The sequence below is a fragment of the Phocoena sinus genome, chromosome 15 (genome assembly GCF_008692025.1).
Source record: "Phocoena sinus isolate mPhoSin1 chromosome 15, mPhoSin1.pri, whole genome shotgun sequence".
Taxonomy (NCBI): domain Eukaryota; kingdom Metazoa; phylum Chordata; class Mammalia; order Artiodactyla; family Phocoenidae; genus Phocoena; species Phocoena sinus.
Genome location: NC_045777.1, coordinates 66541821 through 66672294, shown reverse-complemented (window position 1 = coordinate 66672294; position 130474 = coordinate 66541821). Strand labels below are relative to the sequence as shown.

Genomic DNA, 130474 nt, shown 5'->3' with positions numbered 1-130474 from the left:
AGTAGGACTTCAAACCAAATTCCAACCCCACAGCCTGTGCTCTTAGCTGCTGTGCTGCTGCCTCCCATCAGGCCATCTCTCTTCTCTGATCCTGTGCCCACCAAGACTTGGCATCCCACCTGCCCTCTGTGGGGCAAATGTGTCCTACGGAATATGTGACTATTCCAGTCACTAGGCGGGGACAGCTCCTGTGGTAACTTAATAATTAGTGTCTGGTCTGTGCATTAGACTTTTTTTAGGTTGTTATGAATCAGTCCGAAAGAATACTTGAGATCTTATACTTGAAATAAAGTAGCTTGCAAAATTTCTGCAGCTATTATATACACTCCTATGTTCTAAACCTTTTTCTACTCCAGTATTACGAAGAGATTGAAAACATTCCCTACCAGTGACAGGAATCTACCGGAATATTGCCAGCCAGAGGGCAGGATTACAGGCACGCTTCTAGGAGAAGCTGGTGGGGATTGAGGGAGTGAAGAATAAACATAGGCTTTTACAGGGCCTTTGCTGCGTGCTCACTCCATCTCATTTAATACTTTCAATCCTACAAGGTGGGTACTAACGGATCCACAATTTATTTTCAGTTCTGAACCCGAAAAGCTCTGTAAAAACAAGATGTTTTTCTTAAGTAGGCAACAAGTTCATTTGACAGCAAACCCTGACCTGAACTCATGTGAGCCTGTTTATAATCTTTATTCATACTTTTGATGAGACTATCAATGCTTGATAACAGAGTGCTACCCAGCCCTCGCTGGGATGTTATAAAGTGTGTGTTGTCTTCCTAAAATTTAAAGAATTTTCCAGAACACTCTTGGCCAAGAGTCTCAGATGAGAAGGCATGAGAATTAAGTGTTTTCTCAGCACATTGCTACCGAGCTATGTAACTAGTTTGAAAAAAGGCCTCATATACTTTTTTCAACTCTGCCACACCACTGCCATTTAAAGAGCCCATTGAAAGTCATATAGCCCTTTCTTTGAAAGAAGTCTGTGAAAGAAGTCTGTTAGCTTTGCAAATACTTGTATAGGTATGTAAGAGAAGCCTCAAGAAAAGTATTTTTAAAGTCATGTCTGGTCTGTTACCATTTGGTCATTGGTAATGCTTCAGACCTACCTTTTTCCTCTTTCCGGTTGTGCCCCAGAGAAATATTGTGACTATTTCATTTGGAATATATACTGTCTTTCATCCTCTTCAGGTGGAGTTGAGTTGGAGGGGAAACAAGGAAACGTAACATTGAGGCATTAAGGTTGTGACTATTCCCCTTTATCCTTGGCCATTTAGAAAGCAGTCTTAGCAGTACCAAAATAAATAATCTGGCAAGTTTCTCACAAATAAGGAGGATTATGGTGACAACATTCTCACAGAATTAAAAGTATCTTTGAATAATATTGTTAAAATATCTTTTTCTGGTTAAATCAATACTTTCTCCCTGTTCTTTGTCCAGAATGTCTCACCCAGAGGGAAAAAAATTAAATTTTTTTCAAGCAAAAATCATCTAAAATCCTCCTCTTTAGGCTTTTCTTATGTCTATAAAACATATTTTTGTTTAAACATTGATCATGTATTCCATGCTTTTTCTCTTGTGGGATTATCGTGTCTCACTTAGATTTTCCTGTCAAATATTAATTTTATGTGTGTTTTGCGCTTTGCAAGAGTAGAAGAGCCTTATGATACACGAGATGCTGGTGAGCTTTAGGGAAACTAAGCATATAAAGGATGGCTTGTACCCAGTTCTTACTAAGGAAAGTAGTTTAATTGAGATTTAAAGTTCTTCTTTTCATAAAATAAACCTGTGGTATTGTGGTATAATGAAAATCATATATTTGACCTTTGTCCCCATGCCCTGGTGTAGCGCTCCTAAATCCTTTGGAATTTCCTGAATGATAGGATGGAGACTGGTTGCCAGAGGGACCAACCACATGATTAGAGGGTTAGAACTTTCAGCACAATCCCCAACCTCTGGAGAGGGGTCAGGGACTGGAGATTGAGTTCATTCACCAGTGGCCAGTGATTGAATGAATCATGTCTGTGCAGTGAAGCTGGGTTTCCGGGTTGGTGAACACATGGATGTGCTGGGAGGGTGGTGCACCTGGAGAGGGCAAGAAAGCCCCGCACTGCTCTCCACCCCCATCCCTGCCCTACGCATCTCTTCCCTTTGGCTGTTCCTTAGTTGTATTCTTTATAATAAAGCAGTAAGTGTAAGTAAATCCCTTTCCTGAGTTCTGTGAGTTGTTTTAGCGAATTACTGAACCTGAGGGGTGGTCACGGGAGCCCCCAGATTTACAGCTGGTTGTTTGAATATACGGGCAGTCCCTGGGACTTGACAGCAGCGCCTGAATTGGGGGCGGTTCTGTGGGGCTGAGCCCTTATAGCTCCAGTAGTTAGTGCCAGAACTGAACTGAATTGTGGGATGCAGTTGGTGCTGGAATGCTGCAGGTATCTTATCTGTTTAACGTGTAAACTGGTCACGATCATCTCTTCCAGTATCTGACCAAGCAGGTGGATCTCCTGCGGCAGATGAATGAACAGCATGCAAAGGTTTATGAGCAATTAGATGTCACAGCAAGGGAACTGGAAGAAACAAATCAAAAGCTCGTTGCTGACAGCAAGGCCTCACAGCAGAAGATTCTGAGGTAAAGTTTTTAGAATCCATTGAAGAAGCCCTAGGAGAAGTCATTTAGTATCAACTAGAATAGAACATGGCTGTAGTATGTTTGGGTCAATATGGGGCAAGGTTTAATTTAATTCTTTGTGGAGAATAGAGATTAAATAGAAGTCTTTTCCAATTATGCAAGCCCAGTTTGAGTGGCTGGCAGCTAATCTCGCCTCACTGCTTACGCCCTTAATTTAATATGACAAGCAGCAACTAGCTTCTGTCTGTTCCTCGCAGTCTGACTGAAACAATTGAATGCCTACAAGCCAACATCGATCACCTCCAGAGCCAAGTGGAGGAGCTGAAGTCATCTAGCCAAGGGAGGAGCCGGGGGAAGCATGACCGGGAGAAATCGGCACCCAGCTTCTCGTCTCTGAAAGAGCTGTATGACCTCCGCCAGTAAGAGCCTGCCTTTCCACGGCATTTGCAAGCAGGCGCGCATCTCGTGTCACTGACACATTCTGCATTCCAGTAGATTAAAAGTACCCTTTTAGGAAATGCCGCTTGGCTATTAGACCACCGGTGGTTTGAACAAAACCACTTAATTTAAACATACAAATGATTGAGTTCTTGAGCATTAGTAATTCGGTGAACACTTATTTTTGAAAGTCTCGTGTATTTTAGTGCTTTTAATGTGTTAAATCTTAATTTAAAATAAGGTGCAGTACTTTATCTGATAGACTACAGATTTTGGGGTTGTATTTCACCTTCCAGTGAAGAAAAAAATTGAAAATTCAGTAAAACAAAAATCCAGGCAAACAAGGTTTTTTTGCCTGCAGAAATGCCTTTACAATATAGAGTTCTAAGATTGAATCTTTATTTAGGAACTATTTCTTGAGCACCTGTTGTAAGGCAGGTGCTAATGCCAGATGTGAGGAGTGGTGAGCAAAACAGACAAAGTTCCTGCCCTCATGGAGGTTTCAGTCTCATGAAGAGGCAGATAAGCAAATAATCACACAAATAAGTACAGTTACAAGTTGCCTAGGAGTCTGAAGAGGCGAGAGACCAGCCCGTGCACTTGGTGGTCCTCAGCGTTGACCGTTCACCAGGTCACCTGTGCAGTTTTTCACACTGCCAAACCAGCGACTCCCTCAGGCCTAATCAGAATCTCTAGGTGTGAGGAAAAGGCTGCCTAGGTGTTTCTGATATGTGTTTGTGGTTTAAAAATCGCTGCAGCAGTGGTTCTGTCTTAGCTGTATATTATGAATCACATAAAGAGCTTTAAAAAAAAAAACAAAAAAAAAAACTCAAGTCGGGGTGGCAGACCAGCTAGGTCAGAATCTACGTGGGTGGGACCCAGGCTTCAGTATGTTTTAAGACTGCCCAGATGATTCTGATCTGCAGCCAACACTGAGCACCACTGGCTGTTCTGATTTCCTTGAACAGTATCAGTCATACAGCTGGTCTTTGGGAATGGATGTTCTGTAGTTTTTTGTTTTTTTTTGTTTGTTTGTTTGTTTTTTTTTTTTTTTTGCAGTACGTGGGCCTCTCACTGTTGTGGCCTCTCCCATTGCGGAGAGCAGGCTCAGCGGCCATGGCTCACGGGCCCAGCCGCTCCGCAGCATGTGGGATCTTCCCGGACCAGGGCACGAACCCGTGTCCCCTGCATCGGCAGGTGGACTCTCAACCACTGCGCCACCAGGGAAGCCCTGTAGTTCTTTTTTTTTTTTTTTTTTTTTTTTAACATCTTTATTGGAGTATAATTGCCCTGTAGTATTTTTAATGTTTAAAACAAAAATTAGTCACAGAACTCGTGTTTTCTCACGTGTTCATTTTAGCCACTGCTCTAGTGTGGAATAGGCAAAACATCATTGACATCACAGCTCCTCAAAAACAGGGAGTTGAAAAAAATCATCAGCCTCCCTCTTTGCATTCTCAGTTGACCTGTGTAATAGAGTCTTTCAACATTTTCCCCAGGCATTTTGTGTACGATCATGTGTTTGCCGAGAAGATCACTGCCTTACAAAGTCAGCAGAGCCCTGATGAAGAAGAAAACGAGCATTTGAAGAAAACAGTGACAATGCTGCAGGCCCAGCTGAGCCTGGAGCGGCAGAAGCGGGCGACCGTGGAGGAGGAGTACGGGCTGGTGCTGAAGGAGAACAGCGAACTGGAGCAGCAGCTGGGGGCCGCGGAGGCCTACCGAACCCGTGCGCTGGAGCTGCAGGCCGACGTGGCGGAGATGCGGCAGATGTTGCAGTCGGAGCGCCCTTTTGTGAATGGGGTTGAGAAGCTGGTGCCAGACTCTCTGTTTGTCCCTGTCAGGGAGCCCAGCCAGAGCCTGCTGGAGGAGATGCTCCTGACCCTGCCCGAAGCGCACAGAAAGCCTCTCAAGCGCAGCAGCAGCGAGACGGTGCTGAGCAGCCTGGCGGGTGGCGACATTGTGAAGGGCCACGAGGAGACCTGCATCCGGAGGGCCAAGGCCGTGAAGCAGAGGGGCATCTCCCTCCTGCACGAGGTGGACACACAGTACAGCGCCCTCAAGGTGAAGTACGAGGAGCTGCTGAGGAAGTGCCAGCAGGAGGAGGACTCCCTGGCCCACAAGGCTGTGCAGACCTCCAGGGCCAAGGACCCGGCCGCAGTGAACGCCCAGCCTGAGCCTGGCACCCTTGGCTGGGAACCGGCCTCGGTCACCCCAGAGCCCATCAGTTGCCCCACCACCTCGACACCACCAGAATACAAAGTGCTTTTTAAGGAGATCTTTAGTTGCATCAAGAAAACCAAACAGGAAATAGACGAACAGAGAACAAAATACCGATCTCTCTCTTCTCATTCCTAAGTGAACCGCCAGCTCCACCACTAATTGGCCTGTTTCCTCTCACCTCTCTCTCCCACTCACACAAGTGTGTGTAGACCCCAAACCTGATACTGCTCCTGACGTCTGCCTCACTGCTTTGCTTACTTAGCAAATGCATACAGCGAGGGAGGAAGGTGGCTACCGGTGGCAGTTGTATAATCGAGTTCCATTTAAGCTCCTCGGTAAATCCCATGACAAACTGGCCTCTGGCTGGCGTGACAATTAGGTTGCGATTCCTTGAAAAACCCCAAGACCAGTGGAGGGAAAATATGTGCTCCTGGAGAAGTAGGCCTGGAGTAACTGTAGTATATAGTGTGTATGTGTATGTGTATATATATATATATATATATATACATACATATATATATATATATATATATATATACACACATAGTGTATATTATATAGAGGAAAGGGCAGAGCTGAAACAAAGCTAAGGCAATTCCTACTGCCTCCTTGCTTAACTTCTCAAAACTATGTAGAAGTCAGATGGCTGCCAAGGGAAAATATCTTTCGCAAACACTGTTGGATACTGTGAATTCATTAAGAAGAATGTTCAGGAGAAAGCAGGGGTCTAATCCAAAATACATGGCATTAACAAATACTCCAAGCCTTTTGAGTTGGTTACATGGGCTACCAGTTGAACTGTGACTGACAGGTAACCCTAATAACATTTTAGTCTAACTGAGTACCAAACTAAAAGGGCAGGCTCTGGTTGGCCCAGTTAGCTTGTTAGAGCCCTGGAGGGCCTCTTCCCCACATTCAAATGTTTTTACTCAAAGCTGTAGTGGTTAGGATAGGCAAATCGTTCTTTTCTTAAATTCAGGCTGAAGGAGCGCGATGAACCCGTACCCGCACTGTGCCGGCTGAGCTGGCCAGCCTGCCAGCCTCAGGCTGCTCTCCTCACTTCCTGCCATTCCTGTAAACGTTTGTGACTTGCTGCAGAAATTCCTATCTGCCACTTTATTAAACAGTGTTGATGTCCTGACTGGAAATAACACTCATCCTCTCACTTGCATACTTTTAATTTAAAACTATTTAAGAGAACTGAGGTTCCATTTATTGTGTATATTTTTCTAAAAACCAAATAAAACTACCTATGAAAATGAACAAATGGATCAATTGCTTGTTATTTTAAGCTTAAGCCTTTTCGCTGTTATTACCAAATTTTCTTCTTCCAACAAATCTCTCTGGGAAGAACTGAGTGATTTTTTTTTCCATTTCCATTTTTTCCCATTCCTTGGAATTGTGTAATAGCACAAATTCTGTTCATACTGATAAATGTTCATTAAAATTACTATATGATTGAAAAACATTTTCAAATTTATATGCTGTATATAATTTTCACTATTTTAGAAATGTCAGGCTTGGTTCTGAATTAATAGCATTTGACTAGGTAACTCTCAAAACATTTGATCATTCAGTCATAGGAAAGACATTTTACAGTATTCAGATGTTGAAATGAGCATTGAATCTAATTTTGCTCAATGGCAAAATTGGATTAATGGGTAAAACATTATTTTTTCAAACAGTACAAAGAGATTGTAAAGTAAGTTGTCTCATCTTCCCTGACCTCCCAACCTTTCTTCCCAGAATCAACTGGTTACCAGTTTATTGGTATATCCTTACAAGTGTGCTCATTATCATCCCTTTTTTCTGGCTGCTTTGGGTCTTAGTTGCTGCGCGTGGGCTTTTTTCTAGTTGTGGCGAGCAGGAGCGTGGGCTACTCTTCGTTGCGGTGCGCGGGCTTCTCGTTGCGGTGGCTTCTCTTGTTGCGGAGCATGGGCTCTAGGCACACGGGCTTCAGTAGTTGTGGCTCGGGCTCTAGAGCTCGGGCTCAGTAGTCGTGGCGCATGGGCTTAGTTGCTCCGCAGCATGTGGGATTTTCCTGGACCAGGGATGGAACCCACGTTCCCCTGCATTGGCAGGCGGATTCTTAACCACCGTGCCACCAGGTAAGTCCCACCCCATATTTTAAAATAGGAGTATACTATATCTTCCATTTTTACTGAACCATGTATCTTTTTTTTGAACCATGTATTTTTTTTAACATTTTATTAAAGTATAGTTGATTTACAATGTTGTGTTAGCTTCTGTGTACAGCAAAGTGATTCCGTTGTACCTATATTTTTCATACTCTTTTCCATTATGGTTTATCACAGGATATTGAATATAGTTCCCTGTGCTATACAATAGGACTTTGTTGTTTATCCATTCTGTATATAATAGTTTGCATCTGCTAATCCCAAACTCCCAATCCATTCTCCCTCACCCCCTTCCTCCTTGGCAACCACAAGTCTGTTCTCTATGTCTGTGAATCTGTTTCGTAGATAAGTTCATTTGTGTCATATTTTAAATTCCAATATAAGTGATATCAAATGGTATTTGTCTTTTTGTGACTTACTTCATTTAGTATGGTAATCTCTGGGTCCATCCATGTTGCTGCAAATGGCACGATTTCGTTCTTTTTTATGGCTGAGTAGTATTCCATTGTATGTATGTACCACATTTCCTTTACCCATTCATCTGTTGATGGACATTTAGGTTGTTTCCACGTCTTGGCTATCGTAAATAGTGCTGCTGTGAACATAGGGGTACATGTATCTTTTTGAATTAGTTTGCTCCAGATACGTGCCCAGGAATGGGACTGCTGGATCATATGGCAACTCTATTTTTAGTTTTTTGAGGAACCTCCATACTGTTCTCCATAGTGACTGCACCACTTTACTTTCCCACCAAGAGTACAGGAGGGTTCCCTTTTCTCCACACCCTCTCCAGCATTTATTTGTAGGCTTTTTAATTACGGCCGTTCTGACTGGTGTGAGGTGGTACCTCAGTGTAGTTTTGATGTGCATTTCTCTAGTAATTACCAATGCTGAGCATCTTTTCATGTGCCTGTTGCCATGCCAATGAACTTTATGACCCTTGCCAATCTAATAGAAGAAAAAATGGTGTTTCCTTTTAATTTTGTATTTTTTATTAATAAGGTTGAATAGATTTTAATCTGTTAAAAGCCATTTTTGTATTGTCCTTTGCCTCCTACTTTTCTTATTTAAGAGCTCTAGTATTTAGGAAATTCACTTTTGCAATCAGAAATTACAAATATTCTATTTATCTTAATTTTTACCTTGTTACTGGCATTTTGCCAAGCAGTACTTTTATGCAGCTATATTAATCTTTAAACACTTTTCTTTTTGCGTTTGACGATTGTTTGGGGCATCTGAACTTCAAGGTTTTTGTTTTTGTTTTTATTGTGGTAGAAATACACAGTTACCATCTGGACCGTTTTTCAGTGTACAGCTCAGAGGTATTAAATACATTCATGTTGTACAACCATCACCACCACCATCCATCCCCATAACACTTCCTCTTTAAAACTGAAACTATACCCATTAAACAATAACTCTGGGAGGCGGGATCAAGATGGTGGAGTAGGACCCTGGGCTCACCTCCCCCCAACAAACACATCAAAACTACAACCACATATAGTTCTCGTTGAGAGCCATCTGAAGACTAGCAGTGTGGCTCTTCTACAACCAAGGCTGTAAAAAAAGAACCACACAAGAGTCTGATAGGGAGAAGTGATGTAGTCCAGGCCTGCACCCATAGCGGGTGACCCAGAAGAGGGGATGTCACAGGGCAGGCTCAGGGATCCGCCCTGGGGAGCGAGGTGCTCAAGCCACATATTAGGCACCCCAGCCCTGGGGTCCGACACTGAGGTGAGCCCCGTTAGCTGGCTTGAAAACCGGTGGGTCTCACCAGACGGCTGTAAGTAACCAGGGTTCTGCTCTTGAACAGTATGCACACTTGCTTGCTCCCAGTCCCAGCGTGGAGGCTACAGATTGAAGACCACCTAGTGCTCTGGCTGGCCTGCCAGGACCACCTCAGGGCACCCCCCCGGCTTGTACCAGGCTTTGAATAAATGTCTGCTCCAGTCCTTTAACCATTTTTGAATTGGGTTATCTTGTTGAGTTTTAGTTCTCCATATAATCTGGATATTAATCTCTCATTAGATGATATGATTTGCAAGTATTTCCTCCCAGTCTGCGGGTTGCCTTTTTACTCTGTTGAGTCTTACGATGCATAAAATTTTAAAATTTTCACCAAGTCCAATTTGTCTATTTTTTGTTACCTGTGGCTTTGGTGTCATAGCAAGAAACGATTGCCAAATCCGGTGTAGTAATGCTTTAGTTGTTTTCCTCTAAAAGTTTTGTTTTAGATCTTCCATCAAGGTCCTTGATCCATTTTGAGTCAACTTTTCCTATGATGTTAGGTCAGGGTCCAAACTTACTCTTTAGCATGTGGATGTCTAGTTTTCCCAGCACCATTTGTTGAAGACTGCCCTTTCCCATTTGACAATATATATGAGGGTTTATTTCAGGGCTCTCTATTCCATTGGTCTATTTGCCTTTATGATCACTGTAGCTTTGCAGTAAGTTTTGAAATCAGAAGTGTGAGTCCTCCAGTTTTGTTCTTTTTCAAGATTGTTTTGACTATCTGGTGTCCCTTGAGATTCCATATGACTATTAGGATGGGTTTTTCTATTCCTGCAAAAAACATCATTGGGATTTTGATAGGGATTGCATTGAATCTGTTGACATTTTAACAATATTGACTCTTCTAATCCATGAACGTGTTTCCGTTTGTCTTAATTTCTTCCAGCAGTGTTTTGTAGTTCTCATTATACAAATCTTCTACCTCCTTGGTCAATTACTAAATATTTTATTTTTTTGATGCCATTGTAAATGGAACTGTTTTTGTAATTTCCTTTCTAGATTGTTCCTTGTTAGTGTGTGGAAATGCAACTGATTTTTATGTTGACTTTGTTTCCTGCTACTTTGCTGAACTCATCGGAACAGACTTTGTGAAATCTTTAGTTTTCTACGTATAAGATCATACCATCTGCAAACATAATTTTACTTCTTCATTTCCAATTTTTTTCTTCTTCTTGCCTAGTTGGTCTAGCTAGGACTTCCAACGCTATGTTAAACAGAAGTAGTTATGGTAGGCATCCTTGCCTCGTGCCTGATCTTAGAGGAAATGCCCGGATATCACCCTTGTATAGACGTTTTATGGTTGACTGACTTACTTCTTTAACATGCCACTGGAATCCACTACTTAGGATTTTTATTCATATCATGCTATCTTTATCAGGTTTTTAAATTAACCCTTTGATAAGAATTTGGGGGCCTATTACATGCTGAAGTTTAACCCTTGTGTTACCTCATAAAGATGTGATATAATTCAACTATGATAATCCCTGGCCCTTTTCTTCTCTAATAATTGCTCTACTGCAATTTCTTTCCAACCACTTTTAGTAACTTATATTTTCCTTATAAATCATCTAATTCCTCTAACTTTTCCCATCTCACTATCTATACAAGCTTGTGCCATTTTCCTTCACTGGTAACTATTGAGATATCTTACTTTACATTCATTTTTTACCTCATTTTGTTTTTCAACATTTCCTATGTTATCGTTTTCCTAGCTATTTGAATTCAGTGTTTAACTCACCTCTCTTTATTAGTGTTTAAGGCTTTGACTCCCTACTGAGCCTGACTCCCCCAACCCCTGCCAGTTCTGCTCTGCTCAGTCTCTGCTGTACCACAAGGGGCCTCCCCTTGGAAGTATTATATGATAGCTGGACACACTCCAGAAAAATGTTGGAAGATTTTTTACTCTTTTCAGACTCATATATGTTAACAATTAGAACCAAGAACATAATATACAATCAGCCTGCTAAACTACATTTCCAAATAATAGATGTTCCTTTTTTTTTTTTTTTTGGTGGGGGTGGGGGTGGGGATGTACGTACACATAGACCATCAGCTAAACCTTCAGATAGTAGTGGCTCTGTTGCCCAAAACAGACCAGGGCAAACGTCTTAACTGTAGCAAAATTTCACATCTAGCCCAATCCGGCTTGCTCTTATTTTTTCATAATCCTCTGAGGGCTGCACTGTCCAGTAGTCGCTATGAGCCACACGTGCCAAGTACTTAAACTGTAGCTCGTCCAACTGTGCGTGTTATAGGATACCAGATCTTGAAAACTTTGTACCAAGAAAATATTAATATTTTTTATTACAAGTTGATGTTTTAGTTATATTAGGCTAAATCAAATATATTAAAACTTAACCAGTTTCTTTTTACTATCTTAATGCGTCTACCAGAAAATTTTACAATTACGTACGTGACTGCACAGCACTCCCGCGCAGGGCTGCTGGCTCTCTTCCCTCTGGTGTACATACAAGGCTTTGAAACCACAGAGAGCATTGCCTTCTTGTAACCATTTGAAGACAACAGCACCATGATGCCACGTTAGTGTTAGCATTTATTTTAAAAATACACAAAATATAAATTCTTTACATCAAAGTGTGATGACCTCACTTATACATTGTTCCATACTTACCTGGTTTTGCTTGCATCCTTATGCAAACATTAAGAATAAATGGATTTGATTCTGATTTTTTGCTATGGTTCATGTAAACAGTTGAGACTGCTACATAAAGTAGGTTGTTTTAAAAGGTAAAATGGCCACAGGAACCCAACAGTAAAACAATTCAATTTGGATTGTTTAACGAAATTGGCAGAAGTCTTAGCAGATAGATAACTGAAGACTTAATATTGGCTTCTAGGCATTTAAAATATTAAAAACCTTGAGGTTTTCTTGTAAACATAACCTAGACCTTGTTGGCATGAAGTATGAAAGTAAAATATTAAACCATGATTTTCATCATCCTGCCCATGTCAGTATACACTCTCTTTATTATGAGAATGAAACCAAATAATAAACAAAAGACATCAGGAATTTCAAACTGTACTGCAGAGAAGGTCCCAGCTGGTCTCTTCTGGGAGCGGTCTAACTTAAGCTGACCCTGCCACTGGCTGAGTATGATCCCCTCTGTCCTCTGGACAGTGCAATGCCACAGGCCACGAGTTGGTCAGTTCCTCTTGCTCCAAGTCTTCTGAAGCAATCGAGACTCTACTTCCACCTCTGCTGGCTCTGCCGTCCTTCCTTGGGCTTGAATTCACTGGGTTAGTGGTTTGCAACTATTGTCAAGACTGTACTGTCCCTTTAAGGTACCACATGCCACCATAGCTTACACAGCAGTCCTATGAATAGAGAAACATGTTAAAGGCAGACTTTAGCAGGAAAAGGAGCTACTTACATTCTGTGCAGAATATCAAAACTTGATTTATGACTAATGGAGAGAACACAAATGGGAGATCAAAGGTGACTATGGTCACCGCCCAGCCTCCTCCACGTGTGGGCCTCGAGCCCCTCCTCTCCTCAGGGGTTAGCTTAAGAGTGAGGGCCTATAAATGAATGTGCTCTATGAACACAAAATACAAGAACTGAATAAGCTGACCAGAACAAAAGTGCTTCACAAATAGCATCAGCATCTATGGACCTGGAATATAAGAATACTAGAATATAGGGGATTTGTCATCAGCTTTCAGTGTTCCAATGCTTCTGCAAGTATGATATTTGTACCACAGAGTCAATCCATAAAGGCATTATAGGTAATGCTTAACAGGAATTAAGTATTTTCATACACTAGACAAATGATATACTCCTTTTTAAACTAAATTGTATTTAAAAATTGTTCTACTAAAAGCAGGTAGCACGAGAGTGAGTGTGTGGCTATGGCAGAAACCATGAAAGCGGCACACGATTCTAACGAGTGGGCCAAGGATTCGAACCTAGGTCCTGGCACTGTAAAGGATGACTATATTTTTTTAAGATGGAGCTTACGTCTTATTCAATTTAGTCCTTTTGCATATACCAACCACACCGATGCCAATTATCTGTTGCTGAAGACCCGACCGGCTGGGGAGGAGTCCAGAGGAAGCCTGATTTATAAACACAGCAGTAGGAAAGGCACGAGACTAGGTCCCTTTCCACACACTGTCAGCCTCTATCTAAGACAGGGAGGAGCCAGCTGTGGGCGCCCTGGTCTTAAGCTCACAGTCAGCAAAAGCCTGGAGCCTCCAGATATTATTATACACAAAATGGATGTACCTTTAGCACTTTATCCACCTCCTGTTTACTCAGATCTTCTCCACACTCTTGAGTCAGCCGAGACTGGATCATGTTCCGGCGTACCCGGTAATTTTTGGAAAAAATTTCAAGCAAAACCTGTCGATGCTTTAGTAGCAAAAACATGTTATTATGGGAAATAATCACCTGAAAGAGAAACATCCCCAAACAAGAAACCCAAAGGCTATGGACCTAACTCCATGCTGCAGTCTTTGATCAACGTCCTTGCTCAGGACTTCTGGTTAAAGACAAACACGTTTGGCCAATTTGTCACCTCTTAAGACCCAATAAAATGAAGAAATAAAGGTATATGCCCACAAGAACAAAAACCCAGTGAAGCATTGGCAGAGGATGAGTGATTCAGACATAGTTTTTCGTGATTAAAAAACGAGTGGTGGGCTTCCCTGGTGGCGCAGTGGTTGAGAGTCCGCCTGCCGATGCAGGGGACATGGGTTCGTGCCCCGGTCCGGGAAGATCCCACATGCCGCGGAGCGGCTGGGCCCGTGAGCCATGGCCGCTGAGCCTGCGCGTCCAGAGCCTGTGCTCCGCAACAGGAGAGGCCACAGCAGTGAGAGGCCTGCGTACCGGGGGGGGGGGGAACAGGAGTGGTAACTGATTCAGTAGGCAGGTGAAGCCACCATCTAAACTGCGTGAAGACAGAACAGGATGAGGAGTGAGTGGCTAAAAGTCCTGGCACACAAGACAGGATGCCATGAAAAGCATTACGTCCCAAAGAAAAACTAAACAGGGAGGATAGAAGATAGTCAAAATCCCCACCCCCTGCAAAGTACAAAAGGTGTTAAATGAGAGAAAAAAGATTTGATCCTCTAGTTCCAACATACGACCTAAGAATTCCGGAAGAGAAAAACAGGTACAGGAATTACAAATCTATCACAGAACTTCGTAAGAATGACTCAACTGTCCAGTACAGTAATAATCCACACCAGGGTGCCTCTGGAGTTGCACTGATGTGCTATATGTGGAGTGAGGAAAACCGTAGTTTGGTTTAAGGGAAGGGTGTGGATCAAACTGAAAAGACCAAGGAACAGAGTGTCAGTGCACGACAACTCTGAAAGCTTGAATACAGTGGAAAATGATCTTAAATTCAGAGGAAAATGATTTGCCCTCCAAAATCCTAGTCCCAGACAAATAATAAAACCGGAGGACAAAAGAAAGCCATTTTAAGACATGGAAGAACGCAGACAACTCCTCTGTGCCCTTAGAAGCTAAAACTAAGCAAGAAGGAAGACAAAAGATTGCAAGCTAGCAAGAGACATGGAGCTGGTTCTGCTGGAGAGGCATCTGGGGAATCAGACTCAAGAATGGTACTACTCTTGGTATCTATGTGTTCAGAAAACCATGTAAGTGAGAATAGGAAGTAGTATAAAGAAGAAATGTCAATTATATTTCAATAAAGCTGGAAAAAAGTGAAAAAAAAAATATAATCGTAGACACTACTGGTATTTGGCTCTACAATGAACAAATTTCCAGTCATGATGCTATAAGCATTGATATATGATTTAACAAAAAAATTGTCATAACACATCCCACACCTGTCTACATTCTCCCATAGCTGAGAACTAAATCCTCATCCACCACAACAGGAAGCCCATTGATAACATCAAGTTGAGACATCAGAGAACAGTATAAACACATTTTGCATATATATAATAATTTTTAAAAATGGAGGAACTCCAAAAAAAAAAAAAAAAAATGGAGGAACTCCTTTGGTGGTATATTGTAGTTAAAAAGTGACTGCCTCTGAAGAGTGGGAATCAGGTCAGGCAGGGCAGGAGATGGTTTCCCATATAGCTTCAGTCTTACTTATTTTTAAGAACATGCACTTATACTTTTTTCCTTTTAATTATTGGAGTACTTCAGGAGTAGGAAACCCAGATGCCACCTATTCTGGCCAAAAGCACACAGAGACTGTTCCAGTTTGCTCTCCATCTACGGCACCATCACAGAAGGCCCTGCCCCTTTGGTATTCTCAGCCTGCCTGTCAGTCCCCTTCCAAGAGGCAAAAGGGGACAGAGAACTCAGTGGGGGCCTTTGCTCACTCCCCTTCTCCCCACCCCCGAGGGACAGGACCTGGAAAAGGACAGATCAATTGGAGTTTAGCAATTAAATCTTAATCTTTAAAACTCAGGCAAGCTCATGACTTAAGGAAAACTTCTGGACCTCAGGTGCTGCTGGCTGCATTCATCTTCTGTTCACTGGACACCCGTGACCCTTCCTGTCTGGGTGTGACTAGAGGCAAAACGACCAATTTCTCTAACCTGAGATCTGATCCAGCACCTGAGATCTGATAAGGAATTCTTTTAATTCCTACCGCCATCAGCCACCTGAAAAATGTGGTCTGTCACACGTTCACAAGCCTGCCGGGGCATCAGAATCATCTAGAAAGCTTTGCAGAAACTTAAGTACCTAGGACCCTACCCCATTCCTATGGAACTGAACTGAATCTCTGAGGTCAGTCCTGGGAATCTCTGTATTTTTTAAAAGGCGATTTTGATGCCGATGGTTCAGACTGGCATTTGGAAACCACTGGTTTTGGCCCACACTACCGGCACATCCAGCATGTCTGAAGTACAGAGACACAGAGCCAGAATATTTAAAACTGGGAGCGGCTGGAAAATCTGAAGTGGACACAACCGCACTCTGGGTCTCCCCGAAGGTCTAACCCTCTGCAGAACACCGACCTGCTCCTGGGAGGACGGCAGCAAAGGTCACCTCACCTGGTCACTCATGTCTCCAGACTCCCAGAGGGCGAACACCTTCTGCTCATCCGGGGAAGCAGCCGTCTGTGGGGGAAACTGACCAAGGCCCAGGTGTGAGCTGGCTGATCTCGTGTTCACCACCTGGACCCTCCCTCCCCCGGGGCCCTCAGTCTGCACCCGCCCATTTCCGGGAACAGAGTTCCAGTCCCAGCTCCTGCCTCCCACCAGCCGTGGGCCTTGGCACACCTGCCTCTGCGTCCTTCTCCTCGCCAGCCACTCCCCGTGCGGAGAGGCTCCTGTCAGGAGCCGGATGCACCGGCCTGCGGCCCGCGGCCGTGCTCGGTAAGGCGGGGAGGAGGCTGCTTCTCTTTTCCTATCAGCCTGGCATTAGCTCTCCTCTCTGCTTTAACACCCTGTGTCCTCCCACCCTAACTATCAACCCTCCGTGTCCTGAGAAGCACTCCCGCCCCTGTAATTCCTTAGGAATATCCTGGGGACTCCTTTCAATCCCTCCCACAAGGGCCATGCTCGAACGGGTTAGAGGGGCTGCCCGACCCTAAGCGGCCCATGCCTCGCAGCTCAGCAGCGTCCGAAGGTGGGCCGAGGAAAGGGTGGCCCGGGCTCCTGGTTCCTGGAGAAGGGGGACGGAGGAAGGGGCGCCTGGTGGAGTGGCACCACAACACAAGCAATAGTAACAGTTCCTACCATGTAAAGTCCCAGGTGGGGCTCTAAATATACAGTCTCATTTGCTACCACAGAGGAAGCGAGGTGTTGCTGCCTCCACTCTCCATGAGAAAAGCCCGGTTCGGAGAGTTCACTCAATGTCTGTGGTCACACAGCTAATAGGTGGCAGAACCAGGAGTTAAACTCAAGTCTTTGCGAGTGTACTTGCTCTCCCTGGGCCTCAGCTCCCTTACATAAAGAAAAACAAGGCCAGACAGGTCTAGGATCATTCCACCTTGGACATGACTATGATACAGGATCACGGGTCCCGAGGGTGGCCCACTCCATGCCCCTCGCCCTCTATCCACTCCAACAGCACGAGATGGCCTGGCTAACATCAGGCAGGCGCCTCTCCCTTGCCTCGCTCAGTCAGTCAGCAAAAGGCGAGTCTGCAGATAACCGGACCCGTCTGCTACGTGGACAAGGGTGGCTCTGAACAGGGCAGGGCCCCCAAACCCCAGTACCTTCTGTAGAGAGCTCACCAAGGAGGCTCCTTGCCACGAGGGCCAGATCCCCCGGGACACACCAGCCAGCCTGGGACCCAGGGCCTCTTGTCCTAGTTTCTGCTCCTCACGTACACAGGGGTGGGCCTTTGCCTCACATCACCCAAGGCTGCAGGTGCCTCTGACCTTAGACTGCAGACGTCAGCGCTCCCTTGTTAAGAGGCAGACACAGCCCCACCTCACCCCACGTGCTGCCAGGTCTGGACAGAGCCTGGGAGAGAGAATGACGAGCACAGCCTCCCTGGGACCACAGCCTGGCACGCTTCACCCTCAGCGCAGGGAGATGGTCTCCAGGGGTCCCTCTGCTCTTGCACTTCCACCCCTCCAGGGCCCCTTCCAATGACAGGACGAGAAGCCCAAAAGCCTGGGGGGCGGGGGGTGGCCCGCCCCTGCACCTGCAGGCTTGGTACCAGAAATGCTAATGGAAAGGCCACAAAGCCACGCTAGTCAGCCAGCCTCCAGGGCAGGGAGGCCCACCGGCAGGAGCCCAGGCACAGATGGGGGCTCTGGTGAGAGGGCCAGCTCATCTCAGCTGAAGCAGAAAGGATTTAAGACTTGGAGCCACTGTAGTGGTTCAACTTCCAGCTCTATCACTTCCTGGGGACGTGACCTTTAAACAAGTTCATTCTACTTCTTTGAAACTTGGGTTTCTTCATCTACCGTTGCAAGAAGATCAAATGATACTAGAAGTGAGATCATCTTGAAAAACGGCAAAGCTGACAGGAATGAGGGAGGTGCCGGCACAGGAGGGGGCTAGACCCTGGGACAGGGAGCCGGCGTGACCAAGGAAGGCCCTGCTGTGTGCCAAGCCAACAGGTGACGGCCTCAGGCTCCCACTCAGCCCTCACCAAAGCCCCGTGACACAAAAGCTAACATTCACCCACTTGAGATGAGGGTGCAGAGCCGAGAGGCTGACCGGCGCGAGGTAAACCCGGCCACCACGTGGGAGCCGAGATTCACACCGAGGCCAACAGTCTCCCGAGTGCCCCTGCCCCGTGCACCCTACAAACAGCTGTTTCCCCAAAGCCGGCAGGGCTCAGGCCACTCTGGCACCAGGTTCTCTCCACAGCCACTTTCAGCCAGGAAAGATGCTGCCGACCCAGGAGCCCTCCGAGGGCGCGTGTGCTGCCCATCCAGCAGGCGCTACTTACAGGCACCAGTATCTGCTTGCAGCCGGCGGCCAGCACCGTGTCCTGCAGCATGCGGTCCGAGATGCCGCTGAACAGCATGTGGCCGGGGGGCAGGCTGGCCAAGTGCAGGTTGAAGAGGCGCTTGAGTTCGCTCAGCGTGAGCACAAACTGTCTCTGAAAGGTGGCCTCCACGAAGGCCCTCAGTTCCCGGGCCACGGGGGTACCGGCAGAGCCTGAGGGCGGGTGCCCGTTGAAGCTGTCCCCGCCTGCCGCCCGCGCAGCAGGCAGCCCGTTGGCCAGCCTGCTGTGGAGGCCACCGCCGGGTGAGATGTCCATGGGCTGCTCATCCTCTGCCCCCCGCTCTTCCTCTTCCTCCCCCTCCTCACTCACGGGCTCCTCCTTGATCCGCACAGCGGGCAGGACGGAGGACGCCCGCAGCTGCTCCTTCCTCCGCTGCAGCTCCCGCTCCAGCAGCGCGTGGTTCTGCTGGGCCTGTCTTTTGGCGACTTGGACCCGCTGGTCCCCAGAGACCAGCCCGACAGGCCCTGCGGAGAGACACAGGGCTGCTCAGGACAGTAGGGACCGTGCAGGGAAGGGCCTGAGATGAAGGGCCTCGGTCCCTCTGCCCCACAGACGTTCCCTTCCATCCTGATGGGGACACCCCGCTGACCAGAGGAAGGGGACAGGGAAAATGCAAGCCAGCTGGCACAGAAGCAAGTGGCCCAGCTTGCCTTTCGCCCCCACCTTACCCAGAAGGAATGTGGCTACCCCAACAATGAGGGAAGAAACAGAACCAGGAAAAGCAGATTCCCACATTCAGAGACCCAAGCCAGGGTGGGTTACTGCTGAGTCCCTGCCACCAGCATCCCTGCCAACCCAAGAGGGCAAGAAATCTCAGAGGCCTGGAACCCAGACACAGCCCTGGAACCCAGAAGCCTCAGTCCCTGAGGCCAAGGCTCTGCCACTGGACAAGCCTCCAGCTGAGGGAAGAGGGCACAGAAGGGCAGCCAACAATGAGCCACGCCCCCTCATTTCCCCCCACAGGCTGAGCCCTGACAAGTTCCAGAAAAGTAGCCCTTCTGGAGACAGTGTCAGGGTTAGGGGCCCACCCAGCCGACATCCCTCCACACCTGATTGTCCATCCGGCTTCTTTGGCATGGTTTCCTTCACAAGATTATAAACTTTTTCTAATCTGAAAAGAAGAGTGAACCCTCTTAACTTTACACCGTGTCCCCTCACGTCACCTGCCTCCCAGCAGAAACACCCCCTTAAGCCCTGGACATCCTAGTCCATGAAGACGCTGCACGCCTGGAGCTTCCACGGTCTCTCCCCGCGGCTCGGAAACCCACAGCGGGGGTGGGGAGCACCGGCCCGCCCTCCCTTCCCCAGCTGCTCTCCCGCCAGCCTGCCTGGGGCCACACAAGCCCCCGCTCCTGCTGCTGAGTGCTTCCCCCTCCTTCCCAACCCCTCAGAACAGACGCGGGTCAGTTCAAGTCAGCTCGGATCAGCAGGCTTGTCTGTGCCAGGTCTCTGCCGGGGGGATTCTGGGACCGAGCAGCCAAGTCCACCTGAGTGGGGGAGGGGCGCACACAGCCCCAAATTTGCATTCCCGCCCCAGATGCAGCCAGGCTGTGCTCCCCACTGGAAGCAGGTGGCTGGGGACAACCTGCTGTTCCTCTGCCTGGCTGCCCCTCATCCCACTCAGCAAGCTCTTACTTGGCCTGGATGCCCGTCCACAGCATGTGCTGCCGCTGGACCACATCTGGATGTTTCTTGATGAACTCCCCGTCATACGGCAGTATGAACTCCCAGCCCTTGTTGATCCTCACTACGGCCATGTGCTCTAGAAAGTCCTTCACGTCTTCCGCGCAGAGCTGGGGAGAGGGGGGCAAAGGTGAGGCACGCCCAGCCCCCATTCCTCCAGTAGTGGGGCTGGGCCTCTCGGATCAAGAAGAACTTCACTTACTTTAGTCACCGCTGCCACCTCTTTCCTTACCACCCACCGGTTCTGCGTGAACTTCCACATCTAAGGGAGAAAAAGAAGCTTGTTTCCAGGAGGCAGGGATCCTACTAGGATTGTCCCCCAAACCCCTGCTGTTGTCCTGGGAGCCTGGGACGCGGGCACGAAGTGGCGGCTCTGAGCCGGCCTGGGTGGCAGGCAGACTGGGCCTGGGTCCTGGCTGAGGGCAGTCACTTCAACTCTGAGCCTCCATCTCCTCCTCTGTAAGGGACCTCCTGGGCCACCTCTTCCAGGAGGGCAGCTGGACCCACTCCACACCACATAAGCTCCCTGGGATGGGGGATACCTTGCCCGTATGTCACCTACAACAACTCAGATTTGACTAGACCCTCTCCCAGACCCCCAGACGTGACGGTGTCTGCGCGAACAGAGGAGGGCTGACAGGCAGCTGAGGGTCAGTGGCACACATGTGGAAGGCGAGCCTGGGAGTCGATGCCACTGCACCCTGACCCCCAGAGACGAAAATAAACCACACAGGCATCTAGACGCTAAGTACCCACAGGAGCTGGGACACCCAGCTGGGAAAAGAAAAAACGGAGGCCCTCTCTGAAACAGCTTAAGGGCTGCCTGGTGTGATTAGGTCTGTGCATGGGCTCACCAAGGTCACCACGGACAGCTCCAAGGAGACAGACTGCAGCAAACTCAAAGCACACTGCCAAGGTCAAGGGTGCCTCGCAGCACAGGTCCCAGCAGCTCAGGGGTCAGGCATTTGGGAGGGATGCCTTGGCTGGGACTTAAGCTCTGGATAGGGGCTGGGGGGGGCAGATAGGGTGACGGAGTGGAGGCATGAGCCAGCTCAGGAGCTGCAAAAAGCCCACAGCAACAGTGCAGGAAACACGCACGAGGAAAGCGGCTGTGAACTGGGGAGCGTGAGCCCCACTCAAAGAGGGTGCTGTTTGGGGGTGCGGGTCCAGTGGTACCAGACTGTCCAATTATTCATGACAAGACAGAAATCTAGTTTGAATCATGACTGTGATTTGTAAAAATAGACAACTAAGTCAACATTTTAAAAACACCACTCAGGTCAAACGGCTCCTTGGCCAGAATCTACCTATGGGACTCCAGTGTGCAATCTCCAGGCTAGGAACTCAAAGGTTCTTATGAAGCTGAAGACTCCAGGGTCTGAGAGGAAGGAGAAGAAAGGCACAGAGTCCAGAGTCCTCCACTCCCCCCAGCCCCACCCTGGCCACACATACCTGCTCTTTGCCCGCTGTCTGGACGAAGGTCCGGGACACTCTGTGCTTGCCCAGTCCCCCGCCCATAACGCCCCAACCCGGAAGGCCAGAGAGCCGGGGCACTTACAACAAAGTCTCGGCCCCTGCAGAGCACCTCAGCAGGCACGCCGCTGTGAGGGCTAGAAGAGTCCTTGGGGTACAGGATGTCACTGCCAATGAGACAGGGTGGCAGGTCAGTCCCTGTCCTCAGCCCCTCTGCCCCCCACTCCCTCAGGCTCCGAGTGGAAGCTCAGGCCTCTTTACAACACGGGCGAGGGCCGGCCTGGGCCCCAACCGCTCCCCTCAGACCCTCCCCTTTTCCCTGGGAGCCTGGCTCCAAGAGTTCTTCCTCCTACTCCTTTCCCAACGCCCCCCTCACACACTGGCCCAGCCCCAAGGCCCCTGACATAGTTGGAGGGGCCAGGGGCTCAGAGACAGACAAGGTGAGCCCAGGACTCTGGCAGACAGCAAGTCCCACCTGTAAAGCACAAGGCCTTACCACTGGCTGAAAGGGAAGGGGGGAGCAGTGTGAGCTGAGGCAGGAGGGGTCAGGGACTGGGATCCAGACAGACCCCAAGCACAGGTGAGGCTGAAGCCTTTGGAGAGAATGGGACCAGCACTCAAGGCTCAGGGACCTTCAAGGGCAAATGAGCAGGCACCAAGGCTTAAAAGCGTCTCCTGACCCCAAGTCCAGACGCAGACCCTGTTGCCCAGGAAAACACACACGTCCCCGGCCATCCGTGCCCGGGGCACCTTTGCTCTCCCCGCCCCACTCGCCTCCTCAATCCCACCTGGCAGCCAACTACTACTTTCCTTCAAGGTTGAGCTCTGTGTCCACCCTTCCTGTAAAGCTCTACGGGACAGGGCCTTGGCCCCATCTCTGCCACACGGAGGGGAGGTACCCACTAAGTACACAGTGTGGTCCGTGCACTGGGCTGTAACGGTGCCTGCCCCACCCATCCCCCCGGCACACTTTCCTGAGGACAGGGACAGCATTGAATGAGAGCACAGTGCAGGGCATAGAACAAGCCGTCCAGACACATTTACTCAACAGATGGGAGCATCCTGTATCACCTCCTCACAGGAACACAGAGGGACAGGGCATGGAAGGACCACTACCCACAGGTGTGGCAGAACACACAGGGCCCAGGAGGGCCTACCTTCAAGTCACAGGGACAGGCAGACCATAAGCTGAATGCGGCAGCAGCACCAGGGCATGTGCGGTGCTGGGGGAGCTCAAACCCCAGCTCTGTGGCTGCCCGGCTGCCAGACATTTGGCAAATCTCCGTGCCTCCTCTGGGCGAGCATCCTCAGGGGGCTAATGGGATGGTCCCTCCTGGATTTCACCCATCCACAGCATAAATACACATAAGCATCCCATTTAACAAGTGATGTGCCATCACGAAGGTCCTCATAATTAAACACTTGTGTCACATAAGACAATAGCTGCAAGGACCCACAAGGCATGTTGGGCATCGTTTCCCAGGGAAAGGCCATCACCACGTGGCAGTGACATGACTTTGCAGTTTACCTGGCCAACCAACTGTGAAATGATGGACTTTTTGCAATGAATAACTTTTTTAAAAATTTGGAACAATTTACATTTTGACAGATTGTTCACTTTACATCACACTTTCTAAAAAGTGAGTATTCAAGCATTTTATATTATACAATTTAGAAGTAATATAATTCAAGTGTGCGTAAAACATAGCCACACCGTACTTACCAAGGGTCTACCATTTGCCAGGCATTATACTGAGTACCAGGGATAAAGGGAGAGTCAAAACAGACAGTCCCTACCCCTGACAGTCTAGGGAGGAGGCAGGGTCTAGAGGAGGAATCACAGGAGGAGAGAAACTACTGAAGGACAGCAAGCCACAGATCCAGGATCTATGAACCCCGACAGGATACAGAAAAAGAAATTCCCACTTAGGCCCATCTTAATGAGCCCTGGGAAGCCAAAGCAAGAGAAAAGCTTAAATGCAGCCAGAGGGAAACGAAGGAACATGTATTAGACAGACAACAAAAACAATGGAAGTCAAACTGCAATGAAATTACACCAGTGTGTGGAAAGAAAATAATCAACCTAGGATTCTATACTCAGTAAAAAATACCCTTAACACAATATTGTATATCAGCCATACTTCAATAAAATCAAAAACAAACAAAAGTATCCTTCAAGAACAAAGGTGAAATCGACATTTCCAGATTTAAAAAAACCAAAGAAATTCATCACCTGAAGACCTTCACTTTAGCAGAAGGAAATTATCACAGTTAGGAACTCAGAGATGCAGGAAGGAATGATGAGCAAAATAAAAAGGCAAATACGTCAGCAGATCTCAAAAATATTGACTGGACAGTAAAATGTCTTATGGGGTTTAAAACAGAATTAAAATATATAAATACAATGACACATGAGTTGAGAGGAAGATAAATATAAAATATTCTAAAGGTCGTTGAATCGTCATGGATGAGGGTAAAAAGCGGCAACTAATATTAAACTGTGAAATCTGCAGGGTAATCACTAAGTCAGGAAAGGATAACTTCCAAGTTAGTGGGGGAAACGGAATAACAAGAAAAGAAAGTAAAAGTGAATATAAAATGCAATGTAAGCTGGACAAATAAAAAGCACTAAGGTAGACTTAAACCCAAAACATCAGTACTTAACATTCAATTTTTTAAATGGGTTAAGCGCTCCCAACTAAGGGACTAAAATGAACTTACCTCTTCACCACCCAGTTTCCTTGGACTAACATCGCCACCTTCTGGATGCCACGCAGAACAGCCACAGAGTCGATGGAGGGGCCCAGGAGGCTCATCAAGTTGGCAAAAGGCATGACCTTCACTGAGGAGGGCAAAGGAGACATCAGACAAGGCAAGAGGGGCCTGGGCTCATATAAAAATCCCAGCATGACAGTGCTAACAGTAACAGCTGGCATTCACTGGCTGCTTACTCTGGGCAGGCACCTGCCTCTCACTGAGCCCTGGAGGAAACACCCACTGGAAGACGGAGGCGTGCCTCATGAGGAAGACTCAGCCCAGGAAGGTTTCAAAGTTCACCCATGATCACTTGGCTAGTAAGTGGCACAGCCAGGACTTGAACCCAGGCCATCTGGGTCCAAAGTTCATGCACTTCATCACCGTGCTCTGCTCTCCCCCACACGAGCCCCTAGCCCAAGTGAGAAGGGGCAGGGCCTGGGGAGGCCCCGTGTCTTCTGCAGCAAGGCCAGTGGCCTGGCTCCCCCCGGGAGCGCCTCTCTCCACTCAGACCCCAGAGCCCCTGGTGCTGGCATCTCAGAAGAGCCCAGGGCCTGGGACTCCGCTCTGAGGTTCAAGGCTCACGTCCACTCTAAAGGTTCTGGCCTTCAGCATCCCCACGGTGCAGAGCCTGGCGAGGGCACCACAAAGTAATGCAAGGGAATGCACTTCGTTGTGAAAATGAACGTAGCTCACATTCACATGCAAGGCTCTGTACAGTCCCTTTAGAGGCCTCACCTCTGAGGCCTCACCTCAGCCCCATGAGCTATCTTAGTTCCTTTTTATAGATAAACAATCTAAGGCTCAGGAAGGCCAGTGGCCTGCCCAGGCTCACACAGCAGGTGAGTGACAAAGGTGGCAGGGACCCGCAGCCCATCTGAGGTAGCCTGCCACCAGCTCTAGCGCGCCTTCCAGACAAGGTCAGAGCTGTAAAGCTGGGCGGGCTCTGGGTAGTGGGGCCTCTGGTCTCGCCCCTTAGTCCTTAACTCTTTCCTAACTCCACTTCCCCAGGAGGTGGCAGGGCTGGGGCCCGCCAGAAGGCAGGGAAGGGCTGCCCACCCACCATTCTTCATCAGGATCTTGATCTGATCAGCTAGGGGCAGGGTGCGCAGCTGAGCCATGGACAGGACATTGCTGGGGGCCACGGGTTTGTCTCTGTTGAAAACAAACGCAAAGGGTTAGGGGGCCAGGGGCGCGTTAGGGGGTGGGAGGGGACGGGGGGTGAAGGCATCCCGCCCCTCTACTCACGTCTCCTCCTCCTGGCTGGGAGGCATCAGCATCACGAGGTACTCGCTGTGAGGAGAGAGCGGGGTCAGCAGACCCAGCCCCCAACCAGGCTGTATCCAAGCCCCCCCCAAACTCCCACACCCCCTCCTGGCCCTTTCCAGAGGATGGTGGGCGACTCCACATCCCTCCCCCGTGTTACAGAAGGGGCCACAGTCCCGAGGGAGGACCCACAACACAGGGACCCTCCTGGGGCCAGTGTCGGGCTCAGTGGCCCTTAGCAGCCCCGGGCTGGCCAGTCTCACCTGGGTGACTTGACAAGCTCTGTGTTCTCAACCCCACTGGAGCCCTGGCACAGCAGGTACTGGCGCTCATGCTCAGAGCGGCTGTCCTGTTGGGGAGGAATAGGGTGTGAGAGGAACCTCAGCCAACATTCCAGGCCTCCCTCTGTGATCCAGTTCTCACCCCTGCATCACCTTCTGCTCCAGCCACCCACTGTCCTGCTCTGAGGCCAACCACAGGATCAATCCAACCTCCTGAGCATGGCACTCAAGGCCTCTGCAATGTGGCCTCAACCAACTACCCTCCTGCCTTTATGACTACACAGCCCCAGCACCCACGCCTCAGTGCCCTGTCTGATACAGGAACACTGAAAGCAATGATAAAAATAACAACTAACATTCACTGAGCATCTACTATGTGCCAGGCCCTATTCCAATGGCTGTATACATACTCTAACTCATCTCATCCCCAAAATAACTATGAAATTAGGTACTCTTATTATTATTCCCATTTTACAGATAAGGAAGCTGAGCCTCAGAGAGATTAAGTAATTTGCCTAAGGTTACACACTAGGAAATAGCAGAGCTTCTGGAAGTCTGACTGACCCAAAGCGTAAGGCTCTGTCAACACAAATCTCTTTCAGGAAGGTTTCAGAATAATCAGGGGTTGCTCCTCCCCCAGAAAAACGCTGGGGAGCCCTTGTCTATGGTGTCTTTGTGAGCTAATATTCAATTGCTTCCCTTACTCAACACAGTTTCGAGGACTGCGCTCTAAGTACAGTAAAAATCACCCTTGGCAGGTACACAGTGAACTCAGCCATGGGACAGACGGCTGATTCTCCACAGAGCAGCCGATGAAGCGTCTAGCCTTCATTCAGGGCCCACGATACTTAAAAGTACGTAACCAGGGCTTCCCTGGTGGCGCAGTGGTTGAGAGTCCACCTGCCGATGCAGGGGACGCGGATTTGTGCCCCGGTCCGGGAAGATCCCACATGCCGCGGAGCGGCTAGGCCCGTGACCCATGGCCGCTGAGCCTGCGCGTCTGGAGCCTGTGCTCCGCAATGGGAGAGGCCACAACAGTGAGAGGCCCGCGTACCGCAAAAAAAAAAAAAAAAAAAAAGTACGTAACCAAACAGCCTCACTGAGCCCGGCAAGATGCTCACACTCAGGGAGTGCCCGGAGGGGCCACAACTCACACCAGTGACGTGGCAGACTCACTCCCTTGGGGCACACAGTAGGTGGGAAGGGAGGACAAACTGCTCACAGGGCTTAACCTCTCTCCCTGTGGCACTACCAAGCGGCTACGACTGAATCTGAAAGAAGTTAGATGTGAGACAATGAGGCCACCAGGTAACACTTCCCAGGCACTGGGGCTTTTCTCCCAGGACCCCACCCTGGCCAGTGTCAGCACCGCCCGGGGACCCCAGCTCACCCTCAGGCCATAGTAGTGCAGGTGGACCCAGGGCTCCTCAGCATGCTTCTTCTGCAGAAACTCGTAGGACTGCACGCGGCGCTGGCGGGCCTGCTCCGACTCAGGCCGGGAGAAACGTACCTGGTTGGGGAGCGGGGAGGGGTGGGTCCACAACCTCAGGTCTGGGGCGTTTCCAGGCTGCTGCCCCAGCACCCACCAGGAGGCCAGAGAACCTCACATCTGGGGCATTTCCCACCGCCACCCAATTCAGGCTGGGCAGAGGGTAGATTATCCCTCCAGGTAGCCCAGCAAGGAGGCTCTAAGGCATGGACTCTGTTTCTTTATGTTTCACCCCAGAGCCCGTGTTCTCTGCAGACCTTCCCACCCCTTGCTGCTTCCAGGAAGCTGAGCTACAAAGCTGGCCCTGCTGCCTCCCAGGCTGCACTCTCTCTCAGGGCCAGAGCTCACCGTGATCTGCTTCACATCTTCTTCTGCCTCGTCCTGTGAAGAGTCTCCCGCTGCAAAAGAAAAAGCCTTGCTTGCAGCCTCTGTTGGAGGCTCTACACCCCACCCACCAGGCAGGTCTCAAGCAGCGAAGCCCGTGAATTCTCCTTCTGGACCGACGTAGCTGCCTAAGTCAGTGGTTTTCAATTAGGGGCAACTTTGCCCCCCAGGAGACATTTTTGGTTGTCGTAATTGTGGGGGTGGGTGCTACTGGCATCCAGTGGCTAGCAGCCAGGGATGCTGCTGAGGATCCTATAATCCATCCCTTTAATACTTCTTGCCATGACCAACCTATCCTGCTAACATATACAGACAGACAGACAGACAGCAGGGCTGGGGGTCCAGGGCTCACCCTCGTTGGCTGCCTCCCTCTCACGGTGCTTGGCATCTGCCTTATCCAGGTAGGAGAAGCTGGGCCGCAGCTGCAGGATGCCATGTAAAGGTGTCAGGTGGAGCTCACCTGGCAGAGGAAGAAGGGCTTGGACCTGACTCTAGGAGCTGAGGCTGACCCACACAGCTTGGCTCAAGGGAGCTACCAAGGGCCCCAGACTCCCCTAAAGGCCTCGGCTCACTGCCAAACCACCTCCCACCTCTGCTCTAGCCCCCAGTCCTAGAGCCTTGGGACCACCAGACCGATGGCCATTCCCAACCCGATCTGGCTGTGCCGGACACAGGAAGTACACAAACCAGATGAAGACATGAACGCAGACTCTTCCACCCAATGTCACTTCCTTAAGGCTTGCCTGCAAAGCCTCCTCCTCCAGCATTCAAGGGCCTCCCAACCCCGGTCCCCAGTGCCCTCCCACACTCGCTTGTTCCAGCCACACTGGGCCACTCATCCACACCAAACACGCCCTGCTCTTTCCCCCGCCAGGCCTCTGCCAGACCACCCTCAGCGCCTCCCTAACCCCACACACACCCAGACCTCTCCTCCTCATCCTCCCACCTCTTCCTGTCAAAATCCCACCCGTCCTGTTAAGAAGTTGGCTAGTGCAAACGGGGCTGGAGAGGAGGCCTGGCGGAGCCCGGTGGAGGAGTGTCTACGCCGTCTCTGGCAAAGATCGTGACTTTCTCTTGTGAATCAGACCTGTGCACTGGGAGGCAGTGCAAAGGTAATCAATTTCAATCAAGCCAATGCAGCCTTGAAAGAAAAGAAATCAGACAGACACTAAGGCTCTGTGGAAGCTCTCTGGGACTCCAGAGGGAGCAGAATGCTTGAGACCAGAAGTAAGTAAGTGACTAGGCCTGGCTGCAAGGAATGTGGCTTTAAAGAACTATATCCTTGAGACTGGGGTTCAAAATAGAAGAGTATAGTTATTTGACATTACTTTTATTCTATCACAGTTTATTTCCTAAGTGCTCAAATTTCTTTTATTGCTTTATAAACTCTAAATACTTATAGAAACCTTGTACTTTTTAATAGCTTTACTGAGATATAATTCACATACCATGTAATTTACCCATTTCAAGCATACAATTCAATGTATTTTAACATATTCACAAACTAGTAAACCAGCACCACAATCAACTTTAGAACATTTTCATCACCCCAGAAAGAAACCCTGTACCCAACAGCAGCAGTCACTCCCCATTCTACTCTCCTCCCAGCCTCTGAAACCAATAATCTACTTTCTGCCTCTATGGGCTCGCCTATTCTGGACATTTCATATGGATGGACTCATGTGACATGTGGTCCTTTGCGCCTGGCTTCTTTCATTTAGCCTAATGTTTTCAAGGCTCACCCATGTTGGAGTGCCTATCAGTACTTCTTTCCTTATTATGGCTAAATAATATTCTAACGTATGGCTATACCATATTTTGTTATCCGTGTATCAGCGGACGGAATTTGGATCATTTCCACTTTTCACTACCATGAATAATGCTGCTATGAACACCTACATACAAGTTTTTGTGTGGAGATGTGTTTTCATTTCTCTTGCGTAGATGCTTTCTAGGAATGGAATTACTGGGTCCTAAGTACCTTGTACTTAAGACAAAATTCTACCCCATCCAAAAGGTTATGCTGTGTGTGTCTGTGTCCCAGGAGGACAATGACCTTTGACCTCCACCCCATCGGGTATGGTAGTGTCAAGCTACAAGTCCCTTGAGGTGCCAAATTCCATTCCCCTGACAATCTGTCATTTCTACAACCTGTCTGGCCTCTGTGGGTATCTAGCATTCGGGGTGTCCTCTTCCTGTCCCAGCCCCCATTCTGCTTCCCTCCCACCCACTCAGCCCTCACAAGCCATGGCAGTCAGGGATGTCTAGCGCGGGTACCTTGCCTGTAGAGCGCGGCAGCATAACGGGACGTGTTACTGGTGGTCTGGGAAGAGCAGAACGTCTGCTTGTCCATCAGCTTCCTACAAGCACAGGGAGGACAGACGTCAAGGGGAAGGAAGCTCCAGGCCTGGGCCTGTAGGCGGAGCCCCCTCCACCCCAGACACCTAAAATCCAACTGCCAGAGACCAAGGCCACAGGACAGGCCACAGGTGCCGCAGGAGGGGAGCTGGGGATGAGGAAACCTCATGTGCAGCCCAAGAAACAAGCAGTGGGTGGGAGCTCCCTCTCCCGTCGAGGGGCCAGCTTGCCTCTCAGCCCAGGAAGAACTTGGTCAGAGGAGCCATCTCGGGAGGGAAGACGTTTCCCACGGGGACGAGTCTGCGCCAGGCCCAGCCATGCAAAGATGGGACGCTGGTGGGAAGCTTAGCTGTAGAGCACAAGGCCTAGGTGTCTCTGAGGGCTCTGGAAGGCTCGTATTTGAAAAACGTGAAGCTCGGAGGCCTTGGGGAACTCACGAGGAGTATGTGCTGGTCTCGTCAGCGCAGGCCCCGTCCACGTTCAGCGCGATCTGCTCCCCTTTGCTGCGGCAATAGTTGGGATTCAGCGTGTCGATGGCCATCTCAAGCTCCACCTGGAGGCACCAAACACCCCCAGCAGCTATGAGGACCCCAAGGCACAGCCCTCAGGGGATCCCCTCAAACCCACCATGCCTACCTCCCTAACCCCAGTCCCTGCCCAGAAGCAGGACTGACACCATCCCTCTCCGAGGGCCCCTAGGCTTCAGTCCACACAAAAGCCACAAAGCCAAATTCCAATAGAAGAGCCAGAGTGCTTTCTTTGGGAGGGGGTTCGTGTAGTTTTGCTTGCCCGCACCCACAATTCCACTCCCCAAAATCTAAATTAGGTGCCAACATTTAAAAATCAAGGGCTTTTCTCTTTTATCCTTATTTCCAACTTCTTTTGAAAAGTCAGCAGAATTGGCAATACTGGTACAGTGGCAACAGGGCCTGGAGCTGCAGGTGCCCGAGGAAAGGCACGTCTCCTGTTCCGTCACCCTAGCCCTGAGAGGCACTAGATTCCCCGTATCGTGCCCTCTTCGCATTGGCCCTGCCCTGTCCTGTGAACGTGGGTCCACCCACCCCATGTTCTAGTTCATCTCAAGCCTCACTCCTCCCTGGCCTCTCTGGAGCTGCCCACCCCTCTTCTTTCTGGAAGTTTTTCCTCCTGCAGCTTTCAAGGCCCTGCAAGCTGCTGGTTTTCTTCCTAACTCTCCAATCACTCCTCTACGCTTCCACCCCCAAAAGGCCTGTCTCCTGGATTCTTTCAGCTCCCACCCTACCACCCCTCCCCTCCCTCCACCTCCACCCAAGAGGGCAGCCCCACCTTCTGCTGCTTGGGCTTGATCCTGGCTGAGAGGTGTGGAATGTCATCATAGGTCATCGAGACTGGACGCACAGGGTACTGGGGAAGGGAAGGGAGCCGTCAGTCCACCCTGCCCAGACCCAGTGAGAGCTGAGCTTCAGAGGCGCTGGCCAAGAATCAATAGCCACCCTCCACGCCCACCCCAGACCAGAGGCCCTCGCTGGTCTCTGCCTGCATCCCTGCATCCCATTCTCACTGGCTCCACCTGGTTTCCTTCCAAAGAGCAATTTTCCAATGTCCAAGGGACATGCCTAAGCATCAGACAGGCCCCAGCATGCATAGCCCCATGGGCCCTAGGAAGTCAAGCGCACCGCCATGGGAGTCAAGAGGAAGGGTCCGAAGTCTAACTGCTAGTTCACAGGCCATCCAGGTGGAGAAGGACAAGGGAAATGAGACCACAGGAAGCCAAGAGGGAAAACAAAACTGGCGAACACTGCACTGCTAAAGCCTGACGATGGATCTGTGGACAAAGGATATCACCTGCCACAAAGGATGTTGTGGCCTTCAAACCCTCTGCCTTGCAGCCACTCCCCCTACAGTGCATCCTAAGGGGACTCAGGATGGAGAAAACTAGGAGACTGGCCCTAGATAGTTAAGGTGCATAACAAAGGAATGATTTCAATTAGCCCAGACTCTTGCCACTTCCCATACATAGAAAAGTGCGAAATTCATTAACTCGGGAGAGTCTGGTTTTCTTAAACAAACAGTAATCTGATGTTCTGACTCCCCGGGGTTTTGTTGTTGTTTTGCAAAAACTCCTATAAGTCCTGACTCCTCTCTTACCTCTTCAGAATAGTTCCTCAGAGCTACCTGAGAGGCTATCTCCCGGACTTAAGTCCTCAGTACGACCGCCGAATAAAACATAATTCTCAACTGTTAGGTTGTGCTTTTTTTTTTTTTCAGTCGACAGATCTATGGGAATCACTAGCCCATTCTCTCTCCTTTTGCTGATGTGTGGACTTTTCCATAATAAAAAGTTGATGACAGAGAAGGGAGCTGGTCTGCCAGTGACCTGCTCAGAGAGCTCTCTCTGGGCCCCAGTGTCATCAGGTGTGAAGTTATGTCACATCTGAGCATACTACTCTGAAATCGCTTCTTTTCTCTGAACAAAGAAGGATGTAGAGACATCCTTCCCCACAGACGCACTCTTCCTTTCTTTCTCCCGTGCTTTACATATGCCACTGGGTGGATGGATGAGTCATGGCTTGGACTCACTTGCAAAAGGCCGTGACCATCGCTATGAATGAACCTGGTGGAGGTGTGGCAGTGCATAAAGTAATCCTCCTTTGGAGGCCATTTGAGATCAGCTGCATTCCAGCCCAAGGAAATGGCTGTTTCCTAAAAGCTCACTTAAATAGCAATACAATGACTCCTCCCTGCTTCCTGGGCTGAAGCTTGGGGCAGGAACTTGGAACTTAGGTCCAGGAACAGCCTGGAGCACAGCTGGTCTGGGCTGAGCCCTGAGCTGGGACAGGCTAGCCCACGACAGCCCGGGAGGCCCCTGGTCTGCCAAGGTCCAGGCAGCTCTGTGATCTCCTGATCGCCGGGAAGGGTGGTGGGGAAGGGTGCCAGTTCTAGAATCAGACGGTCCTAACTCTGCCACTTGCTCCCTGTGTACTCAGGCAAGCTCCTCGCCTCCCAGACCATTCGAAGCAGGGAATGAGGCAGGTGGAGCTGACACCCGGCACTGGGCCTGGCACACTATGAACACACATGGGTCACTGTCACCACCATCCGTTCCATCCCTCTGCAGTCAGTCAAGGAAGCAGACGCAGACAACAGCCCCCAGTGCCACGGCCTGTAAAGGCAGATGCCAGGGGCCCAACACCGGGCCTCTTCCCAGCACATGCTTGGAGGGTGCTGCCACCCTGTTCCAGGCCCCTTGTGCAAGTTACTAGCCTCCCTGGGCCTCTTTTTCTTATATGCAACGTGGGGACAAAAATACTTAACAACCTTACTGCTAGGAATGTAAAGTGGTTCAAAACAGTCTTTCATTTCCTCAAAATATTAAACATAGTTTCTATAGGACCCAGCAATTCCACTCCCAGGTATATACTCAAGAGCAATGAAAAACTCTCCACACAAACACCTGGACGGGAATGTTCATAGCAGCATTATGCATAATAGCCAAAACATGGCAACAACCCAAATACCCATCAACTGATGCATGGAGAAATAAAATGTGGCATATAGGTCCATACAGTGAAGTATATTCATCCATAAAAAGAAATGAGGTACTGATACATGCTATAACATGGAAAAGCCTTGGAAACACCACGTTAAACAAAAGAGCCAGACACAAAAGGCCACATATTACATGACTCCATTTATATGAAATGTCCAGAACAGGCAAATCCATGGCCAGAAAACAGGTTAACGGTTGCCTAGGACTGCAGGGAGTGAGGGCAGAGCAGCAGCAGACACTTCCTAAAATAGACTGGGCCGCTGGCTGCACAACCCTGTGGACAGACTAAAATCCACCGCATTTACACTTAAACAGGGAAGCTGCATGGGTGTGAATTAGACCTCAGTAAAGCTGTTATAAAATTACAATAGTAACCACCACAGGGATGTTGTGGGAGGAGATGAGTTAACGTATGTAAAATGCTTTGAATGGTGCCTGCAGACAGTCTAGGGTTAACACCTGTGAGCGACTATGATTAAACTACCGGCCCAGCTAAGAGGGGAGGGGGCAGGAATAACAACTGGGGGGACTCACAGCTAGCAGGACAGAGGCGCACCAATGCTGACTGGAGCTGCCCCAGAAAGCTGCTCCCTGAGTCTCGGTTACAGCGGTGGTGATCATTCTTGGCGCCAACTCTGCACCAGGCAGGTGGTGTTCTAAGCACTTTAATATGGACTCACCTGATCCCCGTGGGGACCCTATCAGGCAGATACTATTACTATCACCACTTTGCAAATCAAGAAACTGAAGCACAGAGAGATTTTTTTTTAAAGGAACTTGCCCAAGGACTCACAGCCAAGCCTCAAGGCCGGGAGACTGTCCCCAGGGCCCAAGCTTTATCCACTACACTGTTCTGCCTCTTAGGGTGGCCTTGGTTTTCCCATCTTCAAAATGAGAGATTACTATTGACCTGCCCATAAAAGCAAAGAAACTGTCTTACAAAACACCCTCTGTTGCCAAGAATTCTAAGCAACGTGGAGGTTTCAAATTGTTCCTGGCCTACCACTTACTGTGTCTCCACCATCCACCAACACTTGCTTTTTTTCCCCCCTTTACCTTTATGTCCTATAATTACCTGAAACAGATAGAGCTTCTCTGCCAGACTTTTGGCCAAGTACACGTCGATCTGGGAACAAGGGAAGAAGACTGAATCAGGAGACAGAACCCAATTCCCAACCTGCCCCGGGCACAGCATGCTCCTCAAATTTCAGGAATAATAATGGCTCTGAGGCCATTTGGGGAAGACGAAATAGCTCGGCTGATGCTAAAAATAAAGGGAACCAAATCTCCAACCTGGATATGTCCAGAGCCCCCTGCCCAGGTCCACCATAACCCAATGAAAACATATTCCGAGGCTGCCCAGATCAGGATGCATCCCAGAGGGCCCGATTAAACGCTTTTCTGACGAGGATGGGGCAGGGGAGGACTTCCTCCCTGTGCCCTCCATCACCTGTCCTGGATCGGCCTGTCTTCAGGTGGTGTGACCTGGCTCTTTCTTCTCAACCCTCACCGCCCCTGCCCCACCTTGCAGTTTACCTTCCTGCTTCCTAGCTCTTCCTATGAACCATGTTCTCTCCCACCTCCAGGCCTTAAGGATGAACGGAGGCTCATCAGGCACAGGGCAGGCATACGTGACGGAAACAGCATGTGCAAAGGCCCAGAGCCTCTAGGATATGTCTTGGTCTGGGCTGACTCTGGAACCACCGTCTGCATCTTGAGACCCCTTCCTTGTCAGTCTTGCCTCACAGATCCTAAGCTTCCCAAGGGCAGAACACTGCCTGGCTCCCTGCTGTCACAGCCCCCAGCACATCATGGATTCAGTGAACAACTGCTGAATGACCCAATCTGCATAAGAGCGTGAAGAAGAGGAGCTGTCAAACCCATTCACTCATTCAACAAATAGTCACCGAGTATCTGTTAATTGCCAGGCACTGGACTCGGCTTTGCAGACACAGCGGTGAACAGGACAAAATCCCTGCCCTCATGAGGCTTACGCTTTAATGGAAGGAAACTTATGTGTAGGGGCTGAGAGGTGTTGTGGCCAAACGCAAGGTATGGCCAAGGTAAGGGGCTAGGGAGGGTGTGCAGGAGAACGTCACGTGAGACAGGAGGGTCAGGGAATCCTCTCTGACAAGGTGATGCTGGGTCAGACACCTGAAAGAAGTGAGGGGTCGGCCAGGCAGGTATGAGGAAGAGAGGATGCCAACAGGTCCCAGGCTGGCCTGAGGATGGATGGAAGGGACCCCGTCCCGGCAGAGGGTGGGGAACAGCAGTTACCTCTTGTATGACTGGGTCATCCTCTTCATTGGCCATACTAGGGGGGAGCCAGCCGCGTGGTCCTTGGACTCTATCTGCAAGGAGAGCAAGAGGCCTGGACCGTGAGTCATTCAACCAACACACCTAAGTACCCACTCTGCAAGCAGCCCTGCTCTGGGAGGGAGGAGCCTGAAGCAAACAGAAACTGATCTTATTTCTACATCTATCGTAGAGTCAAAAATAGACAGCCCATTATACACCCCATCAGCCAAAAAAACAAAAAAAAAGCAGGCAGAAACCACCAAGCAATGGGTGTAAACAGGTGGACCCAAGTCACCACATGTCAGCTACACCTATGGGAAGGAATAAATGACCAGTTTTAGGAGTTTTCTGACCACTCACAAAGAATTCACCACCAGGCAGGAGGATGGAGGCTGGCCGGTCCACAGCCATGATGAAAACACCCGAGAAGTAATCGGGGGCCACGGGGAATCTTTAGAGCCTGATGCACAGCGGAAGGGCAGACCGTCCCAAGACTTGGATTCCAGGGTGACTCCAGCTCTGATATTTGATTTTCAAGCTGACTTTAAACCCAACCCCGAGTGAGATGACCTCCTTTCTGTGGTTTTTCTCTGTGTGTGTGCGCACATGTATAAAAATGACCCTCTTCACATACATACTCTTCTCTTAATTGTCCCCATTTTATAACGAGGAGACTGGAACTCAAGAGACGCTTTTATGTGTTTTACCCAAAGCCACACAGGAAGCACGGGGACCCACTGGACCTCAATGCCAGGCCATCCAACTTCAGGTCGCAGTTACAGGTAGCGGAGTTCAGAGGAAGGAAGGGCCTTCCTGCTGGGGGAAGGGGCATTTGGGCTGGGCCTTGAAGGACAGAAGGATTTGGACAAGCCAGGATAGCAGAGGGGAAGAGGGACTCCAGGCAACAGGAAGCACTTCAAGTACCTGAAGGAGGGAAGGCGGCAGGTCGCCATGGTGGAGGGTGAGTACACTGTCCCTCAGTATCAGTGGGTAAGGGGGGATTGGTTCCAGGACCCTCAAGGATACAAAAATCTGTGGATGTTCAAGTCCCTTACATAAGATGGCACAGTATTTGCATATAACCTAAGCACATCGTATACTTAATTTTTTTCAAAAAGAAAAAATTTTTTTATTGGAGTATAATTGCTTTACAATGTTGAGTTAGTTTCTGCTGTACAATGAGGTGAATCAGCTATATGTATACCTATATCCCCTCTCCACTGGACCTCCCTCCCACCCCACACCCCCCAACCCACCCATCTCGGTCATCACAGAGCACCGAGCTGAGCTTCTTGTGCTTTATTTATAGCATGTTCCCACTAGTTATCTATTTTATGCATGGTAGTGTACATATGTCAATCCTGATCTCCCAATTTGTCCCACCCTCCCCTTCCCCCTCCACACGTCCGTTCTCTACCTCTACGTCTCTATTCCTGCTCTGCAAATAGGTTCATCCGTACCATTTTTCTAGATTCCACGTATATGCGTTAATATACAATATTTGTTTTTCTCTTTCTGGCTTACTTCACTCTGTATGACAGACTCTAGGTCCATCCGCGTCTCTACAAATGACCCAATTTCGTTCCTTTTTTTTTTTTTTTTTTTAATTGGGGTATAGTTGTTTTACAATGTTGTGTTAGTTTCTACTGTACAGCGAAGTGGAGCTCCCTGTGCTATACAGCAAGTTCTCATTAGTTATCTATTTTATACATATTACCGTATATATGTTAGTCCCAATCTCCCAATTCATCCCACTCCCCCTTACCCCCTTGGTGTCCATATGTTTGTTCTCTACGTCTGTGTCTCTATTTCTGCCCTGCAAACCGGTTCATCTGTACCATTTTCTAGATTCCACAGATGTGCATTAATACACAATATTTGTTTTTCTCTTTCTGACTTATTTCACTCTGTATGACAGTCTCTAGGTCCATCCACATCTCTATAAATGACCCAATTCCGTTCCTTTTTATGGCTGGGTAATATTCCATTGTATATATGTACCACATCTTCTGTATCCATTCATCTGTCGCTGGACCTTTAGATTGTTTCCACGTCCTGACTATTGGAAATAGTGCTGCAATGCACATTGGGGTACATGTGTCCTTTGAGTTATGGTTTTCTCAGGGTATATGCCCAGTAGTGGGATTGCTGGGTCATATGGTAGTTCTATTTTTAGTTTTTTAACCAACCTCCATACTGTTCTCCACAGTGGCTGTATCAATTTACATTCCCACCAACAGTGCAAGAGGGTTCCATTTTCTCCACACCCTCTCCAGCATTTATTGTTTGTAGATTTTTTGATGATGGCCATTCCAAAGCAATCTACAGATTCAGTGCAATCCCTATCAAATTACCAATGGCATTTTTCACAGAACTAGAACAAAAAATTTTACAATTTGTATGGAAACACAAAAAGACCCTGAATAGCCAAAGCAATCTTGAGAAAGAAAAACAGAGCTGGAGGAATCAGGCTCCCAGAATTTAAACTATACTACAAAGCTACAGTAATCAAGACAGTATGGTACTGGCACAAAAACAGAAATATAGATCAATGGTACAGGACAGAAAGCCCAGAGATAAACCCACGCACATATGGTCACCTAACTTATGACAAAGGAGGAAAGAACATACAATGGAGAAAAGACAGCCTCTTCAATAAGTGGTGCTGGGAAAACTGGACAGCTACCTGTAAAAGAATGATATTAGAGCACATGGTATATTTTAAATCATCTCTAGGTTAATTATAATACCTAATACAATGTAAATAGTTGCCAGGCGCAGGGCAAATTTAGTTTCTGAGGTTAGCTGAATCCATGAATGTGGAGGGCTGACTGTAATTCAGCTGGGATGACCCTTCATATTCCCAAAGGGAGGGGATGGGTACAGTTAGAAAGGCACCTGGGCACCCTCCAATCTCAGCAGTTCCCAGACCTCCACTTTTAGGTAAGACCAGCTCGATTCTTGTCTTATCTACCTAACATTTGAATGGTTTAATATTTAAAAGAACATAAATATTTTCACCATGGGATTCAATGGCATCTAAGCCCCCTGCCCCGGCCACCAAGCGGAGTCATCTCGCTTATTCCAGATATACATTCCAGACGCTGAGAATGCTCAGGCCAAAACAATGGCATCATCCTCAGTGCTTCTCTTCCTCTCGCCCCACGCCAGCAAATCCTGTCAGCTGTGCCTTCTAAGTATGTCGGGAATCTGCCCACCCCCACTGCCACCTCCATCTCCTGCCCGCCTTAGAGCAGCAGCCTCCTAACTGGTCTCCCTGCTTCCACCTTTGCCTCCTACGGTCTTTGCTCACCCCACAGCCCACCCCACAGCCGGCAATCACATCACTCCTCCGCCCTCAAAGTCTTCCCATCTCACTCAGAAATAAAAGCCAAAGTCTTTTTCATCCCATGTGAGGCCCTAGACAACTCCCTCCCTGACCCTTTTCCTTTCAGACCTCATCTCCCACAGGTCTCCTTCCCTCCCCCATCCCTCACCTCTGGGCTTTTGTAACTGCTCTACCAGCCCCCATAACCTCATGGCTCCCTCCTTCACCTCTTTCAGGTTTTTGCTCAGATTCTACCTCATAGCTAAGACTTTCCCCATCCACCCAATTCAAAAATCACAACACCCCGCGCCGCCAGCTCCTTCCCTGCTCTGGTTTTCTCCATAGCATGTATCACCATGTGACAGTTTATAGCTCTGTATTTATTACCCATCCTCACCCCCACTGCCAATAAGTGGTAAACTACATGAAGGCAGAGAGTTTCCTCTATTTCGTCCCTTGCTGGCCCCCAGTGCCTAGCACACAGCAGGCACTCAATACGTACGTGTTGTCTGAATAAGGAAACCACAGGAATGCCATTTAATAGGGAGCTACCATAGGACTCTGAGCAGAGGAAGAGAGTAGAGGGAAGCAGGCTACCTCAACAGTTCGGGATTAGAAGACTAGAAGAAAGTCATAAACCCCAAACGCCTGTTACCGCCCGGATAGAGGGCAATGCATGGGAGAGCCTGAGACCCCACCTCACCTGCCAAGGATCATAAACGTATGCAAAGTACCTACCTTCCCTCCAGCTGGCTCTGTGGACAACTGAGAGATTGGGGACTTCTGGGTGAACCAGGGAACCGACGTAGGTACTAAAAGGGTACGGCCTGGGAGGATCCCAAGACAGGCTTTCTCAGCTCTTTCTCTATTGGCCTCTCCCCAGTCAAGGAGGAGCTCAGGAAGGATGGTGCTCCTCCCTCCAGATAGAATATATGATTCGGTTAATGCAGGGATTATCACCTCCCTTCATCCTCCCAGGCAACATCATCCAACTCAGAGGCTTTCAAGTTTTTCAGCCTAAGACCCACAGTGAGAAACCCATTTCATATAAATGACCTGGAATATACATACAATTACCTCACTAAAACAAGGTTTCACATAACCATTCATTGTCCCTACTATATCTGATGCAGTGATGATTTTTATCCTCACTCATTAAAATTAAAAATACTGGTTACAAACCCCCTAAGCTGATTTCACATCCCACTAATAAATCTTGATCTGCAATTTGAAAAGTTCTGCTTCAACAAGTCTTTCCTACCTCCAATCCTCCCAGAAACACCCAGAGCTACCCTTGCGGGAAAAACAATCACATCATTCCCCTGCTCAAAACCCTTCAACTGTCACATAGAATAAAATCCAAATTCCTTTCCACGGCCCCAGGGTCCCATACGATCTTGCTGGGCTTACAACAAGCTAAGCCCCAGCCTGTCTCAGGAGCTTTGCACACCACCTATTTTCCCCAGGTCTTTTCAAGGCTGGCTCCTTTGCACTAGTATCACCACCCCCACCCCCTCCAGGAACAGACAGGTTCCCGGACTATCCACCTTAAAGAGCCCCCCACCCATTTCCAGTCACTACCACATCCCCATTTTATTTCCTTCATGGTTCTTATCACAATCTGGAACTACCTCGTCTATATGCTTATGTGTGTCTGTCTTCTGCACTAGAATGTAAGCTCCATGAAAGCCTCTCAGTGCTTCAACCATAAAATGGAGATGATTATATTTACTTCATCAAGTTGATATGGGGATTACTATCTTTTTAAAAAATTGAACAATGCCTGGCATGGAGTAAACACTCAGTATAGTACAAAGAATGATGGAGTGAATGAGTGCATGAAATCAGGCAGTTATAGACCTTTTACCCAGTGAGCCTAACTCAGCCCCATCCAGAGACTAGTGGCCTCATGGTTTGGGCCTTGTGGACACTTGAGGATAGAGGTGTGGCCTATCCTCTCAGGCCACAAGACAAGCTTCCCCAGCAGCAGTGACCACCTTGGCCTCAACAGGGTGTCCTGTGGCCACAAGGGTACTCCATGGTAGTGGCTCCACACCACTGAGCACAGAAGACATCCTCAACAAACGGAAAGGGGACAAGGACACCAGGTGAATGAATCTAAGGAAGGGTCCAGAGCAGAGGAGGTGCCTGAAAACCACAGCTGGGTGCCATCAGTGCTGCACCCAGCAATCTAACCTGTCAGCCAATCAGAAAAGCAGAGGCAACTCCAAATAATCTCCGGTTACTGGAGGGAGGGAGACAAGGTGAGGACAATATACAATGTGAATTAAGAGGAAAGGGCCCCGGGGCAAATAGTCTCAAGGTCTGGATTCTTATTGGCTGTGTGCCCCTCGCACAAGGCATCTCCCTCTTTGGGTCACCCCAGTTTCCACCCCTGTTAAAAGGAGAGATGGCCTAGGGGCAGGAAGAATGAACTCAACTGAGTCAGACCCTCCCTTCTCTAAGGACTTAATACTCAATCTCATTTAATCTGCTCAATAGCCCTATAAATCAAGCTGTACCATCCCCAATTAAGAAAGAAGGAAACTAAAGTTCAGACAGTAAGTAACCTACCCAAGGTCACAGGGCTGGAGAATGGTGGAGTTAGGACACAAACCTGAGTCTAGCTGATGTCAAAGAGCCTTATTCTCATTCTTAACGACTATGCTGAACGCTTTTTTTAAGAGGAGGCAGGATGGCATAGTGGGTAAGAGCCTGGACTCTGGAGCGGAACTATGCAAGTTCAAATCCCAGGTCTGCTGTTTGCTACCCGTGGCCCACCCGGAGCAGTAGTACTGCTCACTATTTTCATCCCTAAAATGGGGATAACAAAAGTACCGACCTCAGAGGAATGTGGTATAAATAACCTATGGGAAGGTTTGTTACTACGTGGCCCAATGTTTTCTTCCAATATAAAAAGGCAGGAAACACAGCCACGAAACTAACTGCAACCTGGGGCTTCTCCCGTCTTACCCTATTGGGCCCTCACCACAAACCTATAAGGTAGGTAATTCTATTATCCCCACTTCACAGATAAAGAAACTGTGGCGACTGCTAAGATCTCCTCTTTCTGCCCCCAAGCCCAACGATTCTAAAGGTAACACAAGAGAACGACCTTTTTTATTTACCGGTTTACGTGCTTACTGACACCTCCTCTGATCAAATGATCAGGGCCCTATCCGCCGCACGTAGCTGGCTCCCAGTTAGCCCTGAATGGTGGCCGGAATAAATGAATGAATAATTCCGGGCCTAGCCGGACGGAAGCTAATCTGGGGCGAGGAGGGGGCCCGGGCACCCTTCCCCTGCCCATCAGGGCGGGCCGCCAGCCCCGAGCCACACTGTCCAATGGGTTTCGCCTCCCTCGCGGGTGGTCAGGCCCCCTTCTCACGCCCACCAAGCAACCACTGCCACGAGCCGCCACGCCGGCAGGACATCGGCTGCCTTCGGACAGGTGCTCCCGTAGGAGGCCCGTCTGAGCCGGGCGGGGCAAGGTGACTGGACCCTGAGTCACCGCCGGCAGCCTCGGCCGCGGCCTCACCGACTGCCGGGCCGAGGCGAGGTCGGAGCCCGCGGCCAGCCCGGGTCTACTGGGCCAGGCTGCCCGTCCTTCCCGCCCGAGTCCCGGGAGGCCGCCGGCCCCTTGGCACCGGGTGGCGCGGGCCTCCGGGCCTACGCGGCAGCCCCGCCCAGGTCCACCTCGAGAGTGCAGCCCGGCTCCAGCCTGGGCGGGCGCTGCCACATCGGCACTCACCTCTCCGACGGGCCCGCGCGCGGGCGGCGGCAACGGCCCAGGTACCCGCGGGCTACACAGGCGGCGGCGGCCCGGCTCTCCTCTCAGGCAGCGGCCATGTTGCTGGTGGAGAAACTCGGCGGACACGTGGGGGGAGCTAGCGGGGAGGGCCCTCGCGCTTCCTTTTACCCACAATGCCCCGCCCAGGCGCGCGCGGGCCCGCCCCCTCCGCCGCTCCATTCATGCGGGCAGCCAGCCGCGCCTGGCAGCAGGGGGCGTCGTTGCAGCCGCGGAACAGAGATGAATACAGAACCAGACACGGAGGCAGTAGCAACGAAAAAAAAAAAAAAAATCCTCACTTTGGCAGCGGTGGGATTCGAACCCACGCCCCCGAAGAGACTGGAGCCTTAATCCAGCGCCTTAGACCGCTCGGCCACGCTACCCAGCTGTAGCTAGGTTCTTCTAGGAAACTCCTTAATACATTTTTATGCAATTGCAGTTCATTTCTGTGGGAGTTTGTTTCATATGTGCTTTACCTTATCCCTATAGAACTATTTTAGAACATGCCAGGTACTAAAAAGAAAAATATTTGCTCAAATATTTAGACCCACACTTCTGAACAGGTCTTAGAATGAAAAGCACTTTAAGAATCTGTATTCTGGGTAGGACGTTTAACTCGGAGACGTCAAGTTAATTCACATGGGAGAAATGGTGGATTTCAGCAGTAACCCGCACCAGGGGCTTCAGAAGCCAAACCACGGGAACTGGTGGGGCAGTTTTCTCTAAAAAATTGTGTGTTTTAATTTTTAGTTACACAAATACTATGTGAATTGTTGCAAATATAAAAACTTTGCAGATACAATACAAATGTTCTTTTACCTTTGGCGTCTATCGTTAAGTCCGAAGAGGTAACCATTATACAGCTTAGCATACTGTATATCCTTCTGGATCTTCTACTGTGAATTTATATGGATACATATGGATATATTCATAATAGATATATCCATAGAAAATAGATGTTTTGTTTTTATTGTTATGGGTTTTTACATAAATATAAATATTATCATGCTGTTAGTATTTATCTGCAACTGTTTTTTCACCCGACTATGTTTTTTAAATATCTATTCATGTTGATATATAGATATGTTTTTTTAATATCTATTCATGTTGATATATAGATATTTAAAAATACAGAAAAAGTACAAAGAAAAAATAATCATCCATATTCCCACTACCTAATATTGGTGGCATTTCACTTCCAATTCTTTTCCTGTGTATATGCTTTTTATTAAAAGTGTGAATACGTTGTCCTTTTAAAAATCTATTAAAAATATTAGACAATTACAAACAAAAAGAATTAGACGATTACAAATGAAAATATAACCCCTTCCCAAACATCTCCCTTGGCTAAAACTATTATGAATTTGATGTGTATCCTTCCAATTCATTCTTATACTTTCATATCTATCTATCTATCTATCTATCCTTGTGTGTGTGTGTGCATACACCCATGAACAATACATAGTATGATCTTTTTTTGCTTTTCATTTACATAAACCTTACTACGTTGTACCAATATCATTCTGCAACTTGCTTTTCTCCTCCAACATTATGTTTTTGATTTATTGTGACACATTTAGATCTAATTTATTCCATACTATGAATATGGACATTTAAGTTGTTTATATTAAGTTGTTATATTCAAGTTTCTGGTTAATATCCAGTTGGCAGACACCTTGATATTTGGGCATTCCATATTCCTCCTCTGCAGTTCCTCCTTAACCCATTTTTTTTCTCCAGCTACCTTTAAAATAAGTATTGATATGCAAAGACTTCATTGTACTGGGAGAGTTTGTTACTTTTAAAGAAATCTTTAAAAAATACAGAAGCAGCCATCTCTCTAGGCCAGGCATTGTTGGGGGATCTATAGTTCTTGAGATCAATAGAAGCACTGATCTACTCACGGTGTTTCAGTACCAAGAGGCACTGTGTTTGTGAGTTATGTGGCGGGTTTTCCAAAAGGAAATATCCCCATGGTGGAAAATAATTGCTGGAATCTCCGCCTAATCCCACTTTTCTAGGAATTGCCTGACCAGCCCAGAGGGTGGGTCCACCCTCTGGGTAGCCACCTTCCCCAAACCATGGCCAGTGGGCTCTATAGTAAACATAGGACAGAGGTTGGACCAATCAGATTCTCTTTTGAGAATCTGAACTGAGACATGGTAAGTTCCTGGTTTGTTATTTTCACTGTGTTAAGTGTTGGAGTTAGTCTCTGAGATTGACTGACTGGAACTAGGGAGAACGTGGGATTTGGGGTGGCCATATTCTGTGAGATGGACTGGAGAAGTAGAGAAAAATAATGATAAAATGAGAAGAAGAGCAGAAAGTCATAGAGAAATTCTGATGGTTTTGTGGCTCCCAACTCAAGACTCTTCCCGGGGCCCAGTGGAATTCACATTCTTGGAGACATCCCTTTATCATTGTAATAAATTCCTCTTTTCTGCTAAAGATAGGGTTACCTGGTAGCTGTAACAAATGAACTATCCTTGCGTGGTAAGGGCTCAAACAGAGCTAAAGGTATTTCTGCCAGAATATTTGCAGCAATTCAGGTCTGTCCCTACCAGAATGCTTAACAGGGATGCAGGCTGATCCTGGAAGACAGAGCCCAGGGCCTCCTTTTGGGCATTTCTTGCAGACCTGCAGTCCCATTACATAGCTGGCTTATGAAAATCAGATGTGAAACTAATAAGCAGGAGAAGCAGAATGTTGCACCAGAACTCCTGGACCCACTGGTTCCCAGCAGCTTTATGTAAAAGGAGAGAGGGAAGGGCTGAAACCCTGACTGTCCCTTGCCATGTCTACTCTGTCCCTTGAGGTGGAGGGGGGAAGGACAAGCACCACAGATCAAACACTGCCCCTGTCACCCACCCTCAATCTAGAGGCTGTCAGGTGAAGGGTGTCTGTCTCCAGATCATAACCCCTCAGCTGTGGGCAGTGGGGATGGACATGGGGGCTCTGTACTGGATCCCCTCCAATCTTCGCTCCCTTGCTCCTGCAAAAGGAAAATCACTCCAAACCCGGTCTGAGACCAAACTGCACTGCATGAATCTCCTTCTGGAAAGAAATTAACATTCCTGATCAAATGCTTAACGATTTTTCTTATGAAATTTACTAGCATTAAGATTTATGCTGGGAAACTTGTTTTCTGCCCATCAACCAGCTGACTGTTGTTTGTCAGTCAAGAGAGTAGTGAACTTTAATGGAACGTTCCCTCTCTCTCTCTCTCCCTCATCTAACAATGATGATTTAATCATTCTCTCGTCCTATAAAGTGTCTCTACCAAAATAGAGGTCAGAAGAATGGTCACCCTTGTTGGGGGTGGGGAGGGGGGCTGAGGGAGCTTTCTAGAGTTCTACAAATGTTCTAAAATTCAGCAAGCTCTACACTTAAGATTGTACAGTTTACTCTATTAGGTGATACTGTAATAAAAGGTAATTTTTAAAAAATGTCCCTACCAAGTGTGGATCTGTGAACTAGCCTCCGTGAGGAGTTACACTGGCAGGAAGGCTATAATAAAATTTTGGCATAGGCTTGCAAAAAAACCATTTGAAAAGTTTTCCTTAACACTTGCCTCTAATCTTCAGGGCCCTTTTCCTCTTCCTCCCCAAAGGGAATACTCTCTGAGTGGGAATCTGTTGTTTTTGTCTTCCCAGAATCCATCCCCGACTTTTCTGGTTCCAATGCCGATTTTCCTTTGAGGAAACACTCCTCCCTGTCGTCTTTTTTTTTTTTTAATTTTTATTGGCGTATAGTTGGTTGTCAATGTTGTGTTAGCTTCTGCTGTACAGCAAAGTGAATCAGTTATAAATACATATATCCACTCTTTTTTAGATTCTTTTCCTATATAGGTCATTACAGAGTATTGAGTAGAGTTCCCTGTGCTATATAGTACGTTCTTATTAGTTATCTATTTTATGTGCAGTAGTGTGTATGTGTCAATCCCAGTCTCCCAGTTTATCCCTCCCCACCCCACCACAACCCCCCTGTGGTCTTCAAGGAACTGTCAATCGAAGTACAAAGTGGGCAGGCACAAGGTCCAAATTAGGCCATTCAGAGGCTTTATCCTGGAAATCTGAATCTGGACACCAGATACAAGGATTTTTAGCTCACTAGTGGGGCTGGGAAGGAAACTTCCAGACTCTTACCTTCTGCTAGATCCCCACATTTGCCCTGGGACCGCCCTTTCTGAGGCCTATTTCCCTTTCACCTTCCAGTATATAAGCTACCTCCTTCTCAAAAAAATTGCTCCTTCGCTAACGTTGGCTAGCGTTGATTTCTGTTACCTGCAACCAAGGAAACCCCCTGATCACCTAGGCCTCCCCAAAAGGAACCTTGTTTTTGCAGAGGAGACAGTTTAGTTGCTTTTGCAGAGCACACCCCCTCAGCAAGGTGACCAGGCCATTTCTGTCAGGAACAAATGCTTAATTAGAAGGAGAACTGGGACCCTGGAGTGAACTAGGACTCTCCCTGGTGGACCACATACAGTCATCTTACACCTTGACCACTTAAAAGTCCACAGAAATGGACAGACCTGAGTGAGATCTCCTGTGTTGAGTCAAGTTAAGCTGAAGGCTCCACTACTGCTGGCACCCTTCCTTCGATACCTTTAAGTTTCAGCGGTTCAAACACACTCCTGTGTCCTGTGCTGGTAGATCATGGGAATAATGCGGCAGCAACCACAGTTGGCATCATTTATGTTGAAACTATGATGGTGTTTGAGCTTCAAACCTCCACCTTTCCTTCTTGATGAATGAAAACATTCTTATCAAATACTTTCGCTGTGGGATACCTTTAAGCCTCATTTTTCTCATCTGTAAAATGGTCACAATAACACTGAGGTTTGTTGCAGGGTTAGAAGGTGACTGTGTACGTCCAGCCCAATGTCTGGCATGCCATATATCATTATTTCTAAGACATTTTTTTTCACCTTTTAATATCTCTAAAATTGACCTGCATCTTATGATCGATGGCATACAGTTTATTTTCAGTGTTTTTTTCTTATTAATACAGAAAATAATGGTGCATCTTAACATCAGTGGTGTCTTAGATTCAACAAAGCATAGTAGTAGATGCTCAATCTATGAATTACCATAATGAATTTTTAACTTAGCAAATTTAATTTAGTATTTTTATAGCTTAGTAAACATTTAAAATTCTTACTATGAGCTCTGCAAGCTATCAATCTCTAGAGAGGAAACAGAGCCTCCTGCAAATTTGCCCCCTGCAAATTTCTCTTGCGGTTTCTTCTCTAGCTGGACATACTGGCAAGGGAAATCTTGAAAATGAGGTTCAGCTTAGCCAAGTTGACGTCTAGAACCACCACAGGCTATCACTGAAAGCCTAGTGAATGCTGGCACTAGCCTATGAATCAGGCTTTATGAGATGGAGGTCAAGATAACTGAGAGATTGTACCAATTTTCTAAGAGCCTGGCAGGAAGAGGAACAGACATAAAATGTAACAGGAGGCTGTATTACTCCAAAAATATCGCAGGATCAGATGATGTGAAAACCTTCACGGAACATTGGACCATGACACCATTCGCATCGGGATGAGCTGCAATGAAGGAAACATCAAATCTACTAAAGGAAAGACAGTTTGCTTGATTCTATGTAAGACTCAAAGTAGTATAAAACATGGCCCTTCTCATTATTGATCTTACCATCTCACTGAGGAGCTAAGACATACGCAAGTGAAAAATTAAATGCTGAAAAATAACCATGTGTATACAAAGTAATAATAAATAAAATTCTTACTTTGATTAAATGCTGAAAAATAACCATGTGTATACAAAGTAATAATAAATAAAATTCTTACTTTGATAATTTTATCAAAGTTCTTCATGTGTGTAATATCAATTCTACAAGGCTTGTTATCAAAATAAACAGTACGCCTACTCCTTCCACTCCAGGCAACCACTTTCAACTTTTAGCTGATTTTTCTTGTGTTTCTCTCCATATGTCTAAACAACATATTGTTGCTTTTTTTGTTTCCTCCCTCCCTCCCTCCCTCTCTCCGCCACCCCCCTCTCTCTTTCAACTTTAGGCGTTTCCTATTGACTTCCTGCTAAGGAAGATAAGAACTTAACCTTAATCATCCCACCTCTGCCATCACAAACACCTCAACCCTCCTAAAAGTGTTGTCTCGTAATTTCATTTGAACAATAATTAGTAAATGCTACTCACTAAATTTGAGCTTAGCTATGTACTCAACTATGATTATTTTTCCTTTTCTGGAAAATATTTTTACCTTATTCTTTACTTAATAATTACCTTTAAAAAAATGTACCTACTTTCTATGAATTCATCCCTAATTCAACTTCAAACTGTCCATCCTTGCCACACAGACACATGAGGTATTCTATCGCTTCAACTTTTTGAAGACATGTCTCCCACAGCATCCTGACAGGGGCCCTAGACTCTAGGTTTATGGTAAGGCCACCATGTTGAGATGGCCCTTCACCCTCACCTGGGCACTGACTTTTCCTCACTCTTATGCTGGACCTCACACATTTCTTGTTATTCCCCCAACACTGGCCCTCTTTTGATAGAGTAACTCTTCCAGTGGCTTCTGGAGGAACAATATTTGAGAGGTTACTTTCTTGAGAATTTACATGTCTGAAATTGTCCTTATTTCACCCTTATGCTTCATTAATAGTTTGGGCATATGATTCTAGGTTAAAGTGTATTTTCCCCAGAATTCAGAAGCCATCAGCTTCCAACTTCCAGTGTTACTGTTGAGTTGTCTGATGTTATTCTGATTCTCAATCATTTTATGAAACTTGCTCTTTCCCTCTGAAAGTTTCCGGGATCTTTTCCCTGTCCTCAATGTTCTGAAATTTCATGAATATGAATCTTGGCATAGGTCTAATTTTATCAATTGTGTTAGATACTTAATGGGCCCTATTGTTCTGGAGACACACATCCTTCAGTCCCAAGAAATGTTCTCAACATTTTTTAAAGACTCTCGGGGAACTTCCTTGGCGGTCCAGTGGTTAAGACTCTGCGCTTCCATTGCAGGGGGCATGGGTTTGATCCCTGCTAGGGGAACTAAGACCCCCGCATAATGTGCAAAAAAAAAAAAAAGATTCTCTCCCCTCTACTTTCTCTAACTGTTTTAAGTTAGGCTCCTAGGCTTATAAAAATTTTTTTCTTTTATTTTAATTAAGACTACTACATTTATTTTTTTCCAAGAGGTACTACTTAGTATTAAGAGCTCTAATTCTTTGGAACTAATTTCCTTTATAATTGGAAAAACTAAAATTGTTCATGAAGTCAGAAAGAAATATATGTAGGAAGAAAAACAAATGGATACCTCAAATGGCTCATAAAAGGAAAAACAAAACAAACTCAGTCCTAACCAGACTTATGAATTCCTTTTGGTGATCTTAAATACTGATAAGTATGTCAAGGTAGGAGAAAAGAAAGCAAACCTTTTTGGAACCTTCATTGTATTACAATGAAAGCATTTGCTTACTTCTAAATGATTTGCATACTGGTAGGACTGAGTTACACTTCTTTACATTTTAATCTATATGCTAAATATAACTCAGTAAAAATGATATCTATAACTACATGCACGCTTAATTTCTAGTAAAAGGCTATATGAAAATTTTGACTTTGAAACTAGGATCGTAGAATTCAGGTCCTAAATTTTAAAAAGCCAAGGAAAGACCATTAAAAACTACACATACATGATCTTAGACTGTTCTTAGCTAATTTCTCCACAAAGCAAAAATGCTAACAATTATAATGGTTCCATCGTGGAACAGTTGTACAGCCCAGAGTGCGTGCTCCTCTAGCTCTTAGAATTTCCTCTCCTATTCTTTAGCTTTTGTGTTCTTTTGTTCCACTTCCTGGGAGATTTCCTCAACTTCATTTTCCAACCCTTCTATTAAGTTACTCATTTTTGTAAGGGTATATTCGATTTACAAGAGCTCTTTGCTGTGTGATTTAAAAAAAAAAAAAAATCTTTATAATTGCTTTACAATGGTGTGTTAGTTTCTGCTGTATAACAAAGTGAATCAGCTATACGCATACATATATCCCCATATCCCCTCCCTCTTACGTCTCCCTCCCACCCTCCCTAAGCCACCCCTCTAGGGGGACACAAAGCACCAAGCTGATCTCCCTGTGCTATGTGGCTGCTTCCCACTATTTTACATTTGGTAGTGTATATACGTCCATGCCACTCTCTCACTTTGTCCCAGCTTACCCTTCCCCCTCCCCATGTCCTCAAGTCCATTCTCTATGTCTGTGTCTTTATTCTTGTCCTGCCTCTAGGTTCATCAGAACGGTTTTTTTTAGATTCCATATATGTGCATTAGCATACGGTATTTGTTTTCTCTTTCTGACTTACTTCACTCTGTATGACAGACTCTAGCGAGACCTGTATGCAGAAAACTATAAGACACTGATGAAAGAAATTAAAGACGATACAAACAGGTGGAGAGATATACCATGTTCTTGGATTGGAAGAATCAACATTGTGAAAATGACTATACTACCCAAAGCAATCTACAGATTCAATGCAATCCCTATCAAATTACCAATGGCATTTTTCACAGAACTAGAACAAAAAATTTTACAATTTGTATGGAAACACAAAAAGACCCCGAATAGCCAAAGCAATCTTGAGAAAGAAAAATAGAGCTGGAGAAATCAGGCTCCCTGACTTCAGACTATACTACAAAGCTACAGTAATCAAGACAGTATGGTACTGGCACAAAAACAGAAATACAAATCAATGGAACAGGATACAAAGCCCAGAGATGAACCCACGCACATATGGTCACCTTATCTTTGATAAGGAGTTAAGAATATACACTGGAGAAAAGACAACCTCTTCAGTAAGTGGTGCTGGGAAAACTGTGTGAATTCTTAGAATCGCATCTTGATCCTTTTTTTTTTTTTTTTTTTTTGATCCTTTTTTCATGGACACAATATTTTATCTTAGGATATTGATAGTTTTTTATTACTTGAAGTTTTCTTCTCCAGGCATATTGTCTCCTCCAAGATGCTGTCTGCTCTTGGTTCTATTTGTCTGTTACATGAAATGCCTTCCTTACATATGGATCTTTGGGTGCCTGTTCAAGTTTAAGAACAGGGCTCTAATATGTTATCTGGGAATTTCTGTAGGTGTGGGTGGGACTTGGTGGGTGAGGCTTTTCTTGTGAGGTGCTCTGGCCAGCCTGTTTCATTAGGGGGAAGTACCTTAAGTCTTTTATCTTAGGCTAGTCAGATTCCCAAGAAATTTCTTCAATTGTCTGCCTTCTGCCAGGAGGGACAAAGTCAGCTGCCAGTGTCTGGGAGCACAGGGGGAAAGAAGGCTGGTGGACACTGTACAGCCAATACAGAAACTTCCACCAACCCTCCTTTCAGTAGAGTAGCCTCACTCTCTACTGTGCCTGGTGTCCTAGGCTTCTGCAGGGTGATGAAAGGGCAGCTGGCTGGCTACACAGGGGAGCTGAGTGGGTCTAGAGGTCTGATGCTTTAATTGTCTTTTAACTGAACCTACATTTTTAGCCCCATTTCACTCCCCCTTCCAGAGGTTCCTTGTGCCAATTCTTCAGCCTTTGGCCGGGGGGTGGGTCTTCAATGATGAAAACTGGGTTCTTAGATTTTCCTACTGCTGACCTAGGATCCAGCCTTCTTGGGTCTGCTAACTCAATCACAGTCTATCTGCTTTCCAGCATCCAAAATTTTGTTACTGTTGATGACTCTTCCTTTTCACCCTCATGGGCTTATGCCATTAAGAAAATCTCTTTCCTGTCATTTTAGTGGAGACTTCAGAGCAAATGGACCTAAATATGTGTTCAATATACCATGTAGTTATGGTATATTGTTCAAATTTCTAAAAATCCTTAAAATTTTTAAGGAAATTCTCATACCAGTAACAAAGATTTTCTTAAGTTTTAGATTACAAAGCATCTTTAACACGCATTTTCTTTGAAACTGATGACAACTATGTAATGGTAAAGATTATTGTTTTATAGATGAGAAAAACCAAGAAAAACGAGAGGTGCACATCCTTTATTTAAAGCAAACAGAAAACGTATGTGCCAAATCTAGAAGTTTTTTTATAAGAATTTATTAGAAATGTTAAAAATCAAGAAACCTTGCATAAAAAAATCCAATTTTCAGCCGCTTGAAAAATTGGAAAATGGGGCAACACTGGGCCCACACTCCCCATGGGGACAACCATTCGGAGCTGAATCTGGGCTGCCTCTTTCAGGTGGGGCTGAGCCCTCCAATTCACCCCACCTCCACCCAGCTACTTCACTCATGTGTTACCAGGAGACATTTGTTTTGTTTTGTTTTGCGGTACGCGGGCCTCTCACTGTTGTGGCCTCTCCCGTTGCGGACCACAGGCTCCGGACGCGCAGGCTCAGTGGCCATGGCTCACGGGCCCAGCCGCGCCGCGGCACGTGGCATCTTCCCAGACCGGGGCACGAGCCCGTGTCCCCTGCATCGGCAGGCGGACTGTCAACCACTGCGCCACCAGGGAAGCCCACCAGGAGCCATTTGAATTTGAGGCCATAAAGAAAGAAACCACTTTATTTGGAAAGGCAAAATGGAACTCAATATATATGCAAAAATAAATCTATAATGCAAGCCACTTCTCTGGCTCCACACAGTGTCCACCTTGTCTAGGTTAAAGGGGTACGGCAGAGATTAGAAAAGTGAATAACAGGCACAAATGCAGAGAATATGCATGTTTTGTCTCCTTTCCCCCACACAAGCTGCATATACTCGTGTAAACATTTTTGATTTGTAAAACATGTCTAGTACTGCAGACAAATGTGCTGGGACGAAAGGAAATGAAGTCACTAAAACAGCAACAACAGTAATTTACCCGGCTTGGTTCATCAAGGTCGCATTTGATGATAAATTCCCACAGGGCCTCAGGTGAGGAGGAGGGGATAAGGATATCCAGGTGCACAGGGGTAACAGATTTTTTCCTACTTACATCCATAAAGGCTGCTTTTTTTCTTTTTAAACCTACAGCAAAACTGAAAGAGACATTACACTCCAGTTTAACTTTAAATTTTATTCCCAGGACCCTCTAAATAAAAGCAGCTCTCAAATCCTAGCTCCAGCTTAGCCTCTAACCAGCAGGGTACTTGGAAAGAGTCTACCTTTCAGAATCCTGGATTCTCTGTGATTGAAGATGCAAATTACATCCCCGACTCTGCTAATCTCCTGGACCTTCCCCTGTTTCTTGCACCTGAAAAGAGTCTCTGATGGCTCCCCAGTTGGGCTGGAATATCCTGGGTTTTTTTGCTTTTTTTTTTTTTTTTGGCATGCTTAGCATTTGTGGGAAAAGAAGATGTCCTAACCAGCTTCAGAAGGCACAGACCTAGCTTTTTAAAGTGGAGTAAGTTCTGCTGGCTCAGAAGGATCTCAGTATTTTGCAGATCATTTTGCTCTCAATGGTCCTTAAAGAAGCATTTGCCTAGCTATCCCAGCCTCCTGCAGAAGGGGACTGCCCTGACATTAAGGCCATGTGAGTGGGATGAATTACAGGGGTGACTGTTCAAGCCAATCCAGACAAGGAATCATTAACCGGTTGGAGGAACCAGAGCCATAAAGAGTGAGTGCTGTGACTAGGGCTGGTTCTCCATTACTCATGAATTTACTGAGTGCCTACTCTGTGCTAAGGCACTGTTTTTAAGCGCTGGAGACCAAAATAAAAATTGAGATGACTCTTGCCCTCAGGGTTTAATATAGTAGCTCTTAAGTCAGGATTAGAGCAGGGGTTGGCAAACTATAGCCCAGGCAGGCTGTTTTGTCAATAAAGTTTTATTGGAACGCCAGCCATGCTCATTCGTTTAGGTATCGGTCACCGATGTTTCTGCACTACAACAGCAGGGCTAAGTAGCTGCAACAGAGACCATATGGCCCGCAAAGCCTAAAATATTTACTATCTTGCCCTTTACAAAAAAGTTGCCGATCCCTGCGTTAGAGGAAAGCACTGACATAACTAAGAAATGAAACAGGTAGTCAGGGAACATAAATGATTTGCATAATAAAATCTCAAAGAGCAAGGAGGCTGGTTGAACTAACCAAAGCATGAATTTTATGAGGCTTGACACCTTTGAAGAGATAAGTCAAAATAAAGTTGCTTCTAAAATGCAAATTAACTATATGCACTGGTTTAAAACACACAAACAAGGCAAGCCAACCACTTGATCTGTGCAAACGGAAAAAGGGATCAGTTCCAACATCTAAAGGAAGCTGGTTGTGATGAGTCCAAATACAAAAACAGGGATACTGTCATTTATAGCTGCTCTACAGGATTTTTCAAGGGTAATTTTGACTCTGCTTGATTTTTCCTTTAGGGCACACTCTGAACTTTGGAACCTAATGCATGCACAGGGTCGTGACTTCACAGTACTTAACATTAACATGCTAAAGCACCTGTCTTAATGAACAGGTAAGAATGGTTCGTATGGAAATTCTCTGGAGGTCCAGTGGTTAGGACCCTGAGCTTCCACTCACTGCAGGAGGAACCGGATTCAATCCCTGGTCGGGGAACTAAGTTTCCACAAGCCAAGTGGTGTGGCCAAAAAAAAAAAAGAATGGTTTTTATGTTACACTCTGTTTTTTTTATGTTTTCATTTTTAAACAAAGGAAGAGAGGCTGCTTTAGCACTTGGGGTTGATCAAAGCAGTCTGTTTTCTTTGCTATTCGAAACCAACTGGAATCAAACTGGTGTTAAATGTGAATTCCTTCTAAAGAGAACGCTCATTAAATACAGATAGCCATAGCCTGGCCCTGGGGAAACCACTGGAATTAATGAGTGTTTATAGTTCTTGCCCTTTCATTCTCCAACAGCTTAGACAAATCTCAAGGGACCGCTGCTGAAAGCATCCTGCTGCAAAAAACAAGAAAATCACCAAAAGCTTCAAGCAGAAAATGCCAAGGACAGGGGTTGGGGAGCGGATTCTTCATAAGAATACCAGGTGCTAAGAAAATACGGAGGAATACGGTGCAAAGGGTACTTCAGTATATTGTGGATGCTGCCACTGAAATGCAGGGTACATGTCCGCTTGGAGGACAGGCTCCAACTTTCCAAGCCACTGTCCTTACATGTAAAAGCTCTGAGGTGCACCCAAAAAGGTGCACGGTAGCTGATGGAGGAGTTAGAGGTAGTAAAAGTGTGCATATAAAAATCAAACCTGTTTTGAAAAAGCCCACTGTAGAGAGCATGCTTCAGAATGGAATTTGGCTGTATTCCAGAAAGTAAGCTGCATTTCAGGAAGGACATTAAACTAAAAGATTAGAAAACATGCGAATTCCCTGGCGGGCCAGTGGTTAGGACATGGCACTTTCACTGCTGAGGGCCGGGGTTCAATTCCTGATTGGGGAACTAAGATTCCCCCCGAAAAAGAAAACAGTGTGCCGGTCTTCCCCCATGGCAGAAGGGGGCCCGGGTGATGTACAGTCTCACATCCACCAGAAAACGCCAGCACACTTCCAAATGCTCTAAGAAGGCTTTGCACTAAGTCACGACACTACACGCCCCACGGAAAGTTAACGTGCAGCTCTACTGTACCCCACTGCATCCTTACTCAGGAAACACAGGCTCTGTGGTCCTGAGATTTCAGCCCAGCCTGAAAAGGCTGATGGGCAAAGCCTTAGTATTTTCCACCCAGGGGAGAAAAGATACATTTTCTTACATCTCATGACAAAAAACAACAACAAAACACAGAAGAAGAACCTCAGAGAGATATGTTGGTTCATTAGGCTGCTTTTTCAATCCCCCTCCCCCAAAATGCTGCCCTAGGGGACAGCTGCAGTGTCTCCACTGGTAGCAAAGACATTTTCAAGAGTCAACAATAAAATACAAAAGTTGATTTACAACACACTAAAAATATTTGCCTCCTCCGGCCCCAAAACAACCCTAAATAAGTAAAGAAGTCTTTTTCTTTCCCCCACTCCTAGCCCTTTAGCTTGCGACTGGCTGGCAGTGATTTTTCCAGCAAGCTATTCCTCCATCTGTGCCCAGGCCTCCTCGGCTTTCTCGTAGTACTGGTTGGCCAGCCGGCCCTTCATGGCTTCCATTGCTGCCTCGGCTGCCTTGGTGTACAAGTCGCCTGAAAGAAAGTGAAGGGGTGAAGCACCTGTTATTTTTTGCCACCCAGTGTCCCCGACCCCCTCTCTAGAAGATCACCCCTCAGTTACCCTTTCTTGCCTCTCCCTCCACATAACCTGGTTGGGGCTCTGGGTGGGCATGTGATTGAAGCCTGGCCAATCAAAGCACTTTCCCATTCCCCACCAGGCCACAGGGAGTGGTCCACATTTAGGCACAGCCAATCAGAGTAAGCCATCTCAATAAGCACAGTGATTGGTTTAGGGATGGGTAGGTGATTCCAACTGAGCCAATGAGAATCAGGCTGAGGGCTTTTACGGGGCAAATTAGGAATATATGAAAGTAGAAAAGATAAAGTATAAGAAATAAAAATTATGAACAACCTCACGTCAGTTCTGGACAGGTTTTGCCACCAAATGAATTTGTGCAAAACATATAAAAATACTTGGTTTTCTGAGCTTTTTGGATTTAGAAGTTTCAAATAAAGGACTGTAGAGCTGCAGTATTATTTGCTTGATTTTGTTACACCACCTTAAAAAATAACTTTTAAACTTAGCCTCATCCTATACCTGTGAAATCAGGAGCTCAGTATGTCTATCATGATATTTAAAAAAATACATATAGGGACTTCCCTGGTGGTGCAGTGGTTAAGAATCCACCTGCCAATGCAGGGGACGTGGGTTCAATCCCTGGTCCAGGGAGATCCCACATGCCACGGAGCAACTAAGCCCATGCACAACTACCGAGCCTGCACTCTAGAGCCCGTGAGCCACAACTACTGAGCCTGCACACCACAACTACTGAAGTCCACGCACCCTAGAGCCTGCACACCACAACTACTGAGCCCGCGTGCTGCAACTACTGAAGCCCGTGTCCCTAGAGCCTGCGCTCTGCAGCAAGAGAAGCCACCGCAATGAGAAGCCCACGCACTGCAAGGAAGAGTAGCCCCCGCTCATCGTAACTAGAGAAAGCCCGCATGCAGCAACGAAGACCCAATGCAGCCCAAAATTAAAAAATTAAAAAATAAATACACACATATATATCTCATATATATATAAAAGTGTGAATCAACTGATGAATGTATAAACAAAATGTAGTATCTATACAATGGAATATTATTCAGCAATAAAAAGGAATAAAGTACTGATACATGCTACAACATGAATGAACCTTGAAAGAAGCCAAGACACAAAAGGTCACCTATTATACGATCCCATTTATATGAAATGACCAGAATAAGTAAATCTATAAAGATGAAAAGTAGGTTAGTGGTTGCCAGGGATGGAGGGAGGGGGAAATAGGGAGTCACTGCTAACAGGTACCAGGTTTCGTTCTGGCGTGATGGAAATGTTCTGGAATTAGGTGGTGCTGATGATGGCATAATACTGTGAATATACTAAAACCCACTGAAATTTACACTTTAAAATGTTGAATTTTATGTTATGAAAATGTCAGCTCAATTTGTGAATTAAAAACAAACCTCCCAAACTCCTAATATTTGACTATTAAAATATAAAAATGTTCGTCTGCATACCAACTGCATAAAGCCCCCTTCTAAGCCAGCATTATATGGGTATCCAGCCCGGCAAAAATACAGGGCCAGTACAAATCTTTCTCCCAGCCAGAACTGAAAGAAGAGACTCAGTCTTGCACGTTGTTATAACTCCCAGCGAGACAGGAATTACGTCTCTCACTGTCTAGCACCGTCCCACCCCAGGGGCAGGTCTGCCGGGCCCTACCTGATCTCTGCGGGTTCTTCTCCAGCCCGCAGCCGCCTGTGAACAGCATCTCTGCCTCCCTGGCCAGCAGCAGGTACCGGGGCTCATCGTGCATCCCATCATACTCCCCACCTTCATCACAGTCAGTTGTCTCCAGGGCAGTGTTGTACCAGAGTAGAGCCTCTGGCCAGCTTTGGGACCTTGCCAAGAGACACAGAGGAAAAGAGGGAAGTTACCATAGCAGCAAGGCAGGAAGGAGGAGGCCCATCAGCAGGAAGGGTAAGTCAGGAATCCCTATGGGGCCACCACCTCTGATTCAGGACCCATAGGACCCAATGCCACCACATCTAAAGGGTGTCATTTACATTGTAGATTTACATATTTATTACAATAATGCTCAAGCAGTTTTCCCTAAAAAAATTGGGATAGTACAACAATTTTCCAACAGATGGAAGTAGAGCATCCTGAAGAAGGGGAACATTTTCCTCATTTGCACGAAATCACCCTATGGGAATTCCCTGGTGGTCCAGTGATCAGGACTCAGCACTTTCACTGCCGTGGCCCGGGTTCAGTCTCTGGTCGTGGAACTAAGGTCCTGAAAGCCGCACGGTGAGGCAAAAATAAAAATAAAATCACCGTATGGGTGATTTTTGCATTAGCAGTGGCTGGTATCCCAGCCGATTTGCCCTGTGACTCACACAGGAGAGAAGGTGGGTGGGGGACTCTCTGTCGAGGCCTCCAGAACCTTCTCACAGCAGTCATTCAGCCCCATCTTCTGCTCTGCCTCTTCCGGCCAGCTCTGGCTCTACTCCAGCAAATGCAGAGTTTACCCGAAATAGCTGACTTCCCCCTTCTGGCTCCGCCCTCTACCCTCAACTCTTTCTCCTACTGCAGCACATGAATGGCCAAACCACCAAGGGCGTATGCTGAATTCAAGTTCCAGCTGAATCTGAACAATACAGAATAAAGAGCAAACAGGGCAGTGGGCTCTTTTCCTCGGGGTGCACTAATGCATATTACCAAACATGTGAGTAACTAGAGTGCATCAGGAACGAGCAAAGAGAGACACAGAGAAGAAGGTCTATGGGCCTCATGAAACGTTCCAGGAGCAACAGCTATATATATATATATATATATATATATATATATATATATAGACCTGGCTCTACCCTCCAGTCTTAGCTCCTGTCAACCTCCTCCCATGCCAGGCTCGTTGGGTCACGTTCTCCCTGAACGCGCCAGCTCCTGTCTGCTCCTTGGCTTTTGCACCTGCTGCTCCCTCTGCTTAGAACGTCCTTCCTTCAACTCTTCCCATACCTGGCTCCTCACCTCTCCAACCTCAGCTCAACTTCTTCAGAGATGCTGTCCCCAAACACCCTATTTCTTATAATTACCCCAATCTGTTCATCTCCTGTTTACCTACTTACTTGCTTATTATGGTCTCCCTGACTAGAACATAAGCCCCAAGAAGGTAGGGACCTTGTCTGTTCTATTCACTGCTGCATTCCCAGGGCCTGGCAAACAGCACAGCCTCTCTAAATGTCTGTTGAAGTGGCTGGCTAGGATGGTGTCAGGAGATAACCCCGACTCCATTTTATTTTATAAAAAAGGGAAGTTATTTGAAAATTACAGGTGACACACCCAAAAACCCAGGGTTTTAACAGTGGATTGATTAGAAGCCACTGAACTAGATGATCTCACTTCTTTCAGCTTTGACCCTCCCCAGTCTTGAAGGGCAAGGCAGAATCCCCCCAACACATTAAATGTAAAAGGAGGGAAAGGGCCTACTCTCTCCCCACCCACCCCTACCCAGCTCTGCACCCAGCAGTTAGCATGTCTATCCTGCCTTGCAATTTCCAATGACTTTTCCTTGTCCTATTAGATGGTAACTTCTAAGGGGGTCAAAACCCCTTAAAATGCAAATAGCTGACCCTCAATTAATGCTCCCTGAATGGAAGAGGCTGGAGCTGGTTGGAATGAGGAAGAAGAGTAAGAAAAAGACTATAGCAGAAGCTATAGAAGAAAATCTTGATAGATTTAACTACAAAATATTAAAAACCAGCATGTCCCCAGACCCAATAAACAATGGTCATTGTGTGGCACATGTGCCATCCCCTGCCCCCCAAACCTATGATAGCCAGCTCTCTTTTTTTTTGGCCATACCTTGCGGCATGCGGAACTTCCCATACCGAGGATCGAACCCATGCTCCCTGCAGTGGAAGCGCGGAGTCTTAACCAAAGGACCACCAGGGAAGCTTTTTTTTTTCTTTTTTAAAAAAAATTTAACACTATCTTTTTTTTTTTTGGTAGCCATCTCAGAAAATTTTTTAAAAGCCAACTCATATACCAGAGTGAACAGTCTTAATATATTAAAATTTTTAACAGGGAATTCCCTGGTGGTCCAGTGGTTAGGACTCCACGCTTCCACTGCAGGGGGGCATGGGTTCAATCCCTGGTTGGGGAACTAAGATCCTGCATGCCACATGGTGGTGGTGGTGGGGAATATATATATATATAATTCTTACAAATCAAAACCAAAAAACCTATTGTCTCAAATTAAAAAGAGAAAGTAGACAGAGGACATAAAGAGAAAACACATACAGCAAAGATTTTTTTTAAGGGCCTCAGATACAGATATTCAATGCCCAGCTCCAGCTCCCCACACCCATGCGGTGGTGCTTCCCCACTGCACTCAATGGGCACCACAGATGTTGGTATTTGATCGGACACAATTGTGTCGTGTCTGTTTTGTTTACCTCCCCTCCATGCCAGTGTAATTCTGAGTCCCTAAGAAGCAGGCTAATGTACAGTCCACTGGAGGAGAGGTGAAAAGACCTAAGTTGTGGCTCCACTACTTACTGGCTACTTGACTATGGACAAGCCCCTTCACTTCTCAGAACTACAGTTTACTCATCCATAAAATAAGCCCCCAAATGCCTGCGCTGTCTGTGTCAAAGAGATGTGTTGGTTCATTCATTCAAACTACTACTGAGCCAGGCTCTGCACTAAGCACTGGGCCTGAAGAGATGCAGGAGACCCAATTCTAGTTCTCGGTGAAATAAAATCACAGATATGAAAGTGCATCCAAATATAGGGGAGCATTACTGTTACAACACAGTAGGTAGCTGACAAATGTTTGCATGACATGTAATTCAGGCAGGATGTCATGTATCCGGACGTTTTAGACCCTGAGAGCTCGAGATGACAGACCCACAGCCCTGACTTTCCTTCTAAACCCAGTGAGAGGGACATGAAAACTTGACCCACAGAGGAGGGAACTGCCAAACCGCCCCCATCCTGGAGGTTTAGACAATGAATGTGCCCACCCTGCTCCCTGCGCCTGAGGACAACAGGGGTAAGCCGAGATCCACTGGGAGCCACAGAGGGTGAGCAATGGGTCCCGCTAAGAGTTCAATTCCCCCAACCGTCCTCTGCTCCTGGACTTCTGGGACCTCCCACTGGCCAAGCCAAAGAGCTGAGATGAAGCTGCCATTCTCCTCTCTTCCCACCGCACAATCCAGTCCTGGCACCCCTGCCAGAGGGATAACCGAAAAGCTGTTGACACCTGCAGGGCTATAGCCATCAGGAGTCTTAAAACCGCTCTGGAAAACTCACACCAGGCTTGAACTCCCCTGGAGCTTGCTTCCTTCCCTCCCCTCCCTCTCAGAAGTGAAAAATAGTAAGAATAAAAACAAAAGGAGGAAGAATCAATTAAAATCACCCCTAATTCTAACATCTAAGGACCACCACTCTGGACCTGATGCTACGTATCCTTTCAAACTCTTTCTCAGGCAAATCTTCACATGAAATGGCTAAGATGCCATTTATCTCTCACTTTATGTGCCAGGCACAGTGAGGATTAAAGGCAGCATCTCATTTAACCCTCATACAATGAGACACAACCACCCTAGGGTGCAGGTTCTATAATCGTTTCCATTTTACACGGTGAAGAAACTGAGGCCAAGGAGGTAAAACTACTTGCCCATGGTCACTGGGCTGGTACTCAGGGGAGCCACATCTGGAACCCAGGTCTGTCCTAACACCGGAGGGGAAGCTCCCACCTGCAGCCCAGGTTCCCACCAGTGTCACCTGAGCCATGGCCACAGTACCTGTCTGGGCTGAGGTTCTGGCCAGTGTCAAAGGCTCGTGCCACCAAGATCATGGACTGTCTGTCGCCAGCTTCAGCTGCCTTCAGTAAGTAATTAAATCCTTTGGTTTTATTCTCTTCTGTCTCCTGTTAACACAAACCAAAGACGGGGAGAGAAAAGGAAATGAGGCTTACACGGGAGGGGCTGCCAGAATCTCACTCATCAACCTTTTCCCTGTTTCTTGAATTGTTTTGAGAGCTCCAGGCTGGGGCTGCTGTAGAATTGCACATCGTGAGAAAGAGAACAGGGCTTCCCCTGCTGCAAAGAGCTCCTGGGGGTTCCCATCAGGCAGGGAGAAATGGAAGCTTAGCTCACTCCCGCTCACTCTCCTCTATCTGCTCTGATTCCTCCAGAGAAACACATCATCTCTCGCCTCCAGCAGGGGCTCCCTGCTTCCAATTCTTTTTACATTTTTTAGCACCTTTATTGAGATATAATTCACATAACATACAACTCACTCATCTAAAGTGTACAACTCAATAGTTCTTAGTATAATCACAGATTGTGAAACCAGTACCATAATCAATTTCAGAATATTTTCATCAAGCCAAGAAGGATTCAAAACACCATACCCCCTAACCATTACCTCCCAATGGTTCCACCCCACCCAGCCCTAGGCAACCACTAATCTACATTCTGTTTCTAGAGATTTCCCTATTCTGGACATTTTATATAAATGTAATCATATAACAAGGGGTCTATGGACTTCCCTGGCGGTCCAGGGGTTAAGAATCTGCGCTTCCCTTGCAAGGGGCGTGGGTCCGATCCCTGGTCAGGGAACTAGGATCTCACATGCTGCTTGGCTCAGCCAAAAAACAAAACAAAACAAAAAACATGTGGTTTAGTGTGACTGGCTTTTTTCACTTGGCGTAAATTTTTTAAAAATAAATTTATTTATTTTTGGCTGCATTGGGTCTTCGCTGCTGCGTGCGGGCTTCCTCTAGTTGCAGCAAGCGGGGGCTACTCTTCGTTGCGATTTGTGGGCTTCTCATTGCAGTGGCTTCTCTTGTTGCAGAGCACGGGCTCTAGGCGCACAGGCTTCAGTAGTTGTGGCTCGCGGGCTCTAGAGCGCAGGCTCAGTAGTTGCCGCGCACAGGCTTAGTTGCTCCGCGGCATGTGGGAATCTTCCCGGACAAGGGCTCGAACCCGTGTCCCCTGCATTGGCAGGCGGATTCTTAACCACTGTGCCACCAGGGAAGCCCTGGGATAAAGTTTTCAAGGTTCATTCATACAGCTTCTATCAGTGTTTCTCTTTTATGGCCAAATAACATTCCATCGTGTGAATGTCTCACAATTTGTTTATCTGTTCATCAATCAGGTGATGGATATCTGGGCTGTTTCCACTGTTTGGCTATTATGAATAATGCTGCTATGAACACCTGTGTGCATAGTTTTTGTGTGGATATATCTTTTTCTTTTGGGGGGATATATATACCTAGGAGTAGAATTGCTGGGTCACGTATAACTCTATGTTCAGCCTTTTAAGGAGCTGTTTCCCACAGTGGCTGCACTACTCTGCATTCCCACCTGCTTCCATCCTGCTTCCCCGATATCCATCCAGAGAGATGCTTTAAGCCCAGGTCAGGTCATGTTACTCTACCAAAGCCGCTCTAAGACTTCCTATCTCACTCAGAGACAAATCCAAAGCCCTCCTGTCAGCCTATGAGGCCCTTCTCAACCTTCAGGGTTCAAGAAGTGTGGCTGGGGCTACCAGTTGTCTGCCATATGCATTCTCCTCTGCCATATTTTTGCTGGCACATGGCTGACCAGCTAAAAACTACATTTCCCAGCCTCTCTTGCAGCTGGAATCAGCGTCCTAATAACAAGAGGCCTATCCACTCTTTTTTCTTAAATGTATTTGTTTTTATTTTTGGCTGTGTTAGGTCTGCCTTGCGGTGCGCGGGCTTCTCATTGCGGTGGCTTCTCTTGTTGTGGAGCACGGGCTCCAGGCACGCGGGCTTCAGTAGTTGTGGTGCACGGGCTTAGCAGTTGCGGCTCGCGGGCTCTAGAGCGCAGGCTCAGTAGTTGTGGCACAGGGGCTTAGTTGCTCCACGGCATGTGGGATCTTGCCGGACCAGGGCTCGAACCCATGTCCCCTGCACCAGCAGGCAGACTCTTAACCCCTGCGCCACCAGGGAAGCCCGTATCCAGTCCCTCCTGATCTCACTCCCTGTCACAATCTCCCCCCAGCACTTAAGAACGATGCTTGGCACAGGCAGTGCTCAATAAAGGTCAGTTATTTTTACTTCTGTTGGAAATATTTTCATTTGTTAATTATTATCTGTATTACAACCGTATCTGCCTGAAAAGTTTGCTGTTGTGAATAAGAACCTAGGACGGTGCCCAGAGTGTAGGAGACACTCAAAAAGCATGTGCTGGATAAACGAATGTCTTAGCAAGACAACAGGAAAAGGTCCTAAGAATGGGGGCTTTGGGGAAAGCGGGAGATGGGCCAGCAGCCTTTCAGGGCATGTGGCCATGGTTTTCTTTGCTGCCAGATTCTGTCCTGGAGGGAAAGGCCTCTGGGACACCTGCGGATGAGAAAACCGAAATAGCTTCTACATCTCTTTACAAAGGTGCTCGGGTGCAGCTGGTGTAAACAGCCTGAGATCACACGGAGAGTTACCAGGGAGTCTCAGCGAGAGTGGTCTCCCCAGTCCTGGCCCCTAACCACTCATCCTGGACCCTGGCATTCCTTTATTCAGGCCTCAAACCCTTCTGAGTGTCCTCTCTGTGCCGGATGCTGGGAGAACAGGCCAAACGCAGTGGGTACGCTGGAGCCGGCTCTGCAGGCTTGTGAGAACCGATGTGAAAGCAAGCCAGTCGTAAAACACGGCCATTATTAGAAATTAAATTACGTAAACTTACAATTAAATGAAAGGTAACAAATACCCAAAGCTCATCACTTCCTAACTATTTTACTATGTTTTACTGTTGTCTGTCCTCTTGAGGTTATTTATATCTATTGCAGGGCTTCTCAACCCTGGCACTACTGGCATTTTAGATGACATAATTCTGTGTTGCAAGGGACTGTCCTGTGCATTGTAGATGTTTGGCAGCATGCCTGCCCTCTACCCACTAGATGCCAGTTGCGCTCCCAGAGCTGTGACAACCAAAGATGTCTCCAGACACTGCCAAGTGTCCCCTGGAGAAGGGGGAGGCAAAATGACTGGTGGAGAACCACCAGTCTGTGGAATCTTCATGATGGAAATGCTATGTGGAAATGGTGTGCTGTGGTGCATTTCCTCCAACTCCGTGCTCGGCGATGTCATCTTAGTGCTTGCACATTGGCCATCGTAGAAGCAGTTATACCACGAGATGGCAAAAAATATTAATAATGCAGACTAATTTGAAAGTGTGCCGTGTCTGTAGCCATTACATTGTGACTAGCACAAGAAACTGGAGAAACATTCTTCAGTATTTAAAACTATCGTCTGTTTCAGCAAAGAAGCTGCTCCTATCAGCAGCAAATAAATGAAGTTCCAACTCTGACAAAGGACTTGCTTATTTCACTTTCATCTTACTCACTAAAGTAAGTGAAAGTATCAACCAGTATCTAATGTCAGAACTTCACGCCTCCCTCAGCTGCAACCAAAGCTGGGCTACAGACATGAGTTCCACAAAAATTAGCAAAGGAATTCTGTGAGGATCTATCGACTATATAGAATTCACAATAGTTTTATGATTTGTAAACTGTATGCTCCACATTCCTTATATCAGTAAATGTATAATAAACTTACAAGTAGCTGTATAATAAACGTACATACATATATGTGCAAACATTCCCTCCCCACCTGCAAGAGCCAGCTGTTAAGCATTTATCAGCACACCACTGGCTAAATGAGCTATATTCAGTCCACTCCTCAGGGAGCACGGAGACGAGAGAAAGAGGAACAAATCATCTGCCTGTCAAAATCCCCTCCCCCAACCAAGCCTGCCCTTCACCACCTAAAACAGGAAATAAAAATGGCTGTAAGTTATCCCTGACCGCACGCCAAAGGATGTATTTGACTGAACCATATGAAACTGCCAATATTCTACCCTCATGACCTACAAAAACGGTTCAACTGAATAAGTCCAAGTCTGGTCACTGCAGCAATTTTTGAGATATCATAAGAATGGCACCAACCCAAGTGTCCATCAACGGGGCACAGGTTAAATAAAGTACCTGTACAATGGAATGTTACTCAGCTGTCAGAAAGAATGAGGAAGCTGTCTCTACAGCACTGAGGGAAAAAGTCTGCAGGACACTGCAGAAATAGGGTCTTTCCAAACAGACAGACGTAACTAGTTAAGATGAGGGCAGACTGGAGTAGGGTGGGCCCTAAACTCCATAGGACTGGTGTCTTCGTAAGAAAAGAGACACAGAGGCATAGAGACACACACACAGAGAAAAGGCCATGTGAAGATGGAAACAGAGATTGGAGTGATGTACCTACAGACCAAGGAACACCCAAGATTGCCTCCAGTCACTAGAAGCTAGAAGATCATGGCCTGTCAACACACTGATTTTGGACTTCTAGCCTCTAGAACCGTGAGAATGAATTTCTGTCATTTTAAGCCCCCCAGTTTGTGGTTCTTAGTTATGGCAGCCCTAGGAAATGAATACCCTCTTGGAATTACATGTGAGAAACTAATAATGATGGTTACTTGTTAGCAGGAGGATGAGAAGGTGGAGGAAAAGGTGGGAGGGAGATTTTTCACTGTAAACCTTTTCACATTAAAAAAACTTTTAGTCACATGAATGTATTAACTATTTTAAAAGTTAAATAAATCAAGGACTTTTGCGTGCCTTCCCACACCCTCTTCCAGTCTGAGACCCCCCAACCTGCTGGGCCATGGTGAGGCTCACAGAGCAGGGCTGGTGCCCTGTGCCCACACCAAGCCCAGCCTCATCTGGCTGCAAGCCTGGCCCACGTGACAGAGAGCTGGAGCCATTTACGCTGGGAGCACGTGCACACCAGGGGCCTCTCAACTTCTCTAAGGAAAGGATCACACTCCCTAGGCCACGTCAGGTCCCGTCCGCTGTGCCCATGGACCAGGGGAGTGATGAGGGAGCAGACACCCTCATGGATTCCCATCACACCCATCCTGCCCGGGCCCCTCTCCAGCCTCATCTCCTGCACCTTGTCTTCACGCTCCACACTCCAGTCGCACTGACCGCCTCCTGTCTCCCCAGGGCCTGGGCCTGCGCTGTCCCCTCTGCCCACACTCCCCCTCCCACAATCTGCCTGGCTGACTCCACTGGGCCCGCAGGTCTACCTTAGGGATCACTTCATTCATTCGTTCCACAAACGAATGCAGATTATCTAGTGTGTGCCAGGTCTGTTCTAGCCACTAGGGACAGAGCTGCAACTGCCAATCAAGAAACCCCAAAAAAAAAAAAAAAAAAAGAAACCCCAGCTACCGCCCTTCCTCATTTATCTGCAGTAGCCTCTTCTGCTTCTCCCACCGCACCACGTCGCAACTGCCTGGGAACGTGACTGTCACCTTCCACTCAGTCCCCAAGGCCGGAGACCAATTCTATCAGCGTCAACTAACTTGGAAGTGCCTGGTCCCAAACTGATGCTCGGGAAATTTCTGAGGCGTAAACCCAGGGAGCGAAAGGTGATGGCTTGCCTGAGCCCCCGCCCCCCTGACCTTCAGAGAGACGTCCGCCAGGATGTGGTGGGGCAGCTGCGAGTACATGAGTCCCAGGCCCGCGATGGCCTCCAGCTCGCCGAGGTCGGCCGCCTGCTCCAGGTGGAAGATCGCCGACGCCCGGTCCCACTCCTCGTCCTTCTCGCAGAAGCGCCCGCCCTCATGGTAGCGCACCATGGCCAGGTGGACCTGCCACACAGACGGCAGGTGGGCCTGGCTGCCTGGAGGCCGCGGCCGCAGCCGAGGGCCTCCCAGCCAGCCTGGGGGAGGAAGCGATTCTTGGGGGAGGCGCCGGGTTAATGCAGAGAGGGCATCACCATACCTTCCCCAAAATGGACTTCCCGATTCTCTTCTCACGGTCCAGAGCGTTGAGCCTCTGCACTTCCAGGGCCACGGCTGAAGGCCTCGACAGGTGGAGACGGGAGGAGTTGAGGAGATTCCACTTCTCCACACAGACCTGAAGGGAGGACCGGGCATTTACAGGCCAGAGAAGCGAGGGGCTGGGGATGGACGCACCCTCCCAGCTGTGAAAGTCGGCCTGGCAAGTTAAGGGGCGCAGACCTGTGCGGTGTCGAGTTTTCCTGGACAAACCCGGCTCCATTTCCAGTCACTTGAATTATGCCAGCTTGTGGGCACTGAGGGACACAAGCAACAGGTAGCAACAGGACACAAAGGCTAGCACACTGCACGGCAGCAGTTCAAAGAAGTGCCTCCTCACTTATCCGCCTGACTTAGGTCGGGGAGTTTCGACCCTGAGCTGCTCCTCTGCCAGCTCCCCACACAAGGCACCAGAAGAGCCTCACTTCAGACCCGGCAGCAAATCCACTGTGCTTTCCCTGTGCATCCACGGGGTGCTTCAGGAGATGGGCTTAGAAAACACACCACGTCTCCCAGCTAAAAACAGCCCTGTCCAAAGTTCTCGCAGGACAGAGCCAGGCTGCTGTGTGTGTATGTCTGTGTGTGCGCATGCTAAACAGCCTACCATGCACAGGGCATCCTCCACAAGAAAGAATGACCCAGCCCAGAATGTCAGTGGTGCTGGGATCGAACGACCCTGCCTCCGCACCACGCTGTGGCCCTGACCCGACTGAGAAATACCTTATGGTAAGGAAATACTGCGTGATAAGTACTCTGTGTTCTGGAAGCAGTAAGAGTCAAGCCTGCCCCGGGGATCAGGGAAGGCTCCTGGAGAGGGTGCCACCGGGGTCCAGCCTGGGAGAGCAGACAGGCCTGAGGAGGTATGACCACAGGGGAGGAAGGACCTTGCAGGCAGGAGAGAGACTCGCCTTAGCAAAGGCTGGAGGGTGAGAGGTTCAAAATGTGGTTCCGAGTCAGCTAGAGAAGAGCTTTTAGGAGGGTGGTCTTTCCCACACCGGCCTGATGACAACCACCTGAGATACTTCTTCCAAGTATTAGCCGGGTAACCTGGGGAGAGTCGCTTAAGACTCCCTTTTTCTCATTCATCAAAACAGGATGAATAACGTTAGCCTGTCTCAGCGGGTGGCTGCAAAAATGAAATTTGGGGGGATGCACCACGCAGCTTGTGCAAACTTCCCCAACCAGGGATTGAACCCGGGCCGCGGCAATGAAAGCCCGGAATTCTAACCACTAGGCCACCCGGGCCGCGGCAATGAAAGCCCGGAATTCTAACCCCTAGGCCACCAGGGAGCTCCCTAGACGTAAATTAATGTATACTGGAAGGCGTTGTGAGCTGAAGCCTCCAGGACAGGCCGTCCTGATCTTCTCTAATTCTCCCCGCTGATCCCGCAGCTTCACACCCAGGAGCTCAAAAAGTATTTGCCGAGGGGATTGGCTCCTTTGCAAAATCGTCCTTTAGGAGACATGTGGAGCACCTGGGCAGGCAGAAGTGACATGACGTGAGGGGGAAGAAACAGAAGCGGAGTCTGAAAAAGGCAAGCACGCAGCCACGACGAGGATTCCTGGGGGCACATTACCCGTCCGGAGCTGCCTAGGCTGTCTTCGTCCGACTCATACCTCTGGTTACCGTTTGAGTGGCCCTGATGGAGACACAGATTAGAGTGATCCAAAGAGCAGCCTTCCTCCCAAGAACCTCCTCCTGGGGAACTGGTCCAGCCCTCCCAGGGGATCCTCCTCAGGGAACTGGCTCGGCACCTCAGGAAGCTGGCACCTCCGTCTGCCAAGCAGAGAGGATGCTGGGTAACAGGCAGGACTGATGTGCTGGGGCAGCCGCAGCCTCCCTCTCGCTCTCACCATGTGCACGGACGGAACCGAATCAAAGGCACAGGATCCCAGCAGACAGGAACCAAGAAAACTGAGCCAAGTGCTTCGCTTAGCCAAAGCCCCCATCGCCTGTCTATATATATTCGCAGTAACGAAGCCGAGACCAGAGGCTCCCGGCAAGACTGCCTGTAATGTGCGTGCTCCATTTTGGCACTTGGCAAAACCTCTAAATGGCTGATACTGCCTAAGACCACCCTCACCAGGATGCTGCTGAAAAGATACCATAAGGCATCTTTCATCCTCTGGAGCCTTTCTGAGGGACTGCTGGAATCCCGTGCCTTTGAGCTGGGCCCTCCCACCTACCAGCACCATTCTGGCCCACTGCCCAGCATCCTCTCTGCTTAGCAACCAGAGGTCCAGCTTCACTGTAAGATGTGTCCGCCATATTCAACCTTGTGTCTAATCCCCCATGCTTGTCCCCTTACTAAACTTACTACTCCACATTACCCTGTTTTATCTTCTGCCGTGCATTTATCTCTATCTGAAATGATTTATTTATTAACTTTATGCTCTTACCACCCATTCACATTCCCCCCTCCGCCCCGGCTCTCTATCCTCCTGAACAACTAGGCAACAGGGGACTCTGTTCTCATTTCCTTGGGGTTCCTTACATGTTCTCTGGGCTCTGGGTCATCCAGCTCACTCCGCTTCTCACTGGGGTATCCGCTGTCTCCACTGTTCTCAGAGTCCTGTGGAGAAAAGATGGCCCTAGGGTCTCAGTGGTCTTCTGAGTACCTGGTGGTGGTGATATCTGGAATCCCAGCCATTTGCTTTCTCTCCTTTGTCCCATCATCCCACAACATTCTCTTCCTCCTACCCTTGCTGGTTGGGTGACAAGGGAGCGGTAAAAAAATAGTGGCGAAGAATGTGGGCTCTGGAGCCAGACTGCCTAGGCTCAAATCCGAGCTTTGTAACTCACCAGCTATGACTCTGGATAGCTGCTCAGCCTCTGTGAGCTTTGGTTTCCCTAGCTATGGGGATTCATTATAGCTACCTACATCAAGCGGCTGTGAGGATGCAATGAGATGTCACACTCAGAGTGTGGATCGTAGTAAGTGCCATTGTTAAGAGTGACTCACCCATTTCACAGGCAGAAAAACAAAGCCTGGCTTAAAGGATATGACCCATGGATAAAAATGCAGCATTGGAGACGCAGACCTACTAGAGAATGGACCTGAGGACACGGGGAGGGGGAAGGGTATGCTGGGACAAAGTGAGAGAGTGGCATGGACACATATACACTACCAAATGAAAAACCGATAGCTAGTGGGAAGCAGCCACGTGGCATAGGGAGATCAGCTCGGTGCTTTGTGACCACCTAGAGGGGTGGGATAGGGAGGGTGGGAGGGAGGGAGATGCAAGAGGGAGGAGATATGGGGACATATGTATATGTATGTATAGCTGATTCACTTTGTCATAAAGCAGAAACTAACACACCATTGTAAAGCAATTATACTCCAATAAAGATGTTTAAAAAAAATGCAGCACTGGGAACAATTATTTACTACAACTAAGCCCTCTGCCAAAACCGCACACATCACCTGGGCATATGTTTTATTCTTCTAGATCTGAGTTAGGTTGTGAAAAGGAACATGGTATAATTTAGAATCTCTAAAACTTCAGTCATTTGTCTACCAACGTTGAGCTCTGGCCATATCCGCATGTCACCTGCATCACTGTTCAGCTAAAACTTCTATTTTTTTCCTCCATTCCACTGAGAAACATTTCAAACACACAAATAAGAACAGAGAATCCTAAAATGAACTCCTGTGCACCTGTTGCCAAGTTTTGTCAACTCTTAACACTAGGCCTTAGTTACTTTAGATCTTTTATTTCTAAAAGGAATTAAAACATTGCTGTTAAAATTTAGACCTCTTATGAGTCCCCTCCGCATCCCATTCTCTTCCTCCTCCAGATAAAACTCTTCTCATGAATTCATACTTTTATTATTTTTCTTTAAATAAACCATTTTATTTTACCTAAGTCAATATATATATATATATATATATTTTTTTTTTTTTTTTTTTTTTGCGGTACGCAGGCCTCTCACTGTTGTGGCCTCTCCCGTTGCGGAGCACAGGCTCTGGACGCGCAGGCTCAGCGGCCATGGCTCAGGGGCCCAGCCACTCCGCGGCATGTGGGATCTTCCTGGACCGGGGCACGAACCCGCGTCCCCTGCATCGGCAGGTGGACTCTCAACCACTGCGCCACCAGGGAAGCCTTTAAGTCAATATATTTTTGAAAGAAGCTTGGTATCACTACCATAAATGTAAAACCTGGATCAGTCTCCTAGACAGATGGGTGCCATGGAACATACACAATGGAATCCTTGGCCTCTGGTCTGGCCAGGATCCACTCCACCCAAGGGAGATGCATTATTTTAAAAAGGCCCCTGCCCTGGTTTCGAGAAGCACCACAGGCTTCCTACTGCCCTCCTCCAGGTCTTTGTTCTGTGTGAGCCATTAAATAGCTGTTCTTTTTTTTTTAACTATTTCAATTTTTTAAATTGAGGTATAACTTACAGACAACCAAACTGAAGTGTTCAGTGTGCTGAGTGAAGGCTTTTTTTTTGAAACTGGATCACAGGCTATACCTAAAAGCTCCGGGCAGCCCCCTCCTCGCACCCACTCTCTGCATGACCTTGGGCCCCGTGTCCCACCCTTGGGAACCACTCCCAAGCCGGGCAACAGAGAGCCTCACTGAAACCCCAGCTCTGCAGTCTCCAGGTCAGACCCTGGGCAAGGCAGCTAACCTCTCCAAACCTCAGTGTCCTCATCTGAGAAATAGTGGAGAATAGAAGCAAAGCGCAGCAGTACAGAGGGTGGGTTCGAGGCCAGATGGCCTGGGTTTGAACGCTGGCTCCATCACGGAGTGACCATGAGCAAGTGGCTTACCTTTCTGTGCCTCGGTTTCCCCGTCTCTAAATCAGGGATAATGAGGGCACTGTCTAAGCAGCTGCTAATGCTGGGGGTAAGCAGGTGGCTGAGGGGACAGGTGGGAGGGAGACTTTTGACCCTGTAATTTCCTGAATCTTTTCCTTTTCAACCTACGCTGAAATTCTAAAATTCATCCTAGCTCTAGAGTAAAACATAAAACCTATTCTAAAAGGAATAGAAACTATTATCTACTTATCTCATAAGTTGTTGTGAGGATTAGATGAAAATTATCTACCAAGCTCTTAGAGCAGTGTCTGCCCGTAGTGATGATCCCATATGTGTCAGCTACTCCTATTTTTTGTTCCCACTCAAGAACTCTGCAAAGCCGTCAGGAGCCAAGTTGAACCTTTGGAGCCGACAGTGCCGCTTAAGATGCTGTGGCCTGTGCAAGTGTGACGCGTCTGTGAAGTCTGTTTAAAACATTCTAATGAATTTTTAATTTGACACCATAATCTATGTTTGTCTGAATGCAAAGATGTCATCTACAGCTTCTTACTGCTAGTCACACAGAGGCTGCAGGAAACCTGTTCTGCTTCTCCAAGCTGTGAGCATCACAGCTACCTCTGCTATAAGTTACACATCGGAGACCCAACGTAGCCCCCTGTCCCCCAAGATAGCTCGGCCACACGTTGTGCGGCCAAACCCAACCCAGGGCCAAGCCCAGCATGTACCACAAGGTTGCATTATTGCTGACTCGGATTCTCTCTGCTTTAACCACCTCCAGGAACTGGAATAGACCCAGCTCTTCCCAGGCAAAATGCTGCCCTGGGCAGGAGGCTGGGATTCCCTCCCCGCTGTGCGCCTGTATCCTGCTGCCAGTGTCCGGAGCAGACCTGCGTTACCCACCTCTGAATCTGAGGTCTCATCCTCAGTTCCCGGGGGAGGGAGGCCCCTCCTCCCCACCCTGGTCCTCCACCCCCTCTACTCACCCGGTGGTTGTCCAGAGGGTCGTGGTCTCGGGGTGCCAAGTTATCGAGGTCGCTGAACACAGGCCAATCTGAGCAGGGAGAAAATGGAGGAAGGCACCGGCTCCATCGCTGGAACAGTTCACAAGACCCACCTACAGCCTACAGCCGCCACCAAGCCTTTTTTTATTTTAAATTTATAAAGTACAAAAACGGGTGAAGAATGTATGTTGCCAGCACCTGGGGGGACACAATTCTTCCTCGAGAACTTACCCAGAGTCTCTACTCGCCAGCTGTGGGGTCCTGAGCGAGCAGCTTAACAGGTGTGCCTCCTTGGGGTTGTCATAATGTAAATACCATTGTGTCATGTATCGATAAGCACCATGTGCTTGACCTATGGTCAAACCTCAGTGAGGTGCAGTTGTGAAGGCAGGAAAGCCATTTGTATATCTGGGGCCCAATGAGTAGCTACAAATGGGAGAAGCCTTAGATGGCTTAAAAACCAACCATCCCAGTCTTTATCTCCTGTCCTAAGTTGCCACTAGCCAAATCTGGCTTGCCTCCTATTCTCATATGGTTTTGAAGAATGCTTTTTACATTTTTAAATGGTTGAAAAAAGTCAAAAGGAGAATAATATTTTGTGATATGTGAAAACTACATGAAATTTAAAATTCAGTGTCCATAGAGTTTTACTGGAACACAGCCGCATCTATTTGTTTTAAGTATTGTCAGTGGCTGCATTTATGCCGCAAGTGCAGAGACCACATGGCCTACAAAGTCTAAAATATTTATCACTCTCTGGCCTTTTAAGAAAAGGTTTGTCAACTCTTCAGACTATTCCCCAGGCCTTTCAGTGGTGATTTACAGGCTTCTTTAATATCTGACATTAAAATCCTCCTCTCCTGCTTCCCTGGGGCCTCCTCCAGCTGAATAAATGGCCCCATCATCCTGCCAGTTCTTCAGATCAAAACCGTGGAGTCAGCCTTGCCTCCCCTCTTTCCTGCGGACCCCGCGTCCGTATCACGAACAAACTCTGTCACTTCAACTTCGGAAATAATGATGCCCATTTTTCTCCTTTGACCTGTTCATATGATGTTAATTGGTTTCTGAACACTGAACAACTTTCAGATTCCTGCAAAAACCCTATTTGGCTGTGACAGACTATTCTTTTAAGGTACTCGTCTTTTTTTTTGCCCCCCCCACCCCCGATCAGGGATTGAACCCACGCCCCCCTACAGTGGAAGTGAGGAGGCCTAACCACTGGATCGCCAGGGAATTCTCTGATATACTAGTTTTTATTTGTTAATAATTTATTTAGAATTTTTGCCTTGTATATCTACTTATTTATTTATTTTTAAACTTTAAATTTATTTTTGGCTGCATTGGGTCCTCGTTGCTGTGTGCGGGCTCACGGGTTCTAGAGCGCAGGCTCAGTAGTTGTGGCTCGCGGGCTCTAGAGCACAGGCTCAGTAGTTGTGGCGCACGGGCTTGGCTGCTCCACAGCATGTGGGATCTTCCCAGGCCAGGGCTCGAACCCGTGTCCCCTGCATTGGCAGGCGGACTTCCAACCATGACATCACCAGGGAAGCCCTGCCTTGTATATTTATACCTGAGGTTGGGATATGGTTTTCTTTTTTGGTGTTTTGTCAAATTTTGGTATAAAAGTTTTCGCTAATTTCACAAAACACTCTGAAAAATGTTACCTTGTTTTCTACAACAAAGACTGTTTTTACAGCATTTGGATGACTGCATCTTGAAAGTTTATTAAAAAGAACTCACCCGTAAAACCATCTGGGCCCTCAATCTTTTTGGTTGGCATGTCTGATTTTCTAACGTAAGTGAAAGCCAGTTTAGCCCTGTTTTACCTGTGCTCGTCCCCTCCAATCACAATGCCCAGGGGCCAAACCATCACTCACGAAGGTGGTCCAGTTTCTGGCTGTGCGGCGTGGCAGAAGATGGCGAGGATGGGAGAGAGTCAAAGGTTATGTCACTCATGTTCTCATCTCCAGAGTTCTCTGAGAGGCGAAGGAGCAGGGGGGGCCGGCTCCCCGAGAGGGTCCTCACCCGGGGGCTCCCGCACTTTTCCTCTGTCCCCCTCAAGATGGTCTGCGCTGATTGCTGGAGAATTAACAGGGACATGCACGTCACACAGGCACCCTCTGGGAAAGTGGGGCTCTTCCTGTTGCCTGTTGTTCCCTCAAAACCTGAGGCCCTTTCAGCCACAGCACCCACCTGTGCCTATTAAGGGACTGGCAGAAAACCTAAAACGAATCAGTGGGGGCTTAACCCAAAGGCCTCTAAGAAGGGGCATCCGGAACAGGAGCTCAGAGGGCCAGCATTCCCAGAAGCGCTGCCCACGCTTTACAGCCCTGAGCTGGGGGATACATTCCAGAATCCCAAGCTGCTCTTTGACAATATTGTCTTATATCTGGTCCATGCAGTGGGGGTGGGGATGGGGGCACATCCTGGACACGGCAAGGTACTCAGTGAGCCAGGTCCAAGTCTAGTCCAGCCATTTGTCAACACATCACACGAACCACATTCCACACACCCCACTCACTATCTGTACATACCTGGTCCCCTCACTCTGGGCAAAAATGGGCCTATATCAAGCAGACCCCAGTTCCTCTATTAGTGGGGATATTCAGGAGGGCTGTGTGCATTGGTTCAAGAGGGACGAGGGACACAGACAGGACTAAGAGTCTTCCGGCCCCAGTACTCTTGAATTAAGCATTGCAAGGCCTGAGCCACCAGCACACAGAAAACACAGTTTGCGGGTCCTGGCAGCAGAAGGGCCCTGCCAGTCCGAGCAGGTTCACGCTGGGTACCCACCAGTAGCTTGATGTTCTGAGTCACCGCGTCCCTCTCTCTTGGGGAGAGGTCGAAAGGAGCGAGGCCCATGCTCTTGCAAATCCGGTTGCAGGCATGAGAGTGGAAGAAGAGAGCCATCCCGCGGACACCTGCGGACACAACAGAGCAGGGGTTCTGGAGCACTGCTCTGCTTTGGGGTAGGGGCAGGACGGTACTGAGCGTCCTAAATGCGGCAGGGGCAGGTGTAAAACATGCTAAACTGGCAGCAGCCAGAGGTCCCAGGCTCCCACCTCTACAATCTTGGGGCGCCCCATATATCACCTTGGCCTGCTTTCTTGGGTGAACAAAGAGCCCGGAGATTTTGTGGGGAGTGTGGTCTCCGTGGACACGCTGGCTTTCCCTGCCTACCTAGGTTGCCATCTCCAAAGTCAGTGCCCCTCTCAGTGTGGATCTGTGGGTCGGTGTAGAGGTCACCCACACCCTGGACGTCCACCACAATCAGCTGGTGGCCGGAACGCTCAAAAGTGAAGTGGCTGAAGGCCTGTGGGGTGACATGAAAGAAAAGGTGACCACAAGAGACCAGGCTGTGGGCTGCACAAACACCGGCAGGCACTGCTCTGAGAGGTTTCAACACCCCACCTCTGCCCACGTCGGGGGCCTTTATGCAGGGAGGAGTTGTACAGAGGCAAAGACAAAGGAAGGAGCCCTGCCTAATTCGGAGGGACCCGAGGTCTGCTGAGACGGGGCACGGGCGTCTGCAGGGGCCTCACCTGCGGTGTCAGGCGCATGTTGTCATCGCGGACGAAGCCTGAGTTGGAGTTGTACTTGATGTACTTGCCCTCGATGTAGTGCTCTAGGTGGAAGAGAGGCCGGCCCAGCCTTTCCTTCAGCTCTATGATGCACATCTGCATGATGTCCACCTGGCGGAAAGGTGGGAGGGGGGGTCAGAGGGAGGGCCCAGCGGAACCCTCCTCTGATAAGAGGCTGGAGCAGAAAGGCTGAAACTGCTGAATGTCCCCAGAATCCATTCCCCTTTTCCTTTGAGAATGAAAACCCCTGCTACGGCCTCAATGTATCTCCCCAAATTTCATAGGTTGAAATCTCAACCCTCAAAGGTGACGGTATTAGGAGGTGGGGCCTTTGGGAGGTGATACGGTCATGAGAGAGAAGCCCTCATGAATGCGATTAGTGCCCTTATAAAAGAGACCCCATAGGGCTTCCCTGGTGGCGCAGTGTTTGAGAGTCCGCCTGCCGATGCAGGGGACACGGGTTCGTGCCCCGGTCCGGGAAGATCCCACATGCCGCGGAGCAGCTGGGCCCGTGAGCCGTGGCCGCGAGCCTGCGTGTCCAGAGCCTGTGCTCCACAGCGGGAGAGGCCACAACAGTGAGAGGCCCGCATACCACAAAAAAAAAAAAGAGGGAGAGAGAGAGAGACCCCATAGAGCTCCCTCACTCTGTCCACCATGTGAGGACGCAGCAAGAAGATTCCAGCTATGAACGAGGAAGAGGGCCCTCACCAGAACGTGACCACGCTGGCACCTTGATCTTGGACTTAACAAATTTCTGTGGTTTTTGAGTTACCCATTCTATGGTGTTTTGTTACAGCAGCCCAAATGGACTAAGACAACCCTCCACCCCTGAGCTTTAACAGGATGCACAGCCATTCGGTAGGGATGGCATCGCTTGGCTTCCCTTGGATGCTAAGTGTGGCCATGTGACTAAGCCTGGCCAATAGGAAGCAAGCAGCAGTGAGGATGCAACTCCAGCCTGCCCTCTCCTTCTCTGGCCTTCCTGAGGCTGTAAGGTGGACATCTGCCAGTGAGCCAGATCTGACCATGTAGTCCAGGGCAACTCCCGGCAGGTGGCAGAGCAACAAGACAGAAGGAACCAGGCCTCTGGATGACTTGAGGAGGCAAAGCACCAGCCCACCCTGAGACCCCACCAAAGCGGGATTGTTAGATGAGACAAAAGGAAACCATTTCGAGTTAGCACACAACTGTGGGTCTGTCCGTTAAGCAACTCAACCTGTGCCTTATGCTAACACAGTGAATTTGCGCAAGTTATTTCACCAATCTGTACCTGAGTCTCCTCACCTGTGGAACAGGTAAGAGGATGAAATCTGTTGGCACACGGAAGAGGCAGTCAACGTTTGCCGATGCCATTATCATCAGCAGACACAATTCTAGAGTGATACATACCAAACCGTAAGAGTGGTTCTTTCCCTGCAAAGGGGACTTACAGGGAATTCAGACATTCCTTGCTAAATTTTGCACCAAGTATATGTTTAACTTTGTACTCAGAAGAAAACATGTAAGTACTGAGTATGTTTGTAAAGCAGAGCAGGGAAAACCTGAAACTCTAACTCGTTATCTATTACACAAGATCATACCCACGGCAGCCTGTTCCCTTGACGCCACCCACAACAGGAGCCAGGCCTGGGTTTCCCAAGGAAATGACCACCCAGGAAACTGCTTGGCTGAGTCACCAGACAGGCAGATAACAACTGCAGAGGCCAAAGGGGCCCAGAGCTGAGAGCTGAGAACCGCCCCAAATGTGGCCTCAGTTTTGAGAACCAGACAGGGGGGAAGGAGCGGCTGGTTCCCAGAGGGTTCCTGTTCCAAAAGTTGGCTCCATTTCTACCAGGAAGCCTGCTGCAGGGCCACCTGCTTGAGCAGAAGGCAACTGGGTGAGGGTCAGTGGCAAGGATACATCCTCAAGGGGACAGCCAGGTCCTCCTCAGACAACCACATCTTCCTCTCCCTTCATCAATCCAACCACGTTATTATTCACCGAGCACCTAGGCACTCGGACAGAGTTGAACAAGACAGATAAAATCCCTGCCCTCGGGGGAGAGAAGCAACTGAAATATTAACTACATGAATAAGACCCTTTCAAACGGTGCCAACTGCTCTGAAAAAAAAAGAAACCAAAACAAAGTGACATGACAGAGGGTGCAGCGGTGGGCTACTTCATATAGGATGGTCTAGCACAGCCTAGCTGAGGAGGTGACATGAGCTGAGACCTGAACTGTGAGCAGGATTGAGGAGATGCAGTGATGCAGCCATGCAGGAACAGTCAGTGCAAAGGTCCTGAGGCAGAAACAAGCTTAGGGAGGAAGGAAAAAGTGGCCAGGCCTGAGTGTACTGAATTACTAAAGAGGACACAATCCCCGAGGGTGGGAGTGTGGCTTTTTGCATCCACACCAAGGACACTTAATCAAGGGCTCTGCAAACAGTAGGCACTCAATAAATTCTGCTGGCTACCTGGAAGTGTGCCTCTCCTAGGCACTCAGAAGATGGTACCTTATAGCTAGCAGGTGCACAAACAGTAGGAGAGCTGAGCTGTGAATTTAAGCAGGGCAGAGGCTCGGGGTGCTATTTTCTCAAATGCCTGCAGGCAACAGGAAGTTCTGCTTGGCTTCAGGTCACCACTACCCTGGGGGCTCAAGTGAAGAAGCCAAGAGCAGGGGCTTGGAAAGCCTGGATTTGAGCCCTGGCTCCATCCCTGCCCATTTGGGCAAGACACTTAACCCCTTTGTGCCCTAGGTTCCCCAGGGGCAGATAAGGAAGGAATCCATTCCCCACGCCCTCTCCTGCTTTTCCTTGGGAGCCACCAATCTCAGTCCACCTAGTCTGGGTGGAAGAACCCATATTGCTGGTGGGTACAAGGCTCAGGCCTGCCTAATCTGCATATTCCCACACCCTGGCCATCGTGATTGGCTCAGTGATAGGCACCTGACCTCATCAAGCCAATGAAACCCATGGGACTTCCCTGACAGTCCAGTGGTTAAGACTCCGTGCTTCCAACAAAGGGAACGCGGGTTTGAACCCTGGTTGGGGAACTAAGACCCCACATGCCGTGCGGTATGGCCAAAGAAAGAAAAAGAAAAAGAAACCCAGTTTTGAGACTCATTGAAACTTGCGGGAAAACATGTCATTCCATCAAGGTTGCCGAGAAACGGAAAGGGAGCCTGCAGCTACTGGGACTAACGTCACTACAAGTTGAAAAGCCGCCTGACAGTGATGCCAACACAGAACACTGAGACTAGAGCTGGAGGAAGATTCCCAACAACTTCAATTTGGTCCTGGATCTAGCTACACCTGTAGCCAGCACTATTTCTCAGTTATAGGAGGCAATAAATTCCCTTTTTGGATTAAGCCCGTTTGAGTGGGTTTCTGTCATTTGCAAGCAGAAATCCTGACTAATAGATCCCATCTGTAAATGGAATAAAAACATTCCAATCTCAAACAACCTCAGACCTCTGTTTTCAGAAATAAATAACTCTTAGCATGTAGAGTACTTGACGTATCAGGCTCAATACATGATGGTTGTTATTAGCTGCTGCTGAGATGGTGAAAAAGGAAGCCTGTGACAGGCACCTCCATCGTCCTCATCTCCAGATACGTCCTGGTGTTGGAGGGCGGCAGATAGGGGTGCCACACACCTGCTTAGGGGGCTTGTGCCGATTATACTCCTCTCCCCAGAGCTTGGCTTCCATCTGTAGACGCACATCCTCAAAGTACACGTCCCTGTCCGCGGCCTCGATGTAGCGCTTTGCCACGTAGTTGGAGGCCCCCTTCCACTGCTGAGCGTGCAGGAAGTTGGAAAGCTTCTTCCTGAGGGGAGAGGCATCAGGGGGCCCGCCTGGGTGTTCTGGATCCCAGCCCTAGTCCCCAGGACGGGAAGACCCTGCCTGACCCGGCCGGCTAGAGCCAGGAACAAAATGCAAGAGGTGGGAGGGGCTTCCCCACCCCACAGCATCCTTCAAAGAGCTGCGAAGGGGGCTTAAGGGACATACTTCCTGTTCTCCTCCAGCCCATCCCCACAGCCGGTCCCAACGTGTGGTCCAACGGAGACCAGATGGAGAGGAGTTTGGGCTACAAGAAGAGAAGCCACTGTCTCCATTTCTTGACTGGAAATGTCACAGTGCCCCTGCTCTCAGGAGCCTGAGGGAGTCTGGGCAGGGCCCCGAGAGGCAGGCTGAGTCACTTACGTCCTGAAGCACTCCCTCATTGCTCCCCGGCCGAAGGGCTGAAAGACATCACACAGCGGGTTATCAGTCCCCACACCCCACCCAGAGGCTACCCTGAGCCAGGAGGAGATTTTCCCCTTGGACGTCACCCACCAAATCAATGCCCTGGACCTCATCTCAACCCTAAAATCCCTGGGCCCTCCTTCCTTTACTGCAGCACCAAGGCATCATAGAACTTCCAGCCTGGAGGCTGCAGGACTGATGAGACCACTCTATTCCCCACCCTAGCTGAGCAGAAGACTCCTCAGGGGGTGAAGATATTATGGGGGTGACGGGGTGGGGGTAGAGACAGTATATGTCAAAGGATGTTTTTTGTAGCCCTGTCTGTAACACCACCCAAATGTCCATCGACAGTATAATGGATCGATCAATCAGGTCTATTTGCTTGACAAAATATTATACAGCCATGAGAATGAACAAATGACAGTTCTAGCAAAAACATGTACAAAACCTCATGGACAAAATGTTGAGCTATACATATACGGTATGGTTCCATTTATACGGAGTACAAAAAGAGGCAAAACCAACCTCGGGTGATAGAATTCAGGGTAGTGCTTACCCTTGGGGGTAAAGGAGGAGTAAGTGGGGCTGAGAGGGGCTTCTGGGGGTGCCGGTGATATTCTGTGTCTTGATCTGGATGCTAGTTATACACATGTTCACTTGGTGAAACTCATCAAGCTACACACTTTTCTGAGTGTGTGATACACTACAAAATGTTTCACAGATCGATCCTGCCCCTTACTATGCAGGAAGTTCTCTACTTTCTAGTTGATTCCTTTTTCTAGCAACCCACTGAGTTCACCTTGTTAGATGAAAAGTAAATAGGTGGTGACCTGCAAGTTTTGCAAACGGATATACACATTCACGGTTCACTGATTTTCAACAAGAGTGTCATGAAGAATCTTTTGATATATATGATTAATACATGAAATGCCCAGAATAGGTAAATATACAGAGACAGAAGATAAATTAGTGGTTGCCCATGGCTGGGGCAGATAAGGGAATTGGAGACTGACTGCTAATGGGTAGGTGAGGGGTTTCTTCTAGAGATGGTGAAAATGTTCTGGGACTGATCGTGGTGATGGTTGCATAACTCTGAGTATACTAAAGACCACTGAACTGTACACTTTAAATGGGTATGGGGTATGGTGTGTGAATTATATCTCAATAAAGCTGTTGTAAAAAATGAAATAAATACACCGTACTATAAAGAATCCCCCAAAGTTAAAAAAATAAAATAAAGTGGGTGTGGAGGAGAGGAAGCAATCCCTGATTACACTGGGCTCGAGGCTCTGCTCACCTGAGACGCCATCTTGATCAGAACTTCATCCTCCAGCCACTCCCCGGTGACAGCATTGTACCTGCAGAGACCAGAACCCACCCCAGGGTGCAGCGTCCATTACCTGATCCTGTCACTCACTAGCTGAAGGCAGAAGACTTTTCTGGGCTGCCCAGTGCCCTCGGGATCAAATCTGCTCTCTACCCACAGGCCCAGCTGACCTCCTGGGTTGGGTCTGTGGACACTCCCCCTCCCTCCCAGGTCCCCACCACACTGGCTTCCTTCCCCTTCGTCAAAGGCAGCTATTCCCTCTCCACCATGTCCCCAGCGCTTAGTTGTGCAGTGGGCGGGCTTGTTCCCTACCTATCTGGCTCTCCCACTGGACTGTAACTCCACAAAGGCAGGCCAGTGAACAGGACCTGGTACAGGGGAGGCTTAATAAACGCATGTTGGATGAACAGTTGAATAAGTAAATATCCTTGTTATAACTGGCCTAGATAATGAATGGCGTGTCCCAGGATGGGAGGTGGCAGCATCCTCGGTCTTGCCGGTGTGAGGCCCAGCCCAGGTCCCGGTGCAGGCAGGGCTGGGGGGAGGGTCCTGCCTCTGAGTCCAACCAGGAAAGGGGCTGCTGGATACACACCCAAGGCAGAGAGGGATGGAGAGGGTTCCAGAACATTTTCATCTCTCTTTTCCCAGGGATCCTCTTTCCCAGAGCAAATCTACCCCTAGGCCTGGCTGGGCCTTAACAGGTTTGCCTGGTAGGAAGCTCCTTGGCTCAGTAAATCCCTAAAATCTTAAACCTCCCCCAGGGCTGAGGTGTTCTTAGCTCTAGCAGATGCCTCCCTGGCCCTCCCTCAGGGGCGACAGACTCCAGAACCTCCCAGCTCATGGGAACAGCCTTTTCAGAGCCTGAAAAACAAGCAGAGGCCTGGCGGTTAACCCACCCCAGGCCCAGGGTGGGGAGGAAGGCTTGTCAGAGCCACACACCTGCTGGCACCAGCCCATGGCAGTACTGTGCTCAATGATAAATAACAGCAATCATCGTTATTACTACTACGTAGAGGCCAAGGTAAAGGAAGTAGTCTTCCCTCACTTCCAAACAGACTGAAAGCTGAGAGGCGCCCAGAAGTTGGGGGAGGGCAGAGACATGCAACACTGGAAGGGTCTTAACTGTCCTTCACAATCACTAACCTTACAGAGGACAGAGCTGCTCTAAGTTCACTGAGCATACACTGTGTGCTGAGCCTCCATCAACCGTCACTCAGCCCTGTGAGATCCGTACAAATATTGTGCCCACTTTCCAGATGGGGAAACCAAGGTTCAGAGAGGTGAAAAAACCTTCCTGAGAGCCAAGATTCAAACCCAGGTCGGTTTCAAACAGAACCTTGCTCTTAACCAGCCTGGGTACAACCCACATGAACAGGAAATCTGTCCCAGTAAAGGGCTGGCTTGCAGCAGAGCTCTTTAAGAACCAGCAATAGAGGTGGAAGCCTCCAATTTAGAAATCTCTGGACATTCTGGCCATCAGTGCCTGACCTCCCTCTGCTGGCAGCCAGGGCAGGTGAAATCAGCTACTATGGTTAAGAAATAAACACAATTCGGCGCAGCCCCTGGTCCCTGGCCCCCAAGGAGCTCAGGGACACCCAGAACCAGCCCAGCACGTGAGTCCTGCTTTTCCAAGGGCCTCCCTGGTAGCCTGGTGTCCTCAGCCTGGAGGCCAGATGTCACCGACCAGCCACCACGCTGCGTTTATAGGCAGGAAGGAACAGAGTCCGCAACCTGGCCTTCTGGGGCCCCGACGATGCTGACCTCAGCTGCCGGCACAGACCCCAGAGCCCACTAGGAGGTCAGCCTCTGAAATGGGGAAAGGTGCACACTAGGTTCTAACCCATCTCCTCACAAGGTGGGAGCAGGAACACATTGCAGAAAGGTGGAGAGGGCTCCACTGTTTCTGCCTGCCTAGCAACTGCTCCCCTTTCTTCTGGTAACAGCACCCCGATTTTCCTTTGGAAAACCACCATCCTCCATTTTCAGAACATACGGACTGGGTGAAGCTGATCCCCCAGCACCTTCTTGCTTGTGGTATGTGATCTAGACCTGGCCAGTGAGAGCAAAGCTCCTGGCACAATGACTGGTTCAGTAACCTGTCTATAACCAAGGCCAGGCCAATGAGATTCAAATGTGGGACTTTTGTTTTTAAAAAAATCGAGAAAGAAAGATCCTTTCCCACTGAGTGAGATGAAATGTGGGGCTCCTAGGAGCCATGTGTGCCACTGATGTAAGACAGTCTATCTGGGGTCAGAGCCAAAAGCATCCTTGGAGCATCTGGGACTAGCCATACGTGAAGCCCACGTAGATGAGTCAACCATTCCTTTCTATGCTTAAGCCACTGCGAATTGGGCTTCTGTCACTTGCATTTGAAAAAGAGTCCTGACTAATTCACAGACACTGATCTGAGTCAGAAAGTTATCTTATTAACTACCTGGGTGACCCCGTTCAAACCTCTCTCTCCACTGGGGCAACTGAGGGAACTCACAGGGTTCACCTGGATGAGTCAGAGCTGGAGGGGTCTACAGAGGTCACAGGACACAAGACAGGCCCCAGGGCAGATCCATGAGTCTTCTAAAATTATGAGTCAAATTAGACATATGTGTGCAACTTTCTGAGATGGCTTCATCAGATTCTCAAAGGAGCGCCGCAGGCCTGACACAACTACTCCAGACTTTATTTAATGAGTAAATACATATAGAGTGCGTAAACAGTACCTCGCAGATGGAAAATTCAGTAAATAAGGACCCTCGTCATCATCACCATAGTCCTCCTTATTATTATGTTGGTGGTAGCGTTTTGTTGTTTTTATTTTTCTTCCTGAAACCCCCTGAAAACACTCTTCCTTCCTTCTGCCTTTTCAAATAGGAAATCTAGACCCTCCCAGCTCTGTTTTGTGAATCTTCCTGGGGCCAAGGCACTGAAAGGCTGGTCTGCTTTCTTTCCCTTTGATAGCAATTGTGGGGTCATGTGTTGAGATGATGGAGCCACAAGACAAAAGTAGCCTAGATCCCTGAGATGCCCTGAAGAGTTACTCAACTCTCATCCAACTTCGTATGAGCAAGAAATGCACCTTTGTTGCATAAAGTCCTTGGGGTATTTGTACTTGCAGCATAGCTCAGCCTAGCCTGTAGAATACACACTTTACAGGATTAAATACACACTGTAAGGATTAAATGAGATCACGCACAATGCCTTAAGCATGCGTAAATACTCAAATACTGGCTGATATTATTATTATTATATTCCCTTTTCCTTGATCTCCAAGGGTGCTTAAGCCTCACTGATTTTAAGCAGAAGGAGGACCCAAACCCCAAGGACTCCTTGTGGACTGGGGTCATATAGTGTCTATAGACAAGGTACTGACCTGTGACGTGTGGCGCATTCCGTGGCAACGTCCTCCAGGTGGAACTCGGCCCAGGGGTCAGGCATGTGCTTGGCCTTCTCGATTGCATGCTTCCAAGCTTCCTGCAGAAGCAAAGGGGAGTGTTAGGTCCAGACCAGGGGCTTCTGGGACAGTGCAGGGCAGCTCCTCTCACCCTGTGATTTCCCAGTGTCTCCGACCTCTGGGGAGGCAGACAGCATCAGTCAGAGAGAATCACTCCCATCTATTATCCTTGTAGGAACATAGTTCCCAAAAGACCTCACATGGGCACAGCTCACATGGGCCCAGCTTTCCCACCGCCAGAAGTGACCTGTCTTAACTACAAAACCGAAGAAGAAACATAATATGTATAGAAAACACATACTGCTTCACTTGTTATCAAAAAGTTGAGAATGAAAATAAGATGATATTCCCCCATCCCGCCTTGTTCAGACTGGCAAACATTTTAACAGCTGGTAATGACGAGTCTGACCAGGATGTGGGGAAACAGGTGTTCTCACGTGCTGTCAGTGGGTATAAACCTCTTCTAAAGGCAATCTGGCAATGTACTAAAATGGAAAAACTGTATTCCTTTATTTTGACCCAGCAATTCTACATCTAGGAATGTATCCTCTAGAAATACAAACATAAGTGTGCAAACACACGTGTACAAGAGGTATCACTGTGATTGTGCAAAACTGAATTCATCCCAAACGTCTGTGGGGAGTGGTTAATACACTTTGATTCTATTCATTTAAAATGCTAAACCGCCTTATGGTGGGAATTCTGGACTCTATCAGGCCCAATGTCACCTTTTCATAAATATTGTATAAATCATAAATACACCCCATTTTACTGCCCTAAATGAAATTCATAGACAATTTAACCTTCTTAAACTCAAGAGTATATCAAACTATGCAAAAGATATGTTGCCTTGACATTAACAAAGTGCTAAGTTCTCAGTTAATTATGAACAGATTCCCATGAGATGTTCCAAGGTCCTGGGGGTGCAGGACAATTCCTTGTGCAGATCTGCTCTGCGCGTTGCAGGTTCAGCATCCCTGCCTTCCACCCATTTGGTGCCTCAGTGCCTTCCACTGTTGTGCTGCCCGAAAACATGTCCCCAGACGTTCAAGCCCTGTTAAGAACGGGGCTTCCAGGGTACCAGCTGGGAAAGATGACCAAGGCACGTTGTGGACAGAACATGCTGATTCCCAACAGCATCATAGTACGACCCCAGTTTTTTGTTTTAAGAAGCTCATTTGGGACTTCCCTGGTGGTCCAGTGGCTGAGACTCCACGCTCCCAATGCAGGAGGCCCAGGTTCGATCCCTGGTCAGGGAACTAGATCCCACATGCCACACTAAGATTTCACATGCCACAACAAAGATCCCGAGTGCCGCAACGAAGATCCACATAGCCAAATAAATAAATATTAAAAAAAAAAAAAGTAGCTCATTTTACTGCTTTTATAATCCCAAGGTGGACTCCTTTCTTGTCCCCTCCAAACAAACACTCCGACTCTCACACTGGGTAGCAATACCCTCTCCATCTTTTCCTGTAGGGCTTGAACCTTTGCCCGACAGCCTCTACAGAGCAATCAGTGAGACCAAACCTCCCTTCCAGGCCACAGGCCTGAGCCACAGGGAGGGTCTGGATCGTGGGCTGGCCACTGTCTGGGCCTGGCAGATTCCAGACCTCCCCACCCCACAATGGCATCCCTCAGCCTCCTGGACCAGCTCTTAGGAGCTCTTCCACGGACTTGGGTCCAAACAGGACAGCTCCCAGCGCATGCCCCCGGCCTAGGCTCCATCACTGGGAGCCTGCTCAGAGGAGATGAGGCACACACAGACATGCACGCACACGGCCCAGGGCTCCCTTACTGGGGCTTTCTAATCTCTGCAAAGTCTAAAAATGAGGCCCGTAATCTTTTGCTTCCTATTTGGAGGTAATTCATGCTTAATGAAAACACTTGGAAAATACAGAAGACAAAGAAAATTCAAATCTGCCACGTGCCGTCCACCAGAGCAACTATCATCAATGCTTTGGACTAGTTATTTTCCAGATCCCTTACGTGCATTTTTAAATAAAATTGGAATCACACTGCAAATATAACTTACAGCCTTTCAGGAGTGGGTCAATGGGACTTGGTTCTTTATTTAGTGATCTTGATTTTTTTCCCTGATTCCAAATGTTTGATCTGCTTATTACAAAAAAGTACAAGTACTACAGAATTCTGAATTAGAAAGCAGCAGTCCTTTCTAACCTCTACTCCTCTGAAAACCTCAGCTGACAGTTGATTTAGATATTCTGCAGGTTTCCTCCCATGCATTTGTTAACACACACATGAATTTAAGAGCACTGGGACGGTATTGTGTCCTGCATCTTACGTTTCTCCACTTAACACAGGATCCTGGACCCAGCCTTTCCATGTCATACGTACAGACAGGCTGGATCGACCTCGTTTCCCTTCCATGGTTGCAGGATACACAGTTGTATAAATGTACCTTAAGCTGTTTCTCAGACCTCAGCTGATGGTTATTTAGATTCTAATAATCCCTCGTATAAACAGTGCTAAAGGGACCATCCTCGTAGCTAATCTCTGCGTACCTGTGCAAGAGCTCAGTGGGACATACTTCTTGGAAGTGTAATCACTGCATCACAAAGTTTAGAAATTTGGAGTTCTCCTCCAAAAAGATTCTCCTAAGTTACACTCCAAGAAGCAAAGAACAAATCACTCAAATTTTTTGACACAAACATCACATCATGAATTTACAAGTTAGCTGTAACAGCTGTGTAACAATCCACTGCATGGGTTTATCATTATTGACTTAACTGTTCACCTGTGGTTCTCCACAGTGAGACTCTGAGCTTGTCACTGCCTTTTCCCTGTTACACATAACCCTGCAGCAGACATGTTTACGACTAAAGCAGTTGTTGGATTTCTGTACTTTAAAAAAGTGCCACAGTCCCCTTTTGTATTCCAGCTGCTGCGAATGGCAGGGACGGCCTTCTGACCCCCACCTGTCAAGGAGCCCGCTGAGTTCTGAGTAGTCAGCAGGCCGCCCTTCTGAGCATGTCTGTACAAGCGCCCTGTTCTCTGCCTGAGACACACGACTTTCTCAATGTACCTCTCTCAACCGGTGACTAAGACACGCCCTAAGCAACCAAAGACAGGGCCCCCCATTCAATGAGGATTATCGACAGAAATTACCTGCTGGCTGGATGCTATGGCAGCAACCAAAAAAAACAGTCAAGGAAAAAAGTATTTCAGAATTAGAGGGCATGTTATTTCACAGGCTCAGAATTACCTTTTTTTTACAAACCCAGAAAAAAAAAATCAAGCCATACCTTATTGGCAACACGTGGGTTTAATGCAACTGACTTTCTTTGTAAGCACAATATAAAAAGCCCTGTACTGGGCTTCCCTGGTGGCGCAGTGGTTGAGAGTCCGCCTGCCGATGTAAGGTACGCGGGTTTGTGCCCCGGTCCGGGAAGATCCCACATGCCGCGGAGCGGCTGGGCCCGTGAACCATGGCCGCTGAGCCTGCGCGTCCGGAGCCTGTGCTCTGCAACGGGAGAGGCCACAACAGTGAGAGGCCCGCGTACCGCAAAAAAAAAAAAAAAAAAAAAAGTCCTGTACTAAGATTCAGTTCCCTCAGCTCTGGTTCCGGCCCACTGCTGACGAACTTGGGGAACCTCTATTTCCTTATTTACAGAAGACAATGAAGAATATTTTGACTACTGGTGGTCAACTTCTTTCCTGTCCCCACCCGTGGGGTAGACATGCTCCCACTAGAAACAGTGGCTCACCGAGCACCCAGTGCTCATGACAGTTGAACAGCCTCAGCTACACTTAAATCACTGGTACTGTTTTATCCATCAGGTTAGGAAAAACAGGTGGTTACGGAGGACCGGGAAGTGAGTGCTCTCAGACACTGTGAGGAGAGTGGAAGCTGGTACTGCCACCTTTGAGGGCCATCTGGTTATGCCAGATGGTCGGCCAGGGGTTATGAACCTTCTTCACTGACTTCTGACCCAGCCATTCTGATCACCTACCCAGGTGTGCTCAGGTAAGCCAGCCCAAAGATGGTCGGTGCTCGTAACGCTATGTAACAGGCAAGCATTACAGACAACCTGCCAGTCCACAGGGGGATGATCAGGTACACTTGGCATACTTGCATGCAGCCGTTAAAAAGATGACGATGCTGTTATGGGCAATCTCTAAGGCCTACTGTCTGGGGGTAAAAAGCAAGGTGCTGAATAAAGCAAACAGCATGACACCATTTACTGGTGGAGGAAACCCACAAATCAGTACTATAGATTTCTTAGATTCACAGACAGAGATCAGACCTGTGGTTGCCAAGGGGGATGGGGGGGTAGATGGGTGGAACGGGAGATTGGGGTTGGTAGATGCAAACTATTACATGTAGAATGGATAAACAACAAGGTCCTACTGTATAGCACAGGGAACTATATCCAATCTCCCGGGATAAACCATAATGGAAAAGAATATAAAAAGAATGTCTCTATGTGTGTAACTGAGTCACTTTCCTGTACAGCAGACATTGGCACAGCACTGTCAATCAACTCTACTTCAATAAATATATATATGAAAAAAATACCATAGATTTCTAAGGATATGTGTGTCTGTAGATATATGCATAAATGTACATTTATATATAAATACATCTTAAAAGGTCTGAAAATTTTACAACACAGGGAATATAGCCAATATTTATAATGACTTAATTTTTAAAATAAATAAATTTATTTATTTATTTTTGGCTGCGTTGGGTCTTTGTTGCTGCGCGTGGGCCTTCTCTAGTTGCAGAGAGCGGGGGCTACTCTTCGTTGCGGTGCGCAGGCTGCTCATTGCGGTGGCTTCTCCTGTTGCAGAGCACGGGCTCTAGGTATGCGGGCTTCAGTTATTGTGGCTCGCGGGCTCTAGAGTGCAGGCTCAGTAGTTGTGGCACCTGGGCTTAGTTACTCCGCGGCATGTGGGATCTTCCCAGACCAGGGCTTTAACCCGTGTCCCCTGCATTGCAGGAGGATTCCTAACCACTGCTCCACCAGAGAAGCCCCTATAATGATTTTAAATGGAGTATAATCCTTGAAAATACTGAATCACTATGTTCTACACCTGAAACTAATATAATGTTGTAAATCAGCTATACTTCAATAAAAATTAAAGATAAAAATAAATTTAAAAGGTCTGAAAAGTGATTATTCGAAACTGACACAATGGTTATCTCTGGGAACAGAAGAAGATAAGAGGCTGCTCAAGGTGACTTCATCTTCATCTACATTCTTTTTTTTACTATGAGAATGTCTTCAGGCGTTGCATGTGTAAGTCAACGCTATTAAACAAAGATCACTGGGTTAGATGACCTTAAGGCCCTCACAGCTCTAACATTCTCTAGCTTCAAAGCACCTAAAACTCAGGTGAGTGGACTAATTATTCTTACATAAAACAGGGGGTTTCACAAAGAGGAAAACATAATCCTGGGAAGAGAACAGAATGGCTTCGGTTTCTCAGAGCCTGAGAGTATAAAATAAAACTAACTAAAGAATTAATTAATAATAATAGTAAATTTCCTGAAATATGCCAGGAGTGAGACCAGACATGTGGCTAATGTGTTTGCAATCTCTTTGGCACATATGATGTTATCAGCTACTGCTGCTGTTTTTATATCACTATTCTTATTACTACTATCACAGCAATCAAAGCCTCTGGATCTTACATGAAGCATCCAGTAGCTCCTTGAAGCTTCCTTCTTTTTAAAAATTAATTTATTTATTTTTATTTTTGGCTGCGTTGGGTCTTCGTTGCTGTGCGCCGGCTTTCTCTGGTTGCAGTGAGCGGGGCCTACTCTTCATTGCGGTGCGCAGGCTTCTCATCACAGTGGCTTCTTATTGCGGAGCACGGGCTCTAGGCATGCAGGCTTCAGTAGTTGTGGCACACAGGCTCAGTAGCTGTGGCATGCGGGCTCTAGAGCGCAGGCTCAGTAGTTGCGGCACACGGGCTTAGTTGCTCCGCAGCACGTGGGATCTTCCCGGGCTAGGGCTCGAACCTGTGCCCCCTGCATTGGCAGGTGGATTCTTAACCCCTGCGCCACCAAGGAAGCCCGAAGCTTCCTTCTTGAAACATCAACTGTAACATTCAGTAAGCAGATGTTATAAAATATGTTTTCCCCATCATCACTTCTGTAGAATTTAAGAACTACAGCCCTAAGTCAGCCCTACTTACCCCTCCTGACCGACAGTAAAGGGCTTAAACCACAGCCAAGGACAAGTAAAAGAAGTGGGAAGAAGTGGAGATGCACATCACGCTCTGGGATGGAAAGAGGCCACACCACTGTGTGGCTGCCCCACTCTGGGCCACACGCATTTAGAGGTTTCGTGCAATTTCCATGGAACCCAGCACGGAATATAATAGCAAAAACCTGGAAACTTCCTAAGGATCCCACAAAAGGAAATACTTAAAGAAACTGTGGCATACCTATACAACGGGCTGCCATGGGCCACTAAAAAAATGATGGACTAGATCCACATTTACTGATGTGGAAAGATATGCACCATTTCTTTTTTCTATTTTTTTTTTTTTTTTTTGCGGTACGCGGGCCTCTCACTGCTGTGGCCTCTCCCGCTGCGGAGCACAGGCTCCAGACGCGCAGGCCCAGCGGCCATGGCTCATGGGCCCAGCCGCTCCGCGGCATGTGGGCTCTTCCCCGACCGGGGCACGAACCCGCGTCCCCTGCATCGGCAGGCGGACTCTCAACCACTGCGCCACCAGGGAAGCCCACCATTTCTTGATTGCTGAGGAAGAACTGGTTATTAGAGAACGTATATAGCAAAATCCTGTTATTGTAAGGAAAAGTCCCTGTTTATTTAGTCGCGTCTGTATTTATACGGAAATACACACCAAGACCTTCACAGCAATTGTATCTGCACTTTCAAAGTTGTCTTCTGCGAGGAGCACACATTACTTCTATAAGCAATAAAATGATTATAAAGGAAACAAAGTTAAAAATCCTCAAGAAATCTCTCTCTGTTGAAAACAGTAGCTGCAGGTCATCTTCCCTGACCAGTGGGATTCAGAGTCATGGCTAGAGAGGACAGGAAGAGAAGGATGGGAACAATAACCAGCAAAGCAATAACATTCCCTAGGATGACAAAGCGCCCTGTCTCCTGGAAGTCTTTCCTCAGACAGCATCCTGGCCGGCACCTCGTGGTAACCTTGCCAAGGACGGACAAGCAGGTGGGATAGTTCCCAGTCTACTGACGAGGTACCCAAGGCTCAGAAAGTGAGGAGGTGATTTGCCTTCAGATCTACAGCAACCATGAAATGGAAGACCCAGGACTCAAGAACGTGGACCAAACACAGAGTTACCATATGACCCAGCAATTCCACTCCCAAGTACCTACCTAAGAGAAAGGAAAACATGGTCACACAAAGACTTGTGTAGCATTATTCAAAACAGCCAAAATGGAGGAACAACCCAAATGTGCATCAACTGATGGATAAACGAAATTGGCACATCCATCATCAGTAAAAAGGAATGGGGCTTCCCAGGTGGCGCAGTGGTTGAGAGTCCGCCTGCCGATGCAGGGGACACGGGTTCGTGCCCCGGTCCGGGAAGATCCCACATGCCGTGGGGCGGCTGGGCCCGTGAGCCATGGCCGCCGAGCCTGCGCGTCTGGAGCCTGTGCTCCGCAACGGGAAAGGCCACAACAGTGAGAGGCCCGCGTACTGAAAAACAATAAATAAATAAAAAATAAAAAGGAATGAAGTACCGGCACACACTTCAACATGGATGTGCCTTGAAAACACTGTGCTAAGTGAAAGAAGCCAGACACAAAAGGCCACATATTGTATAATTCTATTCACATGAACTGTCTGGAGGAGGCAAATCCACAGAGACTGAAAATAACGTTAGTGGGTGTTAGGGTCTGGGTGGGATGGGGATACTGGGGGGTGATGGCTAAGAGGTATGGGGCTTCTTTTAGGGCAATGAAAATGAGCTAAAGTTGGCTGTGGTGATGTGGATGCATCATTTTATGAATACACTAAAAGCTACAGAATTGTACATTTTAAATGGCTAAATTGTATGGTATGTAAATTATATTTCAATAAAGCTGCTAAAAAATTTACAAAATAAAATTAAAGAAGGGGAACCCCTGTTAATCAATATCCAGCATATTCCATAAAGGACCACGTGCTTCATAAAGATGAGTCCCTCCAGCCAGGCTTGACTCTCTTCAGTCTCCTCCTGTTTTCCAGACACCAGGTCACTGACGGCTTCCTGCCCAATGCCAGATGCAACATCTTTTTCCTTCATCCGCCCAGCAGGTCCTTATTTTGCTGGAGGTCCAAAGCTTTTTGGACCCAGGACACCTAAGCTTCTCTTTCCCATTCTGCATTCCCAGAGCACTGGGCAAAGTACCAAAATGGTCACCACCTCTGCGTATGCACAGAGTTTCCTGTGGTCAGTGGGCAGGGGCAGAAGCCCAAAGATGCGAGGTTGGGGTCTCCCCGGGCTCGGGTGGGCAGGGACGCCTTTTTTCCCAGTGAGTCATCAGACGCTCATCCACTTCATTCTGGGGTGATTGCTGTACTTTGACCAAGCTGTTAGAGCCACCCTGGGCGGGTTGAAAGTATCAGTTTAATCACCAAAGTCTACCAAGAAGGGCGTGGGAAGCAGGCATGCCTATGCGTCATGGGAGCACCAATGCCGGTGCAACCTCTTTGAAGGGCAATGGGCAATGCTCAGCCAAGTTTTAAACCCACAAACATTTTGCTCCAGCCATTCCACCTCTGGGGATTTACCTGGCAGGAGCACCCCCGAGTGGGCACCAGGACACACGCACATGTAAGAGACACACGTAAGATATGCTTACGGAAGCGGTTTGTGGTAGCAAAAGACTGGAAACGACCTTCACATCCACCCACGAGGGACTGGCTAAATATATGACAGTGCCTCCAGATAATGCCATGCTATTCGGCCATTAGAAAAACAAAACAAAGTAAGCAAGACAACACACTGCACTCGAAGCATCAAGAAATTAAGATCTCAGAGCCTTGGTTTTACTATCTGTCAAAACACCAATCCTCATAGGACTGCTGTGCAGATTCAAGGAGTTGATATGAGTAAAACATGTAAAGCGGGCCTGCCTGATCCACAGTGCCGGTTATATAAGTTCTAGCTGATTTCAGTTCATATGTGCCAATATGGGAAGACAGCACAGGAGTGCAGAACAGGTTTGCAGTAAACTAACATTTCTGTGAAAAAGAAAAGGAAGAGAGTCACGTACGTACATACGCTTATACTCACAAGGAACATTTCTGGAAGGACATCCCCCAGGGAAACAGGGATCAGAGGTGGGAGGATTACTTTTCACTGTTTACCATTTGTACAGGTTGAATTCTTTCTACCGTGTAGGTATATTATTTACATATTATAAAATACATGTATTTTAAAGTTTGTTTAGATATGTGTATAGATTTATTACAGCACTGTTTGTAATAGGCAAAAAAGGAAACAACCCAAGTGTCCCTCAAGAGGAGGAACTGGCTAGGGATTTCCCTGGTGGTCCAGTGGTTAAGACTCCACGCTCCCGGTGCAGGCGGCCCAGGTTCGATCCCTGGTCAGGGAACTAGATCCCACACGCCGCAACAAAGATCCCAGGTGTTGCAACTAAGACTCGGTACAGCCAAATAATTTTTTTTTTTTTTAAAGAGAGGGGGACTGGCTAGATAAACCCATGTACATCTTGTGATGGAATACAACTTAATTCACTTAAAAAACAGGTGATCTATATGTGCTAATTGGAATGATCCCCAAGATATTCTCAGACCAGGAAAACAATTCTTTTAAATAAAATTTTCCACTTTATTAAAAACTTGAAAAACATATGCTTATTCTAGAAAATGTAGACATGGCACAGAAGTAGAAAAAAAATGATCCTATCCTAAGACAAGCTCTGCTGGCGTGTTGATGTACTTCCTTTTAGGGTTTTGTTTTGTGTGTGTGTGTGTGCACGTGTGTGTGTTTACAGAGCTAAATCATACTCTATATTTTGCTCTTTAAAATTAACTCCAGAACAGAAGCACTTTCCCATGTTATGATAAACTGTATAAACATCCTCTGGTTGGCTGCCTGACATTCTACCCAGGGCGTGGCCCCCTGAAGGATTCTCCCACCATCCCCCTGGGAACTCAGGCAAAATGCCCTGGCCTTGACAGTGACAAACTCAACAGTTCACAATACACGTCTGGTACGTGCCAGGGTGGCACCACCTTGGAGGAATGCCAGGTAGCCATTTTGGTTAAACAACTCAGTTGCCATGTCGAGAGTAAATGATAAAACACATTCAGTTTGTTGAGTGCCAGGGAGACTGAGGTCTGGAAAACTGAGCTGCTATCTCCCTCTGAAGTCACCACTGGCAACAAGAACCCCATAGAGCCTCCCTTCGATCACCTAGGATGGTGGGCAGCCAAGAGCTACATCTCATCCTTAAACAGCCCTTCCTCTGAGTACAGGGGATGAAGTGCGATGGGACACAGCCCCTAGCCTTGAGGTCAGGGGCTGACTCATAAACAGAATGGCATTCAAGAATGACAGATGCACAGAAAGGTCTGCTACGAGCCCCAAGGAATGCCAAGGCGACAGCCAGGGCAGGGCGTCTAGGGAGGCTGGACAATCATTTTAACAGACCCAACTGAAAGAGGTTTCAGGAAGAGGCGTGAAAAGAGAAGCCTGGGGCTTCCCTGGTGGCGCAGTGGTTGAGAGTCCGCCTGCCGATGCAGGGGACACGGGTTTGTGCCCCGGTCCGGGAGGATCCCACATGCCGCGGAGCGGCTAGGCCGGTGAGCCATGGCCACTGGGCCTGCGCGTCCAGAGCCTGTGCTCCGCAACGCGAGAGGCCATAGCAGTGAGAGGTCCACGTACGGCAGAAAAAAACAGAGAAGCCTGCTGCAGGAGCAGGGAGAGGTGCGGGGCCCCTGCGGACCACGAGCTACCATCGTCAGTGAGGATTTTGAACTTTCTCTTGCAGAATCGATGAGTTTTAAAGACAGCCGATTATTTTATAAATTTATTTATTTGTTTATTTTTGGCTGCGTTGGGTCTTCGTTGCAGTGCGTGGGCTTCTCACTGTGGCACCTTCTCTTGTTGCAGAGCACTGGCTCTAGGCATGTGGGCTCAGTAGTTGTGGCTTGTGGGCTCTAGAGCACAGGCTCAGTAGTTGTGGCTCACGGGCTCAGCTGCTCCACAGCATGTGGGATCCTCCCAGACCAAGGATTGAACCCGTGTCCCCTGCACTGGCAGGCGGATTCCCAACCACTGTGCCACCAGGGAAGCCCAAGGACAGCCGATTACTAATGTTTGTTTAGGGGAGGGGCAGTTACCTGGCTGTGCTGCTTTATTTTTCTTCTGCGAAAAACATCCTTTTGCACACAGAAGTAATACATACGTGTAGTTTTAAAAGTTCCAATGTTTAAAAATATATACCATGTAGATAATCAAAGTCCCCCTTAATGCCACCCTTTCCCCCAGAGAGAATCACCATTAACTATTGGATGCAAATTCCTTCTTTTTCTCGTTAGTAATTTTTAAATTGTTTTATAACATTATATGAGTTTTTGCTATGCAAATACTAATATATGTATATATATGTTTTTTGATACAAGTGGGATCATATTTCAACTTGCTTTTTACTTCACAGCACATAAAAATAAAAATAGCTAATTTTTGTTTGTCCTTATTATGGACCAGCACTTTCCCAAGAGCTTTTCATGGATTTTGTTTTCTCCCCACAAAAAATATATCTTGTGTATATCTTGGCACTGTTTTTTTCTTGTTTTGCGGTACGCGGGCCTGTCACTGCTGTGGCCTCTCCTGTTGCGGAGCACAGGCTCCGGACGCACAGGCTCAGCGGCCATGGCTCACGGGCCCAGCCGCTCCACGGCATGTGGGATCTTCCTGGACCGGGGCACGAACCCGTGTCCCCTGCATCGGCAGGCGGACTCAACCACTGCGCCACCAGGGAAGCCCCTCTTGGCACTGTTTTGAAGTCAATTCACATAGAGACATTTTTGTTTTAATGTAAATACAGCATTCTGTTAGGACCATGGTCTATAATTAAACAGGCCCCTCTCAATGGAACTTTTGAGCTGTCTCCATTTTTTCTTTATTACAAACAATACTGCAAAGCACATCTTTGAATACGTAAATCTGAACACTTGTACAAATGTTGTTTTTTTTTTTTTTTGTACAAATGTTTTGTTACTTGTTCTCAACTGAGGGCAGTACCTCCTCATGCGAGCTTTGCAAATATACGGTGGGGAACGTTTTGGGTTGTCATGATGAATAGGGGAGAATATGGCATTTAATGAGCAGGGGTCAGACATGCTGAATGTCCTACGATATAAGGGACAGTCCCACCAAATAAAGAATTGTCCCTACCTGAAACTAATGTAATAGTCTATGTTAATTATAACTCTGAGGTCTAAGTATTTTTTACTTTAATAACTATTGTCAAATGGTCCACAGCAGTTTCTGTTTTATGTAAATACCGACTATCTGTCCCTATCTGTCCTTTAGCAAGATAGCACCCAGTGAAGTGAGCTCAGCACTCATTCCTCTCCTGATTCCGAATAAAGCACCTGCTGTGTGCACGGCACTGGGGATGAATGATGAGGCCACAGGGTCCTGCCCTCATGAAGCTCAAGCCAGACTTATAGACAAACTTCCCTTTGCTGGATCACTCCGTCTGTGTTTCCTTTAAAGGATTTACCATACTGAGTTTTGTGGTCAGAGACTGTGTCCATCCCTCCCTGTCTGAGACCCTCCAGCTCCTGGACCCACTCAGTGTTTGCCAAAAGGCCAAACCAGGCTCATGGCTCCTCTGAACAGGCGGTTGTGGGTGGAGCCCTTCTAAGGGGTCTGCCCCACTAGGAGGCCTCCAGGATCCTCTTCCTCTGGAAGCAGCCCCCGTCCTGTGATCCCCGGCGCCCCACGGTGCTGTGTGCCCTGGCCAGAGGTGACTGACTGGACCAGAGACAGAGGATGCCTGACTCGGGCTGGGCCAAGCAGATTAGATTTTTCTCCTCTTACAGCTGGGATGGAAGAAGGTCAGATCTGTCTTTGCATGTGGCTCCGTCTGTAATGAGGGGACCCTGGGGCTGGGGGGATCCATTTTCCCACTGTGTAGACTGAGGTGCAGAGAAGAATAAAGAATAGGCAAAGAGAGTTGAGGAATGAGACAGAGAGAGACAGTCCTGTGGCCTTCCAGCTTCCTGCATCTGTCCCCTGAGAGGCCAGACATTGTTTCTGCCTGTGGGTCTCAAGAAACACTTCTTGACTGCTAGAATAAATTTCCCTTTTTTTTTTTCACTTGAGTTAGCATGAGTTGGTTTGTGTTTCACAAGCTCTGACCCCTCCGGCCCCCTCTGGCACCTGGATCTCCTCACACGTGGTACACGAGGCTGCAGGGATCCATGTTTCCGCGAGCCTTCCTGACTTACTGGAACAGACAGGAGCGCCAGGCTGCTCCCCTGTCTTCCCACGCTGCCCTCTGAGGGGCAGAGTGTGTGTTTCAGAAGCCACCTTAGGACAGGAAAGCAGGGCAAGCCGCAACCTGACCCTTCAGGGGCCCCCCAACCTCAGAGGGGACCCACGGGCCTATTTTTGGAGCTGCCTGCCCGAGGGAGCTAAGCTAGAACTCTGACTTGAAAGGAAAAATATACAACTGTCTGAGAACTAGAATTATTAATTTTCTAAAAACAGATTAATTCTCCAGTTAGAGAAGAATGACTTCAATTTCAAATCCCAAAGTGGTAACAGGCATTTTCGTTACAGTACAAACTGATACTGTTTGTGAGGATTAACTTAAATAAGGATAACATTACTGCATTAAAATTTTTTTTTCACCACCAGTTATTATACAAAAGTCCAATAACGTTCGCCTTTCTCCCTCTTCTCTATACCAGCGTTGCCATGGTATGAACACAAATTCCTAACAAAATAAGTCCCCTCTTCCTCAATCCAGAAGAAGGATGCCCAGCTCTAAGCAGTGGCTCTTTCGACCAAAACCGACATGAAAAACTACATTTTACATCCTTTCTCTAGACCCTCATACGCACAAATGCAGGGATGAAACAAAAATACTTCACAACCGCTATGTCGGAGAACCTGGTCGTCAACAAGCAATTTGGTCACTGCATATGTGAGTGTGTAAACGTGTGTGTACGTGTCCCTAAAATATCTTTACGACTGTCAGTGCTGATATTCTTTCCCCTCCCACCTCCCTCTCCAATATTTTCTAGTCTATTCTGTTCTGTTCTAGGTCTTAAAAAACTGGCCAAGGTTGCCACAACCCACTAGTGGGTACAGAGCAGCTATTCGTAAAACACTGCTCTAAAGTAATGAAACTTATATTAAAACAACCGAATCTTCCCAGGTTAATAGGCATAGCCTCAGATCCAGAATTTACGCACTGGCAAGAGTTTGGAAACAACCTCAACCAGCGACCCCAACCTCCCATCCCTACGGCAGGTGAGCTGGGCAGGGGGAGTGGGGGGAGGGGGGAGGGGGAGGAGGGAGCACTCACCTTGAAATGGAAGGAGATGGCCGGGGACCCGCTGGAGCCATAGCGCTCGCTTTTGTCTAGGTTGCTGTAGTAGTTATTAACCTTGGAATTAACATTCTGGTATGCCCCCGGGTCATCAGTGATGGGGCAGATGAAGTAACCCTCCTCACCATCGCTGTCTGCATCTGAATCACCAGCCCGGGAGGTCGGGCCGCCATCCACGCCTTCCAGGCGGAAGATGAGGTCTTCCTCTGCCATGTTCCCGGGACGCCCGTCTTACCCAAGGGCTGGGCGGCACAGCCAGAGTTACTGGGCAAATGCAGCAGTGAGGGTCCTGCAAGGAAGCAAGAGAATGGGTGCTGGGGTCCAGGGGCTGACAGCTTGCAGGGCACCTCACCCCAAATGCCCCTGGCACGGAAGGAGCGGGTACCCTCAGAGTGAAAACTACTTCCACCTTTAGGGGAGACACTGGCAGGCAGTGTCTAGGAACATTTTAAATGTACAAACCCCTCCACCCGGTAATTCCACTTTGAAGAACTCAGCACTTGAAACAGAAAATAAATGCTTCTTAAGCCACAAGGCTGATCTTTTTAGAACATAAATTAGATCAAATCATTTCTCTGCTTGACACTCTCCAGCAGCTTCTCTTCACATTCTTAACAAAATCCAAACGCCTTTTAAGGCTACCAGGCCTGTGTTAGTCTGGCCCCTGTCCACCTCTCCTCCGGCCTTGGCAGCTCTCCAGGCCCATGGGCTTTCTTTGTGTTCCGTGAACACTGGGGGCCCATTTTCCACCTCGGGGCCTTTGTACTTGTTGTGTTCCCTGTGCCTGGAACAACCTTCCCAATCTCCCAACAGTGGGTCTTTCTCATCATTTGGATCCCAGCTCAAAAGTCACCTCTCCAGAGAAATCTTCTCTGATTCAATTCAAAGAACCCCTCTCAAACACACACCCAGTCACTCCCTAGCACATCACCCTGTTTTATTTTCTTCAAAGAGATTTTCCCAAGCAAGCCAAAATCATCTCATTTAACTTCTTTATCATCTGTAGCCCTGTTGCCTTAAGAATGCCTGGCATAGAGCAGGCACTCAACACACGTCCCCGGAATGGATGAGTGGCCTGAAGAGCGTTCTCTGTAGCACAATCAGTAACAGTAAAAAGAGGGAAGAGCCCACAATGACCATCAATGGAGGCCTGTTATATAAACTACAGTTTTTCTACACCATGAAATACTGTGTGACTCTTACAAAGAAAACGGAAGCTCTAGATACACAAAGACATGCAAAGATAGTCAAGAAAGAGTTCAGCAACATTGTAGGATACAAAAATCAATAGTATTTCCATATACTATCAATGAAAAAAATCCAAAAATGAAATTAAGAAAACAATTTTATCTATAGTAGCATCAAAAAGAATAAAAAACTTGGCTAGGGGGTTTCCCTGGTGGCGCAGTGGTTAGGACTTCACGCTTCCATGGCAGGGGACACGGGTTCAATCCCTGATCGGAGAACTAAGATCCCACAAATCATGCGGCCAAAAAAAATAAAATAAAACATCTTGGCTAACAAAAGAAGTGCTTGACTTGTACAGTGAGAAACAAAATGTGTCAGAAGAAGTGAAAGAAGACCGAAATAAGTGTAAAGATATCCCGTGTTCATAGATCAGAAAATTTAACATAGCTAAGGTGCCAATACTCCCAAAACTGATCTACAGATTCAACCCAATCACTATCAGAATCCCAGTGGCTTCACTGAATAAATTAACAAACTGGTCCTAAATTCACATGGAAATTCAAGGGACCCAGAAGAGCCAAAAGAATCTTGTAAAAGTTACAGGAATCACACTTCCTGAATTCAAAACTTACTACAAAGCTAAAGTAATTAAGACAGGTGATAGTGGCATGAGGATAGACACAGAACCGAGAGTCCGAAAATGAACCCTCACATTTACAGCCAATCGACTTCTGAAAGGGGTACCAGGCAATTCAATGCGGAAAGAATACTCTTTTCAATAAATGGTGCCAGGACAAGTGAATATACACGCGCAAAAGGATGAAGCTGAACACCTTCCTACATTATATACAAAGATTAACTCCAAGTGGGGACTTCCCTGGAGGTCTGGTGGTTAAGAATCCGCGCTTCCACTGCAGGGGTCACGGGTTTGATCCCTGGTTGGGGAACTAAGATCCCCAAGCTGTACAGTGTGACCAAAAAAACTAACTCAAAATGGATCAAAGGTTTAAGTATAAGAGTAAAACTCTAACACTCTCAGAAGAAAATATAAGAGAATATCTTTGTGCCACTGAATTAGGCAAAGCCTTAGATAGGACACCAAAAACACAAGCAACAAAAGAATAGATACACTGGACATCATCAAAATTAAAAACTTTTGTGCTTCAAAGGACACCACCATGAGAGTGGAGAGACAGCTCACAGAATGGGAGAAAATTTTTGCAAATCATGTCTGATAAGGGACTATGTAACGGACTCATACTACTTAACAATAAAAAGACAAATAACCCAAATAAAAAATGGGCAAAGGGGGACTTCCCTGGCAGTCCAGTGGTTAAGACTCCACGCTTCCACCGCAGGGGCACGGGTTTGATCCCTGGTCAGGGATTAACACCCCACATGTCACGCAGCACAGCCAGAAAAAAAAAAAACAAAACAAAAAAGGCAAGGGATTTGGACAGACGTTTCTCTAAAGAAGATACACATGGCCAGTAAACACATGAAAAGATACTCAACATCATTAGCCATTAGGGAAATACAAATCAAAGCCACACCCACTAGGATAGAATTTTAAAAGTGGAAAATGACAAGTGTTGGTGAGGATGGGGAGAAATTGGAAACCCTCATACACTATTTTTTTTTTTTGCGATACGCGGGCCTCTCACTGTTGTGGCCTCTCACATTGAGGAGCACAGGCTCCAGACTCGCAGGCTCAGCGGCCATGGCTCATGGGCCCAGCCGCTCCGTGGCATGTGGGATCTTCCTGGACTGGGGCACGAACCCACGTCCCCTATATCAGCAGGCAGACTCTCAACCACTGCGCCACCAGGGAAGCCCCCTCATACACTATTAATGGAAATGTAAAATGGTGCAGTCACTTTGGAAAACAGCCTGGCAGTTTCTCAAAAAGTTAAACACAGAATTACTATATGATCCAGCAACTATACTCTTAGGTATATACCCAAACATGTCCACAACAAAAACTTGTGACATATGGTTCATAGTAGTATTATACGCAATACCTAAAAGGGGAGACATCCAAACACCCGTTAACTGATGAATGGATAAGCAAAATGTGGTCTATATATACAACGGAATGCTCTTCAGCCACAAAAGGAATGAAGTACTGATGCTAAGTGAAAGACAGTTCAAAAAAGACCATATATTGAACGATTCCATTTATATGAAAAGTCCAGAGAAGGCAACTCTATAAGGAAGTATGTGAGTGGTTGCCTAGGGACGGGGGAGGGGAGAGTCGGGGGGAAATGGGGAACAATCACTAAAGGGTTTCTTCTGAATAGATGAAAATGTTCTAAAACCGACTGTGTTGGTTGCATGACTCTGTTAATACATTAAAAAACCACTGACTATATTAAATCCACTTTAAATAAGTGGATTGGTAGGTTTGTGAATATACTTCAATAATCTAATGTTTAAAAAAATAAAAGACGTGGGACTTCCCTGGTGGCACAGTGGTTAAGAATCCACCTGACAATGCAAGGGACACGGGTTCGATCACTGGTCTGGGAAGATCCCACCTGTGGCGGAGCAACTAAGCCCATGTGCCACAACTACTGAGCCTGCGCTCTAGAGCCCACAAGCCACAGCTACTGAGCCCACCTGCCACAGCTACTGAAGCCCGCACACCTAGAGCCCGTGCTCCGCAACAAGAGAAGCCACCACAATGAGAAGCCCGTGCACCACAATGAAGAGTAGCCCCGGCTCGCTGCAACTAGAGAAAGCCTGAGCGCAGCAACAGAGACCCAATGCAGTCAAAAATAAAATAAATAAATGTTTTTTAAAAAGATTAAAAATAATAATAAAAAAAAGGAAAAAGGAAAAGACAAGAAAAACCGTTACATTTAAAAGCAAGTTCGGGCTTCCCTGGTGGCGCAGTGATTGAGAGTCTGCCTGCCAATGCAGGGGACACGGGTTCGTGCCCCGGTCCGGGAAGATCCCACATGCTGCGGAGCGGCTGGGCCCATGAGCCATGGCCGCTGGGCCTGCGCATCCAGAGCCTGTGCTCTGCAATGGGAGAGGCCACAATAGTGAGAGGCCCCCGTACAGCAAAAAATAATAATAATAATAATACAAAATAATAATTAAAAAAATAAATAAATAAAAAGCAAATTGCACAAGAGCGGTTACATTATGGGGATCCTATCTGTGCTAAAAGAAAAGGTACCTTCCCTGAAGGGCCCACAAGAGCGCTGCCAGCACTGCGATGGGCAGTGGGACTGGGAGCTAGGGGGTGGAGGGAAGTTTTTAACATTTTGTACACTTCTGTACTGTTTTAAGTGTCTTTTTTTTTAATTTATTCATTTATTTTTGGCTGCATTGGGTCTCCGTTGCTGCCCACTGGCCCTCTCTGGTTGCAGCGAGCGGGGGCTACTCTTCGCTGCGGTGCGCGGGCCTCCCATGGCGGTGGCCTCTCTTGTTGCGGAGCACGGGCTCTAGGCATGCGGGCTTCAGTAGTTGTGGTGCACGGGCTTAGTTGCTCCGTGGCATGCGGTATCTTCCCAGACCGGGGCTCAAACCCGTATCTCCCACATTGACAGGCGGACTCTCAACCACTGTGCCACCAGGGAAGCCCTGTTTTAAGTTTTTACAAAGCTGGTTGCTTTCAATATAAAAAAAAATTAAAAACTTTAAAAATTTTTAAATCAACTAATTCCAATTATTCTTAACAGCTGTTTCCATCGGGAGGCAGTTTTCTAGACCTGAGGCTTCAGCATTTTCTTGACAGTCATCAGAGCAAGAAATATATTTATATCCTAACCCAGTACCCACCTACAAAATGTAAGCTAAAATTTCAGGAAACTGTACTTAGCCTTACTTTGTACAATGCCCTCTGCTATTTTCGATTCTACTTGTTTTTCTTTCTTTTTTACTCTTTATCTTTAATGCACCACCCACACTGATTATTCAGCTCAGTTTGAAAATCGCTGCTCTGGGTGTCAACCTCCGAGTTTGCTTCTGACCCTCTGGGCAATACAGTCATCGCCTGGATCCGATGCCAAAGCCACCTGATCTTGCTTGTTACCAAAATCGTCCCTGGGCCCTGTGCCCACTTCTCCCCACCCTCGGCCGCTCCCAGCCCCAATGCCTCCTCTGCCCTGGTCAGCCCCTGGCCAGAGTCCCTGCTGACCAAGAGACACGGTTGCCTGGAGCTGCCAGCAGCCCAGCCAGGTTACTGGCCTCTGGGGCTGCGCTGGTGCCAGGGGAGGGGCCGGAGCCACAGCCTCAGCTACGGAGCTCCAGGCAGTGTTGCCCAGCAGTTAAGAGCCCGGGCTCAGGAGCCAGGCTGCCAAAGGGTGCAAATCCTAGCTGTGCTACTGGTGACTTTGACCAAATTAGTTCATCTCGCCAACTTCCCCATTTGTGAGGGGAGCCGAGCGGGAAAGTGGCCTGACTGAGGCTCCACAGGAGTTCACAGGGGAATTAGGACCAGAACCCCAGCCCTTGGCCACGTCCCACCACAGACCTGACATTTTCCTGGGCGCTGGGAAACAAAATGAGCTGCAGACAAGCAGCTGTGACCCTAGTTGGCACAGTGCCTCGTACTCGGCGGGCACTTGATATGTTTTCCAGAACTGAGTGAGGGGGATCTGTTTCATGGCTTTTCAGCTGTCATACATTTGCTTTGAAAAGGCAGCTGTGGTAACGCCTGCTAACTGTCCCCCGACAGCTATTCTCTCCTTATTAATAACAGAACCACTGCTTTTTAGCTAAGCATGCGGCCACTCATAATAAGGTCTACGCTTCCCAGATTACTTTGCAATTAGGCGTGACCATGTGACCCAGTTCTGGCCAAGGGGATATGAGCAGAAGGGTTCTATGCAACTTTAGGAAGGGTTTTTTGTTGTTTTTTTTTTTCAATTTATTTTATTCAAGTGTAGTTGATTTATAACGTTGTGTTAATTTCTGCTGTACAGCAAAGTGATTCAGTTATACATACACATACGTTCTTTTTCATATTCTTTTCCATTATGGCTTATCACAGGATATTGAATATAGTTCCCTGTGCTACACAGTAGGGCCTTGTTGTTTATCTAGGGAATGGTTTTTCAAAAGAGGGAGTGTACCCTTCTGCTCTCTCTCCTTCCTGCTGGCTGGAATGCTGGTGTGATGGCTGGAGCTCAAGGAGCTAAATTTATTCATGAGAAGGAAGCCATGTGCCGAGGATGGCAGAGCCGTGAAACAGAGAGAGCCTGGGGCAGCGTGATCTTACATCACGCGGCACCATAATTATCCTGGACTCACAATCTTCAGAGTTTGCTATCTAAACTTACATAATAGACTATAATTTTCTTTTTTTCCTACTACTTGCTAATTCTATCTGGTCCAGTGCCCCTTCTCTCCCATGTCATAAAAAGTCACATCATATCTCTTATGACAAGTTGATGCCTGGGCACGTCAGCCTAGGAAAACTGTGGTCTCAATCCAGAGACCTAACTTGTAGCTGCTTCCACATCTGCCCATAAAGACCGGACACCTGGAGGATGGTGGATTCCCCTAGACAGGCAAGGAGCCCTCACTGGCGCATAACTCAGCCCCATAATGCCTGTTCCAATACCAGCCTCTTAGGAATCTCCATCTAACCTGGGCTTTGCTCGGCCCACAGAGGGCCTCTCTGTGAGCAGAGAGACTGAGACCAGGAGCAGAACCCCAGTTCCCAAGCCGTCAGGATTCTCGAGAAGCTTTCCTCTGCCCTCACTCAGGCATCCGCATCTTCCCCTCCCAGGCCCTGACACATCCTGGGAAGATATTTCTATGGAGAGGCAGCTGAGCAGAGTTCTGAGTCAGACCCAAGTTCAAGCCCCAACTCCGCCACTTACTAGGTGTGTGACTTTAACCTCTTGGCCTCGGGTTCCGCATTATAACCTGGGATGCAGAGCTGTACCCACCCCACTGACTTGACAGTGCTAGCACAGAACAAGCACTAAGACTATAATTATCATCATCATTTTTAGTACCATCAATAAAGGGGGCTGAATCCTGGGTCCCAGCCAGGCTGGTGACCTGGACGCCTGGTTAGCAGCCAAGCCAAGCTTCTTCAGGGGTCCTCAGGGAAGAGGCTGTCTTCGGCTCTGGCCACTGAACCACTGCTCTCACTGCGTCCTGCTGTAAAGGGCTTCTCTGACAGCCACTGGGACAGGAAACGATGATTGCAGTGCCTAGGTCAAGGCCTGTGGGCCAAGCCACAGTGACCACCGGCCCTCCTTGGGGCTCCCCTCACCCCCAGGAGCTGCCTTCCTGATGTAGAAATGATCTGGAATCTCCCACCCACCACTCCTGGAAGCCAGCACCCCAGAGCCAACACGGGCTGTGCTGGGCCACCAGTACACACACTAGTATATGGCCAGCACGGCAGAACTCAATGGTCTTCAACTGCAACCACAATGGACTGGGTGACTTATGGACCACCTCGTGTCACGCACCTGTTTCTGTTTGGGGATCTGCTTCTCCCCCACTCTCCAGTCATGGGGTTGGGGTTGGGGATCCACCCCCAGGTAACGGGGTGTGTCACATGACCCCACTAAGCCAATCACAGCACTGGGCACCTGGCCATAGTGATTGGCTCAGAGGTGGGCATGTGACTCAAGTCAAACCACTATGGCCTAATCTCAGGTAAGCCTGGGGCTTTAGCTTGAGCAACTGGAAGAGAAGGTCAGTCCTTTCCTGCAGGACGTTAATCTGAGACGGGCTGAGGCCACCAGAGAACAAAGCTGACTTTTGGTGAAGGGCAGAACAAGAGATGAAGAGAAAAATGAACAGTGATGACATCATTTGAGTTCTGAATCCAAACATGCCTGGGACTCATAGATACAGAAACCAAAAGTAGTGGGGACAGAGATAAAGGGAGGGGCAAGTTAAGATATACGAGCTACTATGTATAAAATAAATAAGCAACAAGGATATATTTATAGAACAGGGAATTACAGCCATTATCTTGTAATAACTTTTAATAGAGTATAATCTATAAAAACACTGAATCACTGTGCTGTACACCTGAACCTACTATAATATTGTAAATCAGCTATGCATCAATTAAAAAATAAAGTTGGTGAAAATAAAAGAAACAAAAACCAAAGCTCAGTGTAGTGCCCGAGACACGGTGCTCTGCGGTCACAGGGCCCAGTTTGAATCCTGGCTACCCAGCTAGGAGCCTGAAACAACAGACTCCATGTGGCAGGCTGGGACTTCCTTGAGTCTCTACCTGCACTGCGCCTGGCACTGAGCAGGGCTCATAAAGTGCTAATCAAATACCTTTCCAGGCTGAGTTTCATTAATTTGCTGCCGGTGGGGAGGGTAACAAGGTGTGACATCAGGAGTTACTAAGTCAAGCCTCCAGCTAAGAGTTCAGGTCAGTGACTTATTAACATATACACCCCCAGGATGTGGTGGGTGCTCATGAATAAACATTTATTAAAACTATTTCAAGAAATAATACAGTTCATGTGAGAGAAAAAGGACTGATTTACAGATGTCCCCACCCAAGAACCAGTCCCCATTCACAACCAAGTTCTCACTTCCCTGCCCCTGCACCCTAAGGACACTCTTTCTGGAATGCCTTTCCCACCTGCTGCCAAACCCCTCTGTTCCCTTCAAAATCCAGCTCAAATTTTTACCCCCTCCGGAAAGCCTTCTCTGGGTGGTTTCCGGTCTGTAAAACGGGACAGCTAACCCCTGGAGCTGTTAGATCAGGCCCATGGTGCCTGACAGGGAACTGTCCTCAAAAGCACCAGCTGCTATTACGCTCTGACCATACCCCACTCCCCAATTCCTAAGTCACTTTCCTCCTCCCAGGCCCTTCATAAGCATTTCCATCATAGCCAGAGACCCAACAGTCTATGTCACGGGCAGAATAATGCCCCTCCATAGATGCCCACATCGTAATTCCCAAAGCCTGTGAATATGTTCCCTTATGTGGCAAAAGTGACTTTGCAGGTGTGATTAAGGATCTTGAAATGGGACAGTATTCTGGATTATCCAGTGAGTCCTTATAAAAAGGAGGCAGGGGCTTCCCTGGTGGCGCAGTGGTTGAGAGTCCGCCTGCTGATGCAGGGGACATGGGTTCGTGCCCCGGTCTGGGAGGATCCCACATGCCGCGGAGCGGCTGGGCCCGTGAGCCATGGCTGCTGAGCCTGCGCGTGCGGAGCCTGTGCTCCGCGACGGGAGAGGCCACAACAGTGAGAGGCCCGCGTACAGCAAAAAAAAAAAAAAAAAAAAAAAAAAAAAGGAGGCAGGAGGGTCAGAGTCAGAGGAAGAGATGTGACAATGGAAGCAGGAGTCATAGAGAAATTTTGAAGATGCTATGCAGCTGGCCTTGAAGACGGAGGAAGGGGCCACGAGTCAAGGAATGCAGGTGGCCTACAGAAACTGGAAAAGCATGGCAACAGATTTTCCCTACAGCCTTCAGAAAGAACATGGCCCTGCTGACACTTTGGCTTTTGAACTTCTCATCTCCAGTACCATAAGAAAAGAAATTTGTGTTGTTTTAAGCCACTAAATGTGTGGTAATTTGTTACAGTGGCAGTAGGAAACAAATATAGTCCAGAACAGCAGGGTAATTTTGCCCCCTCAGGGGACACTTGGCAATGTCTGGAGACACCTTTCGTTGTCACACCTCTGGGAGTGCAACCAGCATCTAGTGGGTAGAGGCCAGGGATGCTGCCAGCATCTTACAATGCACAGCACAGCACCCCACGACAAAGAACTGTGCAGCCAAACTGTCAACAGTGCTGAGGCTGAGAAACCCTGCTCTAGAATGACTCTGGTGGATTCCAAGGAGACTTCCCCCAATCCACCCTCCCTCATCTCCTCTTTAAAAACACATCTCCACGCATACCAGAGACAGAGGAATTAGCTTACTCGCTGATGAGAACAGCAACCCGCAGCTGGACCCAGAGAGACAAGTCAACATTGACTCTGCTAAAGCTCACCGTTGCAATTCACTGTCCTTCATTCATATAAAACTGTTAAGGTACAAAGGCTACTTTACTGTTTTAAAAATCAGAAAAATACATTTTAGAATACAAAGCACAATAATATAATTACAGCTTCAATTGACAAAATGCACAAGGTTTGAATTTTAATTTTTAATCGTTTGCACCCTTCTCACGTTCCCAGGATACTCTGTCTTCCTGGTGGGTCAGACCAGAGAGACAGTGTGTCTGACTTCTCAGGGCAACTCTGTGTTTACACAGCCTCTTGGTGGCCAGACCACGTGAGCGTCTGGAACAAAAGGGGCCGTGTCTCAGGCCTTCTAGCTACCAGCCCGGAGCACAATGCCTGGCACACACTAGGTTCCCTGTAAACGCAGGCTGCATGAATGAATAACTGAACAAAAGTGGGCAACTTCTGCGGGTATAATGAGCATTGTAGGCATGGAGGAATGGAGGGACTATCGGGTTAGAATTACAAGGCATCTGGGGGTTACTTAGCCCAGAGACGCAGCTGAGATCCCGAGTGGGAAAGCCTGGGTCATGGGGAGGCCCTCAAAAAGCAGCCAAGAACAGGATCGGGCCCAACAAGTCTTTTGGGATGAACAGATCTGTGTTCAAGTCCCGGCTCTGCCACTAGCTGAGTGATGTTGGGCAAATTACCTAACCTCTCTGAACCTCAGTTTCCTCATCTATAAAATTCACTCATCCACCAAAGTGGGGCAGAGTGAGCAAGGCGAAGAAGAGGTGAGAGAACTGGTCTGTGGCACAGAAGCCAACTGTCCACTATGGATCTGTTCTCCCCTGCCCAAATCCTTTTGCATCTAGGTGGGGCCATGCGACTACATTTGAGCTAATGGGATGTGGACAGAAGTAACCTGCACTGCTTTCAGGCCCTCCCATCCCCAAGGCCCATTTTCCATGACCTGGTCAGCCTCCCCTCCACTGCAATCCGGCCCTGAGACATGTAGCCCAGAACAGATTCACAGCATTTCAGCACCACTTATGAAGCTCTTACTCCATCACGCTTCTCAGCTCCTTGGAGGCCAAGCGTTGCCCCTCCCTTGGCTCGCCCACACTGTGCCATCTGCTTGGCACACACTCTAGCCTGCTCTCCCTACCTGTCCCCTGGCCAACTCTGCTCATCCCTCAGGTCTCAGGTTAGATAGATGTCACCTCCTCCAGGAAGCCTCCCCTGAACCCCAGGAGGTACGCACCACTGGCTCCATCCTACAGATGAGGAAACTGAGGAACAGAGAAGTGACTTGCCCCAAATCACATGGCTAAAAGGTGGGGGAGGTGGGTCTGAAGCCAGTGCAGCTCTATCCAGGGCTTCACTCAGTCATCACTTGCTAAACCACTTTTTTGGGGTTTTTTTTTTTTTTTTGCAGTACGCGGGCCTCTCACTGCCGTGGCCTCTCCCATTGCGGAGCACAGGCTCCGGACACGCAGGCTCAGCGACCATGGCTCACGGGCCCAGCCGCTCCGCAACATGTGGGATCCTCCCGGACCGGGGCACGAACCCGTGTCCCCTGCGTCGGCAGGCGGACTCTCAACCACTGCGCCACCAGGGAAGCCCTGGTGAACCACTTTTAAAGTGTGATCCTTGGACCACTAGCAGCAGGAGCAGCGTCACCTGAAAACTTGTCACATGTGCAAATACTGGGGCCTCACTCCAGTCCTGCTAAAGAAAACTCTGGGGCTGGGCCCAGCAAGCCATGGTTCAACAAGCCCTCCAGGTGGTACCAATGTTCACTAAAGTTCAAGAACCAATGGTGGAAAGAATGGTCTCCAGCTGAGCCTCCTGCCTTTCAGCCACACCCTGTGGGGTCCTTGCCAGGTCTAGAAAGCATCACAGCTGGAGAACGGAACAATGGCCGCCCTCTGACTTTCCAGTCCTCTGAAATGCTTCTCCGGGTGTTCCACAGCCCTGGGACTTTGGGGACCCAGAGAATGTCATCTTCTACTTCGTCATCAGCCTGTTAGTGACTCACTCCTTCCTTCATTTGAAGCCTTCTTCTTGTGCCCATCAGCCTTGCCTGCAAGAGTTTAATCTAAGCTACTTTTATCCTGTGGTGGTCACTATCACCACTTTCTTCTAGAACATTCTCAGTTCACGGGGATTAAGTCTGCAGTTTCTTGGTCAGCAAAACTGATCTCCCCAACACAGAAATGTTTATTTTTTAATCAGTCCAGCCAGCCACTATTACTTTGAATGCAGTCCCGCTCAACTTTTCCTGTATCAGCTTTAGGAACAGGGCCAGAAAGAGTAAATCCTAGAGAATGAGCTTGAACAAATCCAAGATTCTGCTGGTGACCCTCAGCTTTCTTCCACACTGCTCTCAGTGTCCTGGCAACTGGATGCCAATCCTGCCAAAGACTGGACAAGACTTCTTTGGGGAATCTGACCAGTGTGAGAAAAAAGGCCTAAAGATACCCTTCCCCTGTGGAACAGCCCAGTTAGATCACCCTGAGGAGAAGGCCACAGCCAGCAAGCCTCTTTCATACCCAAAGACCTTCCGAAGAGCTTCCTGGAGCCCCATACTCTTCAGTGGACAGCCACAGACCACCAGAGAGGGGGAAAGGAGAGGCTCTGCTCCACAGTCATTCAGAGGCCCAGGCTCCTTCCAGCTTGTGGCTCTGCCCTTCTCCGGGCCCTCAGAGTCCTCTCAACTCTGCCGGTAAATGAGGAAAGTGGGGAGGTTTTTAGGGTCCAAGCTTGACGGGGGCACACATTCTTTCTGCTCACATTCCATCAGCCAAAACTCAGTCATGTGGCCCACCAAACTGTAAGGGAGCCCAGGAAATATATCCAGGTGATACCCCAAGAAGAAGAGGACATGGGTGACCAATAGCCATCTCTGCCACATAATTCATTAAAAATGTTTTAAAATCATATCAGTGATATATCCTTAGTAGTCGGCCAGAAAGTACTGTTCTGTCACCAAAAGCGCGCGCACACACACACACACACACACACACACACACAATACCCACCGCAAATCACAGAACATACACAAGCGATCATATGTAAACTGAATCCATTTCAAGGGATGGTCAGGCCCTGACTTCCTGCTTCCCCACCCCCTGCAAAAGATAAGAACTTGGGATCCCAGCCGACACACCCTCTTTAAGAACAGGAGAGGAGAGAGGATGGCAATCTCAACCATGTTACATCTAATTTCCCATCATCAAGCAGCTTTACTGTATTTGCTGAATAAATGCATCGACCAAACAATGACCGTAAGGTGCTGTGGAGGCCACAGAGAAGGATGACGCCTGCCAAACTCTATCTCCTAAACCCTACCTCCTACCACTGGCTTCCTTTCCATCACCTCCTCCAGGAAGCCTTCTCCAATAACCCTCCGTCCCCCCCACCCCCACCCCCGAGTGGGCATTATCAGCTCCACCTGCTTGCTCTGTAGTCCCAAACTTAGTCCATCTTGCTTATTAGTATCTGCCGGTAGACCACTCTGGATCTGTCTCCTCCTCTGTAAAATCAGAGGGGTAGACAATTTCCTGGCTGAGCTGCCCCAAGGCAGGCAGCTTCCAGGGCCGAGGACCCAGAAGTCAGGCTCCCATAGAGCGTCCCCACAAGGCAGACGGAGCAGCGCCCCCCGGCCAGCAGCCCATCTGTCTCACGCGGGACGCAGCTGGGCCGGTTTCCCGCAATCCCCCAGGCGGGTGCGGCGAATCTAGGCCGGGACTCACCCGGTAGGCCCCAGCCCCGCCACACACATATTAACGCCCGGCCCCTTGGCGCACAGGTCCACGGAGCCTGCCAACACCCGAACTCCTGCAGTCAACAATGCAGCAAGGGCGCGTCTACACGGTCCTCGAGGTTCCCGGAACTTGGGCCTCTCCTTCAGGGGCCGGGGTCGGGGATGCAGGCCCTGCAGGGGAAGAAAGGCAGCGCTGCCCCCACCCTCTGCGGGCCTCCAGGAGCCGCGGGCGGAGGCCCCAAGCTGCCTCTCCCCGACCGTCACATGCCAAGTATTTTACCAATAGACACTAACGATAATCGGCACGACTCCCCCATTTTACAGAAGCAAACACTGAAACCCGAGGAGCTTAACCTCCACGCTCTCCTTCCGCTTGGGGCCCCACTTTTAAGCCTCAGACCCTCCGCGCTCCGGGCGCCGGCTGCACCGGGGAGCACAGGCTTGCAGCGCCGGATCCCGGCCCCCCAGGCCAACCGCCGCCCTACCTACCTGTCTCGGGCGGAGAGGCACGGCAGCCGCTGCCCACGGCCGCGAGGATCCAGAGGAGCTGGCAGAGGCTCGAGGCCCGGTGCTCCAGGGTGCAGGGCGGGCGGGCCCCCCGAGAGTGCCGGGGAGCGGCGAGCGGGGAGCGCGGGCTGGCGCTCCGGGGAGGCAGCGGCGGCCGCCGGAACGATCCCGGGGCGCGAGGGGCGCACGGAGCCGCTGGAACGATCCCGGGGCGCTGGGGGCGCGTTCCAAGGGAAAGGGCGCCGGCGTCCGTCGGCTGGGCTGGGGCAGCTGCAGCGGGCGGCGTTCGGGCGGCGTATCCGGACACTCGCCGAGCTGGGGCTGTGGCTGGGGCAGGAGGCTGCGGGCAGGGGCGGGGCCGCGGGCGGGCGGGCGTAAGCTCGGCGCGGCGCTCACGTGGCCGCGGGTAATGACTATCACCGCTCCTGCAGCCGCCGCTTGGATCTCCCGGCGCTGCGTCTGCGACTCCCCAGCCGGCTGAATACACGGCGTCCGGATCTAACGCGTGGGGCCGGCCAGGCACCTACCAGCGAAGGGGGCGCCCTCCCAGCGGGTAATTTCAAAGGGGGCACCTAACCCGTCCCTCGCCCACCGCACCTTCCCATTCTCCATCCGATGCCCGCCTAGTTCCTGTATTCGAGTCCTTTCCAAAATCAGTAGTGATCGGATCTCATTGTACGTCTCTATGCATAACCTTGCAATATTTTTATCAGAAATTGCTTTTTTTTCCCCTCCGGATTTCTGCTTTGTGAAAACAGGCACTTATGACTGTGGCAATTATTTGTGTAATACGTTGCTGTATTCCTAACTCAGCGCACAGCCTGGCACATAGTAAGTGCTTTAATAAATACCTGTAAAATGAATGACTAAATATGGAAGGTATAAAGAAGAAAAGGAAATAAAACTAATGATAACTACTGTGAACATGTTCATATTATATTCTTCCAGATATTTTTTCTAGTGAAATTTTAAAAATTTCACAACTCTTATTTTAGAAATAAAAGTAAGGGACTTACCTGGCAGTCAGTGCGGTGTGGCCAAAAAATAAATAAATAAAAGATATAAGTAATAACAGTAATATTTATCAAGCTATTTATCGCATTCCATCTTCACACCAACGCTAGTACCGCTACTTCACAGATCATAAAACTGAGGCTTATAGAGATACACTTGCCCAGAAGATTTACAAGGTGGCTCCTTCCTCTTGGCAAAGGGCATCTATCTATATTACAGGGCTCCTGCTGGTTTGGAGTCTGCTGAGTCACTCTGTGTAGTAAAAAAGGGGAGAGGAATTTGAAGGACCCCCGCAGGTGAGAGGAGTGCAGGAGCCAGGCAGGGGCTGCCAGGGGCTGTGGGAAGGATGAGGAAAGGAAAGGCTTCCAGTAGGGCGATGTCTAATGGGGACTGTTTAAATAGTTCGTGGTGGGGTTTGTGACCTAACCATTTACCTCTGCCCCAAAGAGTTCTTCAGTCAAAGCCTCCTTGGACTGGAATGGTGTATGTGACCAAGTTCTCCCATGGAACTGGAGGGCGGGCTGAGTGTCCAGGTGAGCCCCAGGCAAACACAGAGAAACAGGTGTGTGCAGGCAGGCCAGAGACAGACATGGTTATCTGGGTATGCATATGGGAATACATACATTTTTCCTAACAAGAGTGGACTCATCTATTTCTCCTTTCTACTCAACACTAGGTTGTAAACATGTTGACCACCCCTGTGGTCAAGGGCCACCTGTCACTTGTAGTGCCTTCTTTGATGAGCCTTTTTGGGGTTGTGATAAAAGCTGATATTTACAGGGCATTTATTTTGTGTCAGGTACTGTGGTAACTGCTTTACAGACATTATTTCTTTTAATTCTCATCCCAACCCTCTTACTCTCCTCACTTCATACACAGAAAGAAGGAGGCCGGTTAAGTGACTCTCCCAAGTTTACATAGTAAGTTGCAGAATTTGACCCAGGTCTAGGTATATACTGACCCCTTTAATGTCCTGTCTATAAGCCTTGCCTCTTCAGTTTTTGTGGCCCCTAAAAATTCAGATCCCATTGGGAGAGTGAAGTCCTTCAGCTTACCAGCTGCAATGGCCCTGCAGGGAGAAGGTTCAAGTTTATGAGGCTTGGGGAGTGGGTGACATTCAGGCAGCATCTCATAAGGTGGTGAAGGGAATGAAAAAAAAGAAATAGTCCTGAAACCCATCATTGAGTGTTTTAACTTTTTGGCCTCTGTACTACAAGTTTCAGAAAATATCAATACAAGATCTAGAAGATATAATCATTTTGGTTTGAAGTATTGGCTCCTTTAGTCACCTTGAGAAAACTCCTCTGGCTTTTGGCAAAAAACAAAATTGCACCTGAAATTTTGACCATGAGAAAGTTGGGCAAGGACAAAGAGTCTGAGCTAGTCTGTCCAAGCCCAAAGCCAGACAAAAAAAAAAAAAAAAAAAAACGACTGTTCTACTTATAGCTCTGTGACCCCGCGCAAGTTATTTAGCTTCTCTTTTCCTCTTTAATCTCTTCTGTGCATAAGCATCTTGATTTGTCTTCAAGGAGCCAGTCCACCCTATTCTCAGTTCATGAAAACTGCCCTCCACACTCTTCCTGCTCTAAGATTGGACACACGATTAGACCTGGCCAATCAGCAGATTCCATCCCTTTTGCCCCATTCACTGGTGCTGGGATGAGTATGTAACCAAAGCCAAGCCAATGAGATACTAATCTGGTTCTTTTATAGAAACCATTTAAAAAGAGAATCTCTTGGAAGCAACCTAAATGTCTATCAGCAGATGAATGGATAAAGAAGATGTGGTATACATATATACGTGTGTGTGTGTGTGTATATATATATATATATATATATATATATATATATATATATATATAAAATGGAATATTACTCAGCCATAAAAAATAATGAAATAACACCATTTGCAGCAATATGGATGGACCTAGAGATTATAATACTAAGTGAAGTAAGTCAAAGACAAACATCATATGATATCACTTATATGTGGAATGTAAAAAAAAAATGATAGAAATGAACTTATTTACAAAACAGAAATATACTCACAGACATAGAAAACAAACTTAAGGTTACCAAAGGGGAAAGGGGGGGAAGGGAAAAATTAGGAATTTGGGATTAAAAGATACACACTACTATATATAAAATAGATAAACAGCAAGGACCTACTGTATAGCACACAGAACTATATTCGGCATCTTGTAATAACCTATAATGGAAAAGAATCAGAAAAATAATATATATGCATATGTATAACTGAATCACTTTGTGTGCACCTTCTGTAACAGTTGTGTTAGTTTCGGGTGTGCAGCAAAGATATATATATATATTCTTTCTCACATTCTTTTCCATTTTAATATTTACAAAATATAGAGAGCTTTTATAACTCAAATAATAAAAAGATAACTCAATTTCAAAATGGGCTAAAGATTTGAACAGACAGTTCTCCAAAGAAGATATATAAATGGCCAATAAGCACATGAAAAGATACCCAACATTATTAGTCATTAAAAAATGCAAATCAAAACTACATCCACTAGGATGGCTACGATCAAAAGTCAGATAATAACAAGTATTGGCAAGAGTGTGGAGAAATTGGAACACTCATACACTGCAAGCAGGAATGGAAAATGGAAAACAGTTTGGTGGTTTCTCAAAAACTTAAACATGGGGTTACCATACAACCTAGCAATCCCACTCCCAGGTATATATCCAAGAGAAATGAAAACATGTCTGCCCAAAAACATATGCACAGATGTTCATAGCAGCATTATTCATAATAGGCAAAAGGTGAAAAAACCCCAAATATCCATCAACTGATAAATGGATAATTAAAATGCGTTATACCCATACAATGGAATATTACTCGCAATAAAAAGGAATGAAGCACTGATAAATGCTAAAACATGGATAAACCTTAAAAACGGTATGTTAAGTGAAAGGAGCCAGACACAAAAGGCAACAGATTATATGATTTCATTTATATGAAATGTCCAGAATAGGGAAATCCTTAGAGACAGAAAGTAGATTAGTGGTGGCCCACAGCTAGGAAGGGAGTCGGGGGTAATGGAGAGTGACTACTAAAGGTACGGTATTCCTTTTTGGGGGGATGAAGATATTCTAAAATTGATTGTGAGGAGGGCTGCATAATTCTGTGAAGATACTAAAAAACAATGAACTGTACACTTTAAAGGGGTGTCTTGTATGGTATGTGAATTAAATCACGATAAAGCTGTTACCCTCAGAAAAGGGTTCCTGGTATCCTCACGGTGCTTCAGGGGGTGGCAGCAGAAGAGAGGTCACCAGGAATGGTGCTCTAGCCCAATCTAGGTATGTGGCTGCTCCCAGCTTCAAGGGATGGGTGCAATCCTTCCACGGGCTCAGGGAGGGTTGGAGAACTGCTCTAGACACATATGCCATGGGAATGAAAGGCTTCTCAAGCGCTACCTGCTCAGATTCCCTGTCCACAGGAAGCCGTGTCCATGGGAGTTTAAGGCAGTTTTAGGTTCACAGCAGAGTTGAGTGGAAGGTTTGGAGATTTCCCATATCCTTCCTGCCTCCACACAAGAATAGCCTCCCCCATGATCAACATCTCCCACCAGAGTAGTGTATGTGTTACAATTAACAAACCTACACTGACACCTCATAATCACCTAGAGTCCACAGTTTATATTAAAGTTCACTCTTGGGCTTCCCTGGTGGCGCAGTGGTTGAGAGTCCGCCTGCCGATACAGGGGACACGGGTTTGTGCCCCGGTCCGGGAGGATCCCACATGCTGTGGAGCGGCTGGGCCCGTGAGCCATGGCCGCTGAGCCTGCGCGTCCGGAGCCTGTGCTCCACAACGGGAGAGGCCACAACAGTGAGAGGCCCGTGTACCGTAAAAAAAAAAAAAAAAGTTCACTCTTGGTGGTGTACATTCTGTGGGTTTGACCTAACTTATAATAATATGCATCAACTGTTACAGTAACATACACAGCAGTCCCACTACCCTAAAAATCCTGTGTTTCACCTATTCATCCCCTGCATCCCCCTCGATCCCTGGGAACCACAGTGGGATGTTTTTAAGCAGAAGCTTTAAAAGAAGTCCTTGTATGGGAACGTGTGTATGTGCATAGCTGATTCACTTTTTTATAGAGCAGAAACTAACACACTATTGTAAAGCAATTATACTGCAATAAAGATGTTTAAAAAAAAAAAAAAAAGTCCTTGAAAGTCCTCCTTGGCTCCTTGGCTCAGGAGGTCCAGGGCCTACTGGGCACAAAGTCATCACAGGGCCATTCAACAACCCACCTGTAGCTACAGAAAGACCCACAGAAGCAATGAAATGACCACTCTTCTGTCTTTTGGATAGTGTCTTTCTTCCTTTCTCTTGCACAAGGCAAACCCCAGGATTAGGGTGGGGTATGTGTGGGCCTCTAGTTGCCCCTACGTCTGCATAGGGAAAGACGTAGCTAAACTGTTACTCATTATAATGAGTTGTGGGATTCAGCTGTGAAGGAGGAAGGTGGTGAGGAAGAGAACCTCCCTTTAACTTTATCCAGAAGGTTTGACATTTGAAAAAAAAATTTACAATGAGCATGCATTACATTATATTTCAAATCTAAAAGAACAAAGAAGCACCTTCCTTTACCAAAGTGTTGACAGAGCTTAACTGGGTGGAGAAATTAAAGGTGATTTTATTCTCTTATTTGTGCTTTTCTTTCTTAGCTTGGAGTTTCAACAAGGAACATGTATTTATTATTTTAGCAAAAGTTATTTTTAACTGTTACTTAAAAAGAAAAAGAAAAGAACAAAAACTAAACAGAGCCTAGTTGCCCTGGTTTCTGTAGCCTCCCCACCCTTGCCTGCCTGGGCCTAGGTTTTTTTTTTTTTTTTTTTTTTTTTTTTTTTTTATTTTTTTGCTGTACGCGGGCCTCTCACTGCTGCGGCCTCTCCCGTTGTGGAGCACAGGCTCCGGACGTGCAGGCCCAGCGGCCATGGCCCACGGGCCCAGCCGCTCCACAGCACGTGGGATCCTCCCGGACCGGGGCACGAACCCGCGTCCTCTGCATCAGCAGGCAGACCCCCAACCACTGCGCCACCAAGGAAGCCCTGGGCCTAGGTTTTGATAGGAACTGCCCTCCCAGCCTCAACCTTAAGGCATAAATCACCAGGAAAGCTGAGTCAGCACTACTGCAGAAGTCTGCAGGGAGACAGGCCTGCTCACTGGAGCAGACGAGCTCATGGCCTTACTTCCACTGGATTTTTGTTCTGGTGAAGCACCTTTGTCATGCAAGTTCTGAGCAGCTCTGCTTCTCCCGAAAGACCTGATTTTTGCCTGATCTGGCCTAGTAGGTGTTGGATAAATGTTTACTTGAATTAAATTATTAGAAACAGAGAGAGTTGGGAGGGGAAGGGTCACATTAGAGTTCAAGCTCGTACTGCTCGTCACATGACAGGCCAATAAATTGAGAGACGAGGTATTGGGGCAAGGAATAGCAGCTTTATTTGGAAAGCCAGCAGAGTGAGAAGGTGGTAGACTGGTGTCCCAAAGAACCATCTTCCCCATGTTAGAACTCAGGCTTTTATATTAAAAGGAGAGGGGGTGTGGTTAGTTGTTGTAAACTTCTTGGTGCTGGAATCCTTTGTTCTCGCAGCTGTCCACATAGGTCAGGTCACCATGTTCCTGTAAACCTCCAACAAGACAAATGTTCTTTTCTGTTCTGCAACTTTTTCTCTCTAGAAGAATGGAAAAGTGTTAAGTTTAAAGGTCAGAGCCTTGAGAAGGGAGTATCCTGTATGTTTCAGGCTAGAGGCAACAATCTTTCACAAAAGGTGCAGAGCCAGCATGACTAAGCACAGGCAACAGGGCACAAAGGTTAGAGTTAAAGGAAGAGATTCAGCATGGAGTCAGGTTTGTTCTCCTCTGTTATAGTTGCCCTTAACAAATGATGCAAACTACTGGAGAATGCTTTGAGTCATTTGTGGGGGGATGACTCAAAGAGATCTCTGCTTCCTTCTTGTGGCCACAGGGGGTGATATCTCAGAAGAGCTGAATACAATTAATTCTCCGTGGCAGAAAATGGAAGTTTGTTATGTATTTATTGATATGTATTTGCTCTGAATTTACTGCATTTTGTTTTTATTTTTTTTTACAAGGAAAACCACCATTTTGGTTCCCAAGTTTTATTCAAGAACTCACACAACATATTCCAGATAATTGAGTTTTAATCATCTTCATCTTGATTAATCTGGAAGTAACGGAATTCGTAACTCTTTGTTGTTAGCAACTACGCGTAACCAATCATGTAGATTATTCTTCAAATATTTTTTGGTGAGGTATTTCGAATACCTTTTGGAAAAAGGCACCTCAGAGATTACAGTAATCTTGTTTTTGCTTCTTTCGGTTGTTACAACACTCCACCAAGATTCCCAGCTTTTCCATTCATTTTGATTCTCTCCTGAAGAAACTGTTCAAAACTGGCAGTATCTATGATTCCATCTTCTATAGGGTGGGTACAGTCAAGGGTAAAATTCGGGACCTGCTTTTATTTTGCTCCCCTTCGCCACAAACTTTTTCACGGGCGCCATGGAGGCAGCGAAGGCAGAAAGGGCTACTGCATTTTAAAACACACTGAAATAGTCTACATAGAAGAACTCTGGGTTTTGGGAGGCTAGGGAATCCTGGCTCTGCCTGGGGGTAGCTAACACAAGTTACTTTGCCAGTCTGAGCTTCAGTTTCCCCCTCTGTAAAAAGTAGATACGAGTGATGATTGAGGGAGCCTACATAAGGCAAGGATCTGTAAAAACGTTCAATGATTTTCCTTCCTGGACCCATGATTTTTACATCGCGGTGGCAGGGGCCGGCCATGGGGCCACCCGAGGCTGCAGAGGTTCCCTGAAGTAGGGCTAGAGAGTCCAAACAAGATGGGGACTCGGCCGTCTCCGCGCAAACCCGCAGGGACCCGCAGCCCAGCCAGGAGCAAGCGGCAGCGAGACACTGCCCCCACGTGGCCGTAGGCAGTATGCCACGCTCGTGGAAAATCAAATGCAAACATACATGACGAGTGAATATTAATATTAACAATTGGGAACTTTGTTTTCCTTTTTAATGCTGCGTCCCAACTGAACTTACTACTGCCGATTACAAGAGCACTTTGACTCCAAAGCCCAGGAGGAAACCAGGGGTTAATATGCTGTAACTGGCGCGTAAAGCGTCAGGCTGATATCGGGCATGCGTAAACCGATGAGGGTGAGGTTTAGAGAACATGAGGCGCCGCGTCACTAGACTAATATAGTATGAACGGAAAGCATTGTGACTGGGCGGTAGCGTGGCCGAGTGGTCTAAGGCGCTGGATTTAGGCTCCAGTCATTTCGATGGCGTGGGTTCGAATCCCACCGCTGCCACACCTTCAAGGGTCTCACTTTTCCATCCTTCAGCTTCCATATCCTCTCCCAATTACCCTTCACTTTTTCTGCCTTCTGACGTTTTTTTTTTTTCCCCACAGTAGAAAATCCTCAGAGGGATCCTTCATTTCATTCACTTTCTCCTTACACAGGAATTTCAACCTGTAAAAGTTATTTCTTCCAGTTCAGCCTTTTTTTTTTTTAATGGAATGGGGAAGGGAGGGGAAAAGAAGGAAACTGCAGGACAATCCACCTCACTCCCTAGCCTACTACACAAACCCACCAATCCCGCTACCTTAAAAAATGGAAACAAAAACGTCTCCCTATTTCCATGGGAAAGCATCCTGAGATACCTTGAAAAGCTCTCAACAGTCTGTCTGCGCCTTTAATTTAATGCTTCAAGGCCTGAGGCCACTGGGAGTGGGCCCCTTTACCTCCCAAGGACAAAGATTAGGTGGAGGTGATTTTAATCAAGACGTCAGTTAGGAAGGGTCCCTTTCTGGCCCGCTCTGTATCAGCAGAGAGCTCAGGCTGACTCCATAAATCACTGTTGGTAGAAACTGTGTCAGGTGACTTTATGGAGGGTCTGGGGTATCAGGAGCCCTGCCCCCCCCCCCAGGTGTATCAGCCTTGAGGTCCCAGCTTCATTGATCCACTTCCTGCTTGTTTATTTACTCATTCAACAACCATTTATGAAGGGCCTACTATGTGCCAGAAATCAAGTTCAACCTGAGGCTACAGAGCAAAACAGGAGACATGTTTTGGGCCTCACAGAGTTAACAGCCACTGTAATTTCTTTAATTAGACCTGTAAGGAGTGTCATGCAGAATACGGAAGCCGACCCAGGGACAACGGAACAAGTGACTTTTAGCTTGGACTTGAAATTGAGATTAGCTAGTGAAGGTGGGAGAGGGGAGTTCCAGGCAGAGGGAATAGCATGTGGAATATCCTAGAGGCAAAGGAGAGCCTGGTGAGTCTGAGATGCTGGGAAGGTAATTCAGGGCAGCTGGGCAGAGAGCAGCTGGACATGGCTAGAGATGAGACTGAAGTGTTAGGCAAGCAGGGCCATGAATGCCAAGTTAAGGCTTTGAACTTGGCCCTGGGGCATGCGAAACCATGGAAAGGTTTTAAGCTGGAGGGTGGCATGTTCCAATTTTGGATGTTGCCTCTGGCAGTAGGAATAGGAGGTTCCATTCAAAGCCTACTGTAGTTGTCTAGGACGAAGGAGAGTGGCTTGTACCATGGTTGCGACAGTGTGTTGCACAGGGAGACATTTTGGAGGTGGATCTGACAAAACTCCATGACAAAGACATGAAAAAGAAGAACACATCGAAAGTGATGACCAGGTTTTGGGCTTGAGCCACTGGATGGCTGGCAGTGCCTCTCGTCTCCCTAGGAGGGAACACAGGATGAAGAGGACGTTTGTGGAAAAGATGATTTCACTCTGATCCACACTGAGTTTGAGATTTAGGACATGGGGTTGAGTAGATTGGACATAGAAGTCTGGAGGCCAAGAGAACACTCTGAGTAATTGATACAGATTTGGGAGGCATTGGAGACTGAGGTCATGGGAATGGATGAACTTGCCCAGGAAGAGCATGCAGAGGAAGTAGAGGGACCAATATGGAGTCCTGAGGACCATCATACTAAAGGGAATGCAATGGAAAAGAAGCCAGTGAAGGAGATAAAGAAGGACTGGAGACACAAGTGGAAGACAGGTGTGTTGTCATATAGATTATTGTCAAGAAGATTATGGCAAGAAGGAGGGAGTAGCCAACTATGTAGAAGAGACTTGGCAAAATAAAGACTGAAAAATATTCTTTGGTTTTATGATTTATGGACAAGGTCATTGATGACCTTGATTAAAGCCATTTTGGTGTGAATTCAAGAGAAGAAATGGAAACATAAGTGTGGACATCTCATCATGAAATTTGATGAGTGATGGTAGCAGTAGCAGGAGGGGGAATGGGGAGTCAAGAGAAATTTTTTTTTTTTTTTTTTTTGGCGATACGCGGGCCTCTCACTGTTGTGGCCTCTCCCGTTGCAGAGCACAGGCTCCGGACGCACAGGCTCAGCGGCCATGGCTCACGGGCCCAGCTGCTCTGCGGCACGTGGGATCTTCCCGGACCGGGTCACAAACCCGTGTCTCCTGCATCGGCAGGCGGACTCTCAACCACTGCGCCACCAGGGAAGCCCAAGAGAAACATTTTTAACATGAGAGAGACCAGATGATGTTTTAGACGCCTGGCATTGGGTCTACAAAGGGGAAATAGCTCCATGACCCATAATGGAAAGTTTGTGAATTCGCCTTAATGGTCCATCCTGATTGGCTATTTCACTTTGAGCTGCCCACAGTAATGACTCTGTTTTCTGCGTTTATAATGCTTCTGCTTAGTGTCTCCAAGAAAGCTAGGACCTCTTCCTACTTGCTGTCTCAAAATTAGAACACTCCCTAACACTATACACAAAAATAAACTCAAAACAGATTAAAGACCTAAATGTAAGGCCGCATACTATAAAACCCTTAGAGGAAAACATAGGCTGAACACTCTCTGACATAAATTGCAGCAAGATCTTTTTTAATCCACCTCCTAGAGTAATGAAAATAAAAATAAACAAATGGGAACTAATTAAACTTAGAAGCCTTTGCACAGCAAAGGAAACCATAAACAAGACGAAAAGACAACCGTAAGAATGGGAGAAAATAGTTGCAAATGAAACAACTGACAAGGGATTAATTTCCAAAATATAAAAACAGCTCACGCAGCTCAATATCAAAAAAACAAACAATCCAATCAAAAAATGGGCAGAAGATCTAAATAGACATTTCTCCAAAGAAGACATACAGATGGCCAAAAAGCACATGAAAAGATGCTTAACATCACTCATTATTAGAGAAATGCAAATCAAAACTACAGTGAGCTATCACCTCACACCAGTCAGAATGGCCATCATCAAAAAATCTACAAACAATGAATGCTGGAGAGGGTGTGGAGAAAAGGGAACCCTCCTGCACTGTTGGTGGGAATGTAAATTGGTACAGCCACTATGGAGAACAGTATGGAGGTTCCTTAAAAAACTAAAAATAAGGGCTTCCCTGGTGGCGCAGTGGTTGAGAGTCCGCCTGCCGATACAGGGCACACGGGTTCTGTGCCCCGGTCCGGGAAGATCCCACATATGGCGGAGCAGCTGGGCCCGTGAGCCATGACCGCTGAGCCTGTGCATCCAGAGCCTGTGCTCTGCAACGGGAGAGGCCACAACAGTGGGAGGCCCGCGTACCGCAAAAAAAAAAAAAAAAAAAAAAAAAACCTAAAAATAGAGTTACCATATGATCCAGCAATCCCACTCCTGGCCATATATCTGGAGAAAACCTTAATATGAAAAGATACACGCACCCCAGTGTTCATTGCAGCACAATTTACAATAGCCAGGACATGGAAGCAACCTAAATGTCCATAGACAGAGGAATGGATAAAGAAGATATGGTACATATATGCAATTGAATATTACTCAGTCATAAAAAAGAATGAAATAATGCCATTTGCAGCAACATGGGTAGACCTAGAGATGGTCATACTGAGTGAAGTAAGTCAGACAAAGACAAATATCATATGCTATCACTAACATGTGGAATCTAAAAAATGTACACATGAACTTACTGGAGTTTTCACGGATGTAGAAAACAAACTTACGGTTACCAGGAGGGAAAGGGCGGGGATAAATTGGGAGATTGGGATTGACATATACACACTACTATATATAAAATGGATAACTAATAAGGACCTATGTATAACACAGGCAACTACTCAATACTCTGTAATGATCTATATAGGAAAAGAATCTAAAAAAGCATGGATATATGTATATGTATAACTGATTCACTTTGCTGTACACCTGAAACTAACACAACACTGTAAATCAACTATTTCCAATAAAAATTTAAAATAAAATATCTATGAGAAGGTATACAAGAAAAAAAAAAGAAGAACCTCACAGAGGGTGGGTTATCTGGGCAGCCTCTAAAACCCTCATGGGCACTTGGTTCCTCTGCTGGGTGGAAGTGCTACCTCGTTTCCCATTGGGTAAAGACGCTTGAGAGGAAGGAAGCTTTCTGGCATAGTGACCCAGGCTGGCCCCATGCCCAGGGTTTAGACAGTCTACTTTCAGGGGAAGAGATGGCTTAGAGAAACCCAGAAAACAAAGAAATCGATTTTGCTTTTGGGTTTCACAAGCTGAGGTTCGGCAGTAGACAAAAGATCTAGAAGATTATGTGAACAGTGAAAACCTGTTTTCCCTGCCCTAAGAACAGATTCCTCAGGACTGGTAGAGAAAGTCAGAGGAGAAGGTGATTTTACATGCAAGCATGTTACTGAGAAGAAAGAAAGCCCCAAATGGCCTGAGGTTTGTGGATCTGAGACTGAGAAAGATCCCAGAGCTCAACCCAAGCCCTGACGTGGTTAAGAAAAGCAGAAATAACCATGTGTCGTGTTTAGGCCAGTGGGCCTTGGGCAGGTCCTCCAAATTACCTCGCCTGTAGAGAAGTGACCCCCACCCTCCTCTACTCTTTGAAGTTAGGCAACCCTAGTTTCCTTATTTATAAAATAAGAATAATAAGCCCTATGTAAGGGTGGGCCTGAGAATTAAGTACGAGCATACAGATGAAAGCTCTTTCAAACTGTCAAGCATTAAACATAAAGGATAAAGCATAAACAAAGCATAAAGGATTGTTATTGAGCTTTTAAAAATTATGTACACACATGCAAATTCAACATAGCAAACAGGAGCACACATTTTTGAACTGCTTCACGAACTTTCTTAATTGTTCAGCAGAGGACATACTGCTGATGCCCACGCCGGGCGATGGCCACGTTGGCCCTAACACATTTGCTCCCCCCGACCCCGTCACAGATTTCTTTAGGCTTGTGATGGTTTTCTTCTCTGCTAGGATCCATAGTTTTATCAGCCAATTCCACGTGTGCATATTATGATATATATACAGACGTATTTACACACTAATATTTTGGTATTCACAATTGATACCAAGATGATAGGGAGGCACTGTTTCTGTGGAGAGCAGCGCTGGATTAAGAAATTTTGTGGTTTAAACATTAAAGATTATGGTGATCACTACTGGCCCCCTCACTAACAAATTGAAGCGATAGTAAAACAAAAAATATGACCAACTAATTTCTAATAATTCCCATTATTACTATATTGGTACTTTTTAGAGAGATCCAATTTTTTTTAAGGTTTTTTTTTGAGACTTAATTGACATGTAACATTACATTAGTTTCACCTGTACAACATAATTATTTGCCATATGTATATATTGTGAAATGATCACAATGTCTAGTTAAATTCCATCACCACACAGAGTTCCAATTATTTTTCTTGTGATGAAAACGTAAGATCTACTCTCAGCAACTTTCATTTATACAATACTGTAGTTACCAGGCTGTACATTTCACCCCCATAATTTATTTACTTTATAACTAACTGGAAGTTTGTATCTTTTGACCACCCTAAAAAAATTTTTTTTTCTTTTCCTTTTTTGATGTCCCTT

The 130474-nt window shown here is 47.5% G+C and overlaps 3 protein-coding genes, 2 non-coding genes and 1 pseudogene across 13 annotated transcripts in view; 2 read left to right on the top strand and 4 right to left on the bottom strand.

Moving 5' to 3' along the window:
• Positions 1-6555, top strand: part of CDR2 (cerebellar degeneration related protein 2) — a 25425-nt gene extending 18870 nt beyond the window's left edge. For both annotated transcript variants that reach the window (XM_032606514.1, XM_032606513.1), the window contains 3 exons: positions 2483-2631; positions 2889-3050; positions 4569-6555. In XM_032606514.1, coding sequence (XP_032462405.1) covers positions 2483-2631; positions 2889-3050; positions 4569-5427 — 1170 coding nt within the window. In that variant the 3' untranslated portion in view covers positions 5428-6555. The remainder of the gene's footprint in view (positions 1-2482; positions 2632-2888; positions 3051-4568) is intronic.
• A 4531-nt stretch (positions 6556-11086) lies between these two features.
• On the bottom strand, positions 11087-43366 carry POLR3E (RNA polymerase III subunit E). Of its 5 annotated transcripts, none has more exons than XR_004345844.1 (21): positions 43237-43365; positions 36137-36210; positions 34935-34985; positions 31636-31713; positions 30768-30883; positions 30250-30332; positions 28325-28432; positions 27937-27986; positions 27490-27609; positions 26082-26167; positions 25801-25845; positions 25616-25707; positions 24520-24640; positions 21884-21965; positions 20528-20587; positions 20278-20435; positions 19692-19753; positions 18583-19106; positions 16188-16301; positions 13468-13593; positions 11087-12557 (listed from the first exon to the last, which is right to left on the bottom strand). XR_004345844.1 is itself a non-coding variant. In XM_032605622.1 (21 exons), exons 2-21 carry the CDS (start codon positions 36170-36172, stop codon positions 12501-12503), a joined length of 2133 nt encoding a protein of 710 aa, XP_032461513.1. In that variant the 5' UTR covers positions 36173-36210; positions 43237-43366; the 3' UTR covers positions 11087-12500. The 5 variants fall into 5 exon arrangements, 4 of the variants coding, with proteins under 4 accessions (XP_032461513.1, XP_032461515.1, XP_032461514.1 ...); XM_032605622.1 differs by having other exon boundaries at positions 16224-16301; positions 43237-43366; XM_032605624.1 differs by having other exon boundaries at positions 16224-16301; positions 28325-28394; positions 43237-43359.
• A 210-nt stretch (positions 43367-43576) lies between these two features.
• On the bottom strand, positions 43577-43658 carry TRNAL-AAG. The gene has a single exon. It is a non-coding gene; the product is annotated as a tRNA-Leu (tRNA).
• Positions 43659-53289: 9631 nt separating this feature from the next.
• On the bottom strand, positions 53290-116856 carry EEF2K (eukaryotic elongation factor 2 kinase). 4 transcript variants are annotated; one of them, XM_032604225.1, is made up of 18 exons: positions 116494-116856; positions 102126-102438; positions 87517-87617; positions 84120-84180; positions 82781-82818; positions 82232-82403; positions 78558-78707; positions 78196-78328; positions 77809-77936; positions 76893-77094; positions 75001-75068; positions 71747-71824; positions 70829-70891; positions 69196-69330; positions 68874-69062; positions 63195-63319; positions 59107-59285; positions 53290-57371 (listed from the first exon to the last, which is right to left on the bottom strand). In XM_032604225.1, the coding sequence occupies exons 2-18, from the start codon at positions 102360-102362 to the stop codon at positions 57262-57264; spliced, it is 2169 nt and encodes a 722-aa protein (XP_032460116.1). In that variant the 5' UTR covers positions 102363-102438; positions 116494-116856; the 3' UTR covers positions 53290-57261. The 4 variants fall into 4 exon arrangements, 2 of the variants coding, with proteins under 2 accessions (XP_032460116.1, XP_032460117.1); XM_032604226.1 differs by lacking the exon at positions 116494-116856 and adding an exon at positions 115994-116146; XR_004345677.1 differs by lacking the exon at positions 53290-57371 and adding an exon at positions 62412-62617 and having other exon boundaries at positions 59155-59285; positions 116494-116813.
• A 6875-nt stretch (positions 116857-123731) lies between these two features.
• Positions 123732-124095, bottom strand: LOC116740736 (annotated as a pseudogene).
• A 734-nt stretch (positions 124096-124829) lies between these two features.
• TRNAL-UAG lies at positions 124830-124911 on the top strand. The gene has a single exon. It is a non-coding gene; the product is annotated as a tRNA-Leu (tRNA).
• The last annotated feature ends 5563 nt before the right edge of the window (positions 124912-130474 follow it).

Coding starts and splice junctions, on each gene's coding strand:
- POLR3E (XM_032605622.1), bottom strand. CDS start 36,172: ATGGCCAATGAAGAGGATGACCCAGTCATACAAGAG. Junction 26,168..27,489: donor TGCACTACTATGGCCTGAGG/GTGAGCTGGGGT, acceptor CCTCCCCAACAG/GACAGCCGCTCTGAGCATGA. Junction 19,107..19,691: donor GAAGCCGGATGGACAATCAG/GTGTGGAGGGAT, acceptor GTCTCTCCGCAG/GGCCTGTCGGGCTGGTCTCT.
- EEF2K (XM_032604225.1), bottom strand. CDS start 102,362: ATGGCAGAGGAAGACCTCATCTTCCGCCTGGAAGGCGTGGATGGCGGC. Junction 78,708..82,231: donor GGCACAAGCCCCCTAAGCAG/GTGTGTGGCACC, acceptor CCTTTCCGCCAG/GTGGACATCATGCAGATGTG. Junction 70,892..71,746: donor ACCCAGAGCCCAGAGAACAT/GTAAGGAACCCC, acceptor TGTCTCCATCAG/GGCCACTCAAACGGTAACCA.